At 43.4% G+C, this 137,765-nt stretch overlaps 7 protein-coding genes across 12 annotated transcripts in view; all 7 read left to right on the forward strand.

Moving 5' to 3' along the window:
* Positions 1-2,193: 2,193 nt before the first annotated feature.
* fam171a2b (family with sequence similarity 171 member A2b) lies at positions 2,194-14,871 on the forward strand. 2 transcript variants are annotated; one of them, XM_079493551.1, is made up of 8 exons: positions 2,194-2,520; positions 4,918-5,169; positions 5,706-5,798; positions 7,248-7,406; positions 7,765-7,938; positions 8,463-8,576; positions 9,653-9,773; positions 10,787-14,871. In XM_079493551.1, exons 1-8 carry the CDS (start codon positions 2,424-2,426, stop codon positions 12,273-12,275), a joined length of 2,499 nt encoding a protein of 832 aa, XP_079349677.1. In that variant the 5' UTR covers positions 2,194-2,423; the 3' UTR covers positions 12,276-14,871. The 2 variants fall into 2 exon arrangements, with proteins under 2 accessions (XP_079349677.1, XP_079349678.1); XM_079493552.1 differs by having other exon boundaries at positions 2,195-2,520; positions 4,942-5,169.
* Positions 14,872-15,811: 940 nt separating this feature from the next.
* grnb (granulin b) lies at positions 15,812-37,324 on the forward strand. The gene is made up of 17 exons (XM_079492927.1): positions 15,812-15,991; positions 16,263-16,352; positions 17,089-17,229; positions 18,852-18,992; positions 19,808-19,915; positions 20,238-20,379; positions 20,644-20,738; positions 24,238-24,367; positions 24,676-24,767; positions 26,542-26,740; positions 27,049-27,146; positions 28,995-29,228; positions 30,241-30,477; positions 30,799-31,056; positions 31,306-31,548; positions 32,561-32,821; positions 34,575-37,324. Exons 2-17 carry the CDS (start codon positions 16,350-16,352, stop codon positions 34,719-34,721), a joined length of 2,529 nt encoding a protein of 842 aa, XP_079349053.1. The 5' UTR covers positions 15,812-15,991; positions 16,263-16,349; the 3' UTR covers positions 34,722-37,324.
* Positions 37,325-39,524: 2,200 nt separating this feature from the next.
* On the forward strand, positions 39,525-51,042 carry map3k14b (mitogen-activated protein kinase kinase kinase 14b). Its single transcript, XM_079492160.1, has 15 exons — positions 39,525-39,654; positions 41,136-41,425; positions 42,185-42,260; positions 42,954-43,938; positions 44,118-44,252; positions 44,860-44,989; positions 45,123-45,251; positions 45,483-45,587; positions 46,108-46,271; positions 46,508-46,658; positions 47,308-47,886; positions 48,039-48,145; positions 48,971-49,094; positions 49,191-49,291; positions 50,485-51,042. Exons 2-15 carry the CDS (start codon positions 41,182-41,184, stop codon positions 50,647-50,649), a joined length of 3,195 nt encoding a protein of 1,064 aa, XP_079348286.1. The 5' UTR covers positions 39,525-39,654; positions 41,136-41,181; the 3' UTR covers positions 50,650-51,042.
* Positions 51,043-53,360: 2,318 nt separating this feature from the next.
* LOC306915619 (ADP-ribosylation factor 1) lies at positions 53,361-57,990 on the forward strand. 2 transcript variants are annotated; one of them, XM_079493066.1, is made up of 5 exons: positions 53,361-53,520; positions 54,502-54,659; positions 55,035-55,145; positions 56,243-56,367; positions 56,799-57,990. In XM_079493066.1, exons 1-5 carry the CDS (start codon positions 53,444-53,446, stop codon positions 56,958-56,960), a joined length of 633 nt encoding a protein of 210 aa, XP_079349192.1. In that variant the 5' UTR covers positions 53,361-53,443; the 3' UTR covers positions 56,961-57,990. The 2 variants fall into 2 exon arrangements, with proteins under 2 accessions (XP_079349192.1, XP_079349193.1); XM_079493067.1 differs by having other exon boundaries at positions 53,509-53,610.
* A 1,375-nt stretch (positions 57,991-59,365) lies between these two features.
* On the forward strand, positions 59,366-79,447 carry grb7 (growth factor receptor bound protein 7). 2 transcript variants are annotated; one of them, XM_079492585.1, is made up of 15 exons: positions 59,366-59,533; positions 62,528-62,699; positions 63,409-63,535; positions 67,690-67,846; positions 68,304-68,425; positions 69,767-69,841; positions 70,667-70,804; positions 71,637-71,744; positions 72,096-72,194; positions 72,557-72,640; positions 72,774-72,890; positions 73,101-73,158; positions 73,807-73,894; positions 74,825-74,918; positions 76,551-79,447. In XM_079492585.1, the coding sequence occupies exons 2-15, from the start codon at positions 62,536-62,538 to the stop codon at positions 76,695-76,697; spliced, it is 1,578 nt and encodes a 525-aa protein (XP_079348711.1). In that variant the 5' UTR covers positions 59,366-59,533; positions 62,528-62,535; the 3' UTR covers positions 76,698-79,447. The 2 variants fall into 2 exon arrangements, with proteins under 2 accessions (XP_079348711.1, XP_079348712.1); XM_079492586.1 differs by lacking the exon at positions 59,366-59,533 and adding an exon at positions 61,881-62,026.
* Positions 79,448-128,395: 48,948 nt separating this feature from the next.
* Positions 128,396-131,636, forward strand: LOC306915423 (uncharacterized protein). Of its 3 annotated transcripts, none has more exons than XR_013788816.1 (3): positions 128,396-128,601; positions 129,148-130,980; positions 131,527-131,636. XR_013788816.1 is itself a non-coding variant. In XM_079492750.1 (3 exons), exons 2-3 carry the CDS (start codon positions 129,374-129,376, stop codon positions 130,772-130,774), a joined length of 1,350 nt encoding a protein of 449 aa, XP_079348876.1. In that variant the 5' UTR covers positions 128,396-128,601; positions 129,148-129,373; the 3' UTR covers positions 130,775-131,497. The 3 variants fall into 3 exon arrangements, 2 of the variants coding, with proteins under 2 accessions (XP_079348876.1, XP_079348875.1); XM_079492750.1 differs by lacking the exon at positions 131,527-131,636 and having other exon boundaries at positions 129,148-130,584; positions 130,636-131,497; XM_079492749.1 differs by lacking the exon at positions 131,527-131,636 and having other exon boundaries at positions 129,148-131,497.
* Positions 131,637-135,307: 3,671 nt separating this feature from the next.
* Positions 135,308-137,765, forward strand: part of LOC306914941 (SRC kinase signaling inhibitor 1-like) — a gene marked incomplete at its 3' end in the record, with an annotated part of 65,864 nt that continues 63,406 nt past the window's right edge. Inside the window, exon 1 of the mRNA XM_079492179.1 lies at positions 135,308-135,628. Coding sequence (XP_079348305.1) covers positions 135,326-135,628 — 303 coding nt within the window. The 5' untranslated portion in view covers positions 135,308-135,325. The remainder of the gene's footprint in view (positions 135,629-137,765) is intronic.

Here is a 137,765-nt window from a genome sequence, read left to right on the forward strand (position 1 = left end):
ATAAAAAAAACGTACAATGAAGACGGAAGGCAGTTCTCACACTGGTCTGTATAGCTCCCCGAAGCAATTTATTTAGAGGTACAACATTTTGACCCGTGTGGGTCTTTGTCAGGTATCATACCTTAACCTGACTTTTTTCTGGAAGATACGGACCAATGTGTGAACTGCCTTCCATCTTCAGGGACAGGCAGAAACCACAGGTCCTGGTGCCCCATGCATGGCCTCTGTATCATAGTGCTCCAGCCGGGTGGGCCTCTTTGGAGCCCTCAAATGTCTGCGACGACTTTGCCAATACTGGACAAACAAGGTATAGTTGTGCCTCGACCAGTGCTACCTGTGTGGACTGCCCACAAATGCCTTGTGTACTGTTGCAACAGTACCAGGTGGGGCCTCCTGTGGAACACCTGGGGATCTATATTGTAGGCCCCTTCCTCGCCACAAAGTCATAGTGGTGGTGATCACTACAGTCGCCTCTGGACATACGACTAGCATGAGACTAAATTACCACGGCAGAGAAGCTGGTAATCTAATCAGTGCCGCAACTTTAAGGAGGTCTGTCTGTGGCTCAGAGTGAAAAAGACAAGGCCTCTATTTATTTAGGGCACAAAGGCCAAATGCCAGGGCAGGAAGACAATCAACTAAAACAAGATTTTAGTCCATTGACATAATTAATAGAATGTAAGGATGATTTTAAATTTAATATGTAGACTATTTGCAGTGAAATAAACGAATAATGGTATTTACAAACTGATCCATTCTTAGCCCTGCACCAATCAAAGTCACTGGATTGGTTAAAGATGGGGACTCAGGGAAGTTAAGAATTCAGAATCTCAACAAATGACACTGGACTACATACTCTTTCTTGTCACTACATGACAAGAAAGAGACACTGGTGTCTACATATTGACAAGAAAACACTGAACCTGGCTGTATCTGGCAATGAGTTATTATTATATTCAGTTGATAACAAGAATGTCCAACTTTTGTTCCCCAGATTTCCAAAGACATTTCACAATGTTCTACATTTTTCGATACATTGTGAGCTTGTAAATGTTTTGTTAGTTTTGTATTCTCCAACTCTCTAGTATCGTCACTTATTAAAACAGTTTAAAAGCAGGTGCATATACTGTAGGCAAATAGCAGTTTGCAACTTTGCATGGTAAAGTCAAGATGTATAGGAAGGTCCACACGACCGAAACTTTTATTTCTTGTACAGTGCAAAAGCGGCAGTTTGCGAGTGTTCTTTATTGTTAAGCTTGTAGATCTGCCTTTCTTCCTATTTTTTTGAGTGGTGCTAGCCACTCCTATACGCAGCTATGTGTGTCCCTATGTATACGTGTCCCTGTGTCTGTCCGAGCACGATACCTCGCTAATAACACTGGATGGCACTGTTGAGCAGCGGCACACACACACACACGCACGCACGCACGCACGCGCACGCACACACACACACACACACACACACACACACACACACACACACACACACACACACACACACACACACGCACACACACACACACACACACTCACACACACACACACACACACACACACACACAGGCCAGGGAGGAGGGCCATACAGTACAGTACAGTACAGTACAGTACAGTACAGTACAGTACAGTACAGTACAGTACAGTACAGTACAGTACAGTACAGTACTACAGCACGAGTAGCCTACAGTACAGCACCACTCACTTCAGACTGGTCTGATTTTGTTATACAAAGTATAAAAAGGATTTGACTGTGTGCATTGGTGCATGGAGACATAAAATGTCTTATTGTAACATGATGCACTTTACATCATTATCATAGGCCTACTTAATTTTAATTTCCTTCAACTATGCCCCAAAATAACAGTTTATTTTATTTATTTATTTATTTTTGCAATTTGTAGCAATAATGTAGAAACATGTAGAATGTTTAAGCATTAATCCTTTTTGAATATATACAGTGTGTGTGTGTGTGTGTGTGTGTGTGTGTGTGTGTGTGTGTGTGTGTGTGTGTGTGTGTGTGTGTGTGTGTGTGTGTGTGTGTGTGTGCCAGCCAGGGACCCAGGGACACACATAGCTGTCTATAGGAGTGGTTGCACGGTTGCACCACTCAAAAAAAAAAATCTTCAATGGTGCCCACAGCCCACCTATCCAGTTACCGTTGAGCGTTGATTCAGTCGGCATTAGTCGCTGTTCCATTTGAGATCAGTAGAGGGTAATGTAGGACAAAAATTTCCACCCCCAGCCCAGACAATAAAAACAAGGCAGAGCAGAGCTTCAACACGACAGCATCTCAGCAGCATTCTGATGTCAGCGAGTAGGCATCCGAGAAATGTGTGAATAGTCAATAGCTATAAGCGAACCGGGGAGGAATATGAATAAGGATACATGGCCGCCGAACTGGGACTAGAGATGTAGTCGCAACAAGGATGCTACCCAACTACATCTCTCGTTTGCTCCTCTTAGTTTTCATCTCCACGGCTTGGGAGGCGCTCGGCCAGTCTCTCCAAGATCAAGGAGCATTTGGTAAGCTCGCCATATGGGGATGCAGTAGCACAATGACAAGATGGGAGTGGTTGGCCTTTATAATGGCTTTTGTTGACTAGTCGTCGATTCTCGCGTGGATAATAACAAACGCATGTGGGCGCAACGAAAATACATATTTGAGGATGCTTTTCAACAAAAGAGCATTAATACTAAATACTAATCCACTGATAGTTTTGGTATATAAACCACTCCCTTAACCCATAGTCTATGAATTGAATAATATTGACGATATGCACTAGTGTTCGAAATATTTGATTTGTAAAGTCCATAGGGAATTGGGGTTAGAAATACTGTATTTTTGACATGACTATGAGTCGTTTGAGAATCTTTATGCTTTATGTAGGCTTTATTGGATCTGCCTGTTATTCACCACCATCTTTCATGTATAGCAAGCAATAATAATGGCAGGCCCCACTGTAACGCCTAACGGGGCCTTCGTGTAAAATTATGCTTGCGCATTAATGACAATATGGTGGGGTGAGTACCGTGAGTATAGCCTACTGTCAGTGGGGAAAAAAACTAAACAAAACAACAGCATAAAATAACAGTAGTAGCCTACATAACGGTCCATGCTGGAGAAGGCAATGGCTTGATGAAAAATGCTGCACCTACTGCTTATCACTATTCCAGTAGGCCTACAGTCTCCACTGTCAATGGATGCATACATTTTCAATTATGAAATGGTTTGAAACCATAATCTACCTCTGGTCCATAGCCCTAATGCTTAATTCTGCAGAATTAAGCATTAGGGCTATGGACCAGAGATTCAGAGCTAATACACATGCAATTGTACACAGGAGCCTGAACAACAGGAAGACAAATCTGATTGTGTAAATGCAGTCTTGTGGAATTTGTAGGTCAGCATGGGGTTCAGGAGGTGGGGATTTTAATAGACATGGTCAACCTACATTAGTAACATTACCAATGATACTTCACGTTGCCTAAGAAAGCAGAGATTGATAAGGGTATCTGTTCCTCAGAAACAATAGTCTGTATATTAAGTGATAGAGATTTATAATGCTAAAAGAAAATGTTTAGTGTGGGTGACGACCAGGGTTTGAATCTTGAATCTAATCTGTTTCCACTCACACTATTACGTGATACACATACTGTAGATGCAGCCAAACAATTCAAGCCCATTAAGGTTTGATATGATCATTTGTCAGGCTTTCTCTCCCCGCCTCTTCAAGCAACAATGTTTTGAGTGTGCAGTCCATATTGAGGAAATCCTCTCAAGGTTTTACACAAGGGAGCTTTCATCGCCCCAATTATTGTAATGGAAGGGAGCGCACACACACACACACACACACACACACACACACACACACACACACACAACCTACGTGTATACTAGTATCTGAATGCCTCTATTATCGAGGCGACTGTCACTGAAACTTTCTGCATCAGCGAGTTTGAACTGGGGGACGATGTCATATAGTGCTACAGGGTATCTAGGTCCTAGGAAGCACAACAAGCGACGTTAACCCATTAAGACCTAAGGCCGATTTTACACATGCCTTCTAAATCAGTAGTTCTCACACTTTCAAGATTTTTCAAAAATAGCAGATGCACAAGCTCGCAGCGCAGCACAAAGTGATGCACTGTGAACTTGTATATCTGCTATTTTTGAATAGCCAACGCAACAATCTAAATTCTAAACCGACACTTTAGATTTCCCTGTTTTAACAGGTTAAAGCTTTTGCTGGGTCACTCGCTATGTATCCATGGAAACGTCCCCCACGACCCATATCTGTGTTGTCCAAGACAAGGGGGCAACACAAAAAGCCTGAAAAGATAATGATGTGCAAGGGGACATACAGTATGATGACAAGGTGTATTTATTTGATGGGTGTTCTGCAAAGTGCAGACATCGCTCTCGCCTGGAGCGAGTCTGGCAATGCCAGAGGTATATTATGCTAATGCTACTATTATTTATTTACCCATCCCCTTGTAGATCATTTGGCTTAGTTTCAAAGGCGGCTATACGACTCACAACTCACAAGTGACTTGGTAAATTAATTTGGGCCATACTCAAGTGTGATTATTACTGATCTAATTCTGTAGTCGGTAGTCACAGATTTACGTGAGCCTAGTAAACTGTAAATCCACAGATCTTTACCATTATATGTCATAGAGGTCAAGAAATGTTTCTGAATGTGGTTAATACAGAACTTGATGTCTACTCTGTTTCTGCTAGTCTGTACTACCAGTTAATATATGCAAATCAATGAGCAGAATGTGCTGACAAATGATTTTGTGTCTGGTTGGTTGGTCAACCTGTTCACATTCCTGGAAGCTGGAATGGGTAACATTAACAAGCAAAGTAAAGGTGTGTAGAGACAGACCATGAGATAACAAACACGTGAAACTGCATAGAGCGCTCTCTCCACAATCTTACAGACGTCCAAGTAAGAGTCCAGGTGTTTGACAACAGTGCCCTTTCACCTTTGGCGGATGCTCTGGTGGAAATTCATGGGAACCAGACTGTCCTGGCGTCCAGCACGGCAGACAGCAATGGCGTGTTGAGAGTCAACTTCCTGTACCGTCCAGGGACATGGGTCATCATCACAGCGTCCAAGCAGGACTATGTCACCAACTCAGTTCCATGGCACTCCAGCCGCATCCCCTGTAAGTCACACGTGGTGGCCCTCCAAAGAGAGCAGATGATTTAGGACACGGTTCTCCCAAACCTTTGAGCCCGTGAACCAAAAGAGAAATTTCATGTGGCCAAAACTAGTGAAAATAGCCGATATACAAGCTCCTATAACGCATCGCAATGCGACGCGTTAGGAGCTTGTATATCGGCTATTTTCACTACTTATTTGTTTTCTAATTTATGGACTTTCTTTTATTTTTTATTAACAATATATACTGTGTATTTATGAAATTATTTTGAAAAACATTGAATTTGTTTCTAATTCACGAAAATAATAATAATAATAATACAAATAAAATAAAATAGACATAGACATTTATTTACTCGCGAGTCGTGACCCATAAAAATGTGTCTGCGACCCACAAATGGGTCCGGACCAAGTGTTTGGGAAACAGTGATTTATGATGAACAGGCCATGCCTAGGTGTTTGTGTATGCAGCACTTGTGTCCTCATCACGCATCAGCCCTTAAGTGTGTTAGGATGACTCTGGCATCTCTCTGCTTCCAGTGTATGCCTCTGTAAGCCTGTACCTCCTGGTCCAGAGGCCAGGCACGCTTATCCTGTACGATGATGTCGTACAACTGCTGTCCGGCTCTCCAGGTAAGAAACAAAACGAGTTTTGAGAACAGAATGCTGTTGATTTTTCTCTTTAAGTTGGGTCATTAGGTCTGTGTGGTCTGGTTCAAACCCATTTCCATGTGCATTGCGCCATTTCATCTGTTAGGTCGGTCAGTGACTGGACATTGTAGCTGCAACAAAAGTGATATTTTTAGACGTGCAGCTGCCAACAATGTTAAGTAGGTATAATGCAGTATAGTTATTTCTCTACGGTACAGGTGCGGTCTTGCATGGGTTTCCCTGTTCTCCTGGAGATTTCACAGCTCAAAATTTAGGTGACCTTGTATTATTCACTGCCTCTGTCGCCATAGCAACAACTGCAGCACAGTTGTAATCTTCTACAAGTTTTATAATGCACCTCACCTGTATCCTTCATATACTGTACTAGTTGACCGATATCAACTAGTCCCTACCCGTTCAAAGATAGATCATAGTCTATTTTTGATACATTTTGAGGCAGGTTTGATTGATTGATTGAAGAATTTATTAACAGTTTGCAGAATTACAGTACATTTCAAGCACAAACTCAATACAAAGGCTGTTAACTGTGAGTGGACGACCCAATTAAGCATTACACTTGTTTCCAATAGGGTCCACCATGTTCAAATCATCAAAACATTTAGAGACGTACAAATAGACAAGGTGGTCCACGAAGCAAGCAAAGCACTGTCTCTGCCTCTCTGTCAACATCAGATCGTTGAGAGAGAGAGAGAGGCAGAGGCTCCCCTCGTTCTGAAGAGATTGTGTATTAGTAAGCATAATGCGATTAGCATTAATAGCTAACATGTGTCCCGTCGGCGCGACACGCATGCACGTTCGCACGACAAGTCGCTGCTTGTAGAGCTGCTAATACTTTTGTGGGGCGCAGTATACGTGTATGTGTGTAGTCAACGCCACAGCGGAATTCTATAGGTTAGTAAGTGTGGTGTATCAGAATTAGCTGTTGATAACATGATGGCAATGTTGCACAGAAAACTGTGCAATTAAATTAGTTACTTGCTTCCCGTCATCTGCATCTGTATCCCAACATGCATTTCACTGTGTGACACATGTGTCACGTGATCTGCGGTAGCCAATCGGAGGAAGGAAATGTGGCGCGATGCTAGAAGGTGATTCAGGTGAAAATTTGAAAATGAATTCAATTTGCAAGCACATGTTTGGTGCTTGTAAGCAGCGTACATTGAGGCCAGAGCACAGGGCAATGTTGCGCGAGGGGCGTGGAGATGCGCCGAGCGCCGTGTTGTTTGGAGATGGATCCATAAGCGAGCAACAGTCTTGCGCAGTGCTACGGAAGAGGTATGACAGACAGAATGCACACAGACATCTGTAGAATTAAGTTAGATAATTAAAAATAAAGACATAATTATATATATATATATATATCAAAATGTCAGCATTCACAACATAGGGAGTGTGGTTGTATCTCCACAGGTGCAAGGAACCAGCCGTTGGTGCAACTCCAGCGGAAGTCTCTTCAGCTGCCAGCCAGCTCCAACTACACAGCCCTGACTGCGGTATTGACCACAGCCAGGAGCCAGTATGAAATAGGAGGTTTCCCCTACCTGCTTGGACTAGAGACCAAGAGCTCAGGTGGGGCATCCGTTTGAGAAAGCAAGTGTGGATTTATGTGAGACTGACGTATGGTGAAAGATTGATTGTATTCTGAAGAGCTTTAAAGTCACAATGGGTCATTATGTGGTCAATGGTACATTATTATTATCCATGGCAATTTGGACACACACGGTGCAACCCTTGATCTACATAGGTAACATTAGAGACTTTCCTTGTCTCTGTAGCTGGAAATATTCAGTAGAACATGGTGATGTAACAAATAACAGGGACACACAATTTCAACTATTGGTTATATAAGGAACACACTATTGGTTATATAAGGAACACAGGCGAAGAAGAAATGAAAGACTCTTTTATGTTTTATGTTCTGGGGCAGGAACTGGATGGACAGATCTGACAGCATTGGCAGTGGTCAGCATTCAGCTCTTTGACAAAGATGGCAATGCTATTGAGGTCTCAGATCCCATCAATGTCTCTGTGCCACTGCCCTCTGATACCCGCAACAGGGTCGCTACGAGTGTACCGGCTTGGGTGTACCAGCCTAAGACGGGTAAGTGAAATAAATAAACATTTTTGTTCTACGTATATCATTCACTGAATTAGCTAAAGCTGGCAGCTAAGTTGGAGAAATGATACAGAGGTTTAAATTATTTCCATTGATTACTTAAACCCTATACTTAAGGTGGCCTTACACTAGCCGATAATCGGGCATTTTTTGACGCTCGGGGGGTGCCCGACTCAATCGATCTGCTCGGGGCGCGATCGGGATCGACCCGATCAACATCAAGCATGTTTGATATTTGCTCTGCCCCGCTCCGATTATCCTGTAGTGTGTGGTGCTATCAGATTTCAGATTGAAAAGAATCGGCTAGTGTAAGGCCACCTTTAGTTAACCGAATCCCAAGGCGTCATTCACAGGACACGACACGTGAGCTTGTAGATCTATTTGCATAATGTTCACCCCAGAATACCCCAGGTTTCTAGGGTTCAATGATTAAAAACCGTAAGTATTAACTAACTACGTGTTCTGTGCTTTTGGTTTAAATGTCTATGTTTTTCGTATATGATTTCCAGGGCTGTGGGTAAGGAATGGCACTGGGTACATCAAAAAGGAAGGCTCACAATTCATCTGGAATGTTGTGGTTCCTCAGATGGGGTATTGGTTGGCTGCCTTTCCGACATCTTCAGGTACTGACTCACAACTCATTAGCTTCTTTAGTGCTATAGTCTAGAGATCCCTTTATGTGTCATTGTTGAAAATGGAATTACTGTATAAAAAACCCTGAATATCCTCCTTAATAATGCATCTGCAATGCATTCATAACTTTTTGCAAAAAGTGTGCCTTTTTAACAAATGTTTTATTTTCATGGTAGATTTTCATGTCAGCTGTGATGCCACTGTCTTAGGCTCTCATTTTTCAGAAGGCAAATAGGCATAGTGCTAAGATGTTCAAACATATCAACATTCATTATAATTGACCACTCATACTGCTGTGTATGGGGACATTCTCATCCAGGAAGATTCCGCTCTCATCAGCATCAGAATATTCCACAGTGAATATCATCCACCATACTCAAGTATCCTCTTCTTTTTGGCAATTAGCTCTGTACATTATTTACACAAGCACTTTTACATGTAATGTCTGCTGGCTCCTCAAGCCACTCTGCTATGGTGCATTGTGATTCTGAATGAGGATGTTGTCATTTCATCAATTCAATCAATGGCATGTTTCCTTAGAGTATATATGAATAGAGACAGAATAGAGGAGGAAACCCTGAGGCGCAATGGACAAACACATGAACGCGCTGGTCCGTTGACTATCATTGCGCACGTTCATGATGACACGTGAACGCGGTTTCAGTGCAATGGCAGCGCGTTCATGAGTTTGGCCCAATCAATCCCAGAATGCACTCTGTTCCTACAAGGAAGGAGGAATGAAATCGCCTCATGCGCTTTTGAGCAACTTAATGCAAGTGGATGGGAGGAGAACTCGGGTGACGTCTCTATTCATATATACTCTAAGCATGTTTCACACTATGCCTTTGCAGAAGATTCCTTCCCCAACTGAGCTCTTTGGTTCACCCCCCTTCACAGATCTGACAGGACTAGATGCTGTTGATGATGGAAATTCACTCCCTAAATCTTTCACCCCATCTGGTCTGCTCAGCTCATACTGAACTGTGTGAACCAAAGCACTTGTGATGTGAAGTGAACTTTGAGAAATGGCAGTGTTCTGAGTGGGATGTGTCACGGTTTCTTCCAGGCATGGGTCACCCGGGCCTGAGGGACATCACTACCTACCACACCCTCTTCCTGCTTTCCATCCTGGCCTCGCTGGCCCTGCTGGTGCTCATTCTGCTTTGTGTGCTGCTCTACTACTGCAGGTGTGGAGAGCGTAGGCGCAGGTCTCACTTTAAGGCTTCTATCAAAGTGTTATTGAGATCACTAAAGCCCCCCTCCATTTCTTTTGCATTTGTCATGCTGTTTAAAGTTGAAATGGCTTTTCGCTACCGTAACCGTATCTTAATGTATTTAGTGGTGAAAGTCATTCAAAGCGATGGGGGTGGCCCGGGCGGGTCATTCACAGACTGAATCAGTCAGCAGTGGCACCATACGTTTAGTCAACTGTCCCGTCCCCTCGAGCTATATGGGATTTATTTAAACTCTGCAACTTTCGTTGTGCACTGCAGCAAAGCAGTGCTGATTAAAGGTTATGTTACTGCAACTCCAAGTTGGGTTGCAGTAACAAAGGTTTGTTTATGTTTGTAAACAAAATGTTACCTGCGACTGCTCGTAAACATGCATCCGACATCTTTGATATCATTCAAAGGAGTAATACTTCCCTGTTGTGGTGCTTGTCATCATATTGGTCTGCCCCTGTGAAGTAATCACGCATTACATTTTTGTTTGGCCCGGAAGTAATGATGTAAATCTATTGCTATCTATGTCCCAATTATGACCACCGCTTTGAAAGTGTGAAAAACATTTTTCATTTAATCTGCTCTTTAATGTCTTCAAATTACTGTAGTCCTATTATACAGTATGTTGATTACAGATTCACCAAGGAGTTTCTCTGGAAATGGCATTTGGCTAAAAGTGACTTACCATTATTCCTGGTTTGACCAGGCAAATCAAACCTGCTAGTCTGCCTGGTTGACACAGCAAGAGTTGTGATGTAGGATTTTAAACCACAACCATGTATGTGGTTTGGTGAGACAATACAATGAGCTAGAGGTGGGCTTTAATGGTATGATTTAGTGATGATCACAAAGTAAATATTCACAGTTGTTTCTTTTTATACTTTTAACTATTAAGAATAATTATGTAGTGCTTTTGTGGGGATTCTAGGAATATTTTGTATTCGTTTCTGACATTTGGTGTCTACTTTTCATTTTAGGCGCAAGTGTCTGAAACCACGCCGACAGCAAGGCAAACCCCACTCTTCCAATCTCAATGGGGCTAAGAGAGATCAGGGCACTTCAACTTCACGGCTAAATCTCATCTGCGGAGGCCATGTTGAATCTGGCCCTTCCAATGATTCCGGAAAATCGGACTTGTCCCCATCGCGAGACTATCAAAGCTCGAGGGAAGACTTCACTAAGAACGTGCCTGCTCACAAGCTGCGGCACGCGAAGGGAAAGAACGCCTCTGGTCCCCAAAGGGGCGAAAGCTTCCCCATGAAAGTTACTCGGGCCACGGAAACGGCCAACAACCTGGACAACCCTTTACTACACGAAGACTATGCCAGAAGCTACAGCCCCATGGAAGACAAGGAATCCGATTATCACAGACACCACAATGCCAATGACAATCGGGGCTACTCGTCTGATCCTCCGTCCCCGCCAAGGCTAACCTTCCAAGGCTACATGCCAAGCCAGTCTGACAAACCCCCAGAGTATTCAGCAGCGGCAGCAGACAATCTGACCAGACCCACCTCCCTCAACACCCAACCAGGACAGATCATCTTCTGCCACTCCCTCGAACAGATGAAGGAGAACATGTACCGTAGCATGGTCCCGACTCTGGTCATTCCCGCCCACTACATGCGCTTCTCCTCTGACTTCTCTGGAAAAGATGACAAGGACCAGAAAGATCAAGACAAAGATGGTTCTCAAATGGGAGGTGGCCAGCAACATCACCACCACCACCTACAGAAGCAGCAGCAGCCACAGCAGCAGGGTGGATCCCATGGTGACGACTCTGAGGAACCAAGCTGGGCCTCTGACCCATCCGCCGGTGCCATGACTTTCCCGGTGCTCTTTAACGATTCCACCATGGCCCAGATGAACGGAGAACTACAGGCTATGGCTGAGAAGAAGCTTATGGAGCTAGGTGTGAAGCAGCACCCGCGGGCGTGGTTTATCTCCCTGGATGGACGCAATAATGCTCACGTGCGTCACTCCTACATAGAAGGAAATGATCTCAGCGGGGGTGGTGGCGGTGGCGGCGGGACACTCCGAGATAGCAACCTTGAGCCATCCATGGGGGCTCAGGAGCGCAAGGCAGCAGCCCACCGGAAGGGGAAAGATGAGCACTGGGGCACAGGGGGGAGGAAAGGACACAGTGTAGCCAGCAGCGGTGGGAAGACCTATTCTAAGCTTGCCTACCCAGACCACAGCGAGCCCAGCAGCAGTGAAGGACGCCCAGTGTCCCCCGAAGAAAACTCCCTCACCCCGCTTCTCGATGAAGGTCCTTCTTCCCGAGGATCCACCATCCCCAGGAGGGGGCGGAGCCGTGTGAACAGCAGCCGCAGCAGCAATAGTGAGAACCGCCGTGACTCCATGACCAGTCCTGAAGACGACCCTGATGACAAAGACGAGAATAAGAAAAGCCCGTGGCAGAAGATCGAAGACAGGCCTCTCATGGTCTTCCACCCCAAGAAGTAAGCTTCTTTTTGGGTAGAACAATGGAGCTCTTACCCCTGATTTATACTTCTACAAGCTCACAACGCGTTGTGCTGTGCTGTAATGTGAACTTGTAGATCCGATATTTTTGGTGTATTAATCTCGCTTTACAATCTTTTAAATAGGAAATCCTAATCTCATCAAAAATGGATGATGAGGAAGAAGAACAAAAGAGATCACAATAAGCACAACCATGCTCCACTGGCCAATGGTCGGGTCTCTCTCAGTCTCAGTCATTGAATTGGTTTTCATTGGTTTTCAGTCATAGACTGAAACCTATCCAGTTTATTGTTAATCTTATCATTTATATACCACTCAACCAATGTCTGAGCCATGGCATAAACTGACTTTGGAAATAGCCATTTTAAAGAGCAAAACATGAGTTAGGAGAATAAAGCACTTACGCACTGATCATGCGATGATTCATCCAGTATTTGGAATTGAATTAAGATTTTATATGAGAATAATTGAAACGTAGAGAATTGAAAGTAGATGTGCACATGTGTTTCCATGGCTACTCTGCTGCCATGTATTTGTAACTTCTCACAAGACATGCACAGAGGCTCCAAATATCTCAAGATATTGTGTCAGTAGATTACTTTTGCCTTTAATATTTTATGTGTAACCCCCGCAAACACACACCCCACCTTATATACACACACACACACACACACACCACCGTCAACATTTCATGGAGACTTCAAAGTTCATTGTGCATTTTGCTCCTTCAGGGATGTAATTGGTTTCCTCTTTTCTTCTTTACTGTGTTTTTGTAGCGTAATTAATTATTCAGATAGTAATGATTTGAAATGTCGGTCCTCATGTTCAACTCTACCTGTCCTCCCGTGTAATTCATTGACTTAAGAGTACTGACCTACAGTTCTGCCAAATTACTGCATTTCTGCCTTTCTCCTGTTGTTGAGACTTTTAGCTGACAGAGGATTCGTTGTGATTTCTGTGTGTGTAAATAGACTCCCAGGCATCTGAAAGGCTACTTGGTATAGGAAGCTTGCATGTATTTGAATGTACGAAATAAGCGGAAAGGCACCGAAAGCTCCCACTATTCTCTGGGCCCCTGAACAGGTGACACCCTAATCCCCCAATAAGTGTGTAGGTCAGCTTGTAGGCACTTAGCCAAAATACCACCTTAATGTTACTCACAGTGCTGCCTATTATCCAACGATCTACTAGGGGATATTTCGAGACGGCGCCTACTGTATAACACTTCTCTCCTGTAAGTGCCTTCTTTCACATAGGGTTCAGTGATAGGCATGCAGGTCCTTTTTTTTAAATGCAGTTAGTGATCATGTCAACAAAACTAACCTGTCAGATGGACACTATTAAGCACACTGCATTTCGGGAATAATACATGTCACTCTGGGGAGCATGCCTGCCAAAATTGTTGACAAATTAACTTGTTTTTGCACCTAATATGTCTTGGTATTCCTAATTTCTTGTATCTTTCCCCCACGAAACTTGTAAATGGTATGAATTTGAACTATATGAGATTTTATGTGTATATGCATGTAATATGTAGAATAGGGTGTTTTTAAATGAAACTTTTGAAACAGTCCAGGACCTTTGGCACAGAATATGATGTATCAAGAGCATTGAATTATGTTGCCAAATTAACTTGCTAAGTTTCCCTTGATTCACTCCTAACAAAATTCACTTCCGGTCGTGAATGTTTACAACAATAACATACTGACCAACATGCTCCCATTGTAGCTGTAGCTTCATCACTGCCTATGACGCATAAACAACAACTGTGAACTGTTCATGCATATGAATTCATTATTAATAGCTTTGCTATGCTAAAACTAAAGAGAACAACAGTTGTTTTTTCATTCATATAATATGAAAATGTTGGAAATGCTTAACCACTTTCAACCTTGCATCCCTATTTATATAGGTGACAAAAAATCCAATCATAAAAAACGAAATAGGCAATCTACGAGTTCACAATGCGTCGCCATACATTTTTGCTATTCATCATATGACAAAGTGTATAGGGCTTAAGTGGTTAAAGACTGTGTAGAAGTCCTTTTCACCATTTGCTTGCTGTTCATAAGCCTGTGTCAGTAGCCTCCGGTACAAAGCTGAAGGTGTGTTGTAGTTCCAAGTGTCAACACAGTTATGAGTGAATTCCTACTGAGTCGTTCTGTCCTCTGCTGTAAATGTACCTTTTGGAACAGGTACAACGTTAGCTACTATAAGTTGTGCAATTGTGGCTTCCCCTGCTGGTTTTTTGTTTTCGAGAAATGTTTTCTCAGATTACATTTTCTTGAATGATGTTTATGAACTTGTGATTGGACAGTTTTACAATGCAACAACTCGGCAACGGATTTACACTAAATGTTGAGTGCTGGGGATATGAAAGTCCTGATAGAACTCATGAAAAATGATGATTTCTGCTTTGTTCCTGATGTATGGCCTATGAATACAACACCTACTTTATATGCCTACATTGTGTGTAGAAAATAATTTGCTTCATAAATCCTGGTCAGTTCTTTGTAAACTGTAAATTTAATCTTTCTGTACTTGAAATAAGATAGAAATAAACTGTTTTCCACAGTCATTTCAGGACTTTTGACTTTATTTAATAAGCACCTTAACAAACCATTTTTTTTAGACTGCAACTATGACCTTTGTGTATTTATTTGCATTCTTTGAACGAACCTGACAGGCCCAGGGGCCCAAACATCAGGGACAGGCCCTCTGAAGAATTAGGCCAACTGAGACCCACTGTTCCAGAGCCTAACCCTTGAATTTCAGAAGCTGAACTAAAAAGACCTGACATACAGAGGTATTTTATGAACAGGCAAAGTAGGTAAATCGTGGCCCAAACCAATAAGGGACCCCAAATGCTAATTCAAGATGGTCAGAAAGGGCCCCGCCCCCACCACATTATATGTTCAGAGTTTCAACAGTTTGAAGAATCGCCACTGCTCATGAGAGCTTAAATATTTACTTTTGTTGTACTATTGCCCACAACCTTTCTAGAACAGTGTTGGGCAAAGGTTTTGGGCATATCATTTTTCAAGAAAGTTGGTGCATGGGTCTATTTGCCAGATCAGAAAATCACCACTGCTTTTAGCCTACTAATTCAAATAAAATAATGCAAATAGGCCTACATACAAGTTAATAATAATAATAATAAATAAAATAAATAAATTAAAAAAAAAAGTAAATACGGTAGTTTTAGAGGAAATATAAATGAAAAAGGTGTTATAATTGTACAAGGTGTATAATTATGTAATATCACAGCACAGCCATTCTAGGGCTAACACTGTACATGTGCTGTTTAGATTTCAGTTGATTTTTCTCATCTGAATGTGGTCTGTGTAGGTCTCCCGCTCTGTGATTGGCTAGCGGGTTGTCACGGGAACCACACTAGAGACCAGAGACCATAGAGACGACATTGTCCAACCAACTAGCCAATCACAGTGCTGGCGTCCTTTCAGGCTATGAGAACCATAGGTAGTACGCTAGCATCCCATCCACAGAGTCACATGATGATGAAGCATGTCATGTGATTACTCAATTGTGTTGTGTGGAGAAAACTGCCAGTCAGTGTGCTGATGTAGGTTAAGCATATTGCTTTTACTGCTGGATATATTCTATAGGTTATATATTTAAAGCAAGGAAACAGCTGACACAACATATATGTGCCATTTCGAGCTGATGTACTGAACGAGGTAAGGGTGGTCCATGGTCGTGTTTTTTTAGACCATGTTTTGACGCTATTTGTCACTTAAGCCCCGGTTAGTTAGCATTATTATTAGCCGCCTAGCCCTAGCCTATGCATTTTGTTTGCCTTTACAGGGTAGGCTATATGAATGAATGTCTAAAAGTATAGTATATAAAAATACCTCCAGTTAGAGTGTCTTGTGATCACTTCTAATTTGATTACAGTAGAGATACTGTACTCAAAGTTCATTGTAAGTTGTTTTCCTGTACCCTGTTCAGGCTTCACAGGGGGCATGCATTGCAGCTGTGTCTGTTGGTGAATAACAGTTGAATTCCATTTCCCCGTCTCCACCTGCACATCTCACAATGGTAAGAAAAACTGTTCTGCTGTATGTGGGTCACAGCCTTAAACAGGTCCTATACACACTTAAACAGGTCCTATTCACCTCGCAGAATAGGAATGATGGTGCCTCAATTTTGTGCACTTATAGATTTCCTTACAGCATGTAATATGGGGAAAACTATAACTGCAATTGGTCAGAGGGCTCTGAAAAAAAATATTCCCCAACTGTGGTGTGTGTGTGTGTGTGTGTGTGTGTGTGTGTGTGTGTGTGTGTACAGATTGCCATTTATGTTCATTCATTTTATTTTGTGTGTACAGATTGCCTTTTATGTTCATTCATTTTATTTTGTTTTTATTTTATTAGGATATTTTTTAACTGCTAGATACACTACATAGGAACTAAAGGCTTGATAGAACATAACAGCTGACTCAGTTTGACACGTAAATATCATGCATTGTTAGGCACAGTATGTATGTATTTGACACATTGATATAAAAATATCCAAGGCTGGAGTGCTATGCATAGTTTAAAGAGGGCATGAACCTTAAAAGCATGGATTTCTTTATTGTGGCTAACAGTGTGTCGGCTGGAATGCTAGGGGACCTGCAGGTAAACCCCTCCAACAATGGGAGGGGTTTACACTCACAATCCAGTTAGATAAGATATGATACATTTTATTTTCCATACATCACATAGTCTCCTCTTACCACAAAACCACAGTTATGGCGGCTACTGGCTAGTGATGTTTCTTGCCTCATCAGACCCTTCAGGTCGGGCTCCTGTGTCTGGCTGTAGTAGGCCTGAGCACAGCTCTGATCTGTCCTGATGGTGGCATGTGTGAGGACGGGAACACCTGCTGCAACTCCCCCGATGGAGGATATGGATGCTGTCCCCTACCAAATGTGAGTCTTTCTTTCCCAGAATATCCAATGATGCAAAAAAAAGTACAGTATTCATTTCGCCTGGAATGTGCAACTCAGGATACAGTATAGAATTTGCATTGTTGTTAATGTCAAATATTGTGCGAGTCTGTAATAACCAAAATGTTTAATTGGTATTTGGCTCTAGAGATGCAATTGATACCTGTTAAAGGGACACTTCACCCCTTTTGGCAACCAGATCTTATTTTAATGATGTGTGGAAGACAACAAACACTTTCCTGGGTTATTTGTGTGGGTAATATGCGTTTTTAAATATTTTAGTGTCCATGATGTCATGGTTCCCGCATATCATCAATAAAGGTCTATCGAAGAAAAGAGAAACTGCAAAAGAAAGGAATAGAATCATGAATCCCAACATACAAATTTCAGTTTAGACATTTAGCAGATGCTTTTATCCAGAGTGACTTACAATGTTCAAGATCGGAGTAAGTGCATGAACCTTAGGTGGTCTTTACATGAGAACGGTGTTCATAGAAAACGGCAAAATAAAGTATCGTTTGCTGGGGTCCCTTTAGACGAGAACAGCGTTTTCAGGAGGTGAAAACACCTCCCAGAGTGGAGCTCTTTGATAACGCCGTTTCCTCCCTTCTCCATGTAAACAGGCAAAACGGTAAATCCACAAAACTTATGACATCATGGCTCATGTTGGCTGTTGATGCAGAGCCATATATGATATAATGGAGTTCTTACAATGAACAAGCTTCCCTCATCGCCATTCACCATCGCTCATCAGCGATGGTGAATGTAAAACCATGATGTAAATAAAATGCCTTGTGATAGGCGGCAGCAGCGTTTATGTAGCCTAATGTATTATAAAATATATAACCATCCCGCGGCGTGCTCTGCCTGCATGCTCTGGGGCTGCTTGTCAGCCTGTGTGTCCCTCGATGCGTTAGTAGAAAGCAGGCAGCGAGCGACGGCCACAACCCCGTTGTGGTCTGGAAGCGTCATTCAAAACCCTGATAGGGTTGCGTGAAGGGGGAGCTACCTGGTTCTTCTTCTTGTACGTGGGTGACTGGTCTATTTGGCAGCCCGTTACCGCCACATATCGACATTATAGCTTTTTCATAAAGTGTGCGTTATCGTGTAAAGGGTCAATAAAAAATGAGAACGCAACGGGACTTTGCTGTTTTATCTGGAAACCGTCACCATCTAAAAGAGGCCTTAATAAACAACAGGGCACAAACAAAGAAAACACTTAGCTAAGCTAAACATCAATCCTAGCATCTGTCCAGAGTAGACCATACTGTAGTGTATGCTATCTAAATAACACACACGCACAGACAGACAGTATCTGGATAACTGTGGTGAAACTCAGTAGGTTATCTCTAGTGTGTGTCAAACACAAAACGGTCTGTTTGAAATACAAGCGAAGCCACTCACTGAGTCAGCCAGGCTGTTTCCTGTTTTGTAACATTCTCTTGCAATGTTGTCATGTTGTTCTTGTTGTAGTAGAATGGTTTATTCATTCTTTTGTTGGTATGCCATCTGTCATGTTGCAGCCAAATTGTGGACTGTAATATCAATATTGCATGATATTTGAACGTGTAATATTTTAATATCCTGTCCAATGCCCTATGTAGGCTGAGTGTTGCTCAGACCACCTCCACTGTTGCTATGAGGGGACGGAGTGTGATTTGGTCCACTCGAAGTGTGTCAACAAGACAGTCTCCCTGCCCTGGCTGAGGAGACTTCCTGCCCAGCAGGCTATACTACCACTGCAGGTACAGTAATTCAAGCTGCACTTTGTAGAGACCAGTTCACCTACAGAACTTGTTGTACTTCAGACGGATACATATACATATTCCATTTTACTTCACTTTGTCTAGGGATTTGACAAGCTGTTGGTTCTCACATCAACCTTTACGTTAATAGCATTATGTAGAGTTAATACGCCTCAATGCTTTCATCACCTGCAGTGCCTGTAAAATAATCAAGGGATTTGTTACGTTTGGCTGGCATTACCTGCTTATGTGCCTTTTTCCTCGGAGCATGGCAATCTTTGGAAATTCGATCAGGCTTCAGGCCCTCCACTAATGCTGACTACTTTAAAAAAAATCGGATTGAAACCAAGATCTCATTTTACAGGTGCAGTTGCACTCAGCTAGATGAAAAGATAACCCAAAATGCAATGAATAAGCACATGCCTGACACAGTCTTACAGGAAATGACAGCACAAGATTAGATTCGATGAGAATTAGAACCTGTTGCTGTTGTCGAGGGGCAAACAACGCACGCCTTCAGTATGTTATTCTTCCCACTTAAATTGAAAGTTTACATTAATCATGAATGCTCTTGGTCTGTTTGGACATTTCAGAAATTGATTACAAGCTTGCAAATACTTGCATCATGAGCTATAGAAGAAAAAAACAACGGCATGGTATAATTGAGAGTTTATTCTCCCATTTACATCCTAATAGAAGAGGTTTTTCAGCACTAAATACTGCTGTTATTCGGTAATTTTCAAGTCTAACTGCTAGTCCATTGCACGTGTGTTCCTGTCATTGGTATGCATGGGTTATGGTGGCTTGTCCTCCAGGAGGGAGTGAAGGCAGTCATTTGTCCGGACGAATCGTCGGAATGTCCGGATGACACCACCTGCTGCCAGCTTCCTGATGGATCCTGGGGCTGCTGTCCGCTGGCCAAGGTTGTATCCATGATTGCAACTCTCACACACCTACCGTACAATACACTTTGCATTCAGATATGGTGTTTATCTTGGCAGGTACTAGTACATGTAAGTAGGGGTGCAACTGTGAATTGAACTAAAATAGTGAAAATAGCTCTACAACCTCAAAATGTACCATGTTGTGAGCTTGTACTGAACTCAATTTTGATTCATTGATGTATGTAAAAGAAAAGATCTCTCCCCCCACATCTCCAAGTCTACCATTATCTGGTGTAAAAAGCAGCTACTATTTAAGGGAATCCTAAGTGACCAAGAACTGTTCCTCTCCTCCCCTCCATAGGCGGTGTGCTGTGAGGATAAGCAACACTGCTGCCCAGAGGGAACAAAGTGTGACCTGATCCACTCAAAGTGTGTGTCCACGCTGGAGTCCTTCCCCATGTTGGAGAAATTGCCTGCTAGAAAGCGGGAGAATAAGTCCCCAGGTGTGTGTGTGTGTGTGTGTGTGTGTGAGACGTTCGTGTGTGTGACGTTCGTGTGTGTGACATGCGTGCGCACGCATATAGGCTGAGGATTATTTAGCTTAAGTTAATATTGTTCTTACTAGAGAGTCAAACCATGGTATTATGTCTCAAGCCATAGAACCTCTTGAAAAAGCAAAGTGAGAAAGACGAAAGGTGCCACTGAAGTCTGTTGTTCTACTATTTTGTGATATCACCTTAATAACTTTGTGTTCTTTCTTATGGCAGCTGTGACTTGTCCTGGTGGTAAGAGCAGTTGTCCTGGTGGTACAACCTGCTGCCTACTGACCAGTGGTGACTATGGCTGCTGCCCCTATCCAGAGGTATGCATGGCTCCCTTCATTTCTGTAATAAAAAATACAATGTATCCCACGTACACATACAGTACCTGTCCTCAGTTCATCTAGAGCAGGGTTTTTTAACTGGTGATCTGTGGAGCATTGGTGGTCCGTGAAGGTATTGCATGTGGTCCCTGGCCAAGCATTCATTGTCTCCACCAGGCCGAAGGCATGGGGAGAGAGTATGTTTTGCACTCCGTCCGTGTGTGTGTGTGTCCGTCCGTCCTTCCGTCCGTCCGTCCTTCCTTCCGTCCGTCTGTGTACAGCTAATCTCCGGCACCGTTAACCCGGCCGATGCCAAACTTTGCACACACACTCCCTGGATGCCAACGATGAACCTCTGCCCCACATTTTCCAGAACGGCCTGTTATAGCGCCACCATGAGGCAGCTTTTCACATTTTTTACCTAAATCTGCACCGATCTGCGTGAAACGTTGCATGCACACTCCCTAGAGGCCAAGGACAAACCTTTGACCTGCATTTTCAGCATCTGCCTTTTATAGCGCCACCAGGAGGCCGACTTTTGTAAAACACATTTTCTGATATTACTCCTCCAGATTCTGTCCAAAAATCTCACAAATCGTTACACAGTATCTCTATGGTCATGTGCTCAAGTCGGATCTGTCTGATATTTCATATTCTATCCTAATTGGCTATAATTGGCTTTCACAGTTTGCAAGATTGCCCCGTTTTGAACAATAGCCTCAAATCATGAACGCAGCATGCAATTTACGTGAAATCTTTCACACATTTTCTTACTAGGCTGAGGAATATATCCCACCCTTTTCACATTGGCCTGTTATAGCACCACCAACAGGTTGATTTTTGCAAAACTCATTTTTGGAACAAAATGCCTCAAATCATCCAATTGCCATCAAAGGCGTATGAAGAAATGCCATCGGTACACATGATCTCTGTAGTCATGTGATCAAGACGAGTCTGTTGGATTTCTCAGATTGTACACTGATTGGCTAAGATTGCCTTCCAAAGTTTTCAGGAGTGGCCCGTTTTGTACAAAATGCTGCACATGTCCTGCTCATCCAGAATTCTATCCTCAGAGATGCTATGAGTGATCTGGCTCTGCATTTCCTCAACAAAATGAAGAAAATTGTTGCAAAAACAAACATCCTCCTAAACATTTTGCCAAACATCACACACACTCCTATCCTCCTGGTGGAGACCTGTGCCCGGAAGGGCACTTTTTCTAGTTTTCTTTCTTTTGGAGAAATTTTGTTTTGATTGATTGATTGAAAAATGTATTAACAGTTTGCAGAATTACAGTACATTTCAAGCACAAACTCATTACAAAGGCTGTTAACTGTGAGTGGACGACCCAATTAAGCATTACACTTGTTTCCAATAGGGTCCACCATGTTCAAATCATCAAAAACATTTAGAGACGTACAAATAGACACTTCTATATAGACAAAGGACAGAACAGGAATTCATCATAAAGGAGGTAAAAAGGGAAAAGAAACATATACAGTGAGGGAAAAAAGGGGTGGGCGGTGGGGGGGATTCACGTTCAGCTCCGTTAATTTGTTTGTTCTCCTTGTAACTTGGCATTTGTGCAATATTAAGGCGGTGGCATTTAAGACTTAAGACTTACGTATTATTATCATTACCAATGGCCATTGGAGGAGGCTTGTGTTTCAATTCCAAAAGTACTTCAAGCTTAATCTGATAACTTGAACATTGACACACTGGCCTAGTTTTGTCACACTTGTTAGAGAAGTAATGCATTGCAAAACAAGATAAAAAGAAAGGTGGGATTAGTTTCTGATAAACATTTTAATTGTATTTAAGGGTGTTAAATAAGGTAATAAAAAGGCAACTGTCTTCACATTACACTAATAATTGTAAAGCATTGAAGTGGGATAAACTATGCTTTATAGTGCTATTGCTAACTTAATCAGGAACTAGATGCTAAGTTACACCCTATGACTGCTGTTCAGTCTTGTGATACACTCCTCTAGTACATAGGCACTAGTGCAGTACATGATTACCATGGAATATGCTTTGCTGTTCATGCTCCCCAGATGACCCCCCTCCTTATTGTGTTGACCCCCTGACCTTTCATCTTACACCACCATTGAATTTCCAATTGCACACAAGATACAGTATATAACAATCTAATGGCTAGATTCATTGCATGAAAGATACTGAGCACATTCATGCTCTCATTTCAGTGACCCCACAGTCCTTCTTATAGCATCACTCTCAGCCCAAAATGTTAGCTTTGCACACAAGATATATCATAGTCTAATGCAGGGGTTCTCAAAGTTTTTGGCTGGGGACCACCGGAAATGCTTTGACCATGTCTCACCATTTGCCCATTTTCCAGCCATTCAGTGTCAAAAAAATAAATCTTTTTGTTTTTGAGGGGGGCGCTAGCCCCTCCTATATACAGGTTTAATGTTTGTTTTTTGTTCAATGTGTGTTTTAAAAACGCCATTGACAATGAAGGGAAAATGTTAGGGATGCACCGAAAGAAAAATTCTTGGCCGCAACCGAATACCGAATATAGGAAACCGTTGGCCGAAAACCGAATACCGAATATCCGGATCTTTTTTCCTACCATTGCTGTCATGGCCGTACCTTAAAGCTACCTGATTTATGGCAAAATAAATGGTTATGGCAAAACCTAACTTAAATAATAATCACTTATGGGTCCATAAAACATTTATTCAGCTCTTTTGAATGCATTAATTGCATACACTATTCGGTGATCTATTTTCTGCCTATTCGGGCCGAAATATTGTCTGCAGCCGAATATTCGGTGCGAATATTCGGTGCATACATCATCTTGTCCCTAACACAAACATTAAATGCCATTAACAATAAAGAGAATTTAATGTTTGTGTTAGCACCGTTTGTTTTACATCACTATTACATCACCTAATCAACATGAGTTAGACTTTAATATATTAGCGGCCCTCACTTCACACGGGCGTGATTTTTGTTTTATAAAGGGGAGGCGTCCAAAGGCGTCACGTGGCATGGAATGAGTTAATCTGGGGACCCCCCAAAATTATTTGGCGACCCCCAGTTTGAGAACCCTTGCTCTCTAATGGGTAGCTTGCAGGATGAACCGGTTGAGGAGCAGGGGTAACTGTATGCCCCACACCTCTCCTCGGGGCGAAGACCCCTTATTTTCGTACAGATTCCACCAATTTCACAGTTTTGGCAGTTCTGTGCTGTCGTTTTCCACAGAATTTGGCAATATGGTAGAGGGTTGTGGGAATCTCACAGTCATTTGTCAAAGGACCTCCGACATTTAGATCTCCCTGTGAATAAATTATATGATCTGCTCTATCAGTATACTTTACCTCTGTGCCACCCCGGTTTATACATCTTCTTCTACTTAAGTTTCTGAATTGTATGTAAACATTCTGAGCTGTGTAAAACACACACTAAACCCACACATTTATTTTGTGTGTGCGTGTGTGTGTGGGTGTGCGTGCATTCTCTCAAATCCAAACAGGCTGTGTGTTGTAGCGACCATCTGCACTGTTGCCCTGGTAACACAACATGTGACCTGGAGCATGAGATGTGCAAATCTGGTGACACTCGGGTCCCTCTGACCAAGAAGTTCCCTGCTCTGCCAAATGACGGTGAGATCATTAGCGCTTTTAGCAGTAGACATGGGTGCAATGTCACCATATTAAGACCAATGTCGATATTCTATGTCTCCATCTTATCACATTTCCTCTCCTCAACTACTGAGTTATTTTTGGAATTGGAATTTCAGTGTTTTCTGGAGCTCAATACTGAATGTAGCCTTGTTCATTCGTTACGCCGCCCAGCCCTGTAGCAGCAAGTTAATTTATCATCTATTTATGAGATTGCGTGCCACTGTTCTCTCCTTGTCTAAAGTAATAATACTTGAACTCTTGTCCTGCTGGTTTCTCGTCACTGTCAGTGGTCTGTGCAGACAAGCTGTCGACGTGCCCCGATGAAACCACATGCTGTCTGACGGCCAATGGCACCTACGGCTGCTGCCCCATGCCCAACGTGAGTACCTGTAGCTGAGTGGTCCCCTGCTCAAGGACCACCAAATTATGTATCTGGCCACGGACCCCCATCTGTTTGTTTTTTTGTCAAATCAAGCTTTATTTATAGTCGTCGTTTTTTTGTGTGTCAGGGACCCCCACACACAAACACACACACACACACACCTAGCCTAGTCTGCATTTGAAAAATCACACCCGGCGGGCGGGTGGGACGGACAGACGGACAGTTATCAGAGCGGTGTGCACCACTCAAAAATGTTTCAAACACATTCCAAAATCTACAAGCTGTAGATCTCGCAGGTAAATAGCAGATCTACAAGGGTAGATTTAACAAGTAAATGGCATCTGCAAGGTCTGGTTAAATAGCAGATCTACGAGGTGAGCTTGTAGATCGGCTCTTTTCAAATAGCCCATCTATATAGAGTAAAGTGGTTAAAAAGCTTTAGCTGAGGACCCCCTGGAACCCCCTCAGGGTCAGGGACCCCACTTTGTGAACAAGAGCACTGCAGATTTAGATTTGTATACCAAACATGGTTTAATCACTAATTCATATTTACAACCCAAAGATTATTTTTAAATTGCATTCTGAGCTTGTAGATCTGAAATTTAACAAGGATATTATCGCAATACAACATCTTCAAAATATATCGATGCAGAGTTAATTTGGTCAAAAGTCCTTGAGCAAGACACTGAATCCTCGACTTACTGTCAGTCACTCTAGATGAGAATGTCAGCTCAACGACTGAAGCATATGAGTCATTGTTCAGCCATAGTAGATGTCACATCAGTGAAATTGATTTTCCTTTCCCACTCAGACACAAAAGCCATGTGCACCTGTCTTCAGATCGATCTATTCTTTTTTCATGTTGGGCTGTATGGATTGGAACAGTGCCATGGGGCAGCTATTCCAAAAACTCAACAATACTACTTCCATTTTTAACCCATTCAGGCCTGACGTCGAAATTAAAAAGAAAAAAAAGTTTTCTAAATCATGACAATTTTCGGAAAGATTTGAGGCACAAGATTTGAGGCACATTTTTACATTTTAGGCACAGTTCATAGCGCGCCACTCGGTGGCGCGCTATGAGCTTGTAGATCTGCTATTTTTCAATAGCTAAATTATAACAATGTTTAAAACACCAAAACGGGTTCTCGCCCCAAAATGGGTTAATGGTTAATGTGGTTAAACGCTAACGTGACATGGATGCGTTCCAGGTCTCAATGGATTAATCACTGCCTTCCATTGCACTATTTATTTTGTTCCAACTAGAGCTGGGATGATTTCAAGGTGGCATCGCAATATTTATGGACCACACGTCAATATTTCCATTGTCATATTGAAAGGGGAAGCAACAGATACAGTAAATAGATAGGAGATAACTGAATTGAATTGTTCTCTATTATACCGTTGAATTATAACAATGGAAATCATGTTAACTCATTCACGGCCAGCCCTTCCCCGCCTCCCGTTCCCCCCGCCAGCCTTTTTTCGTTATATCTTACCTTTTCAAGAAATGTTGCGCTTCATGCAATATCTTTTGTCAAACAGTAGTAGCCCTACCTGGCCTCAGTATCTGCATTTCTCAATAGAAGAGCAGGGAAACTACCTCCAACCACTGTTGTGTTAGTTTTGTTGTATTAACATACTCCGATTGGTTCAAATAACATTCACAAAACGTTTTGGATCGTGGTTTTAAATGAACAAACTGTTATATAATGTATCATATTGCAGAAGTGGTTATATTGGTTTTTCGTCCCATTTTCATTTTGTACAGGCGGTGTGCTGTTCGGACCTCCAACACTGCTGTCCAGCTGACACCCAGTGTGACCTGGCCCACAGTACCTGTGTTTCGGTCCTGTTAAAGACCATCACAGCCACTAAGATCATCACCGGCCCGGTGACGGCACCCACTGAGACAGCACCCACTGAGACAGCACCCATTGAGACAGCACCCACTGCTATACAGAGCACAGGTAGGCCTGTCACAATTATTACATAAGTGCCTGATCGTAATTATTTGAGATAATCGCAATTCTTTTTTGCATAATTTTCAGAATCGTTTCCATTCATTTGCATGAATGTACGAATTTTTTGAAAGATCTTCATACACTTTTCAAACATTTTCAACAACAGCGGAAATAGCAGATCTATAAGATCACGACGCGCCACGGTCGAATGCTGTGTTCAATAATATTGATTTGGACTGTCCTACGCAGATTATACATTGTCAAATCGATCGGAATTTACCTTGAGCTCACGATTTACTGTTTTCATCTCTCAGTCCGTGAAGTGCCCTGTAATGCTTCAGTAGCCTGCGCTGCCGGGAGTACATGCTGTAAATCAGCCGAGGGAACATGGGTGTGTTGTCCTCTGCCTGAGGTAGGTGTGTGCGCGTGTGTGTGTGTGTGATCATAGAATCTAATGTTTAGCCTTTTCTGACTGCTTCCTAATTCAATCCACTTGGCCATAAATCAAATCCAAAGTCAGGTTTTGAAGAATAAATCATATAGCAAGTGAATTGTGTAGCATTTAGCTTTCTTTGCTTTGAAAGGTATATTGTCACATGGCATTAAAATGCATCCCTATGGCCTGGACCGCTGGCCTGGCAGTTCAGGCACCTAGGCTCAGTGTAGTTCGAGTCCCGATCCCAACAGCTCTCTCTCCCCATTTCCTGTCAACCTTCTGTTCTATCAATAACATCTTAAAAAAAATGCATCCCCATGTACACTTTGGAAACAGATTATACTCTTACAACATGCAGATTGTTGCACATATTAGTTTCTTGTAATATAAGGCCACCTTTACACAGCAACAGTCTGTAGATAAAACGGCAAAGTCCCGTTGCGTTCTCACGTTTTATTCTGCATTTACACGGAGACGCAATGGTGATTTAACATGTTGTAGTGTGCATGCCATGCTAGGTGGCGGTGACACACTGCCAGATAGACCATTCACGCATGCGTTTACATTCACCAATGCAGTGGCTCGCTAAATTTGTATTCCTAGGATGTGTGGGGCGAGGGAGCACTTGGAACTCAAATATGGCCTAGGGCTCTGCACCAATGTAATAAACATAAGCGATATGAGCCGAGTCATGGTGTCACACGTTTTGCTGATTCATCGTTTTGCTCGTTTACATGGAGACGCCAGGCAGAGCGTTTTCAAAGATTTCCACTCTATTATCCCCGATAACGACCAGCTCAGTGGCCTGAGTGTCTGCCCTGAGACTGGGAGGTTGGGCTTCGATCATCGGCCGGGTCATATCAAAGACTTGACCCACAAAAAACAAGGCTGTATTTTTCATATTACAAGATACATTCATTGAAATCCTCATGCATTATCGCTAGGCTGAGAGAAGAGATCCCACTTTTCCCACTTTTTATAGAACTTATCCTCTTGTAGTCTAAGTATGAATGTTAGTTTTTCCATAACATACAGTTCCTCAGTAATGTCCATCCAATGTTCTTTCATTGGTGGGTCCTGTTGGTACCAGCGTCGTGTGATCGCTTTCTTACTTGTTGCTAAGAGGATCTTGAGTAAATATTTATCATGTATTAAAAACTCTTCAGGGATATTTCCCAGCAATAAAAAGGAACAAGTCTGAGGTATCTTAAACACAGAATGGTCTCCAAGGTCCAGAATATATGAGCGTGGCCCGCCTCCTTGTGGCCACACTGTCTCCAGCATGGCTGTTCTGTTTTCAATTGTCTTGACTTAATTGTAGGTGTTATAAAAAATCTCATTAGGTTCTTCCAACAGAATTCTCTCCACATTCTTGAGTTGGTAGACGTAATTTGTGTTTTGCACATATTTACCCATTATATGAGTAAAATATTTAAAGTGGATGTGGAGCCTCCTTCCCACTTCTGTTTCGTCTTTACAGACGCGCACATTTATCCTAATATAAATAGAAATCATTTAAGCATAGTAGCATACTGTATATAGCTTGCTGCTTAGCAGAAATGGAAATACAAATATTTATTCCAAAGACATTGATATGTGAATAGAAATGACAAACAGATTATTTGGATTTGGAAAGGTGTATTTCCAGACTCTATATAGCATTCAGAGATTGTGGAATAGTTGTCTGGCTACCCGAAACTACCGTCTAAACAGAAGGCACATCTGATATTTACAAGTTTGTTGTATATGAACCATTGGCTACATTTGTCTGGATGGTCCACCATTATGAAAGGCCCCCTGAAATGTCCTATCTCCTTCCTATAGGCAGTGTGTTGTGAAGATCACCTACACTGCTGTCCCCACGGTACCGTCTGCAACCTGCCAGCCTCCACGTGTGACTCTGGCAACGGCGTGGTGCCCTGGCACAGCAAGGTCCCCACCTTCCCCACAGCAACAGAACCAGACAAAAACAAGTGTGACAAAACCACCTACTGCCCGGGAAAAACCACCTGCTGCCAGACCCCCGCTGGAGACTGGGCCTGTTGTCCTTTGCACCAGGTCAGTAGGACATCCAGTACTGCTTCAGACCACACAGGTAATCGCTTTGTGGTCTTTCAAAGGTAATAGGTAATAGTCTTACAATATATTTATAGTCTTATAACAACTATTAGAATGTAGATCCTGAAGATGAAATTCCGTTGCTGTTTGTGCTATTCTATATGTTTTTAAGAGAGCTTATGACTTCTGTGTGTCTACAAAATAGAAATACATTTTGTTCATGCAAGTCAAACAAACTTGCAATTAGAGAGAAGCTATGATGTCACATGCAACACGGGTCTTAATAACCCAGATTTGCCAGGAGTTCAGTGACTTGGTCAAGGACACCTCTGATGCCAGGAGGGGGTGGGATCAAACGGAAACAGTCAAATTCCCAGCCAACCACTCAGACTGTGGGGAAAATAAGGCTGCTTTTTCAGATGTCATTTTTGCCAGGTGAAGCCTGGCCTATTTTCTCTCGGGTTGGCTTTGAGGACCTAGTCATGATTGGCTGCCCCGAGTCTGAACCCATACTCTGAAATGCCAACCTAAGCCAATGGGAGTGCCTCCTAAGCCCTGAAAGGCCGCAACGTGTAAGTGTTAACCCAGACTTTGCAACGGCCTGTGGCAGCAACGCCACAGTATAACTCAACAGCGGCTAACGTTATGAGCTAACTGGAGCTACAGAACAAAACACAGTGATTGAACAAACAAGCACATCGGAAACGAAATGCTAGGCTGTGACATGTACGTCTTTATTCCCAGGGCCGTTTGCACTCTGGGCTGTGACGTCATGTGAGTCAACCAATAGGTAGACAGAGGGAGGGGGGCTTTGACGCCATGAAGGTTAATACATCATCATCATCATCGAGAAGAGAGCTACTTGAGCCCACACTGTTTCTTCAGGAACAGTATTTTCTAGTTATTCTTCTTCTACGGGCTTCAGTCCACTCCCAATAACTGATTAAGAAAATAATCAATAGTTGCAGCCCACTGATCCAAGTCAAATGTCTTGCCACCCCACAACCAATAGGCCGTATGCTGCGATGATCACATCCACTGCTGCCCCCACGGCTCTGTTTGTAACCTGGAAGCCCAGACCTGTGACGACCCCTTAGACCTGCCGTCCTCCCTGCCCTGGGTTGTGAAGGTGTCTGCCATGACCATACAGCAACACGCCGAGAACTGTGACCAGCAGACCATGTGTCCGGGCGGTACCACCTGCTGCAAGCAGAACTCTGGCCAGTGGGCGTGCTGTCCCCTACTTCAAGTCAGTATCTCCCTGTGTGTGTGTGTGCGCGTGAGTGTGAGAGAGAGAGAGAGCACACATTTATTTGGATGAAAAAACATTTTCGGAATTTGATTTAAGTGAATGAAATTTGATTGCACGTTGTGTCACGATAACAGAGGTATTATCTTATCCATCTGACATACTGTAACACGGCAAGCATTAGGTTTTTAGATCAGAGAAACTGAAGGAACAGTCTTGCACGTAACTGAACCACCCAGAGTCATGAAGTCACTGGCTACCACAATCTATGCTCTGGCCAGCTTCAGGCTGATCAGACTATAATCCCCTTCGCCCTCACAGGCTGTCTGCTGTGAAGACCACCAGCACTGCTGCCCCGAAGGCTACAAGTGCAACGTGGCCGAGCAGACTTGCGACAAGCCCAGTGGGCTCAGCCTCCCCTGGTTCCAAAAGAGGCCTGCCATGCAGAGGACGCCCGCCCAGTCCATCGGCAGGAGATCCCACTCCAACATGTGTGATCCCCACGTCAGCTGCCCCAGGGACACCACATGCTGCTTCATGCACAAAGCCTCCAAGTGGGGCTGTTGTCCTCTGAGGAAGGTGAGGGCACAGAGGTCTCATCTTGGTGTACACTGACAGCCTTGTGCACAAGGCATCCCTACAAGACCTACACGATCTACAATGAGCCTGTAGTTCTGCTATTTAAAAAGAAAACATTTGCAACATTTTAACAACACAAATGTTTTATGGGGGTCTGCGGCCAAATACAATACAATTTGGGGGTCCTTGACATGAATAGGTTTGAGGACCGCTGCACTAAAACACTACTTTCCCCTTGCTCCCACCCAGGCGGTCTGCTGTACTGATGGAGATCACTGCTGTCCCAGTGGTTATACCTGCAACACCAAACACTCTTCTTGCTCAAGGGATCATCGTGTCATCCCCTGGTTTACCAAGCAGGCTGCCCTGACCAAGCAGGCCGCCAGTGCCACGCTGGGAGACATCAAATGTGATGACGAGACCAGCTGTGCCTCAGGGACAACCTGCTGTAAGCTGCCCACAGGAGACTGGGGCTGCTGTCCTCTAGTCAAGGTGGGTGTTTTGGTAGACTTATATTATTATTATATATTAGGTCATGGGCCATTGTGTTTACTGACGCTGTGCTATTGATTTTCTGTTGACCTCCCAATTTGCACACTTGCCATGTTGCTCTTCTCATGCACTGTGTATCTATCAGAAATAAAATAAAAATACAGCAATTGGAAGTTTTTCAAATATGTTTTAGCCAATTGAACAAATTGATATGTTGTTTGAGATGTTCCCATGAGATGTTGCTAGAAATAAAAACGGCACCGGTGCTTTGGACAAATAAGATGATGAACAAAACTAGGTTCCTTAACACAAATATCCTCATCATAACAGACAGGAATTGCACATGGTCTGACTGTCTTTGTTCATGCGCAAGTGCACATTTGCCATTTTTTGTGAATAAATACAGTAGCTCTTAACATTCTGTTTGTGTGTGTGCAAATTACATTCAGCAATCACATTTTCCTGATGCTTTTCTGCAGCAAGGGTTGACACAGACACACACACACCCACACAGCCTGTTTTGCTGTTAAGTGATAAATCTCTACCATAAAACCGTTCTCCATCATAATGTAGCTGTGGATGTGTTCTTTTCATAAGGCAACATCATTTGGAACTGTATTACAGACACAACATGCCCCTCAGAATCTCTAGATGCCTCTGAAATCAGAGCGAAGGAAATATATTCTCTAAATCAGTGGTCCTCAAAGTGGGGTCCCTGCTGTCCTTGAGCGGATTCCAGGGGGTCCCCAGCGAAATGTGTGAAACTAATTCAGTTTAACCACTTAAAGCCTATGTACATCGGCTATAACCGCTCTACAGGCTCACACGACAGCTTGTAGATCAGCTATTTAAAAAAAACTTGAAAACATTCTGAAACCTTTTTACCACATAATGGGGGGCCGCAGTAAAATGCATTTACCCATAATTTGGGGCTCCCGAGCATGAAAAGGTTTCTAAAATTCCATACTGAGCATACTGTAGTAACACTCTTTGGCTCTCCTCCCTGCCGCAGGCTGTGTGCTGTACCGACCACGAACACTGCTGCCCTCAGAGCTACGCGTGCAACATGCAGACGGGAACCTGTGAAAAGAAGGCCAACGGCCTGGTCATCCACGCAGCCCCCCTGACCAGAGTGGACGATCCCGAACAGAGAGACACTGCTACAGACAAACAGGACGTACCATGTGATGACACGGGGAGCTTCCGCTGCTCTCTGCAAGAGACATGCTGCAGGACCTCAGCCGCACAGTGGGCATGCTGCCCCTCCCCCAAGGTATAGCTTGTGAATTTCTTTCCTATTGGGCAGAAACCTTGTATCTCCACATTTCAACTTTATACGTTTTTTTCATGATCACCTGAAATAATGTGCTTGTGTTCTACTGTTCTTGTGAAAAATAGATGAGATGATATTCAATGGCTTGTTTATTTAATCCTCAATAGTCTCTGTCCCTGTAAAAGGAATGCAGCTAATGTTCCTAATATAGAACATTGTGTGACATGCTTTGAGACAGCGCTCTATGCTGCTACAGCCAGTACTGTAGCCATCTCTGCATTTCTGCCACTGCTATTCAGTGCTTTATGTTGTGTCGTCTCTTGTCATTCATAACGTGTGGTGGGGGTAAGGTGTGTTTGAGCATGTGCTGCCTGCCTGGCATGATATTTGCATGTATTTAAAATGTTTCAGTATGGATATTTGAACAGTGGCTTGAATGTTTGGATGTCCAAGGCACTCAAAAACACATTATTTCATTCAAATCTCTTTACTTACACACAGGACTATTCAAAAACATGTTCTGGACACAATTTAGAGTACAATTTCTACCCCTTTTACTTTGCATTTTTTAACAGGGACAAATGTTTCGGCTATCCAGCCTTCGACACTGATGAAGGCTGGATAGCCGAAACGTTCAAAAATACAGTAAATATTTTGAACTGAAGTCTTGGTGTGTGCGACCCACTACCGTTATTTTTTACATGTTTTGAACAGGTAGCACAGCTACAGTCAGCGTGGTGGTCACATGAAGAGTATCCCTTTGCTTTGACATATTAATATTAGTATCTGTATTCATAAGTGATGGTTCAGGCTGCTGTTGCATACGTGTGGCTTTGCTACATTACCTGCCATAGCCTGCTACTTAGAGGACGTTGACCTTTTTACTTTTAATTAGACAAAGATGACTCAACATAAAACCAATACCAAGAATAACGTTTTTTTTAACAGGCTTATTAAGAGCAACACTACGACGCTAATGTGGTACATAACTTCCAGTTTCTCAAGCGGAACTAACTGCTAAATGGCCAGCGGCAGTCACTGTGAAACCCTACTGTTTGGGGAGGGTGTAGAGTAGACCGTAGACAACCACATCTCCCCTCTAATAAACACACTGAGTAAGTTGACATGCTATCCCTCCCAAATGTGTTCCCAAAGGTGCCCCAACCAACCTGTACGGTTTTGTTTAATTATCTTAGTTTCATAGACTTCATCTGACTTTATTGATAGTACAGTATAGAGAGACAGAAAACATGGAGAGCAGCTAATGGTCTGGCCAGCCCGGGAATCGAACCGGGGACTCACTGACAGGCATCAGAGCCTATGTGTTATGTGCCCTAACCACTGGCCTTTAATCATTTTTGAGTGGAGCAACCACTTCCTTGGGCATCCGTCACATGCCCAAGGAATCGTCAGTGATGTCACATCACTGCCGATTCCTTCATAATGGCGTTCTGTTTCTGCTGCTGTGCTTCCCAATCCCTGTGCTACTTCCTTGTTGCATAGCAGTGACATCACGGCCAAATCCTTGCTTCCAATTTTTGACGGGTGGGGCGGATCTGGTTTTGAGTTTTATATAAATCGCGGGTAACGGGCGGGTTGCGGAACTGATGATTGACGGGCCGGGCGGGTGCGGGTTATGAGAATTGGACCCGTGCAGGACTCTGGCCTAGCCTGGGTTCCAGCCTAATTCAGAATCGTGGAACGCACTGGCTACTGTTAGCCAGCTCTATTCTAACTGCATTTCCTCCGACAGGCCACATGCTGTGCGGATCTAAAGCACTGCTGTCCCGCGGGTTACTCCTGTAATCTGAAGACTGGAGGGTGCACCCAACGTTCCCCACTGGCCTGGGACATTTCCTTCTCGGACAGAGACAGAGACTTTGTCCTCTTCGGGGGCTAATCATCATGAGATGCACTGATCTTTTCAACACCACACTTACCTGCAGCACATACAGTATCATCTACATTGGGTGAGATGTTTCCCCCCCCCCCCTTTTTGCCTGTGATTTAGACCATCGTTTATTTTCCAGGCCTCTATTTTTCTGGGGTTCTCTGGGAGAAGCTTGGGCTTTATGCTACATGTGAAAAAGACTGCTACACGTTGGTCCCCCCCCCCCCACACAAATTTCCAACATATTGACATTGAGTTCCAAAGAGTTCAGCCAAGTAAATCCTTGAGATTTTCAGTATATTGCGATTTCCCTAATGAAGGATTTTCAACTGAAACTTAATTTTATTAATGTTTTAATTTATAGCAAAAGACAAGTGTGCACTTGTCTCTTTGTTTTCTGTAACAGGCTGATAAATGAACCATCCCCTCTTGAGATCTCTTTGCCTTCATAAAAGTCAGTTGTTTTTTTTACTGTGCCATTTGAGACAAATTACATACCGATAGTAAGACATTTTTGGAATCTTTTTGAACAGCAGTCAGGTTACAGCCCTATTATTGACCATTATCGTATGGTGGCCATTTTGCTCTTATATCATTCTATGTGGGGGTAGGCCAGTAGCATATATCTAAATGACGGAGCGGTTGCGCAAAGACCCGCCCGGCAGTACTCAGGGTTTAAAGTTCTCAGTCCTGAGGATCTCATAGGGGTCATTTAATGAGATCGGTGCAGATTTGCAAAAAAAACATTTTCAGTCTTGGGATTTTTTTTGGCCTTCAGCCCTGAGCACTGTTTAATGCAATTTATTTGTGCGAGTTATAAGTCTTTTTTTGTTGAATTATTCATGACAAAGTTGTACAGTATGTATATCCAGACCATAACATAAACAAGCAGCACGCTAGCAAACAATTCACTAGTTCCTTGTTTCAATAATTTTGTTATTATTTTTCAATATTATATTACCTGATCATCTTCTTAAATACACTAGTTTGAAACTCTATACCGTCGTATGCATACATCTGTTGCACGAATTATCAAAACGTTAGAAAGTCGGCTAGCCGGCGTTAGATCAGATTGTTAAAATATAATAATAATAATAAAATGATTGAAAGAAAGAACTAGAGTATATATTTTATGGACATACATACTGTTGACTTTTACAACTTTGTCATGAGTAAAGAAAATACTTAACTCGCACAAATAAATTGCATTAAACAGTGCTGCCGGGCAGGTCTTTGTGCAACCGCTCCGTCATTTAGATATCTGCAGGCCAGTATGATGTTCAAGATAATGGCCACTGTGTGGTATGTCCAATGCCGTTCCACTTCTTTATGCAAGTGAGAATTACTGAATGTATGCGTTCCCTTGTAACAGGTGAAATGTTATCAAATCACCTGAACAAGCACTAAACCTCATTTCAAATTGCATTTCAGTTTTTTGTTCCCCTTTTGATTCATGTGAGCAGATAGCTGACCGCCAGAGTACTGGTGTTGCTCAAAACATTATCAGGTCTGTGGGGTTGGTTGTATTATTGAGCAGTATAACTGTGATTTTGATATAGTATAGGTTGGGGTTCATTTAATTTTAACTTCTCAGTGTTTGCAGTCATAGAATGGAAGAGTGCATTGAGAAGCCTGGATATACAGTTATAGTTAAATGGAAAAAGGTGGGTCTCATTACTCTCATACAATCTTATTACCTTTTATAATACTTGTGACCAACACACATTCAATATATATGTTTCATATACTTTCAATGCAACAAATTAGTTATTTGTCTGTAATAGTTTGAAACAAGTTGTACAAAATGTAGGCGTTCACGTTCAGTATAATGGATGAATGCAGCTTACTTTTGGTGTGGGGAAATCAATCAATGACCATTAACAACAACAAAAAGTTTGTGCCTTTACCCCATACGGTGTGTTGGTCAAAAAACATTTCTCCTGTATTGTAATGTCTCTAAACTATTCAAAATGCACTTCAATTTGGAAATCTACTTGTACCCACTCAAGCTCAAAATAACCAGTCTATAATGCCGGGGCTCCACTGAGTGCGTCTTGTTGCGTTTGGACGGCGTAAAAAAAAGAACCAGGGCGAATTGGTGACGCCGTCGAAACGCAACCGTCTGCAGTGGAGCACCCTTCATTGATTAAAAAGGTAACATTCCCTGCGTTGACGATGGCGCGACGCTGGCGGACGCCCGATGGCTGCAGTAGAGCCCCGGTGTTGTGATCTTGTGTAAAGTGGTTCAACAAGTGCAAAGGAGATGTTATAAATATAGACTGAGTTCAGTCCAGATTTGTGAATACACATTACCAAATGGGAAATACAATGGTTTTAATGTGCTTTTTTTGTTTTAGATTACAAGAATATCAAATCTATTCTCTCCTTTTTGGGGATTTTGCACAGAAAACCTTTTGAATCAATAATGGGCTGTAAAAAGTTAATACTTTTTTCCATTTTGATACATTCAGTTGTTAGACTTTTATCTCCATCTATGACAGATTTTATGTTGATGGTCGGCATTCATTCCAAACACTCCACAAATGTATACCTGTATGAACTTGATGGCTCGTCAACAAGTTATGCATATATTTGGATTTGATGAATATCACTACAAATGAAGGACTTCTCTATTGATTTTGATGTCTAATTTTAGCTGCATTTCTAAAGAATTTCCAGCATTGAAAAAAGGAGAGGAGAATGGTGACAAAATGAGTGAAATAAAGTTGTACAAAACAGATTGGTTTGACATGCTGTATGTGATAATTTCACTCTCTGATGTCATGCAGATGAGAAATTCAACCTCCCAGCCACTAGAGAGACGCCCCCTGACTTCCTTTAGCCTTTTCTGTTGACATCCCTTTAGCCCCCCCTTAGCCCCCTTTTTGTGTCATCAAAAAAGTTGTTGTGACAACCCAAGTAAATACATGTTGATATGCAAGCAGAGAGCAGTAAAAGAGGGGCCCCTTAACCCCTCACAGCCACAGCTGCGGGGGACTTGGTTGTGTCCACATCCACGCTTGTGTGTCCTACTTAGTTTGTATTGCTGTCTGCTTGGCAGCCCAACAATTCCACTATATCCTCACAGTAGCATAGCTTTATCTCCTGGGCCCCCTGGTGGCCAAAAATCAACACTGGCAGTTCTGCTTGACTGGAAGACAATAGGAGCACGATTAGGCCTTGGCACTAAATGAGGCCAGCACAGTGTACATTATCCTCTCCTGTGTGGCTCCATTGTTAGGCTTGAAGTTGTTTTTGTGAAAGTCCACTTAGAGACACTACTGTCTCTTTGGCTGAGATGCACAGAACTCATGGTTGAGTGGGAGGTGTCGCATCATTTTGTTCAATTCAATAATTGGGTTTTGTTTCATTAAATTCCATACACTGATAAACCTGGGAGACGAGTACGTTTTCACATCAATAAGAGTGATTGCTCAATGAATTAGCAATTATTTACATCATCTTGCCCTGAGCAGGCTGTCTACCATGTTTGATTTAAAGCTTAGAAAGACCCTGTTCAGCAGAATTGTATTAATTCCATCAATGCCAGTGGCATGAATGGGTGTGGATGGATGTGACCTTAAGGAGTGCTAATGACACTGGCCATCCAAATCTATGTATAGACACTTAGACCTAACAACAGTAGAGAAAACTGAACTGACAAAACCCATTGACGTGTTGGCACCCTCGTTCCACAGCCCCTCTATTGGCCGGCCACTGATCCATTCACATGTTGCCAGGGAAAGAGAACCCTGCACATACACATACACGCACACCAACCTTACACACTCCCTCCTCTGGCATGTTGCTAATTCCCATGGGAATGTGCAGATTCCAGTCATCTGAATTTGGGACAACAAGTTGCGTGTGTTGGTTGCGTAGGAACTAGGTAGTGACATTGTTGACCTGCTGCCAGTGGCCACACATGCACAGCATGAATGAACAGACAAAAAAAATAAAACATCCATCTTCACAAACTCAGGACAGTTGCACGTTTTAATAGAGAGATTGATCATGTAGTACTAGAAATATACATGTTTTGAATTCAAGGCCAGAGGAAGGGGCCGCTATTTAAAATATTCAGCCTTTTGTCCTTTTATGATTTAAATGTTTTGGCAGAGTTGGTTACAAGTTACAACTTAAACTAAGTAAAATGAATCCAGTCTCCTGATGATTTATGTCTCAGTTGGGCCCTTGAACGTTGTGACCTAACATTCCTTTGCTTTGACACTATACTTTTACTACTTTGTTTTTTTACAAGGTTTTGGTAAATATTGTTTGGAAAGAATCACTGAAACTGAAAATTACAGCTCTTCAATATTGGATCTTGGATCTGGACCCTGACTGTACTGTCAAGGTCCTTGAAATGTGCTTGAATTTAACACTTGAACCCTAAGCGTCCCTATTCTGGACATTGTGACTGAGCGTGTAAATCGGCCATTTTTGGTGACGAGATTTAGGGAAAAAGGAGTGGGCCAAGGATAGACCCTTGGGTGACTGGTCAATGACGTATACAGGGTTTAAGTGTTTAATTTATACAAACCAAATACTGTACAAACCCTGGGAAGAGCCACAGCATGAATTGTGTGCGTGACTTAAGCTGTCTACCTTGTCTGTGGCCAAGTGTCACTTGGCGCATGTAGTGTACAGTCAGTAATCCCTGCTTTTGGATGTTGGACAGGGTAGTGGGTGGTGAATGTGCGTGGGTGGGCTCTGAAGGGAGGGGACGGGGTATCATAACTCACACGCATTATAGTCCTCCAATCAGAAGGGACTGGTGGGAAGAAAGCCGGTAGGTTAAACTTGGAGTACCAAAGTGCACGCATGCTAATACACAGGACGGACAAGAGGAACAGGCAGCAGCTCTCAACCTCTTTAACAGACCTGAGGTGATTTCAGCAGGACTTGAAGTCAGTAAAGGAGAAGCAGATTCTATTCTTAGGTACGTTTTTGGCTTTGTTACAATACTTCTAACCACACTACGACTCTCTCAATGGTGATGTTCTCGATTTCAACTCATACATACAGTATAAGGGGGATGTGGCTTGGGACGAGTCCCACAGCTGAGACGACAGGAAGTAAACGTTGAAACTTGTGGCACACAAGATCAGTGCTGTAGCTCAGACTGCTCAGTTGTGGAGATATTGTAAAGGGCCAAGGTTTTCAACAGGTAACTGTTATGTCATGGAATGGTTAAACTAGGGTCCTACTTAAAACGTCAAGGAGCAGGAATGTGTTTGTGTGTTTTTTTGTTCATTGGTTATTTTTATGATGTGTACACGTTGTTTTAACCTTTTTTTTGGCACTTGATTTCAAGAATGTTTCTGTGACAGTCAATGAGAATGCAGCACAGTTACAGAATCATGATAAACCTACATAAGGTCAGTGTTAGCAACAATATACAATATACATTCTCAATGCTGAGTTTAACACTGGAAGTGTTTATATCATCAAACACTGACATACAGTAAGTGGCCCTCTATAGACTGTATAAACCTGTACCTGGGTATTCCATCTGTTCCTTTCTTATCAGAAGAACTTGTTTGGATTGCTCTTTGTGGTGTCCAGTGTGCTCCAATAGAATTGTTTTGATCTCCTCCCCTTCACTGTCAATATGGCGGGCGCTGAGCAAGAGAGACTTGGACAGCTGGCCGGCCGGCCCAGGGGGAAGGCATGTGGGCTAGTTCTGTGCATGTCAAATCTTCCCATGCTATTTATACCCACCTTGCCAGGATCGCTGGTCGTGTCCGTTCATTCACACCCAACCACGGCAAATGCCAACACATTAGAATTCCTGCCAAATACATAACTATTTCTGCTGTTTACCCAACAGTGAAAAATACACGCCAAGCTGTGTCCCCTTGTGGTAGGTAGGTCACTGAATCTTTAATGTGAACTGTGAAGTGACACCAAATGGAATTCTTTTGGGAGGTTGTCAGGTTACTGATGGGACAAATTAGTGTCCAGTGATGTCCTTTTGTTGACATAGCAACTGGTCACGCCCAGTTGTCATCGCTCAGACCAGACCAAAGAGAACCTCTCTGAGATTGAGTCAAGGATATGTGCCCACATATTATTGGCCTTCATAGACCAAATAGCGAAAATAGATGATCTACAAGCTCACAAGTCGTCACAGGCTTGTCAAGTAATAGTTACAAATTGGGTAATAGGATCATATAACTATGTCAGAAACTAAGCTTCTACCAAATTCTAATTCACTTCCTTCAAGGGTGTTTTAAAGTAATGTGAAAATTATATAACGCATTACTTACTGAAAGTAATGTTACTTATTAAAATGTACTGTAATATGTCATATTTTGAGTAACTTCTTCTAATGCATCACAAATTATTTTTCATTCTTCTGCATTCTGTCCAGCACCAGTCGTTGAGCGTTACAGTTTGTTTGCCCTTATGTGCTCCTAGGTCCAACAGTATAAAGCAGAAGTAGCACACCTGTACATGAAAAGAAATGGCCATTCCCAGGATGTTCGACTCCAACACACCATTCGTTGTGGTAACGGGAGGTTCGGAGTTATCGTTTGTGGCCAAGGAGAAGGGCCAAGGCTGTGATGAAGAGAAAGATTCACTGGCTCAAGCCATTGCACCTCATCTGAGTCGGTTAATGGAGCATGGCACTGCCAAGCAGCTCAGTGCAGAAGGGCAGAATGTGCCTGAAGAGAGCCCATACGTCTCCATTATTGCACAGGCTGAGGGTAAGACTGATGCAGAGCTTAAATGTAATTGGTAAATTGCGCGTTTACTGTATATAGCGCCTTTATCCAAAGTACCTTACACTGCATTACATTCAATCATTCACACACCGATGGTGGAGGAATCCATGCGACACAAACCTGCTCATCGGGAGCAGTTAGGGGTTCACTGTCTCAAAGACACTCTGACAGTAACACAGTGGGAGTCGGGGATTGAACCTTTCTATTCCCAATCAGCCACTCTACCTCCTGAGCTGCTACCGCCCCTTGTGTCATGTGTCATGTATCAACTCAGGAGGAGCAGTTCATGGTTATAAACTGAAACTTGAAGTAAGCTATATGAGCGAGAGTAACGGCGAGTACTGTTGTACTTTAGTGTTCTAAGTATACATACAATACACATGCATTACAATTACCTTGTGTTTCAGTCTGGGAGGAATTTGTATATTAAAATGATTATATACGTGTTCAAATCCAAATTGAGAAAGTATCATTCCTATGTAGGCTGAACATGTTGTCTGCCGTGCTAAGCAGTTAACTTAAATACTGGAGTAAAGTAAGTAATAAGTACAGGGACTAAGTACAAATATGTACAGGTTACTTAATGTGGCGTAAGAGACATTTCACATGATTTTCTTTTGCTCTGACCATGACGTTAGGACCTACTAGCAGCATAACATTAAAGTTGTTCTTTGAGAGATCATCTGTCTCATGTCATGTTGGATCCTACCCTCTAATTTAGAGTGTGACTCTGTGCTTCAGGAGAAGAAGCCCAGGAGTTCAGCCCCACCAGGACACAATGCCAGCATTCAAGATCTCAACAACTCCAAAAGCACAGGTACCTCTAAGTACACAACCCCATGCTTCATTTCTCAGCATCCAATTCAACTAATTATATCTGCTGTAAAGCAGCAGTGTTTGTGATCTATCCCACTATCAGTATAACAGCATCCTGTCCGTGAGGAATTCAGAGCCGTTTTAGCTACTTGAAAAGTGGCATCTTGGTCAGGTTTCTAATATGGCTAATCTATATTGCATGTGCTTTAATTCATTAAAGGGGACGGAGTAGTTTACCCAAAATATGAAATAAACTTTTCCCACTTTCCCTGAGTGCTACACATCCAGGTAGATTACGTGTGATTTGGTGAATTCTGCCATAGAGATGCCGTCAGCCAATACAATGGAGATCAATGGCATTTGGTTTATCCTGCTCAGAGCATCAAACATTATAAACTCAAGCAGCAATGTATTTCTCTAGAAAGTATGAGATGGTTACTCACAGTAATCAGACCTTTGTGGTAAACAGTTTTCACAGTGTCTACATTTTCAAGGGGGCGTGCGTGCATTTGTGGGCAGGGCCCATTTCATTTATTCACTTCAAATTCCACTTGTTTAGCCTGTATCCTCTCCTAATTGGATCAAATTGTTATCCCAACCAAGAACATTAATTGTATACAAATATTCTGAGACCCTTGTTACTGAGCAAACACTATATCAATGACACTAAAACAATATATCCTCCAATATGCAGGTTCCATGCCAAGAAAACGGCAGTTCTAACTAACACAGAAGACAAGGAGATTGAGGATGGTAACCCCACACTACCACACCACCGGCTTCGTAGGAAACATCGGAGGAAATCGCACACAATGAGACAGAAGCACCAACATGAAGGGGAGGAACGTCCGATCATCCAGGGCCTGTGGGTGCAGGAGATTGACTGGTTGAGCTCGGTGCAAGACAACACAACATCACCTGTTGACATGATCATACCTCCTCCTCCCCAGTTCACTGACTGGATTACGGACCACAGCAATCACCAGGACAATTCAGGGGTGGTTCAAACACACATACCTGATGAGGAGCTTGCATCCTGCTATAGCAGTGCAGATTTGTATGATGACAGACTAGAGGGCGTGCCTTTGTCTGATGACCTGTACTGTACAAACACGGCAGACTCTTCTAGTGTTGACACTGGGAGAATGTCAGACTCTGCCAACCAGCTGGGGAAAGAGGGAGGCTGGGAGTGTGTTTGCACTCAAGAGAGTGGATCGGAGAGTGGATCTTCCCATGGGGGCAGCTCCGACTCTGTGTGCAGCTTGAGGGACGTGTCAGATTCCTTCTTAGGCATGTGCGTTTTGGACAGTTTCCAAGTCGGAAGGGGCACGTCAGAAGTGACCTTTGACCTGATGGGTGTGTCTGACTTTACCCCCTCCACCTGCTTGGCAGAGTGCGATTTTGAGACCTCCACCTTGGAGGGCATGTGTTCTGACTCGGTGCCCAGCCTACAGGGAATTTCTGACTCTACCTTTAGCCCCAGTGTTGTGTCTACATCTCTGTGTATGGAAAGTTTTGCCGAACTGCCTCATACTGACACAGTGCTAGGTGGACTAAGGGGACGGGTGACCAAAATGCCAAGGCAGTTTGTTTCACCTTTCTTCAAAGACTTGGTGAAGCACACCTCGACTCAAAGAAACATCAACGTACCTACCAATGAAGGCATTGTATTTCACAATGTAAGACATGGTTCTTTCAAGTTCACTGATTTCGATGTATGACAAAAATGTGACATATGATGATCCACCCAACCATCCATATATCCATATATGCTGGCTTAATGTTAATGCTTTTTAGGCATACTGTCTGACAATCATTTTCTAATCTGCTTTGAATATACACAATTGTGACCATTCAGCAGCTCCAGCCAAACAAGCATAAGTACAGGGAAGGAGAAGAGTACTGTGTTCTGCACCACATCCAGAACGGCTCATACGGGGATGTCTACTGTGTACGAGACAACATGACAGGATTCCTGTGTGCAGCCAAGAGGGTGAGACAAGACAAACGGTCACTAATTCACTCCTCCAACATACTGTATATTCTTTTAGCAGCTAGAGGCCTATTGAAATGACACGTTTATCTCTGTTAGAACTAAAAAGATCATTCAACTCAGTTTCACGTACGTTTCTTGTCAGATCTCCTATTTGGACATTATTTTTTCTGTTACATCATGCTATATGTCCATGCCAAACTTTTCAGTATTACCTGTATTGCTTCTAAGATCATCAGACTTCCTACACCCACACTTTCTGAAATGAACAATAAGGCCATCACACGGATAGCACTTTCAATATCAAATGACACTGATCATCCCCTGTATCGCTGCTTTAACCTCATGCCATCTGGACAAAGATACAGAACCTTGCCATGGAAAAAGGTCTGTTTTAGTCTGAGTTTTGTTCCCTCAGCCATCGCGGCATTAAACAAACTGCCCCGCCGATAGGATGGTTCTGTATACTGTGGGGACCTCATGTTTTTGTATTGTCTTGGTGTTATGTGCTCTGTGTTGTTTTTGATGTGGGTGTTTGAATGAACAGACTGTGAAGACGAATACGGCACAATAAAGATTATTATTATCATTATGTCATGAACTCCAGATCCCTTTGAGTCACTTCAGCAGTGAGGAGGTGAGCACGTGGAGCGCTCTAAACTCTCCTCGTGTTGTTGAGCTTTTCGGAGCTGTGAGAGAGGACCTGAACATCATTCTGTTCATGGACTTGAAGCCAGGTAAACATTCTCCAGTCCAAAATATAAGCTCGAGTCTACTGTAGTCGGTGTGGCCTACATTGGAAATAAATGCTAAAATGTAAGGTGAGAAAAAAAGAAAGAAAGAAAAACAACTAAATGTGAATGTCCTTAGGTTGCTTGGCCCAGCTAGTGAGAGACAGAAGCAGCCTTCCTGAGGACCTGGCCCTGCATTACCTCTGTCAGCTGCTAGGCGCACTGGAACACCTCCACCTCAGACATGTCCTCCACCTGGATATCAAAGGTATCTTTAAATATTTGCACAGGATTTTTAGTTGCCATAATGGTGACCTCATAGACTGGATGACCTTCATGAAACTCAAAACAAATATAAGATGTAGCCTAGCACGCCCTCTGGTGGAATGAACTGAGAACAATCATTTCAGTCTGACAAGTGTGGGCCTCCTTGTCATTGCTGATTAAAATCCTGCCTTCTGTTTTTTTTCTGAGGCTTGTGTATATTTCTTCATTCCAGTTGACAATGTGCTGCTGTCTGCCAACAGCAGGGACACGTTCCTCTGTGACTTTGGTCTCTCTGAGACGTTAGACCACGATGGACAGAGAACCAATGCATCCGGGGGTAAGTAGAGGAACACAGAATACATATAACGTGTGTGTGTGAGTGCACACACACACACACACACACACACACGCACGTGCGTGAGTGCGCGCGCGCACACACACACACACACACACACACCACATGCCCTCATGTCGTAAATGAGTTTTGATGGCCTGTGTGACCGAAATGTCAATTTGACTACAATCAACGCAAAGGTCATCCGTTGCGTGCAGCAGGAAGGAATTATTTTTCTGTTTGGATGTACTTCTGGGGCCCTGGATTCCCTTAGTCATTTGGTGGGAGTCTTCTCAACTTATCCACTCGTGTTTTATCCAGAGTGACTTACACTGAGAGTTAACTGTGCTTTAATATCTTCATTGACAACCTCTTTCACTGCACAGAACACATTATAGGCAGAGATACGAGAAAGGGGGTTAAAGTTTTAATCAAAGTTGGATATGGATACCGTGTAAGGCAGTGGTTCTAAGGTATACGGTATAGTGTCCCTATAGTGTTTTCCTGTTTGTTTATGGCGCAGGGTCTGGCTTCCCTGGCACAGAGACCCACATGGCCCCCGAGGTGGCGCGTGGAGACAAGCACTGTGGCAAGGCGGACGTATGGAGCAGCTGTTGCATGCTACTGCACATGCTTAATGGATGCCACCCCTGGATACGTTATTACGCACATCCGCTGTTTCTCACGGTCAGTTTACCTTTAACCACTTTAATCTACCATACATTATACATGACTGTGTTTTTAACTTAATGAGTTGTGTGACCCTCAGCAATGACTTAAGAAAGTAATACTGCATGTAGACAAACAGGTATTGTCTTGTCATGTGTACAATTGCAAATCAATTCTAGCAATATGTACAACATGCACTTCATTCAAAATAGCAGATTCTGACATTCAGCAATTTGTTGCCATTTGTTGGTCAGATTGCTAATGAGCCTCCACCTCTATGGGAAGTGCCGTCCAACTGTAACCACTTCACTGCGAAGGTCCTCAGAGCTGGTCTCAGGAAGGACCCAGAGAGACGAGCGTCCGCCAGGGAGCTTCAGAAGAAAACAACCAAGGCTCTCAGAGCAGGTCAGTGCATCCAATACATCCATTACTGACTGACACAACTTTCAAATTCAATTGGGATTAGATTTAAACTCCACCTTTGTGTAATCCTCATTGTTAAAGGCTATGAAAATCAGGGCCCACAGACTGGCTGTATACATATTAGTAACGTTCACTCTCAATGGATTTCTTATTTGTTATTTTTATTTATATGATCGTGACCTCTATACACGGAGAGCAACCTGCTCTCCGAAAGTAAACTGTCTTTGTATTAGGTGCTAGTATAGAAAACGACTAACGTTTCGACCTATGCGGTCTTCATCAGAGTCAATGTTTCGACCTATGCGGTCTTCATCAGAGTCAATGTTTCGACCTATGCGGTCTTCATCAGAGTCTGACCGGATAGGTCGAAACGTTAAAATGTCCGTGCTGCTCCAGTGTCCTCTCCTCCTTCTGAAACATGTGTCTTTGTTCCTGTGATGCACCAAACGACGTTGGTAGACTCCCTTTGTTCTAAACTTTCTTTGTATGTGTGAAGATACAAATACAGATACAATCTGAACATGATAGAAGGTATTTGCATCCCTATTATTCTGAACAAAGAGACTCCTGCCTGCTGACACTGCTGATTTTAAGTTTTTACAAGCACTGACAGTATAATTTCATCCCACAGTCGGCGGCCTCAGTCGCAGCTCTCTCAAATGGGCCTGTGAGAAACTGGATCACGGAAAGAGCCATCATGGCGACATACCCTGCACTCTGTCCCCCCATGGGATCCCAGCGATCTCTGTGAAATTGGGAGCTGGTAACTCGGTACCTGCAATGAACTGGGTGAGCCCCTGGAGAACAAGGGCGGCTGATGAAGACAGCTGTGATGGGGAGGAGAGAGTCTCCGAACTGGACCAAGATTCTGAAGCGGAGAGCGCTTCTTCGGCTAAGGAGTGGAATGCTGAACCAAAATCATTACAGGATGATTACGTGGCAGAGGACAGAGACTGGGAAACGGGTTCGGATTCTGAAGTGGACATTTACATGGGAGAGGAGGAATGCTCTCAGGAAAGGGGAGCATGTCCAAATAATGACTGGGATTATGAGGGAGACTGGGAGGAAGAGGAAGAAGAGGATTGCGACTCTTCCTCATCCACCGGGTATTTCAACACTCTCCAAGCCCACTTCCCTGTACTGCGTCAAGGCCTGCAGTCGGAAGCGCATTCATGGGGTTCGGAACCAGAGCTGGAATACCTTCGAGAAGGCAAGTCTGAAAAGTCACCAAAAGTAGAATTGTGGATACATATATGTTTATGAGTGACAAATGCAGTTGTACAATCTGGGAGAACTTGACCATGTTAGTTCAACCAAGAGTCTACATCTGAGAGAACCTTCCAATGTTTTCTCTCGCTGTAGGTGTAACTATAGGTACCACACTCCAGAGTCCCTCTCCGGAGCCCAGAGATCACCCTCCATCTTGTTTCAGCTGCTCAGACACATCCCAGATCGATGTTTCGGACAAGGTGTGTATGGATGTACAGACACATGTATGCACAGGTGAACACAAAACAATGTTTTGTCAAAAGATAAATTGAGGGATGGAATACCCACACTCAAGTCCTAGTCTAGATGCTAACTTTATAGTTTAACAGACTGATGTTTTATAAGCCTTTTATAAGAGCCATCTTAATCTTTTGGAGACCCAAATTAAGGCATTGCCCAAAATCTTGGTCTCTTAAGCTGATTGATTGATTGTATGATTTCTATTTTGATTAATATTATTTATCCAGAATTCGTCATCTCATTTGACATGTATAGAGTGTGTTTACCCTCTGTTAAACAATGTTTTATCATAACTTTGGTATCAGAAGTCTCTCTCCTAAGATAAAGCCCAAAACATAATTGAAAATGTACTCTAAAAAGAACGTGGGGGGGGGGGGGGGGTTTGGCGAAAGGGCCTTTCTGTGTGGAGTTTGCATGTTCTCCCCATGTCCCCTAGGGTAGGTACCCTCACAAAAACATGCCGTAATCCTGGTCTCTAAACTACCTTCCCCTGGCTAGCCAGGGCGCCTGATGGAGGGGAAAGGAACTGGTCGGAATAACGTGTTCCTTCCACGCGCTACGTCCGGCCGGGGAAACTCTCCCCTGTCAGGTGAAAAGAAGCAGCTTGGCCTCCTCATGCATAGAAGGAAGCATGAGGTCAGTCCGCTGCCCCCCCAGGTTGGCAGAGGGAGTGTAGCGCCCAGGATTACATTAGATAATTGACACTGGGTGTAAAATGGGTTACAAAATTGTGGGATAAAACATTTAAAAAAATAATAAAAATAACGTTTCGCTCCATTTCCAAGGACTCAGATGGAGGGTCTGATGACCTCAGCTCTGGAGTCTTCTCCTCCTACAACAGCCAGACGGAGGGCCATCTGGAATGGCTCGTCATCTCAGCAAATCAGCCATCTTTGAACTGTTTAGAAGGTAAAAACACAGACCTATAATATATTCCTGTATGTTCCTAACCACAAATTAGTTGGCTACTGGTTTACATCACTCTGTGGTACTCTGTTGCTCCAGGTGTGGACATCTGGATTGAGAACATCCATGGAGAGTGCCTGAGGATCCGTGAACGTCGACAAGTCAAAGTGGGCCATGTTGCCATTGGGATTAGTGATCAAGTAAGAAAAACTATTTACAGAAGTGCTAGTTTACGCCTTTCATATTTTACGCCTATTTATTTTGTCATTGCGTATTAATGGACATTACATATGAATGCAACGTAAATACACCGGATTGGGAAACCACTAGGAAACAAAGCATTAAAAACATACATAAAAGAACAATGTGTATATGGTTTAGCAGCGTTTTTACAGGGTGCTACTCTCCCTCTTCCAACCTGGGGAGAGCCCCAAACTGAGCTCATGCTTCCATCAATGCATGAGGAGTGAGCAGGCTGCTTCTTTTTTTTTTTTTTAAGATATTTTTTTGCGGCTTACGCCTTTTATTGGTTTTTGAAGGGACAGACAGTAGGCTGACAGGAAACGGGAGAGAGATGGGGGAAGACATGCAGTAAAGGCCGTGTCGGGCTCGGGAGTCGAACCCGCGGCACACTGCGACTGGATTACCAGTCGGGTGCCCAGACGGTTACGCCACCGCCTGGGCCAGCAGGCTGCTTCTTATCACCTGACAGGGGGGGGTGCTAGTTTACGTGCTTAAAAATGTTTATTCCACAACCACATACATGAACCAGTTTTGCTTCTGACTAATAATACTCAAGTATTCAGGTAAATTATTGTATAGTGTTTTAATAACTTTAAAACATAAATAAACACATCTAAAAATACTGCCATTCAAGAGAAAAGATGTAGTTTATGTATAATAAATGGCCAAAGCTGTGAATAGACAATGACATGAACTGACAGGTTATGGTCCTTGACTTCTTTAAATATTGTATGTGGTCGTCTGGTGTGCTGTAGGACAGTTGGGTCAACATTTGCGAGTTGTGACCTGGGATTTCCCAAGATGTCACATAAATGATCGATCTCATAAAGTTTTAATTGTTATACCCAAGAGTAAGATATTTATTCTTAGTCATACAGTAGGAGTAGGTTGTTTAGTTTCCATCTTTTTGCTGTCACCTCTGTCACCCATTGCAGGTAAAGTTTGGTGCCGTTCTCTTACTCAGCAATAAAGAAAGAACAGAATTCTCCTAAAAACAACCAAAGGACCTTATGAGTGTTGTTCTAATCTAGATGACACTGTTCCCCTCCTGCCACAATTTACTTATGAGCTGCATTGTGGAACCACACAGTGTACAGGTATTGTACGATTTCAACTCAAAGACTGACAAATCACTATTGTCCCATGATAGATCTCTGCCAAGACCTTTAGTATGGAGACCCTGGACAGAAAGATGGTGTCTTTCCAGCAAGAGATCAAAGAATCAGGCCTTTGGCTTCGCTGTGTCCCTGCCCCCGATGGATGTCAGCGCTGGAGCTGGAGGATCAACGATGGCAGGCTTGAGCTTCGGGAATGATACAAAAAAACAGAGACGTTTTTGTTGTTTCTACTATGGCTTTGGGTTTGTCTCAGATGCGTTGTCAGTTAATTTTCATCTCTGTCACCCATTCAGAGCCTGAACGGTCGTAACAGTTAAACCACCTGCATGTGTCTATGTTCAGATGCTGTATCTTTTAAATTAATAAATGTCATGACTAAATGTGGAGTTAATAGTGATTGTATTTTCTATGCATGTTTGTCAGAAATATCAGTATTTTATGTTAAAATGGATTTTGAAGTTTGATCTTACTTTTTTTCCCAATGCACCGCTGATTCCGAAAAGCCTTAAATTACATCCATGCTACGCCATGACATGAAAACCCTTTTTCATACTATCATGTTACCTGTCCCTAAATTGTGACTGAGACAACAGAAAGCTAGATGACGTGAAATTATATAACACACCAATAATTTATTAAAAAAACAAAACTTGGCCTAATTACATTTTCTACCTTCACTTCAATTGAAGAGCTTCTTTGGGTTTTTGGCACAATGTCATCAAAAGTGCAGAAACAGCATTTATCTTTCTTACCTAGTTTTTTCTCTTTCATTAATTTACTTAGGGCTACCTACGTACCTGTCTCCTGCATAGTTATAAACATAAAGGATAGAGAGCGGACTGCCCCGCCCCCTGCTATTCATTTCGATGGAAGTTGCTCAGTGGCGTTTTAAAGCAGCCAGAAGAACGGTCTACTTCTGCCTTTTTCCGATTTGGACACCAAATTTTGGTGTTCAAATCGAAAGAAAGTGCTCAATGTTAATCGCCAGCTGCACAGGGTTTCCTCGTCCTAAATGCACGGTCTGACCAGTAGGGCCGAGTGCTTCAGCGTTGACCAGCCCTGCAGGCTTGAGGTCTCCTGCATGAGGATACTCATGCAGGAAATGTTCGTCGGACACCTTGGATGGTTTGCGTTTCAGATGCGTTGGCTGAAGCGCACACCCATCCTGACAGCCCTGGTTAGGCAACCAGGCCTGCCAGAGTTTCCATTTAGTGTTTGATTGATTGAAATATTTATTAACAGTTTGCAGAATTACAGTACATTTCAAGCACAACTCAATACAAAGACTGTTAACTGTGAGTGGACGACCCAATAAAGCATTACACTTGTTTACAAGAGGGTCCACCTTGTTCAATTCATCAAAACATTTAGAGACGTACAAATAGACACTTCTATATAGCCAAAGAACAGAACAGGAATTCATCATAAAGGAGGTGCAAACTATACGAAAAAGTCCTTTTGCACACCTACAAAGGACAGGTGCGTCGGATAACAGGAAACTGATAGGTAGAAAAACGAGAATCCCGCACACTGTCTTCACTTAGGTTGGTTTTTATTGCAACGTTTCGGTCGTCAGACCTTCATCAGGCATAAAGCAGTACTGACAAACAGTCAGCATAAATATTTATGCTGATTCTCTTTTTTCTACCTATCATAAAGGAGGTAAAATGGAAAAAGAAACATATACAGTGAAGGGAAAAAGGGGTGGGGGGGGATTCCGATTTTACGGGGGCCAGTTTCGAATTGCAGCCGTTCGTAGGTGCCTTTTGAGAGCGGTTTTGAAGGAGTCAAGGGATTTGCATGTCTTAATGACTGTTGGTAGGGCGTTCCACATTTTGGTGGCATAGGAGCGAAAATAATTTAGTCCCTTGTTTGTGCCGAATCTGGGCTGTACATGGTTTGTTGCACTCCCTCTGGTGTTGTGGGTGTGGACTTCGTTAACATTAAGGAAGTGTTTAGACAGGTACAATACATGGGTATCTTGGTGGTGTATCGAATCGTGTGGACCAGACCCATTGCAAGATGCTGTACTCTGTCGTCGACCCTAAGCCATTCCAGCCTGTCAAAGTGGGCAGGGGTGAGGTGGGTCTGGGGGGTGAGGCCAAGTAGGAGCCTGACCAGTTTGTTTTGGGAGGTCTGTCATGTTGGAAACCTGTCACAGACATGCTAAATAGGCCAACATCTCCAGCAATCCACATCGCCAGCAAAATATGGCTCCACTGAGATCCAATCTAGACTATAACTGATATTTGCATCATGTATCATTCTTGAGTCTTGACACTATAATGATAATAGGCCACCCTATACCATCAATCAAAAGCTTCTGACCCTCCTTCCTGGCATGAAACTACTAAACTAGCCATTCATCTCAGTCACGTCGGTCTTGTCCTCAGCTCACACTCACACACTCTCAAACTGACTGTAAACCAGTAGAATCCTGACTGTCTGCACTCTGCAGCCTCCTTTACTCTCCCGAGCAACACAATGTATCAGAAAAAAGCGGCCAGGTAGTGCAGGTACTCTACAATCCTTGCTATTCCCCAATGTAAACATTTTTGGTACAGTCCAGTCACGGCCATCTTGACAAGCAGTCGCAACAAAAAAATATAAAACATACAAATGAATAGATACTTCAACGACAGTCACTGCTTAGCCTTCATGCCAATACACGCCCAAAGGGCTTGCGTACGACCGTACGTTATACACGTATAAACACATATATAATGCACATATGTCACTGTTGTGTTTTGGCCGTTATTTAATGGCTCTCCAGCAGCCCTGTGTGTGTGTGCGTGACTGTGTGTGGATTCTGCCTCTGGAGGTGGATGAAACTTGAATAAACTTGTGTGCGGTTCACTTCCTCGACATTGTCCTTAGTATTACACTGCACGCCCGATTGGGCAATAATACCAAAGGGGCGGGATCTCAGCGTACAACGGTGTGACGCGATTGGATTAGAGCTGATAATGGTCCGTGTCACTACGCCGGTGTATGCCCCGGTTGCGCAAAACGCCATTTTGGAGTGACGGTGGAAGAGAAGCGAAAGATCGAGAAGCTGTCTTTCTAAGGTACCAATCCGCACGTAAATGCCACATTTTGTCAACCGAGAAAGCCCCGCGTCGTCGGATTAGGATAACCAACGGATAACTCGTGTAAAGGTCTCGTTTCTGCCGTTATATGTTATTGAAATGACGTCACCGTTTCCTCTTTACACTGACGCGGCATTTAGCTAACGTTACATTAGCACGTTAGCACGGCGGATAACGCAGCAGTGGTCGACTAAAATGAGAATTCCCTGCCGCCTTTAACGCTGTGTTTAATAATATTATGTCACGTAATGTGTATCGTGTCACATTATGTACCGCGGTGGCCTCAAAACTGCCGTCCCACTCAGTAGTGGTCACGTCTGTTCGTAGCATTGCCATCGGCAAGGCTACAGTTACTGTAAGCTAACAGTGATGAGGTGGAGGCTGGCTGCTAAGCATCCGCCCTAACCAACGCTAAGCTGATTTCAGTTGGAATGTAGCCAGTCTGATCAGCGTCAAATACACGGATGATTTCATATATTATGCTTATTGTGTTTTGTTTGACGTACAACTTGGGTGAATTGCTAGTCCGTCAACCGTTCATCAAGGACAGGCCGGGGTAGTGATGTGTGACAGGTCTCCCACACACACGGGCTACTAGAGACGTGCCATTCTTCCGTTGTTATGGTAGAGCCAATCAGCCAGAACAGGCCTTCCTTATCCGGGACATGACATTATTCATTTGTTAGTGTAGTCAGCTGGCCCACAATGCAGGTTACCGCAATGAGATCGCCACTAATAAAACGAAATGTCCGTGTTTGATGTATCTAGTTTTAACTACTAATTCACGAAATGGTTACCGCCATTACTCGGGTCGCAACTTGGAATGTGGTGACGACAATTTGTTTAACGAGATGTTGCGTTGTACTCTACAGATTTCCTTTGGTCATTATGAAAATATTGTCGTGTCAATTATATATATATTGTCTTATAACCTTTCTTCTCTCTCACATCTCTTAACAGAATCGTCACCATGGGGAATATATTTACAAACTTGTTCAAAGGCCTGTTTGGTAAGAAAGAGATGAGGATTCTCATGGTAGGGCTTGATGCGGCCGGCAAAACAACCATCCTGTACAAACTCAAACTAGGAGAGATAGTCACCACCATTCCCACCATTGGTAAGTTTCGAGAATTTATTTTACCCTGCTCATTGACAACTCGACAAGTTGTAATTATTTGGTTATCTTATAGTTGTTAATCACTTAACTTTAGTATAGCATATTTGACACTACTAAAACTGAGCTTTAAATGTAGATTGAATGGGCCAGAGGTTTTGGCTCATCCTTGTTTTTAATATTAGCTATTTGATAATGGAATGTTCATCGGGCTGTGCTAGTTCCTGCCAGTTGAGTTGCTGCCAAGATTGAGTCCCTAGAAATTTTAAATTCACAGACTTGGGTGGGGGATTTTGGCAACTTGAATTTAACTCTCCAACTTGAATTTCTTTAAGTCAGTTGTCATTCATTATTCACGCATTCTTTCCATTTGCCCAGGTTTTAACGTTGAAACAGTAGAATACAAGAACATCAGTTTCACAGTGTGGGACGTGGGTGGGCAGGACAAAATCAGACCACTGTGGCGCCACTACTTCCAGAACACTCAAGGTGAGTGTGTACTTGTCATCTTTACTGATGGAGGTGTCGGCTGGTATCATTGCTCATAGGTCTAAGGTTCCCAGTGACTCATTTGCCATTGAATGCTATTTAGTTTTCTTGTATTAACAATTTAGCTGCTATTGTAATGATTTAACAATTACTGCATAGACAAATTGTTTTACATTTCAGCATCAACACATACTAACTCTGCTTTATCTCATTGCAAAAGCTTAATTCCACTTGTTTAAAACACTTAACTGTCCTCTGCGATTGCACAGACAATTCTAATTAAGCTAAGCATCCCTGTCATGCAACACAACCGTGTACATGGCAACACTAACCCCCCTGTCTGACCACAGAGCACAATGAGCATGCATGCAAATGTGAAATTAAGTTTCATAGCCCTGGGGTGCCTTGTGGCTCAGCCAGTTAGTGCACAGACCATATGCTCCCTGTGAGCACAAGGACCCCAGTTTAAATAGGACACCATCAATCTTTTTTTGCATGTATGCTGTCTGTACACTTTAACATGTGAATTATTATTGAATACAAATACCAAGACTAAATCTTAACCAAAATAACGTTTATAGCCCATTTGCTAGCAGAAGTTAGTTTTGCTTTTGTAAAAAAATAATATTAACGTAACGCATCTTGCTGCAAAATGCATTGCAATCTTCTCATATTTTTCTTGGTGTGACCTTTTCTTTTACAAACCAATTTTTGTAGTATCACTTGACTATTTTTAAGAAAATAAATTTGAAAGAGGAACTGATGATAAATGTTATGCTGGTGTACAAACTGTACTGCCCCTCATCATATGCTCAGAAAATAGTTGATCTGAATTTTTCCTTGTCTTTGATTAGACAGTTGGCACATGACCATAAAGGTCATCGACTTTGTACTGCAAGCTAAAACAGGGCTCTAGTAGTCCTTATACCAAACTCCTTCTTTTTTTTGTCCATACCAAAAAGGAGTACGTTTAACATGTTTCCCCAATTGGCCAAATTTGGCCCTACAAGTGAATGGGATACCTGTGGAGAGGGTCTTTTCTTGTGTATACATCAACATGACTTCATCTGGATAACCGTTCATCTCTGTGTGAACAGGGCTTATCTTTGTGGTGGACAGCAATGACAGGGAGAGGGTGAACGAGGCCAGGGAGGAGCTGTCAAGAATGCTTGCCGAGGATGAGCTCAGAGACGCTGTGTTGCTTGTGTTTGCAAACAAACAGGTGAGCTCACCTTTTCTGTGTCGGAGAACATGTGCTTATTGGTACTGTAGCATGTGGCCTATTTGAATTGGAAAATCTGTACTCATTTAAATGGCATTCTAGAAAATGGGGGCTTATAAGTAAAGCCAATAGTGTTTTACAACATTCCAATTATTGGTCCTGGCAGTTTAGTTTGACCTATAAAACGATCTCAGCAGAAAAGGTCAGACTGTTCTTCACACCTCCATTTTGATGTTTCATCAAAGCATGTTTCATATGTGCCAAGTTTGAAGAACACTGAAGGATGTTAGCTGAAATGTTTTTCCTGATGTAGAGAAATAAACCTGTTGAAATTGGATTCTTGGTGTGTGCGACCTCTCTACCTATTCTATGTGCCAAGTTTGTAAATTTGTATTTCTGTTACTGACTGTGCCACGTGACTCTCTCCTCAGGACCTGCCCAATGCTATGAATGCCGCAGAGATCACAGACAAGCTTGGCCTGCACGCCCTCCGCCAGCGCAACTGGTATATCCAGGCCACCTGCGCCACCAGCGGTGATGGCTTGTACGAAGGGCTGGACTGGCTCTCCAACCAGCTCAAGAATCAGAAATGATCCATTCCAACAGTTTTTGATTTTTTTTGTTTGTTGTTTTCTCTCTCTCGTTTCAACACGATGGCAGCACTGGATCCAGGCCCTTCTGTTCCCATCAGACCTCATTTCCAACTCCTCCACCTAAGAAAATCCTCCATTCCCTGATCTTTTGGTTTCTTCCCTGTTCTTTTTACCTCATTCTTTTGTCCGTACTCATGGGGGCTCAAGCCTGTGCTGCTTGTGTGTGAGTGTGCGTGTGTGTGTGTACTGTGTGTGCGTGTTCCGGCGAGTGGGTGTGAAGGCGTCTCTGTGTCTGTTAGCTGGGATTGGGAGTAACCCTGGCGTGCCTTTTACACACCTCCTGTGGAAAACAGTGGTCTGGCTCTTGCAGCCCCATCCTCCATCCACCAAAACTCGGCTCCCGCCCCGTTCAGCCTCCCTATACCCCACTCTCAGTCTTGCACGGCTCCCTTCTCCCCCATCGCTACTCTTCTAACAGCAAGCATGATTTTCACAAGGCATAGAAAGAGCAAGGATGCAAGTTCTCCTTCCCCCGCTCTGTAGTATATATCTATATATCTGTTCACCCAGCGTAGAAACTGAATGCTAGCTGTTCATTTTAACCTGTTAAACCTCGACCACATACACCCCCCACTCCCGACCTGTTAAAGATTGAATAAGTTGCATCGTAACCTGTATCAGGTTGAAGCAAATCAAACAATAAACACCCATCATCCTTGATCGTTCTTGTGTCATTTGAAAATTATGCTGTTTCTTTTATTATATTACATATGACAGGTTCTTAGCAATGGCTCTCTTTAACGAACACTACCTTCCCCTCCCCATTTAAGAGACCATGAAGCACAAGGCAAGCAAACAATCCTGAGTCATAATTCTCCTTCCAATGTTATCGATAAATTCACTTTGAAATTAAATATTGAAAATTATGCAATATTTCTGCCATTTTCCAATTTGTAGTAGCTGATGTATTTAACTGGATGAAATTGGATTTTGTGTGGCCTTCAATTGAAATTAAAGGTTTGGCCGTTGACATTCTCTCCCGTACTTTAAGATTTGGTCACCAATACTTACTTTTTTTTACGTTTCACCTTGTGGACTAGTGCGGTGACCTGACTACATGCATTCTAAAAGCTTCAAGAGTTATTCCTTAATGTTTCATGTATTCTTTATCTTTAGTTTTAGCATTTCTATTTGTACTACGACTGCTGAACCAAATGCAACTGAGCAGTTTGACAAATCTTGTATATGAAAGTAGTACTACTACTCTAGTACTATGTGAGGGTCTAAATTGAAAACTATTAAAGAGATTTCTTTTTATCACAAGATTGGCGGTAGTACATTGGCAACATTAAAAGCTGTAAGCATCCTGCTTGCTGGTTGGGGCAAATTTATACTTGGTCGTACTGTACGGCCGTGTTGCAAGGCATTTTTTCTTCTTTCAGTGAAACAGTTACATGTATGTTCGTCGTGCAATGAAGTATAAATTAGGCTTTAGTTGGGATGAAGGAAAAGGCATCACATATGAAGGCTCTTAACTGTAAACAGCCCAGGCATATGAAGGAAGGACGCCCAGCTCAAATGTCGGGATGCACACGGCTTGCTTTGACATTTTAGCACCGTTTGCTTCATGACTGAATGACTAAAGAATAACCAAACCGGTATTGGGTAGCAGCACCTCATTCTCGACTCAAAAGGAGTGGTGGTAGGTAGGCTGCGCAGGGGCATCAGGTGGGTGACAAACTGGTCATGACTGAGTTTCAGCAAATGCGCTCTTGAGAGTGGACAACGTAGAGGGCATGCTGGCACTTCTGTCAAGAATGATTGTAAATCTGTAAATTTCCCCGCAATCCTGTTCCATGCGGGGGTCTCCTGAACATATGAATAAACATGATTCGATCCTAAAAGTTGGTGTGGAGAGTTAACTGACTTGGCAAATGTAAGAAGCGTTCAAAGGCAGGTATTTAAAATGTTTAAAAAAATCGCAAACTAATGCCTGTCACAGGCAATCTACAGTTCCGCACCACACTGCAGTAATACTGGTGGTGACCAACCTAATAACACGTCTGTCATTTAATGTGTGCACTGTTTAGTCAGTATAACTTATGGTACTTGAGCAGCTAGAGGTCAGACAAGCTGGGTGGTACTGCAAGTGTTCATTATTGTATCTAAAGACCATTTGATTTAGTATTATTTATAGGCTACACGTTTTTACCCCCAAATACGCTGGTGTATTCTCTTCAATCCGTACTTTATAACCAAAATGTAAAAAAAATAATCTCCCCAATGGCCCAATGGTATGTAATCATGTTTAAAATCGAAATCGAATCTAGGCTATGGGGGGGATAGAAATCCATGCAGTGAGTTACCTAGAGTCCTAGACAGAGGTACGCAATGTCTGACACGCCTCTCTACCCACTAGCTGAGAGCAGTTTGTAAAAGACTCGGACAACTCAAACATGTCGTTATTAGCGTCTAGACATAAAGAAAATATATAAAGAAGATTCACAACTTGCTGGGATTTAATTCGAAACGATGACAAACGACGGATACTCAACCACAGACCACTTCTACCAGTAAGTTTATCAGAATATGTTTTATACGTTTTCGCGAGAAGATCGAAGATGCCAACTCAAATGCAAACTATCATAATTCAACAGGTGCTCTGCTCACGTTACACCGAAAATGGTGACTTATCGAATTTGTTTACGCCAGGGGTCGCTGTGTAAGGTTTTGGTTTATATTGAGATACTGGTACCTGTCCTGTGAACTGGTGATATGTTTTAAATCAGTTTTCTAAGGCTGAAAGGCTTAGTAAAAAAAGTAATTTGCCATGCCGTGGAAACGTTCTAACAGTAGTCTAAAATCGTTATTTGTTATTCGAAAGCATTTAGCAAAATGAAACGAGCCACAGCGACCAATGCAGTCACAGAATTCGATTGGTTACTATTTTAGTCTTAGCACCTGTCGATTTTTTGCACAGAATAAAATGTGATTCTAATCTGTTAAAAGTAGCCTAGGTATTGTGTGTAAACAATTGCTAGTTCAAGCAAATATAAAATTTGAATGCCCTTCTTACAAGTTACAAGTTCCTACAAGTTAATTTACGTACGTAGATCTTGTTTTTAAATATTGTCAACATGCACCCAGCAGGTGTAGCCTAGTGGTCACACCACACAGTAGTCAGACAGTTACCTCGAGTTTCAGCCTGAGGTCAGGTGTTCTTCTGGCATAATGTCAAGAACCATTGTTGAACCGTGACTTGTCTGCTACGCAGACCTATTGTCTGTCTTCAGATGGGTATTTTATTTTTAAGGTGTGTGTGTGAGCCAAGAAAGACATGTATTGCGTTTGAACAGTCAGTGAAATAGACTTTAGCTAACTTTGTTTCAAACCATTGAAGGTTTGGCCATAAGCAGGTCATACTAAACTGCAATTCCTTTGCACTGGCTCTCCCAATTAATAACAATAATTTAGAAGAAGTTATTTTTATATTAATTCGACTTAATTAATAGCGCATAGCGGCATATGCCTACTGTATGTCTGTATTATGTGTCTTCATTTTCTGTTAGGCAAAGTGATTGTACTCAAATTACATCCACGCAACAACTAGTGTCACTGGCCAATACAGCACAGAAATGCTTTCAAAAGGCTTGGTGAATTCTGAATAAACTAGTATAGTGCATCTGGCACACGTGCATCACCTTTCATTGTTGTTGACTGTCTACTCGGGTAAACAGATATTTGATTGTCTATAAGCGTACAAGTAGGCCTATATGCTTCCACTGCTGCTATGATAACCCCACCAGAAGTCAATAACATGCACATGTCATGTACACACACACACACACACACACACACACACACACACACACACACACACACACACGCACATACACACCTCTAATGGCAGCCTCACCTGAATCTTGGGGGCACGTTTAAACCACTCTTTCTCAAAGAGTCTTTGTGTTCATTGTTCTCTTTGAAAGCTCCTGATATCCTGCACTGTTTGCCATGGAGGGGGGAGAAAGCAATTACTGAACCTCACCCTGTCGGCCAAGCAGTCCATTCTATTGAACCAATTTGTCCCTCTCCAAAACTACAGGCTGGCACAATTCTCCAAACACAGGCCAAAAATAAAATACAGAGCAGAATTCGAGGACAATACATTGTACAGTTAACCTAGCTCTGGTCCAGAGCGTTAGCGAGTTCTCTACAGTCTACAGTTACCTAACCATAAACAGATAAGACTACCATGCTTCTAACTCATATCTGTCCTGTTGTGTACGTTTAGGCAACATTTATTTAATCATTAGTTTGCTATTCAGGGGAATTCTTGTTTACTGACAGTGAAACCACTATAATCAACATCTCACACTCACACAGTTGATAGTAGGAAGACAGAAAATCTGAATTGCTTGTCACATTGGATACAATAAACAGTATAATACACATCAACATAGCAGAATATGCTGTGCACAATGGTATGTTTTGGTCTGGGAATTCCAGACAAATATGTTGTTACATGAACTGGGGGAAAATATGCTTTATTTCCAACAGGTGTTGGGACACCACTATTGAATGTTGAGAAATTGTCATGATGATTTGGTGTGTGGAAAGTCTGGTTCACAAGTTGTATTTGGCACTGATCCATATTATGCTATTTTCATACACACTGTTATACGTCACTAAATTGTGACTCAATCAGCTTAGATGTGTGTGCGCACGTGCGCGCATGTTATAACAGCATTTTAAACATGAATGTAACTGTTAAAGAAGGATGCTTATAATGTTGGGGTGACCCAATAGCTGAGTGGTTATAGGCTAGACAAGTGATTAGGACATGTACCACATAGGCTTTAATGACTCACGGTGAGTCCCCAGTTTGATACTCGCCTGGCAGGGCCATTTTCTGAATGTCACTCCCCATGTGTGCGACATACCCTGTCGCTCTCTTCACTCTAACTGTCTGAATAAAGCATGAAAATGGCAAAACAAGAGCAGGGAAAAGGATCTGGCGTTCTTTGCTTTACATGTGGGTACAGTGCTACTAATATGAGAGATACAAGGTATTTCATTTGTTTGTTTGTGTTCAAATCCGATGCCAACAGCTATGTTGTGTAAGAGTTCAGGGCAAAGTGACCTGTTTTTAACCATCTAATGGTGCAATGTATAGTGGAACAAGTAATTACAGTAGGCTTTATCGCAATCCATGATGACACATTTATGACTTGAATGTTCTTCAAGGAGGTTTAAACCTGCTATGGGACATAGCATGGGCGATATGTTGATTCTTTTTTGTCAATGTTGGCATCTATTCTGTTTCTATTTTGTAATTTCGAAACATCCGTATTTGCACAATCCTACAACATACCTTTGTGATTTATATCTCTAAAGCTCAAGCTCACAGCGTGGCACAAGCAGATATAGCAGAAAATAATTTTAAGTACAATTTTGAGGTACTTTACTAGAATATTTATTCCTTGGGAAATTTGACATTATGCGGAATGAGTACTTTTACTTAAGTAAAACAATGTGAGTACTTCCACCATTGTCCCCCCCTTCCTCAGGTGAGGTGATGGAGGTGCAGGGTTCTTGGATGGAGGTGTTTGAGGGCTCAGAGAGCCAAGAGGAGGTTGGTGGAGAGGATGCACTACTGGGGAGCTCGACCCTCACCCTAACTCCTCTGGTACCCCACTCTCCTTTACGTCGATCACAGCCCGTCTCCATCAACACAAACAGGTACCACGCACTCGCACACACACACACACACACACACACACACACACACACACACACACACACACACACACACACACACACACACTAAACGTGACTCAAGTAGGCGTTGGATATTGACTCACGTCATCAAGTGACTTTCAGGCCATGAGTCATAACATCTGGTATTTTAAACAAATTGCTAGTTTCCTAGAGACAAAGAGGTTCTTTCCGAAACACAGACCAAGCCTTGAACACACAATGAATCCAGTAGTAATAAACTTAGGCATTTGTATAGTGCTGAGTCACTTAGAATACCCAAAAAACAGAAGTTGTTTTTCTTTCACTTCCTTGATTTATTGGCTTAGCCAATAAACATCTCTGCTCTAAAAGGACTTACATTTTAATGATGACGTGGACATATTGTCCAGAAATAATGGTAATTAAAGGAGAATGTGCACTGATTGTCTCCTACACAGGCCATGGATCAACAACTTTTCAACCATTTCAGGGGAACCACAAGCAGAGTTTCTTAACTAGATTCCCACCAAAGTTAGCACCAATCTGGATCAAATGTCTTTGTCCACAAGCCTGTTAAAAGATGTCACGTCTTTCAAGTTTAGTGTCATGCACATTTATTTGTGAAAAGATAAAGTTATAGCAAATTAGGCCTGGATGCACAGATTGTCTTGACTTTGTTGAAACGATTGATCCATCTTATTAACCTTTCTAGGACAAAAGGAATGGAGTCTCTGTCTTCCTCTGTTCCCTCCATCCCCAACCCTTTTCCAGAGCTATGCAGTCCTCCTCAGTCACCAGTTGTCATTGGGTCATTCCCACCTCCATCAAGTGACAAACATGTAAGTTCAAAGCTTACTCTAGCACCAACTCCTATCCCCAATCCCCACCACATGTAGAAAGGAGTAAGATGGATAACAAGATTATTTTTATCTGTGTTATCAGGTGTATTGTATTTCTTACAGTTATCATGTAACTTCCTCTTCTGATTTTGTTCTTCCATTTGACACTGTCCCATTTCACCAGCCCAGTTTCCGTAGTTCCTAAATCTAGGTCAGTCGGTTAGTAGCTAACCGACTGACTTAAAGTGTAATATTTAGGAAATGTTGAAATGTCAGTCGGTAGAGCACTTGCCTTTCGACTGCAAGGTCAAACCAGAAAAAACACTAAGGCCTCACTCACACCTTTCGATCTAGCATACAAGACTCACGTGTGAGTCAGGCCTAAGGCCTGACTCACACCTTCACAACAAATTGATGTATAGCTGATGCATGAGACTTGTTTACTGATGCAAGCTCGCAATTCATTTCCAATGGGAGTCACATGGTTTGACACAACATTTTTGTTGTATGAAGGGGAGGGCAGTGGGGCAGTCGAAACACAGCCGAAAGCCGTACAACAAAAATGTTGTGTCAAACCATGTGACTTCCATTGGAAATGCATCGGGGCAAGATGTAAACAAACCCTTTGTTTACATCTAGCATCCAACAATGTTGTATGCTAGATGTGAAGGTGTGAGTGAGGCCTAAGGCTTCGCATCTAGATGCATGAGACTTGTTTACTGATGCAAGCTTGCAATGCATTTCCAATGGAAGTCACATGGTTTGACACAACATTTGTGTTGTACGGCTTTCGGCTGTGTTTCGACTGCCCCCCTCCCCCTCATACAACAGAAATGTTGTGTCAAACCATGTGACTCCCATTGGAAATGCATTGCGAGCTTGCATCAGTACATAAGTCTCATGCTTCAGCTATACATCAATCTGTTGCGAAGGTGTGAGTCAGGCCTAAGACTTGTTTACATCAGGGTCCTCCATTTTCAATTCATCAGAACATTTAAAGACGTACAAATATACAAACTATGAAAAAGTAAATAATCATACAGTTAAAGAATGTAAAAAAAAAAAAAAAAAAAGGGGGGAAACGTGTACAGCGTTACAGTTGGTCACAGAACATTTTTAAATGTGGCCATGAATAATCATTCAGAGAGATGTTTCCACATTCAAGATTTATTAATCTACTAGGATAAATCCCAGCATGCATATTGATTGATCATCCCAAGACAGTAGTTCATTAATGTTTGTCAAACCACTAAAGAACACAAGCAAATTGCCCATGTTAAATCTGTCGAATCTGTTTGTTTACTGGGTGTGAACTGTGTTGCGTCTCTGAGAGAGTTAGGTTGTGGTTCGTCGTGTGACAGGCAGAGGCCCGGGAGGTTATTATACTGTGTAGGTTAATGTTAATGTCAGTCGTGTCACCATGCCTGTTCTTGTTTATTTTGTTTGGCAGATGCTGTCAAGGCAAGGTTGTCTGTAATTAACGTTGAGCAACAGTCTTTCGCCATGCCACGCTTGCCCTGCAGCATCTCAAAGTACTGAAGCTGAACTTGACACTGAATCACAAGTCTAACTCTAGAGCTAAACTACAGCATTGAAATAGTCCACTGAATGTCCCCACTTTCTATCCTTGAGTGAACTTTGTCCTCAGCAAGGACACACACGCACGCACACACGCATGAATGCTGAATAACAAACATGACATAATGGTGTAAGCCAGACACGGAACCGGGATAAATAACAAATGAAGATTATTCTAGCCTTTATGATTAATATTTTGACCACTTTTTCTGGGAACAGGAAATGGTGACATAGGAAATCCATTTTAAAGCCACCCAAAATGATGTGTAAATATTGTCATAGGGACCGCCTGATGACCTCTCTTCCAGGCCAAGGCTTTATCCATTAGAAATGGATTATTATCGCATCTTTGATGTTTTTACAAACATTTATATCCCATTATCCCTCCTGACAACACCCAATTAATGCCATTGGATGAAACTATCATTTCTGTATTACCTTTCTGATTTGTTCAGCTTGCTGTCCAATTCCAGCATTGCCAGCAGTTGATGTTTGATTTCTTGATACATTTGCGTTGAAAAGCACCACAGACAGATTTTAATTGCTGTGTTTTTCTGAAAGGTTTGCATTTCTAGGTTAACCGTTGCCTTAGGCAACCTGAACCATGAAATCAGCTTGTGACGGTTGATCGGATTATGTCAACACCTTTGCATTTCTTGTAGGATAGCAGAGCTGAATGGGTTAAAAGACAGAATAATAAGCTACTTGATGCCATAAAGTTTTTAGAATGTTTCATTTTGATTCCCAGTCTTTGTCACGCATCTTTTAGCTCATCCCGCCCGCCCCCTGTTTGATAAGAACCACAATGCAAATAAAAGTGCACTGAGCGGATATTGAGCTGAGTGGCTTCTCCCGAAAGAATGTTCCTGCGATGCAATCCCCCCCCCCCCCCCCCCCCCCCCACGATGCGCTCTTGTCGGTACATAGCTATTATCTGTCCCAGATGCCGTCGGCTCTCACCCAACCAGTCTGGAACAGTTGTCAGGCGGCTCCTGTTTTCAGGTAGGGCAGGTTCGTCCTCCAGCGGTTGCTCACAGAAACCAGACGGTGCTGAATGCTCACTGACCGCTGGATAACCTTAACCTGTCTCACTTCACTGACCTTGGGAACCTGTGCCACACCGCCTTGTTTGGCTGCCTTTCCCATCAGACCTGTTTCAGAACAGAAAGAGGATGTGAAAGCAGGAGACAATTGAGAAGAGAATTATAATGCTGTATATTCTTATGACTTCATGCTTAACTTCAGAGCCCACAGGGAGGGCTGTGAAGACAATATAGAGAGTGGCCATGTTCTGGTGTCTGGTCACTGTCTCCACAGCTGGTGTCAAATCCTATTAGATAAACTCTGATGTCCGTCAGTGTAGCTCTGATGAAAGATGCTTGGCTTCACATCTCATCATCCCATCTTGAGAGGAACTGTATTGGCACAGAGCCAGCACAAGCTGTGCAATGTTCTCCTCTGCAGTCTATCATGCTACCACCAAAGTCCACGGCTCATCATTTATTATTTTGGCATAATGTCTTAAAATACATTTTGTCTTTATTAGATTGTATTTTAGAGAGATGGGAAAGACGGTGGGTAGGACGCTGACGGGGAGACACAGGACATATAGGCCAAGTTCATAATCCTGGGTATGACACTAGTTGAGCCAACGGAGTGCCTTGCCATTTAAATGTCGTTGCTCTCGCATCAGAATGGGTTAAGTGTTTCTGTTGTCATTTTGTATGCAACTGTTTACTGCCATTAGATGAATGATACCACGTTCATATTGGTACACTCACCTGTATTTGACATGCAGTCTGGTGTTTAGCACCAGTGTACAGTACTTGACACATTCTCCATTTAACCACACAATTATCAGTTAACTGAAGTAGAATTGGACTGACCACAAGACATGTTACAACAGTCCAATCCTGGATGCACAGTAGAGATTGCAGACCAGGCATGTAAAATCGGTGTTGGGATAGATTTGCGAGCATGACTCTTTGCACGCTTTGCATTTTTCTTTTTTTTTACAAGGTGTTGTTTTGTGCTGATTTTTCATGCTTCCCTCCCTGTGAGAAGTAAGATAACCAGATGGTGTGGCAGGCAACAAGATCCTCCAATAAATAGGTGGCATCTCTTTGGTGTGATCTTCATTTGGCCTTTGAACCACTTCTTCTGCCCACCAGCAGTGCATTGGTCAAGGTGTTCTGCTGAATTTATTCAAAATACAGGCGAGCTACAGGAAGCTCCCCAGAAAGTCTAATTTAAGAAATGTAGGGGAGCTCTAAATATAATATTATTTGGTGCTACTATGTTGTTTCTGGCTCCAGAAATATATATTTTTCTATCATGTATATTCAGGTTCCTGACAATTAATGACTGATAATAAAGCACAATAAGCGTGTTTATTTGCACATAGCAGTTTTCGATAGTTTATGTCTACTAACACAATGTTGTCTACTGTTGTTGTGGCCATCCATGCATATTGCATATTGTCTTCCGAGTAAATACCCGCAGCACATCCCATGCAAGTTTATTATTTGGTTTCTCTCTCTCTCTCTCGCTCTCTCTCTCTCTCTCTATCTCTCTAGCTAATAAAGGTGTATGGGGAGGACAATCATAGCAGGTCGGTGTGGGTGTCTCCTGGGACCACTGCCAGGGAGGTTTGCCACCTGTTGGTACAGACGGCGCACTGTAGTGACCAGGAAAACTGGGCACTCATTGAACTCCACCCTACTCTGGGTCTGGGTAGGATTCTGTATTCAGGGGGGGGGTCCCAGTGGCGTAGTGAAGGGCCAGTGCAAAAATAGCCAATGCAAAAATCTAAAATGACACGGACGCTTTCCCAGTGTTAATGGTTAAATTCATTATAAACCACCAGAAATTAAGTGAAAATAATACTGTATATACATTTGTCATATTAATTAATTTATTTAGTTTTTACTTCAAGGGACACATCATTTTGTATTCTTCCTCCATAAATAGTTCAGCGATTCTCAGCCATGTCGATACTCTGCCATTGGAGCCATCAATTCTTTATATTATGTAGTATAGGCAGGTTAAAATAAAAGTATGACAGCTATCAGACATAAGGTAGGAGTAAATATACTGTATCTGTATCTGGCTAACTTTTCTCTCCACACACTCACACACACACACACACACACACACACACACACACACACACAATGTTCTGTTTCCTCAGAGAGGTGTCTTGAGGACCACGAGGTTGTGCTGGAGATTCGGGCCACCTGGCCTCTCAAAGGAGAAACAAAGCTACTATTCCGCAAGAATTATGCAAAATATGAGTTCTTTAGAAAACCCATGGTACGCGGAACCACACACACACACACACACACACACACACACACACACACACACACACACACACACACACACACACACACACACACACACACACACACACACACTCCAGTTGGCCAAATAACTTACAGTATATACTTACAGCATTTAAAGTTGGTGACAGGGTTCTAATAACCTCACTTTACTGTACATTCTACTACCTATTCACATGTTTGCGCACGGGTGTCGCACACTGAAAGTAGCTGATTTACATGCTCACACACAAAATTGCTGCGACATTTGAGCTTGTAGATTGGCTATTTTTGCTGCACGACACCCCCGTGTATAACTCGGGTTTAACCCCACAACTTCCTAACTTCAAGGGCGTCAACAATTGAGACAGCTGGCCTGGCAGAAAGCTCCTTATGCTGCCAGTCATGTTAATGGGCACTACCCTCTGCACCAACAGGAACATACATGCATATGCACAGACTGTATTTGCATTGTAGGGTAAATTGTGCATTTATGTAGCGCCTTTATCCAAGGCGCTTTACAATGATTGTGCATTACATTCACCCATTCTCACACATTCATACACCGATGGCGGAGGAAACCATGCAAGGCACCAACCTGCTCATCGGGAGTAATTAGAGGTTCAGGGTGCCATTTAGAACCTTTTCCACCATGTAATATGACAGATTGAACTAGCAACCTTCCACTTCCCAAGCGGCTGATCTACCTCCTGAGCCAGTGCTGTTAACAGCCGATGTAGTTACATTCCTTTAAAATCTTCAATCTTGTACTTCATATGAATCCACATAACATGTTCTTTGGTGTGTGTGTGTGTGTGTGTGTGTGTGTGTGTGTGTGTGTGTGTGTGTGTGTGTGTGTGTGTGTGTGTGTGTGTGTGTGTGTGTGTGTGTGTGTGTGTGTGTGTGTGTGTGTGTGTGTGTGTGTGTGTGTGTGTGTGTGTGTGTGTGTGTGTGTGTGTGTGTGTGTGTGTTGTTGTGAGGGGTAAGATTTTGTGTGTCTTGTGCACTGTAGATGGATATTAATATTTATTAAGAGTGTGTTTTTCTATACTGTACTGATATATACTTGCATCATTTTTGTGCTTCCATATAAACAGTCAAACCTTAGGAACACATGGCAGCCTTGGCCTTATTTTTTTATTTAAATGTGTCTGCTACTAGACTGTAGCAATTATGATGCAATATATGAACATGTTCACGTTCTTAAGCAGAATCCCAGATTGTGTGTGTATAGGTTGAGCAGATACAGCCAGACGGCAGTCCTTTGTGTTGTAAATGAGCCTTTGTTCCCCTCGAGGCATCAGTTGACAGCCGTGTCCTCTCCTCCTCTCAGCTCTTCTTCCCAGAGAACATGATCTCCGACAGTGCTGACGTCACCAAGGGCATGACGCCATCGGAGCTCATTCAGGTGAGCAAACAGAAACTAGACTGGGATTACAACAACTTGAAAAAACATAATGGACGTCACCGGTAGATTAAACTCTCAATAGTTGCCATACTGTGCATACTAGTAGCATACACGCGCACGCACGCACACACACACACACACACACACACACACACACACACACACACACACACACACACAGTATTGTAAATATATGACATTCTATTTGGTATAATATCATATTAATACAATTATTCATTTTGCTTGTCTTAAAGTTATACAGGTCAGAGTCAACGGTTTATAAGTGTCACATTCCCATTGCAAGAGCATCGATTAACAATTTACAATTCAGGCATTTGGCAGATGCTCCTATCCAGAACGGCTAAAGCCGGTAATCAGATGCATAGAATGCAAAGATACAGTGTAGTCTGTAGTGCGTCAGGTAACTGTCTAGGATCTCACGTACACCTTGTAGGCCAACATACGGAGAATGTGGCCTTGCAATGGAGAACGTGGCCTTTAAACGTATCAATTACCTTACAGGTGTCGGCAAAGACATCATGAGTCATGACCATGCTTGGTTACAGGCTTAAAATAATAATTTATATAAATAGTTTTGGTAATCAAAGATGAATGGGTCTACTATCTATGGCACCACAAAATGGCCAACACTGCTATGCCCTATTGGGACAGATTAGTAAGCGGGGGGGGGGGGGAAACACAGGAGAGAAGACTCTGGTAGTGACTGATAATCACAACCACAACATGGTCTCTTCTTGGCATGCCGACCAGGTTGTTTCAGCTGACATCAGTGCCATGTAACCGATCTGTCTCGGCCTCTTCCAGAGCCTGCTGCGGTCGGGGAACTGTCCAGAGATCCAGGGCTTCCTGCACGTGAGGGAGCCCAGCCGCAAGGCCTGGAAGCGGGTTTACTTCTTCCTCAGGCGGTCGGGACTCTACTCCTCCACCAAGGGTTCCTCCAAGGTCAGCGAGAAATATAACACTACTGTTACAGTTGGGTGCCACCGATATTGTCCCTTATCATTTGACCCATTTAGGCCTGACCTCAAAATTTTAAAAAATCCTTCTAAATCCTCCAGTTTTCTGAAATAAATATTTTCACGATTTTTCAAAAATAGCAGACCTACAAGCTCGTAGCGCGCCACTCGGTGGCGCGCTATGAGCTTGTAGATCTGCTATTTTTCAATAGCTAAATTATAACATAATGTTTAAAACACCAAAAGGGGTTCCCGCCCAAAATGGGTTAACTGTCCTTTTGCGCAGATCACGCAAACCTCAGCAAAAAGAAAAGGACAATATCGATGGCCTCCAACTGTAAGCTCACAACATGTTGTGATGGGACATGTTGTGAGCTTGTAGTGTAGATCAGCTATTTTCACTATTTTGGAATAGGGCTGAAGTGGTTAATTCAGTGGGTAAATTAAAATGTATTTTTGTAAGTTTAGGTCCGGAGGAGACACCAAATTTCTCTTTTGCGCTGAAAAGGTTCAGGAACCACTGGTGCAGATCACTGACCTTATGAATGAACATATAGTATGTCATTTAACTTATTTATGACCATATATAATTGTGAGAGACACATGATGATGGTACACACACACACACACACACACACACACACACACAGTAGTATATGTTATGCACAGCACAGTAATGTATCTCTTTACACGCATTTGTGTGTCTGTGTGTTAGCATGCACATATTCAGACAGATTGTGTGTGTGTGTGTGTGTGTGTGTGTGTGTGTGTGTGTGTGTGTGTGTGTGTGTGTGTGTGCGCGTGTGCGTGTGCGTCAGGAACCTCGCCACCTGCAATACGTGGCTGACTTGGAAGACCTGAATGTGTACACGGCGAACAGCCCAAAGCTCCAGGGCGCTCCCACTGAGTTCACCTTCTGTGTCAAGGTAACCGATTCCCCTCGGGTGTCAGCTCCACGCGGACAGTGATACGCGCACACAAATTCCCCCTACCTGAATGGAACAACGTGGCAGGAACGTGTTTGCCCTGGGGATGTCATAATCGTGTTTTGTTCTCGAGTGATTGTTGTGCATGTGTGTGCGTCTGTGTGATTGAGTGAAAAATAAATGCTTGTAGATAGATATTCCTATGATGCTGGTTACTGTATATTATGATGCTGGATCAATCACGTTACAAGCTAAGTTACAGTTACAGTATACCTTGTTTTGTATTTCCCTGGTGTTCACTGAAGCTGTGTGTGTGTGTGTGCGTGTGCGTGTGCGTGTGCGTGTGCACAGCCTTCCAGAGACCCTGCCCGTGCTCAGGCCCTAAAGCTCCTGTGTGCTGAGAATGAACAGACACGTACCTGCTGGACATCAGCATTCAGACTCTTCAAGGTGAGAAGAACCAGAAACCTCTCACCCAATCAATGGCAAAACAATTTGAAGGCTGTTACTCCAAACTGCTGTGGATAAAAACGCAAATTATAAATATACCAGACATTTTAATTCAAGGGAGGAATTGGATGAGTCAATTGAATGGTATTCAATCCTCCAGCAAAGTATTGTCTGATTTATACTTTGCAATGTGTGTATGTGTGTGTGTGTGTGTGTGTGTGTGTGTGTGTGTGTGTGTGTGTGTGTGTGTGTGTGTGTGTGTGTGTGTGTGTGTGTGTGTGTGTGTGTGTGTGTGTGTGTGTGTGTGTGTGTGTGTGTGTGTGTGTGTGTGTGTGTGTGTGTGTGTGTGTGCGTGCGGTCAGTATGGGAAGAAGCTCCACTGTAACTACCAGCTTTCCACGTCGGCCCCCCAGCGCCTGGAGGGAACCCAGCACTCTGCTGCGAAAGTGAGCTCACTAAACACAGCGTGACGAGGGAAGAATCTGAGTAATAATTATAATTAATTAGTTATGCACTCTAATTTCATCTGTTGGTGCGTGTGTGTGCGTGTGCGTGTGCGTGTGCGCGTGCATGTTCTAGTCACGGTCGTCAGCCAATCTGGTGGCTATGGATTTCTCAGGGAAGGCTGGAGGTCGGGTCATCCTGAATGCCAGTGAGGCTCAGAACGCTGAGCGAGAAGAGGGACAAGCCTGGAGGGTACGGAGGGGAAGAAGGAAAGGAGGAGGGACAGAATGGTCAGAATTAGCCATAAGGGAGGCGTAGGTCGAGGTGGGGAAGGAAAGAGAGGAGGACAGAAAGGATTTGACTGATGAGAAGGAGAAGGGCACAGGATGAAAAGAGGAATATACAGTAGATATGTTGTAACTTGCTTTAATGAGTAAATTGTGTCAACCTTTGCTCTCACAGAGGAGAGAGGCATTGAGATGCAGTTTGCCCAACCTGAACTCGGCAGCACGGCCTAGCTGTAAGTCCACTCTACAGACACACGCTGGTACTTCAGGGAGAAATTAAACAAATACAAATTGTACATGATGAGATGCAATAATAGGGTGCGTGTGTGTGTGTGTGTGACTGCATAGCATTAGTAAAACCAACACGTATTTCCAAGGATGTAGCAGCGTTGGCATAATCCATATAAGTAATTTTTATAATCCATGCTAATCAGCATTTAGTGCCGACTGGCATTCAGATGCTTCTTAACTCTGCATGCTCGCTCCCTATATAAAATGGCTAATCATTGTCAAAACATAATTGCCCGATGTAGATCTGAGTGCCTAAACAATTTTGTTGTTGTGTTCGGATGTTAGTTGTTGCAATTGCAGTATGCTATGCGAAAGTCTCTAGTTTATTTTCAGCATAATTGTACGCTATAGCGTTTCCTGAAGTGTGTGTGTGTGTGTGTGTGTGTGTGTGTGTGTGTGTGTGTGTGTGTGTGTGTGTGTGTGTGTGTGTGTGTGTGTGTGTGTGTGTGTGTGTGTGTGTGTGTGTGTGTGTGTGTGTGTGTGTGTGTGTGTGTGTGTGTGTGTGTGTGTGTGTGTGTGTGTGTGTGCACACGCGTACGTGTGTGTGCACGCGTACGTGTGTGCGTGTGCTTGTGCTTGTGCATTTGCAGCCATCCACAGAAGCCAGCCATGGTTTCACGGCGGTGTGTCCAGGAAGGAGGCCCAGAAGCTGATAGTGGAACAGGGTCTGGTGGACGGGTGAGTGGAGAAACAATAATGAATGAATGACCAGTCAGAACCCTTAACCCACTTAGACCTGAGTCCGATTGGCCGATCCTAAAAACACCTTCTAAATCCTAACCTCCTGTAAGTTTTCTGAAAAACTGTTGTTGATTGAAATATAAAATAATAATTAATCATGTTGCTATGTATCGTTGTTGCCGGGTGGAAATGTACGTCCAAAACCAATCCTTTTTTATTATTATTTTAAAAACGATTTAAAATAGTGAAAATAGACACTATTTCCTCTACTTTTGTGCGACACTCTTGTATGATGATGTAGGGCTTTCATTTACAAAAAAAGAAAAAACATACACATTTTAAACTTACATGGTTTCTGCCCAACAGTGATAAAGTATGAACTAAAATGACACGGATGCTTTCCCGGATTGAAAGGTATAACAAGGTATTAGGCTTCCCAGGTCTAAATAGGCTTAAAGGACTACTTCACCCATTTTCATCATATAATTGATTTATAATTATTGGTACTATTATAATTGGTACTCGCTGATGCACATTATAAGCCAGCATTAAGGGCCTTTCAAACGTGAAGCGATATAACGCACCTATAGTTCATTTTCAATGAGACCTGCGTTTTTGTGCGGAGCACTGGGGAGCAGTCGCGGTGCGACAACGCAAGCGTATTTACGTGAGCGCGGCCCCGTGAAATTTGTTGCGCGCGTGCTCGTTTCGTGCACACGCCCGCGAGTGCCGCGACTCACCAAACCTGGATACGGTTTAGCTTTTATTTTACGCTTGCGTTGTTGCGCCCCTCTTGAGCAGACCTGGAGGAGACCTGTCGTTGATCCAGGCAACAACACCTGCGTTCCTCGCATCCCGTTTGAAAGGCCCTTTATTCATAGGTTGATGACATGTAGTCTCTCTCTCTATACATCTCTCTGCATTTAGGATGTTCCTCATCCGTGAGAGCCAGCAGCATTCCCAGTGCTTTGTACTCTCATTGTGCTACAAGCTGAAGACCAAACACTACCTGGTGATCCCTGTGAGTTCCCACTATATATATATATCACATATCAGTAGTTACAATATGTGTGAAAAGTAGAGATATATTTTTTATTTTTTTAATATTACCCATATTATTCTCTGGTATCGGTATTCGGTATCGGCTAATACAGAAATTGTGGTATCGGGATCGGATCGAAAACGAACAAAATCGGGACATCCCTAGTGAAAAGTTATTTAATTTAATGTGAAGTTAAGTCTACTCTCTGAATGTGAGAGCAACTCTCCCTCTCTCTTAAAACCACTTTAACCCTAGTGTCCCTATTTCTGGGCATGCCAAAGTAGTTGAACAATCTGAAAAAAGGCTATTTTCCTGGTCAATGAGGTATATACGGTAGGGTAGAGTTTAGGTGGTTAATCACGTTTGAAAGTGAGAGAGAGCGTCTTCTCTCCCTCTCTCTTAAAGCTTTGGGGGAGAATAGTCCCCAAATGTTGACTGAACCAGCAGAGATCATAATGATCTAATGTGTATTCTGTTTTGCAGGGTTTTTTCTTTCTTTTTATTTTTTTAATGGACCTTGCATACTTTGCAGTGCTGCATGACGCATGACCAGTCTTTAGATGGCATTTTGATGGCGTTAACCTTGCCTGCAAATTGCTTATACTGTAGGCTTTACATTTCAAACATACTGTATGTGTTGCGGCGGTTTAAAGGCCGCCGAGAGGAGCTAAACATGAGAGTAAAGAGACGCTTTGTATGACGCGCACGCAATGATCAGGTCCACTCCAGCTGTAAGGTTGACATTTATTACATCACCACACGTAAGATCCAAACTGTTCCCAGGGTTTTAGCTATGTATACACGTGGATGTTAAAGGTGGTAAAGTGCATCTGATACAGTCAACAGAAAATGTCTTCTTCCACGCTCACCTCCTCTCTCTGTCCAACTTCCCTCACCCAAGTGACAGGTAAACGCCATGAATAGGTAGAGTGGCAGCGCCCCAGCCCCGGTGACACGCCCACTACCTGTGCAGTGCCCATTAAAGTGACATACCATACGTCCATCATAAAGGCACATTAGAATGCAAACACATTACGGCTCCTACAATATGTTTTCGTACTACAGTGGTGTAATATATAAATATCAACACATTTTTTAATACAGATAATTGTATCATAATTCTCTCACCATTAATATCACTAGTGAATCAGACGCTCTTAATTGCAGTGTTTCAGATCAAAGCATTCTAGCGATCTGGGAACTCATCTGCAACACCTCCCTCTGCTGTTTGTTTTCCTTAGAATTTGCCTCTTTTTGCTTTTGAAATACTGAAAAAGAAATGGTGCAATCGTCTTCATTATGATCCAATGATTTGGATTCAAATTATGGACTCGGTCTTAACTCAGTCTCTCCCCGCACTCTGTTTTGTGTTCTCTGCCCCAGGGTTGAGATCCACTACTAATTCAGTACATCTGACAATAAAAATCACACCCAGTGTGAGTAAGTGGTGCCTATTCTGTTTGATGAGTGTGTGCTGGTTTTCAGGAAGCACAACTCTATTTGATGTTTGGATGCTGGTATTCAGACGGTACTCTTTTTGATGTAAAACGGCTGGCACCTCTAAAAATGTCAGATCCCAGGTTGGTTTTGACCCTTGTCTGTCCTTGTCAGTGTGAAGAGGGCGGTAGAAAGTACTACACCATGGATGACGGTTTGACTCTCTTCATCGATCTACTGCAGCTGGTGGAGTTCCACCAGATCAACAAGGGCATCCTACCCGTCTGCCTCAAACACCCCTGTATCTGTGTAGCACTCTGACCATCATCCTGTGTAGGCCCAAGGTCACTCCATTTGACCCTTTGATTTGAACCCTGCTGTTGCTCCACATGACCTCAGCCCAGGGCAGTTTGCCATGAACTTGCTCTCTTGCTGAGGAAATACCTCTGACTCTGCTTTGTTGTTCACATCATGGGCATACTGGTGCCACACTCCAGGCCTAATCAGTTTGTATGACCCTGGCTTAGTGGCTTCGATCAAAGGTAACACCCATATGAACGCCACTGTTGAGGAGTTAGTTCAGTCAGATATACTCTAGGACTTATTCAGTGTTATGCAAGACCCATATGTCATACGCTGACGTGGCAATCAGCTGACCAATTGGGCGGGGTGTTTAAGCTCACTTACGACTGCATTCTTCCTGCATTCCTTCTGGTATGCGTACCTGGTTGTTGCTTTTTGCTGTTTGCTCCCACCGCCACCCCAGCACCATCGGTGGGCTTGTTATTGTATATCTACCTCCCCGTTTCTTAATGGTTAATGATGGTTGTATAATTGTGCCGAGCAAGGGAAACAATTTAGCAGAGCCGTACACGGAAATAAAGATTATATGCAAACCTATACCCTCATTCTATAATAATGTTCAATCTATTCGTGAGTTATCTGACTGAACTACTGACTGAACTTAAGGGGAACTAAACCCTAGGTACAATTTTGTCTGCTGCCGTTGGTACACTGGTGTTAGGAACAATGCTGTATTTAATACAAATAATAATCGGTGTGTTAGAATTAGGTGTATAAAAAGTAGCCCTGAGATGGACTCCGCCTGGAAAGAGGAAACAAGAGAGGCCAAAAACGACTTGGTGGAAGCCGATAGTCACTGCCTTGTGTTTCACCTGGAACAAAGAGGGTTGCACACATAAAACTAACACACCAATTGTTCATTGTATTACTGACAACAGTGTCAACACTAGATTGCAGCAAAAACAAAAAGAGGCCTAGGGTTTAGTTCCCCTTTCAAGGTCTTTTAAGGTCTGATGGGTGAGGTCAGATAGGCGGGCTTAAGCCTAGTCATAAAGGTAGATGTCTTCTTTGATGAAATCTTCACTGGACGAAAGGTTTATATACTGGATGTCTGTGGCTAGTCTTAAAACATGTTTTGCCCATGTCCACTATGTCTTCCCTGATCTAATTCGACATGCATCACAAGAGAGCGTCACATCAAATCACGCAACTGGATACTTCCATCCACCACCTAAATGCAAACTCAGTTCAAAAGGTAGAAGTCGTGTGATGACTGTGGATTGAAAACTTCCAAACTAACATGTGGTTCTGTCATATTGCCAAGCCCTGCGTTCTAGTTTCAGGAACCCCCTACATGGTTGACAGACCAGACATAATGACATGGACACGTTGTCTGAATCCTGAAGTCCCTCCTGGCAGTAGCATGCTTTTAATTAGATTGAACTTGAATGTTCAATTTTAGACACGGTCTCGTTTTCTTTGTTTTAATTAACTAGTACCATTCCCCACAGGGACAACTTAATTGGCCATTTTGCACTCTTCTTTTAGCCGCTATGTTGGGGGAAGTTACACCGTTAACATGGCAAGTTGATTCTGTGCCATGGATCCATGAGAGCTTCAGGATTTGCCAACACACTGTGCCAAGTTTTGAACACATAATAGCATCCCTGTTATTTCAATGAGGAAGCTGTGACCAGCAGAGAGCGCTCTTTACTCAGCCAACTAACTCTGGGAGGATGTCTTCAAGAGTTGGCTTTTTCAGCAGGGTAAAATGTTAAATGACAGAGGAATATGTGTGTTTAATGGTGGTGGACAAAGTACTGAACCGTAGGTCGTACAATAAATATATTTTATTCCACTGGATTCGTTAGATCATAACGGCTTAGATCATAACACAACTCCATAGGCCCTGGCCTTAAGTCAACTATATACTCCCTAACTTTTAAAATATATTTAAGTTTTCAAAAGATTTTCCAGAATTGTTCAATATATCAATAGTGAAAATATCAGATCTACAAGCTCACACACACAGGTGCGTCACATACATCGTGATGCACTGTGAACTTATAGATCTGTTGTTTTCACTATACTATTGAACTGGGGCTTGTTAATAAGTTGTTAATTCATATATGTACTTTTTCCATTCCTAGAAATGTAGTGTGGAGTCAAAAGTACAATATTTGTCTTTGAAATAGTGGAGTGAAAGTAATGCAAGTACAGATACTCAAAGAATGTAGTACTGTACTAAAGTAAATTTACTTCATTACTGTCCACCACTGGTATTTAATATTGGGGTTTTTAATTTTTATATAACACTACACTATATTGTACACTATATGTAATCATGCCTGAACTGCAGACGCACAATCATGGTGTAGCATATATGACACGTTTTGTTTTGTGTCATCAGTTTTATTTGTCACTTGTTTATGCTGATCATCTGCACAATGTTTAAAACAAATTCAATTGATATAACTAAGCATTCTGATATTGCTGCTGTTGCACAGCAAAGCTGAGGTGTTTTTGTGTTGGAAACAGTTTGAAACAGTGCAACCAACATACACTAACTATTCGTTGGTGTGTGAAGGTGTCAGTATGTTGTAGCTATAATTTAACCTTCAAAATGTTGCACTTGCTTTATAAATATACTGTGCTGAACTGTAACGACAAACAATCATTCATTCAATGCACATGGCCAGTTTACGTTTTTCATTTTTTTTTTTTACATTTATTTTATGAAATAAAGTGAAAATGTATGTTTTATTGAATTTATGACCTCTTCTGATCAATGTACTGTATGATGAGCAAATGCAAGCGTAACAGATTATCCAGAATCACGGTTTATAGTAATACCAGTAAAATAAGAGTAGGAGTAAAAACAAAGAAAAAATAAAGAAAAAAAGGATTTGGCATGATGCTGACATTTTCCAAAACACAACTGGAACATTTCTCAAAGAGAAAACCAGCACTCACGGAACTCTCGTTTTAAGGCACTTTTAATTTATTCTTTTATCAGTTGACATAGTATGCCGCAGAGCATCAGTACAACGAACGCGTTTCGGCGTTCAAGCCTTCATCAGCGTTGTCTATCTGCTGGAGACACCGGAAGTGCCACATTATATGGTCTCCCTAGGAGAGACAGTACCTCTGACCCATGCAGACAATGAGTTCTCAGCCAACTTATACCAAAAGTGCAAATCTAACAATTCAAACAACTTTATACATTATAATAGACATGAGTCCTTAAATACCTATATACACATCTAAATTATGTTGACATATCAGTCCTTTTATCCCATATTAAAGTACCAGAAATAAGGTTCACATATTGACACACATACAATTTGCACCAAGGCACATCTGACTGAGTCCTTAAAGAGAAGGATTATTTTTAGGGGACTCAGCTAGATAATAAGCACAATATGTTGAGTTGACTGCACAATATATGTCTCAAGATCTCTCTATCTTAATAGTCAGCCCCTCTCTTTGAAGGTTGTCATTTAATCTACATAAAGACACAGGGACACTCATAGCCTACCACATTGTTCATGAGGAGCCTCTAAACAATATACATGTTGAAAAAGCAACCCAATGTAGTTGCAAATAACATAATCAACTTTTTTAAAACATGTCACAACACTCAATTAGCTCAGAAAAATGAATTAAATAGTCTCTCAAAAACGGCTACTGTGTCGTTCAGTCCTAGGACAGCTTCACGAGTCTTTTCCTTTGAATTAATAATCCGAACAACAGCCTGGAAGTTCAGTTCATATATTTATGTTGGGTTTATTGACGTGTAATTTCATCACCAGACGGAACCCAGAGCGCTTTGTTGATGTCCAACCACTTCCTTAAAACAGTCACATAGGATTCAATGTAGGTTCTTCCCCTTCTCAGTCAAAACACAACTGGACACAACAGTGTGTACATAACACTACACAGAGTCTAGCCCAGAAAGGTACTGCAGAGAGCCGGCCAAAATGATAACGGAGCCCCCGTTAGTCCAGAATTAGAATAATGTGGGTCAGAAAATAACCCTCTAACTGAGCCCTACTGAATAAAGGAACGGAGAGGCTGCCTCAAGGTGATTGTGGGTTTCAGTGCAGCCCTCTGATGCAGCACAGACATTCTGGATGGCTCCAAGCATTGATCTGAGCTCTGAGAAGCTAAAGAGATGATTTCTCTTGTGGCCTACTATGTGCTTGTCTGTAAGTGTGTGTGCTGTGTGTGTGCATGGTTAAATACCAGTGTGCTCTGCTAACCCATTGCTTCCACTCCAGCCCTTCACTGAAGGGTTGCCATAGCAACCCCCCCACCCCCACCCCCCTCTCCCGGTCTGCTAAGATGGGTATTGGGCAGGCATATGAAGGAATAAGAAAAGGAGAGGAAAAATTAAAGGATGAGTCATACGGATATCAAAGAGCAGGATTTAGAAATGTGCTGTCCAATTAGAAGTTATATGCCCTGATTTAATTTCTCAGGGTACTGGTGCGTGAAGTGTGAGCCGTTTGAATTTGACCTTCTCCTGCTCAAATTGATGTGAATTCAGTATGGCAGTTATTTAAAGTTACAGATATTCCATAGGAGAAATAATTCATACAGACCTGTTTCATGAATGAATTTAACTTACTGCGAAAAGCACAGTTTCCACTCGATATGAATACATGTGAAAACCCCACCGTATCCCCCCCACACTGCTAAGACTCCTTCCAACTGTCTCCATCACCTTTGAGTGCAATTTATCTATTGATCATATTGTATGTAGCCACTAGCCAGCAAAGTCGTCAGACAATTTGTTATGTATGCATAATGGTAATGATTGTTGCTGTCCACCGTCAAACACAACCTCCCACTCTCTCCCCTTCCTCTTCTCTCTCCACTCTTGAATCAACTCATGGTCCTATCCTGTGCTTGGGATAAAAGTATGATGGCACCTGTAAGTCCACCAGCTAAATTTTACCTTTTCTGACCTACTCTTATTAACTGAAAAGAGATGGAAATTGTGGACATGAGTGGCTTTCCAATCCCCATTTTTTCATTTTATGTGCAAACGTATTACTCTAGTGCCAATTTTCCACTTTCAAATTGGTACACACCATGCAACATTTCTGATGCAGTTTTACTATCAAACTTCTAATGTGTGTTCATATTGTGTAGTGGCACCTAGCCGAGGAAGACCATACTCAACTTTGTCATTGTGTAGAACTGTACTTGTGTTAGCACTGGTCAGTTTACACTTACAGTAATGGTCTCATGATGTAAGGTAGGCGCAGTTGGGGCAGTTTTGTTGGTGCAACATTCTAACCAAATGTAATTTACTGAATAAATCTGTCATTTATGAGAGTGTGTCCCAATATGCCAAAATAGAACTCCTTTTACTACACTGATGCACAGAATTTCTGCAGACAAGACAATTCTAGCTGTCTGGTTATTGGCAGGAATCCAAGACTACTATCTGGGATCTATGGCCCAAGGGTATATGCGATATACTGTATATCGCAGCCAGCGATGAAACACAAATGAGACCCATACTGTCAAGTTGTGTGAATACGTACAGCAGATTCGGTTGAATGCAAGCAAACCTGCTGTGAGAAGAAAAGTTGTTCACCTGCAGGAAAGCAAGAGGGACACTAACACCACAGGGTTGCTATAATTTATAGTAGCAAAGTCAGGTTGTTAACAAGAGCGCTTCCCCCTAAAAATGCTGTGCTGTATACTTAAAACTATCATGCACAGGAAACAACTTAATTCAAAACTATATGAGCAAGAGAAATCAATCAAATGAGTTAGACCGATGGCGATGGCTCATCTGCAGTGGTACCAAGCTACTAATTACCAGTTAGAATGGAAGCTTCCTAATATAAGCAATATAGGAAAACTGAAATGAGACAGAGACCTGGACAATCACTCATATGTAGGACTAGCTCTGGTCCATAGCCCTAATGCCCTTTGCTGAAGGCATTAGAGCTATGGACCAGAGCTAATGTAGGACTACAACTTTTGTACATGAGGATCAAGTGAATATTTAAATGTAGTCTGTCAGAACAGTCTTTCTGACAGCTAGTGTACTGTAGATTACTGTTTGGAGGCGGTTCCTGCAAAAGGGCATTATAAATCAATAATAATGTTTTCTTTTCATGGAGAGGGAGGGAAGGAGTAGAGTTTCTTAAGGTGACTGTGTCTTGGATAAAAAACAACAAACATATATGACGATATGTTATCTTTGATGAAACTCCCGTCTTCCCAGTTCCCAAGAACCAGCAGCAGCAAGAGAGTACTGTGACTGTACAGCCCTCGTATTTATTTTTAAATCCTTTTATAGCTACAGCTACAGGGTGGCCTAACAGCAAAACAACAACAAAAAGAAACCAAAGATGAGCAACCTAAACATGCAGATAAGAGAAACAAAAATCACTAACCTAACTCACTCAGGAGAAAAACAGCTTAAACACCCACCTCTACCGAACCTTGGCTGTTGCATCAGTTATATCACATCTATGACAGTTGAGTTCACACAGAAATGTTTGGCTGGAAGTGCAAAGTTGGAGGTCTGCAGGAGCAGGAGATAGCAGTCTTTCAAACCACCTGTGAACAACACACAATCAATCGTCATCAGATAGACCCTTCACACACAGGCAGGCACTACAGTAGTGTAGGATAGATATTCACAACAGATGTAACAGGAGGATATTAAAGCAGATAGAGAACGTGTTTATCACACACACACACACCCAGGGCCCAGGTATTTTTCAGTTGCTGCTGATGCCATGCGTAGGCTGCTCATGTGTGTCAGTACTCGTCTCCAAACAAGTGATGTGAACAACACACATGAACACATTCACGGTCAACATAGGTCATACTACACTTCCATATGACATATTACCAACACCGGGAACGTTATATGGATACAGGGAGCACAGTCTCCTGCCTAGCTATAATGCAGGAGATTGAGCAGTATTTTGCAAGCTGTTTGCCCCATAATCCTCAAGCACACCATCACGCACGCACACACACACGCAAGCAGTCAAGCACACTGGTGTGTGTGTGCCCAGATCAACACAGAACACAGGTCCATCCAGTGGCACAAACAGGGAACTGGCTTGGTAGTGCTGTCGCCTCACAGCTAGAAGGTCCTGGGTTCGATTCCCGCTCGGGACGCTGTGGGTGCTGGCGGCGTGTTTCCTCCTCCGCGTCATCAGTGCCCATACCCGAGGCGGGGTTGGCGAAAGGGCCTTTCTGTGTGGAGTTTGCATGTTCTCCCCGTGTCCCCTAGGGTAGGTACCCTCACAAAAAACATGCAGTAATCCTGGTCTCTAAACTGCCTCCCCCTGGCCAGCCGGGGCGCCTGATGGAGGGGAAAGGAACTGGTTGGAATAACGTGCTCCTTCCACGCGCTACGTCCAACCAGGGAAACTCCCCCCTGTCAGGTGTAAAGGAGCAACTTGGACACTCAGGCATGAAGGAAGCACGAGTTCAAGTCCGTTGCTCTCCCCATGTCTCCCATATATGGGGACTAGGTTGGCGGAGGGTGTGTAGAGCCCAGGATCACATTAGATAATTGACACAGGGGTGAAAAAATGGGTTACAAAATCGTGGGATAAAAATTATTAAAAAAAAAAAAACAGGGAACTGGGTGATACAAGAAGACATCTACTGGACAGGTAGGGAAGTGCAAGAGGAGACAACGCAGACATCAGCACTGGCAGCTGGGAGCTCTGAATGCTCTGAACTACTTAGTACTTCATTGTACAAGAGTGTTGTATAAATGTAGCGAAAATAGGAAATCTACAAACTCACCACTTTGCATGTGAACATTGTTAAGTCTGTCTGTAGGTTTTATAAATATTGAACCAATGAAAACAAGTGTGTATACTTGTCTGCTATTAAACAAAATAGTGATTAAGTGGTTAACTTCCCTTTAAACGGTTCTCAAAGTGTGGCCCTGGGACCCCTAGGGGTCACAAATATTTTCAAATGGGGTCCAGGGTCAAATACATATCAATTTGGGGGTCCCTGACATGTCTGCACCTCAGCTCTTAAGTGCATTGCCTTTATGAGGCATTTACAAGGGGTTCTATAGGATGACCTTGGCTGTATGCCGACGGATAACGGCATTGATATTGGATGTGGATTTTTTTTATCAGTATCTGTGACAGGTTTATGAAGTGCATGTCATCTGACACTGCATGTGTCCTCAACTCAACCTGTCGACATAGTGATCTCAGCAGGTGATCACGGCTGAAAACTTAAGTAATGAAAAAGTGGGCAGACCACCCTGCCTCGCAATCCTTTTCCACTTTCTTAGGATAGTCACGTTAAAATCTTGTAACTGGATTGAAGGTCAGCTTGAGCTATTATGTCCAGGGGGTGAGTGTCTTAACCAATAAACCATCAATGAGCAGACTGCTGCTAACTTTGATGCAATTTAGCTCACCTGGAATTAGATTTATTGAGTGTTGAAGCCATAAAGAGAATTAATTATACATTCATGACATTCCCCTCACTCTTGCTTGCATTAGCAAGCACAAGAGTCTCTCTCTCTCTCCCTCTCTCTCTCTTCTCTCTCTCTGGTAATTGCTGCTGAGCTGTCTCTGGTGTGTGATGTATTCAGTGTTACTGTATCTCTCTGTAATATCCAGAGTCATTATTCAGCTCCCCTGGCCAGAGTCACCGCCCAGAGGAGCCAATCAAATCTATCATCACCCCCCCCCCCCCCCCTTGAAACACACACACACACACACACACACACACACACACACACACACACACACACAACACACACACACACACACACACACACACACACACACACACACACACACACACACACACACACACACCCCTAATACCTCCTCCCATCGGTTGGCCTGCTGTCCATGTTTATTTTATCTTCCTCTCTCTCCATCTTTTAGTCTGTTTCATGTCAATCACCTTCAGTAACCTCTGCCTCTCCCTTTCTATAAACGTTGTTTACTCCCATATCCATGATCCACGTCTGCTCCGACCGATGGTGTAATTGCCGATAATGCCCCAACACCGCAGGGTCCATTCACACCCTCTCAGATATTTGACAACATGCAATTCTTAGATGTAAAATAGATGTTCTGGACATGTTCTGGACATGTCCTGGAAATGTCCTTAGATCTGTTCTGCAAATAATACATTTCCTAAGCTGACGAGTCCTTTGATGTGTGGATCTACTATCTGCTGTTATCTCAGAACTTCAAATAGTGTCCCCTCAAAAAAGTGCAGGTTTTTCAGCAATCGGGTGGCGCAGTGGTGAAGTGCCTGCCCTCCACTGCGGTGGTTGTGGATTCGAGTCCACCATGGTGCATCCGGCTTTGTCGAGCGTCTATAAAACTAGTGTATAGACTATATACGCTTTGTTGAGCGTCTATACAACTAGTGTATAGACGCTTTGTCGAGCGTCTATATACACTAGTGGCACCAGCCCCATAGGGAGTGTTGGGCGGGAGGAGTAGGAAGAAGGCTCTACGAAGTCTACGTCCTCCCGTTGGCGGCTCCAAGTCCTCACTGGCAGGTGAAGTATCCAACATCTGCACAGGGCACAACCCACAAATGCGTGTGGGGAGGAATCAATCGGCATGCCCCAAAAAAAAATCCAATATGAATTTCTGAAATGTAGATTGACCTGAAAGGTTTAATCCAAGCCTGTTTCCCCTTGAGCAAGATAGGATGCTAGGATTAAGTTATATGGGATTAATATTACACACAACTTGACTCAAGCTCTATACCTACTCTGGATATGATGGTTGGATAAGTGCCTGAAATGCAGCTGTACTAAGTTACTAAGCCCTATACCCACCCCACCACTAGTTACTAAGCCCTATACCCACCCCACCACTATCTTCCAACCCACTTTGTCTCCATCACATTACCTTAACCTCTCTTCAACCCACTGCAACCAATTTCCTCCCCCCATTTCCTGACTGGTGCCATTTCTCCCTCGCAGGGCTGTGTTAATTACTCTACCTCCTACGGGAAAATGTGCATGTGCAGGACATTCCCATGTGAATGATTCACAGCATGATTCCTCATGAGGACTGAGAAGTGTCAAGGGTCAACACAAACTTACATCATGTTAATAACATTTTCTTCAATTATCAGATCTGTAGTATAGCCTACATAGAGAAGAAGTTAAGGGGCTTGGTCCACAGAAGGATATAAAGACATAAAGATAAAACACAAACATGCACGCACGCACACACGCACGCACAGGCACGAACAGACACACACAATTTACAATTACAATTTAGGCATTTAGCAGACGCTCTTAATCCAGAGTGACTTACATTAAGCAAGAACAAAAAGCATGGGAATACATCACATATATAAAAAGCATTTCTCAAGAAACATGCGTAAGCTAAGAACGTAGCTAGAACATATCTATATAATGACACTGTACATATAAACTACATATATACTATACTATGCTGTACATATATACTATGAAGTGCTATGACTACATACAATGTACACACACATACAAACACATGCGTGCGCGCAGGGCGTATTATGAGTAGCTTGGGAGCATCCCTGCACTGAAGGCCAAGCAAGCCCATGTTTAATTTACCACCATGTTTTATTTAAAATGACCAGCCAGTCATCTACGCATGTCTGCCAGACAACAAGATGTGTTCTGCATAGTAGTAGTCACCCAAGTTACACATGCATAAGACGCACACACGCAATGTGCACACACACACACACACACACACACACACACACACACACACACACACACACACACACACACACACACACACTGTCTGTCTGTCTGTCTGTCTGTCTGTCTGTCTGTCTGTCTGTCTGTCGCCTTACAGAGTTAAGTGACTTTCACAATGTCCACATGCACACAACCCTAACCTACTGTACAACCATAACCTGTACTGTGTGGTGGGAAGAACCCCCGCCCCCAATGTGCTTATTATCTGCTGTCATAGGAAGGATGATGTACTCGTCCACTGACCCTGAAGTGAACACACACACACACACACACACACACACACACACACACACACACACACACACACACACACACACACACACACACACACACACACACACACACACACACACACACAGCCCAACAACCACTTATTAATTCATGGCCTTCAAGACTAGCTTGAATTACAGCCAAGCATTACACTAGATTTTCTTTTCTGTGTCTGTGTTGTGTCTGTGTTGCGCACACACACACACACACACACACACACACACACACACACACACACACACACACACGTGCACACACGTGCACACACACACAGCAGCTGGCAGGCTGTTTGCTTTCCATAACAATACTGCATCATTCATTGGTGCTGTGCCATTAGTTTATCTGGTCAAAGTGTCAACAACATACAGTAATTCATTTTATCCATGCTCCATATTTCAAATGATGACATGTTATGTAGCCTATTGACAAATGTATGCAGAAAAAAATAATCTTTGTTTAAAATAAATTAAAAAACAACACATCAACACATAAACAACATTGGCAGCGGTGGCCGAACCGTTTGCGGAGCGGTCTTGATAGTTCGTATCCCCGGACCGGCACGTTAAAATTACCACTGCTGAAGTGCCCTTGAGCAAGGTATTGAACCCCTACCATGAAATGTTCTATGAGCAGGGCCTGGCTGTAAACAAGTATCTGATGCTTAGTCCAGTTACCCTGGGTAAATATAGTAACTTTGCCTTGGAACGCCTCAGGATCCCCCAGGAGGAAGTCACTAATGTTGCTTTGAAGAGTGAAGTCTGGAGCACAGCTGTTGCCTCTGCGACCTGACGACTACAGATAAGCGGTTGAAGATGGATGGATGGATGAACAGGAGTCCAGTGGTGGGCTTCAATTATCCCTGTGCATGTTTGCATTGCAACCAGCTGATTTCACTAATTACACCCTCCCCCATTTAAATGTGTATCAATTAGTGGAATCAGCAGGTGGGATGTTTGGTATAGCATCAAAAGTCAGACCTCCCTGCTGTCACTTGACCTGTGATTATTTGCCTTTTGCATTTATGCATTTGTGCTATTTTCTTGCTGCCAGACCTTCTGGGAATTCACGTTTCTTATCTCAAACGAAAATGACCCAGCTGATCTGTGATTGGAGAACAGTGTGACCACCATAGAGTATATGGTGACCACACGTCCAGACAGCACTGCACAGCCTCTCAGAAGGCAAAAGATCAGAGAGATAACAGCACGTCTGGTACAGGCGGCAGGCCCTTTAAAAAGGGGGTGGGACGGAGTGGGAGGTTCCCTGCATCTATAAAACATGAATTTATCCAGTGGCCATGCGAAGATAATGGCTGTACAGCAGCAGTCAGTGAGCTATGCCCCCTCCAACCCACCGCACATACGAGCATCCGTCCCAGCAGCATCCCCGGGCTCTCCGCTTGACGCGCACTGTCAGGCTGACACAGCTCTTTCTCAGAAACCTTGACTGAAAGTAGGCTAAAAAAAAGGGGGGACGCGACAGACGAAAACACTGCAAAGAAGAGAACAAGAAAGAATCAAGTCGAGCTGGGACAACAAGAGCATGAACGGAGAAGAAAGCGGTGGATAAAGGAAAGAGAGAAATAACAACAACTGAGGACAGTAAACAAGTGGACCGAGGCGGAGGAATGGGCAACTCTTCTTTCCCAGGCATGTCCCCCCCTCTATCTCCGTCCATTCTGTAGTTTTCAGGTATTTCTAACTGTCGCTGCAGCCGTTTTATCCTCTCGCATCCTCTGCCATTGATTGATGATTGATGTAAAAGTCATTTTTCTTTGGGCACGCTAAGATGCTTTGAAAAGCGCGGGACCTGTGTTTGGTAGCTATAGTAATCTTTAATCTAGAGATATAAAAAAGTAAATATGATCACCCACCTAATCAACACATGTTGTTTATAGGATATTTTATCATAGCCTCCTGCCCTATTTATTATCCTTTTCTAAATACATAATTGAATGCATTGCAAATATTATAAAATATTTGAAAACCTAATCCTTATAAAAGCTTAAATTATAAATAATATTATAAAATGTAGCCCTATTATTATTAAATTAATATAATCATAAATAATTTGTAATTCGACTAACATGTGTTTAGGCTACTGAAGAGTGCCCAGGAAAAGGTTGCTGTTGGCAGTGGTTGAGCTGAGGTGGGGTGTGTTGTGTGTGTGTGTGTGTGTGTGTGTGTCAGTGAGAGAGAGAGAGAGAGAGAGAGAGAGGAGGAGAGAGAGAGAGATGGTGGAGAGTCGGGACAGTAGGCCTACTTGTGCTACTGCCCCAGCCAGCAGCCTGAAAAAATGTTAATTTAGTTTTGTTTGTTTTGTGCAGCACATTCTATGAATTTGAGGCAGGGAAGGCTATTTTTTTGTTTTTTGCATACAGCCTTGCCTTGACCAGGTCCCACTATGGAGTCTGGTTGTGCAATGTGCACTAGTGCTCCCCTTTTGATATAAACAGAAGTAGAAGAAATACACACACACACACACACACACACACACACACACACACACACACACACACACACACACTACTGTATAAATGACTGCATACTGTAACTTAGAGGGAGATGCTGACTTCGCCATCACTGTTACCGTAACCGCACAGCCAGGAAGACTAAAGTGATGACTGGATGTCATCACTTTAGTCTCACTCAGTATTGATTTGTGTGATTTACGGAACCATTCACCCATGTTGTTTGCTGACTACTGTGACTAAGGTTCATGCCATTTACTCTGATCTTGCACTTGTAAGTTGCTCTGGATAAGAGACTGCTAAATGCCTAAATTGTAAATTGATGCTGGTATGCACTGTGCACGAATGCACGGAGACATGCACACTTGACTACTGCATCTGTGCAGATTTACTGCAAGAGGCTAAACGATTTGAGCTCAGGTGCGTTTTGACAGAATGAAACGCTACCTCATGCTGCCAGTGTCGCACCCCACACAGCACATGCCGGCATCACGTACAGCAACTTCCGTAAGGATTCAATCTTTTGAAATCACATCCGTGAAGTATCTCCAGTCCAAACTCGCCAAAATCTCCTGTTGCCGGATGCCTCTTGTGATTGAAGATTGATTGATTGTGATTGATTGTGTGTGCGTGTGTGTGTGCGTGTGTGTGTGCGTGTGCGCGTGTGCGGTTTGATGGAGATCAAGCATTTGGAAATCACAAGGCGTCTGTAGGGTGGAAGAGGGAATAAAAGAAGGATGGGTGATCTGTCACACATGCAGCCTCCACAGGGAGCCAGGAAACAGAAGCCTTGTGGTAGTTCTCCTACGTGGTTGAGATCAAACTTGTTGACAGATGGAAGGCTAGGAAACAGACTGGCAAGGGAGAGCGAGAGAGATGTTGAGGGGGTGTAAGCTGCAGGAAAGCGGTAGGGTGCTGCTGTATAAGAGCGGCTTGACTGATGACATTGCAGCAAAGACATTACTGTACTGTAGGTGAGTGTTTAGATGAACGTTCACATCGCTGTCAGTCACCTCGGTGAAGTGAAGTGAGCTTTAGTTTCCAAGGAGCTGCTGGGTTTATTGTCTACTCTGTGTGTTTGAGGGGAACAAGCACTTGAGACTTGTCGGCCTCTATATGGGAAAGTTGTTGCAGGAATTCTGATTTTTGTGAGCATTCCGACTCCATGGCAATGGAAACACCTCGGTCCTTAAAAATGTGGCAGATAGCTGAATGCAGCTTAACATTGTCAGGCATACTGTTTTGTAAGGAGCAGTTTTGATGGCATGCCTCAGAAATTAGCCAGAAAATTTGCATTTCTGCAAGAACCTGGTCTCTTATGTCATTAGAAGACTCATCACATATGATACACACTAAAATATTCAGTGTTCATTTACATTAACACGGATGGTCTTATAGTGCCTGTGGTGTAATCTCACTCCCTGGTTGAAATACCTCAACTAAACCTGCAGGGGTTTTGCTTTAATAACTGCTATGATGCGATGCGAGAGTGCAGACTCCTAACAGCTAAAAGGGACACATCATTAATTTAGTATTCACTATTGTTTAGACTAACTATTGTTGTATAATAGTAATATGGTAGATGCTATACCAAATATGTGAAAGTGCTACTAATATGTAAGAGTGATACTTGTCTAAGAACACAGAGTTATGTGTTCTTTTATGAAAATTAACTAAATGAAAATTAACACTTGTGGTATCTTTTAAATCAGACACTTTTAGGTTGGCATAAAAAGGTGCATATTCACCTCTTGTGTTCCCTTGGAGTTTGGTGACCCGAGGGTTCATGGTTTGAACCATAACAGCAGCAAACGCCAAATCAGGGGCGGGCAGTAAGTGGTGCCTGTTGACCCAAATAATTAGTTGAGCTGAGCACTCCAGGGTTCTCTGTAGAGTGAGTTGAGAGGGGCGGGCGTACAATATCATACAGTGTGTGGTTGATGTTGCATGGTAAGCCCTGTGGTGTTGTAGGCTAAATACTCGTCACAGTATTGGATCAGTTGCTCTCTATAAATATAAACAGTATTAGGGCCTGACTGAATTCAGTGGCGATACATGTGTGAAATGACTAGGCCTAGAAAAATGTGTGTGGGCCTGGGTTTTTTACGCTTGCATATTACTAGTCCATAACCGCCATTTCCACCCCCCCATCCATCTGGGCTATGGGACTGCGACCACGGCTACAGATTTCATATAGTCTGCGAAGAATGAATGCTAAGAAACAGCTTAAATTTAGGAAAAGTTAAAAATTGGCTTTGCAAATCTCTTTATATGCCAGGGGCGGTAGTGGCTCAGGAGGTAGAGCGGCCGCTTGGGAACCGGAAGGCTTCCATTACGATCCCAGGCTCCCCCAAAGTTGCCTTCGAAGTGTCAGCAAGACACTGAACCCCAATTGCTCCCGATGAGCAGTTTCGTGCCTTACATGGTTTCCTCCGCTGTGTGTGTGTGTGTGTGTGTGTGTGTGTGTGTGTGTGTGTGTGTGTGTGTGTGTGTGTGTGTGTGTGTGTGTGTGTGTGTGTGTGTGTGTGTGTGTGTGTGTGTGTGTGTGTGATGCACAATCATTGTAAAGCACCTTGCTATACAATTGCTATATAAATGCACCATTTACCAGTGGTCAATGCCTACCGTATGTGCAAGTTCAGATCAATAAGGTCATCTCACTGAGGAGAGAAATGGATGCAGGCAGAAGGACAGATGAGGTGTCATTTTGTAGCAGGATAGTAGGATACTACTATGATAGGATAATTTCCAGCCAATAGATGAGGTCAATATGGCAGCTATTTGGCTGCGTTCCACAAGTGGCACGGCGAACAAATAGACTAGACTAGATTGTGGAGCAAGCGCAAGCTTTTTTCTTCCCAGGGAGCCATACTGACTTCAATGAATTGAGTGAAGGGCCACACATTGGACTATTGAATTGAAACTTGAAAGACATGTTAAAACTACATGAGTTTGTTTGATAGACTACTTGTTGACTACTTTACAATAGGGTCAACTATTTTATTTCCATTTATTTATACAACTGTACTGTATCACTCACATTATCAAACATATTCCCTATACGGCGATTAATCTTATATGGCATTTTATTTTGAAAAACATTTTACAAGCTCACAACGCGCCACTGTAGATCGGTTATTTTCACTAATTTAAAATGTTTTTCAAAAATAATAAACACTGCGCAAAATGGAGCCCATTGCATTATGTTATAAATATAGATCCATGGCACAATTACATTATAAACATTTAACATTTGTGTACATACGTATGTAATGCAGGTATAGTATGTACTCAAATGGTACATACGTATGAATTACTAATAATTAATTTGAGTCGCATTCAATTAATTACCCTAAAAACCATCAACATAATGGCAGCATTATGAGTTTGTTTGATAGACTACTTTTTGATGATCGATGATCTCATATGGTGCCTGATATTTGGGTCCGATCTTGGAGAGTCCTAGCCCACTGATTGCTGATGTTTTGACCAGTATACCGGTACACATAATCATGATCATCATTAACACTGACAAGAGGGGCATGACGCGTCGCAGAGTAGACAATAGTAGACTTATTGGACTTGACTGCCTGGAAATGAAATTATTCTCATTTGAGATCATGTGAGATACTCATCTCAGTGATCTCACATCTAATTTTCCAGTTAGTTTGTTTTTCTGATTGTTTGATATTGATTGTCCAACTTGTAGACACTTGCATGAGATAGGAGATTCAAGACACTTGTGTTTTGGTTGTGTTTTTTTTTTTTTTGTCAAAGTTATTGTTACATTTTAATCACGTTTAAAGGATTGATTTGAAAAGTCTATTAAATGATACGTAGCTTGCGGAGTTAGTCAGATATACTCGAGCGGCTTCATGCTGTGCTCAAGGGCGCATTCATATACTCGAGGGGTTAATACGCTGCATTACTATGTGGGTGTATTCAGTATTTGCAAGACCCACATGTCATTCGCTGATCAGTCAGCTGGCCAATTGGGCGGGTATTACGCTCACCTAGACTGCATGCTTCTTCCTGCCTTCCTTCTGCAAATGGTTCCTGGTTGTTGTTATGTGATGTTTGCTCCCACTGCCACCCCAGCACCACCCTTGGGCTCTGTTATTTCTGTTCCCCATGGGGTTTGTTATTACTTGTTACTTGCGCAAGCACAGTGTGCACGTACTGTGGTCGGCTGGACCAAAAGTGGTATGTATGGTATGGTATGCATGTCTCTAATTGGCTATTGATGGTGACGTAATTAAGATATGTTTCAAGATAAGTTTCAATGTTGGGTGGGTAAAAGGTAACTTATGTATGTATACATGTATGTATGTATGTATGTATGTATGTATGTATGTATGTATGTATGTATGTATGTATCTATGTTGGTAAGAATGGTGGTCCCTTATTGGCTGTTGATGGTGACGTAACTAAGGTACGCTTCAAGGTAGGTATAAGGTCAATAACGGGTCTAAAGGATATATGGAGATAATCTGTCAGACCATGTCCCTTTTATGCCCATATATGGAGATCCCTGATGTCATTAGTACATTCCCATATATATGATTATGATGCCCATATAAGGGCATATTGGTTCGGTTGGATCGGCAGTAATGGACAATTGGATATCCGAACTACTCGACGGTGGGGGGCACCGCACTGCCTCGAGTCCTTGCTGCTGCGCACGCCTATTGAAGATGGTCTGTCCCATATATGCACATGACCATCACCATATATGGACCTGGTGGTCTGTGGCTCTGGACTGCCTGTTTTATGAAGATGAATTAAGGCGATTAAGGATTGGGATTCTCATGTCTGTTTTGTTGTCTTCCTTTTAGTTTTTTTTCTTTTATCTTAAATTTTAGCCCACGATTTTGTAACCCATTTTTCACCCCTGTGTCAATTATCTAATGTGATCCTGGGCTCTACAAACCCTCCGCCAACCTGGGGAGGGCAGCAGACTTTAAATCATGCTTCCTTCATGCATAAATGTCCAAGTTGCTCCTTTACACCTGACAGGGGGGAGTTTCCCTGGTTGGAAGTAGCGAGTGTAAGGAACATGTTATTCCAACCAGTTCCTTTCCCCTCCATCAGGCGCCCCGGCTGGCCAGGGGGAGGCAGTTTAGAGGCGTATATCTATTCTACGTCCGAGCATAGACATGATAACGCCCCGCCTGCCTCTGATTGGCCTACCGACACTACAGAATACCGCTGGTCTCACCAGATTGTCCTCCGTCCGAGGTGGGAAGTACAAGAGAATGACAGCTTGGCTGCGCAACAGTAACTTATTTTTGTCGAAGAGGCAAATATTGTTTATGCCGTTTGCTTTGATTGAATGATTGATTGATTGAACACATATTTGTATGATTTAATTTGTGTGTGTTCTAAATTAAAGTGTTAGTGTTGATTATCGTGTATTAATCTAATTATAGTAAACTAATACTATTATACTAAAAAAGATCAAGGGAAAAGAGACCTTTGTACAGTACAATAATGTTTCAAGTTTACACTGTACACATGTAAAATAAACGGCATAAACATTAAACAATATATTAGTTTGCCTTCTACAAAACATAAAAGTTACTGTCGTGCGTGCCAAGCTGTCATTCTCTTGTATTATTTATTTATTTCCCACCACGGAGTAACCTCTTGGCAGACTATCCTCAGGGGCGGAGGCCGGCAGTGTCGGTAGGCGGGGCGTTACCATGTCTATGCTCGGACGTAGAATAAATATACGCAGTTTAGAGACCAGGATTACTGCATGTTTTTTGTGAGGGTACCTACCCTAGGGAACACGGGGAGAACATGCAAACTCCACACAGAAGGGCCCTTTCGCCAACCCCGCCTCGGGTATGGGCACTGATGACGCGGAGGAGAGAGCACCCACAGCGTCCCCAGCGGGAATCGAACCCAGGACCTTCTAGCTGTGAGGCGACAGCACTACCGACTGTGCCACCGTGCCCCCTTCATTTTCGTTTTTGAGCCTTCTTGCAAATGACTACCTGCACATTCCACTCCACATTCCATTTCCAGAGTTTAGTGACTTGGAGCTGGTTGTGCCCCCGGGCACATCTCTTTAAAAAAAATAAAGCGCAGTATGAGATATGCATACAGGCAGCACAGCGTGCCGTGCACAGCGTACAAATACTTGGTTTGTGACAGGCCTGCTGCTATTTGGCTGTTCCAGTGCCACAGACCTTTCATATTGAATTCTTGCCCACATCTGTAAAAGACAAACGTCATCATGGTAAAGAGAGACGGTTATATAGGTAGGGCAATGGAAGAGAGGACAGTCTGGAATGATTCTCAAACGATGTGATTGGTTAGCCGATTTGCTCGTCTACATATGATATATATCCTTTCATTGTCAAGTGCATTTAATTTTGCATTCAAATTTACGTCATATTTGGCGGACATTTGACCTATTTCTCCTTTCATTGTCAATGGCAAATATTGAGACGTGTGGGGACAACTGTATATAGGAGGGGCTCGCCCCTCAAAAATCACACTTGTGTGAAGTGAGGGGCGCTCTTATAATCATACATCACATTCCGTGCTCAGCCAATCAAATCATCACATTCCGTGCTACAAACACACCTACACTCAAAGCTGTGCATAGGAGGGGCACTAGGTGCTTGTAGCATGCACGGAATGTTTGTAGCACAGAATGTGATGATTTGACTGGATAATGTATACATGACGTTGTCATAATATCATCATCATGATAAAAGGCACCGCTCATTTCACACAGGTGTGATTTTTGAGGGTCGCTAGCCTCTCCTAGATGAAAATCTAGGAGAGGCTAGCGACCCTCAAAAATCACAAATCTTACACAAACATTAAATTCCCATTGACAATGAAAGGAGAATTTACATCATTTGTGGAAATTGTGGACGAGCAAATCGGTATTTTTGTCCTACACAAACATTACATTCCCATTGACAATGAATGGAGAATTTACGTCATATGTAGACGAGTAAATCTGTATTTTTGAGGGGCGCTAGCCCCTCCTATAGACAGGTTTAATGTTTGACTTTAGTTCAATGTTTGTTTTGTAAAAGAAATGTATTCCCATTGACAATGAATGGAGAATTTACGTCATATGTGTCTTAGCAAATAGACAGACATGTTACGTCATGATGATGTACACTGATAAGAGTGCCCTCACTTAGAAAAAGTGGCCCTCGGGGCACAGGTCTCCACCAGGGCAGGTCAGGTTGTGGCCTCCTGGTGGCGCTATAATAGGCCATATAATAGGCCAATGTGAAAAGGGTGACATTTATTCTTACGCCTTGGATGGCAATTGGATGATTTGAAAAATGTGTTTTGCAAAAATCCACTTGTTGGTGACGCTATAACAGGCCAATGTGAAAAGGGTGGGATATATTCCTCAGCCTAGTAGGAAAGTCTGTGAAAGATTTCACGTAAATTGCACGCTCCGTTCATGATTTGAGGCTTTTTGTTCAAAACGGGCCAATCCTGCAAACTTTGAAAGCCAATGTTAGCCAATTAGGATGGAATCTGAAATATCGGACAGATCCGTCTTGAACACATGACTATAGAGATAGTGTGTAACGATTTGCGGAATTTTTGGACAGAATCTGGAGGAGTAATATAAAAAAAAATAGTTTTTAAAAAGTCGGCCTCCTGGTGGCGCTACAGGCCGTTCTGTGAAATTTGGGGCAGAGGTTCATTGTTGGCATCCAGGGAGTGTGTGTGTGCAAAATTTGGCATCGACCGGGTTAACGGTGCCGGAGATTAGCTGTACACCGACGGACGGACGGACGGACGGACGGACGGACGGACGGACGGACGGACGGACGGACGGACGGACGGACACAAGCACACACACACACACGGACGGAGTGCAAAACATACTCTCTCCCCATGCCTTCGGCCTGGTGGAGACAATATATGTTAGTCGATAGAAAAATAGATATTTGCAGCCCTACATTAGAATAACACTTCTGATTTAGAAGGCAGATGAGAGAGTTGTATATATGATTGCTTGAAAATCCTCCACAGTGAGGGAAAGGACTTTAAACTAGTAGCTAGATATCAATCCTAAACAGAACCCACTGCATGTGGACAAATTGAAGAGATAAACGGCGGATAAAGTTGAAGGGAAATTTCCATTAAAACGAATGGAGATTACAAATGCACACGGAAGCACGGCTATGCAGTGGAAACTAGCGGCATCTATCCAAAGATCCCAGATAAGATGCATACAAAATTAGATTTTCAAAAAAGGAAACGGAAGGAAACTAGAAAAGTGCGCTACTCTGAGCGCAGTTCTCCACCAGGCCTGCGCGCCTACTCAAGGGCTTTGTCAGGGTTGTACAACAGACGCCGCAACTGTTCATGTTTGTCATGTGGGCAGAGGCAAAAGCGGTTTTGGAGGTGCATCCGTTTTCCGTCGTGTGTAGAGTAGACTGTAGAGGCCCCTCAACATGCAATTTCAATTTGTGTATGATTTGATGTTGCGTTCATATATGCCGTTTTTGGTAGGCTGTGCCCATACCGTTTTGAAGGCTGACCTTCTGCAAACGTGATGCATAGCCAGATACCAACTTCTGGCAGTGTTCCTGGGGAGCCTTACGCCGGGGCTCCACTGGACACATCAGCGTTGCGTCTCCGTCACCGCCAGGGAATGTTCCCTTTTTAATCAATGAAGGGTGGCTCCACTGCCTACGATGCGTTGCGCTGCGTTCGGTGACTGCGTTCGGTAAAATTGCCCCGGTTCGTTTTTTGACCCGCGTCACACACGTCCAGTGGAGCCCCACCGTTAGCACATTCCTTGTGCGTAATACTCCAGTACACTAATATTCTTGGATTTGCATTTGCCACTGCCTTCAGCTTCTTCATATCCACCAGATGACATTTTCTATGGGGTTCAAGTCAGGAGACAGGAGCCCCTCTAGAATCTTCCAGGACTTCCTCTGGACTGCTTTATTACAGTATAGGGTAGCCTCTTCACTGAAAATAACCGATACAAGGTCAATTTACTATTCTCTGCTATTTTTGCTGAATGTTCACCCCAGAATAGGTTAATGTAGTGTAGGTGTATTTTCATTCCCCGAAAAAGGAAACGACAATGACAAAGCTAAGGCGTTTCACACCCCATGGGCAATGGCATTTACAGTAGCAGTGTTTAGCAATTTAGCAGTTGTAAAAGTTGCAAGGTGATTTGGGGAGAGGTATGGCTTTAGATACCGGTATCTCCTGTTCGCTTTGTGGCACAGCATAAAGTCAATCCACCGTCAATATTCCACAGCCTGTCTAAAAAGATAGTATCACAAATGTATTTTGTTCTTCTTAACCAGCTGTATGGTTTGATGCATGAAAAAGGCGACTGCGTTTTTCCATTGACATCCCAACTATCGAGCAGTCAGATAGTATTGCTCTCCCTGTCACACACCAAAGCACAAGAATCATAGAGGAATCTTAAGTCTGCGGTGTGAACAATGACATGGGTGGGACACGGTCTCAATAGTCTGTTCAGCTGAGTGAAGATGAAAGGGAGCGAGAGCCACTGTGTGCGTGCGTGCGTGCGTGCGTGCATGCGTGTGTGCGTGTGTGTGTGTGCACGGCTGCACGCGCGTGTATGTACCCTTGTCAAGTGAAAACCCATAAGTGCTTTTGATGAAGGATGACACCGTGCTTTATGAGTTTAGCAAAGTTGGACTTGTGGGCTTTATTGAAGCACGCTCGCAGCTCCACCAGTAAGCGCCACATAAAAGTAATGTCCTGGAATAGAATTCCATTGGGGGACTTGTTTTTCGCAAGTCATCCATCCGTCCTTATTCTCTCTGTACTGTCAAATAAAACAGAAATGCCTTAAAATATGAGATGGGTAGGGGGGGGGCGGGGGTGATGGCCCCCGATAAGTAAAGAGAGTGGGAGTTGTTCTCCTGGCAAACTGCTAAATTGCACCGTGCAATGTTTAACAAGCTGCTCATTGTCGGTTGTATATACCACACAGTCTCTGCTGAAATCCCTGGAATGATTTCATCCACAGACGGACAGAATAAATGGACAGATGGACAGAATAAAAAAGGACAGAATGGAAAAACAAAATAAGACATGTAGAAACTGAGTGTGAACGAGAGACAGATGCCGTATCTTGTCCATGGTGAAAAGAGGAGACTAGCAGGTGTGTGGGTCAGAGATAGAGGGGGAGAGGGAGAGACTTTCTTCCTCTTAATTCTCTTTCTCTCATCTTGCACAGAACCAGAACTAGATACATACCACACAATGCAGGCATAAATAATAAATATAGACACACATACTGCCGTAGAGACACACACACTAGGGGTGTGCCAATATATAAATATCGCAATACTTCCTCTCGTGATATATATATATTATATCGTCCTCCCAATATCGTGATATTGATTAGTTAGTAGTACTAGTAGTAGTAGGTTACCCATTGTTGTGGACAGACAAGTTGTGGACAAAGTTGCAGTCAGTGTTTTACTGACTGGGAATTTTGACTATTATGACGATTTTTGACTATTATGGTTATTTCTTTCATTTTCAGTTACAGATATCCTGATATACCTGTATCATTGATGAAATCTCTTGTAATATATTGAATATTGCAATGTAGCAATATATCACACACACACACACACACACACACACACACACACACACACACACACACTGCAGAGTCTCAGCTCTCCTGGTTGCCCTCTCCCGCCTCACCGGCCAGAGGATGATTTGTTTGACAAGTTTGCTTCTCCTTCCATATTTCTGCCACCCGGGTGCCTAGCCTGGCACTCTGCGCCCATAAAGTCCCCTTTGTCTCTCCCTCAATTTATTTTTAAACCACTTTTTAGCTGTGCTGAAAGTAGCATTTTCTCCAACGAAACACCATTATGCGTACTTTCTTTCCCCTCTTTATCTCTCAATCATTTTCTCTTCACACGCCCCCCCCCCCCCCCTCCCTCCCTCCACGTTTACTGAGCAGAAAATGGGGCCAGAGTGCTGTGAAGACTGTTATCTATTTGAGCTATCTATCTTTATAATTGACTCACGTGTTGGTGATTGATGTGATGCTAATACATTCTGCCACTTTGCAGTGCTCACTCACAACTCGCTGGGCTTTTGAAAAACCCCTTCGCCCAACGCAACGAAGCACGATATTCGGACATGGATTGCACACGTGTGGGTGGGGGAGAAACACTTAAACTAAATAAGGAAGCGGTTCATTTGAGTGGGCACAGAGAAAGAGGAAATTGTTGTCAACAGGCAAAGATTATGCATGACAGACATACCAAGTGCATTGATGCAATTGGACGTTGCTGGGACAATCTAAGTACATAAATTGACTTTGCTGCAAAATGACAGGCTAACTGCATCCATCTGAAAGCTCCTCTCAGCATAGCATCGCTGTCAGGCGGAGACCAAACCATACGTTTTCAGGAAATGGGAAAAAAGAACAAGTAACAAAGATCTGGTTACTACAGTACTTTTCCCACAGACAGACATTTTTAGGCATGTCAGAGAAAGGATGAGCATTAAAAAAAAAGGATGAACATAAAAAAGAAAAAACAGAAGAAGATTATGACTATATTAACACTCCCAGTGAGTGTCATATACAAATTTATTTTCTTTCTTGCTGGGGAACAGTAGTAGTAGTATACTGTACCTATGCTATTACACATTTACATATTATATACAAAAACCTTTACTTTATAAACGTATAAGAACACAAAACTGAATTATATTAATGTGAAATGTTTTTACAATATATTGCATAATAATACATTATACACTTCAATAACTACAATGTATTTTGTGAGGCCATGGGGTAAACACAATGGTACAAATGGACAAAAAGTCACACATTAAAAACTGTGAACACTGATGTAGCAATAATGTAAACAACCCAGACGCAGCTACATAGTGTACATAGGATATGCTAATGAGACAGAGCCGCTAACTGACTCCCCAGTACGTACAGACCGTTTTTAAATAAAACGCACAAAAGCTGGGCCAGGAGAGTCACTGCGGCCCACGCGCCAGCGCGGGCACTATGACGTTGGAAACCCCTCGCCTCCACTCCAGCCGACCCTACCAAATCGACAAATGGAACGAAAATGAAAAGAGGGGAAACATGATGGAGCTGCAGCAGGAGGCTAGAGACAACCTTGTCCGGTGCGAGGTGGAAGCCAGGGGCATGCTGGTTCCCCTCAGGGCTCATGTCTAAAACAGAGATTCAGAACGAGACGGAAATAGAGAGAGAGAGAGATGGTTAATTTGCAGCATGTCTCTGTAGACTAGAAAGGATTATTGTGTGTGTGTGTGTGTGTGTGTGTGTGTGTGTGTGTGTGTGTGTGTGTGTGTGTGTGTGTGTGTGTGTGTGTGTGTGTGTGTGTGTGTGTGTGTGTGTGTGTGTGTGTGTGTGTGTGTGTGTGTGTGTGTGTGTGTGTGTGTGTGTGTGTGTGTGTGTGTGTCACAGACAGACAATCACATCTTAGCACACTCTGTGGGTACCCTGCCTCCAATCTCCAGCACTGCACAGTGCACTGTTCTTGTCCCCGGAATAGCGCTCAAATACACATGCTCTCTCTCTCTCCCTCAGAGATGCACACATAGGCACAGAAGCTGACACACACACCCGTCACCCGTCCAACACACACACACTTGCGCACATACCAGTGCCATGTGCATACACTCAGCAAAAGGGGATGGAACCAGTGCAGGACCATAGCCAGGTACGCGCTTGTTCCTTTTCTGCTCAACTAAAACTGCGATGAACGAGTGGGGGTGTGTGTGTGGGGTTGCAGGGTTTTGTCGCCGTAGTCATCTGGGAACCGAATGTCATTCTCCACAAAACGCTTCCCTCTTTGCAAGCTGCATGCACCAAGATTATCCAGCTTTCTTTCTTTTTCGCGTAGCTCCATCATGAGAGGCAATAATAACAAAGAGAGTGCAGGGGAAATGAAAACGAGAGTAGAAGGCATGGAGAAAGAGCAGAAGAACGGATAAAACAGGAGTAGAGGAGAGAAGTCTCTTAGGGAAAGACAGGTATGCGGCAGGCTGCCAGCTAACCTGGATTGACCTTCATGTGGAGTCTTGTGGACCTTTCAGATGAGCTACAGTGTGTGGGGCACTGGCTGCTAACGCTTGCATTCTCACCCAACACCTTTCCTTAACAGGCACTTTAACCTTTGCCTCTCTCTCTCTCTCTCTCTCTCTCTCTCTCTCTCTCTCTCTCTCTCTCTCTCTCTCTCTCTCTCTCTCTCTCTCTCTCTCTCTCTCTCTCTTTCTCTATCCCTCTCTCTATCCAGCTCTAAGCTTTCGGAATAGGACAGGTGTTGGGACAGGGACACATTAATATTCTTAACGTGACAGACATACTGAAATGACATGAGGCGCTGAGATCGTTTGAGATGCAAATTAGAGGAAGGAGGACACATACTGTACAGTGTACTGTATGCTGTGATGTGTTTTGTTCTGATGCAGTTTTATTGGTGTTTGTTGTCACACAGAGCCGAGTGCATGGGTTACTGATCTTTATTTTAGCGCTTATTTGTTGAGTGCATAGTTCTGTGCCGCTATTTCCGGTGCACAACACCATCGTACGACGGAGCTTAATTAATTTGGCATGAGAGAAAGTAGTTGTATTGTGTGTGTGTGTGTGTGTGTGTGTGTGTGTGTGTGTGTGTGTGTGTGTGTGTGTGTGTGTGTGTGTGTGTGTGTGTGTGTGTGTGTGTGTGTGTGTGTGTGTGTGTGTGTGCGTGCGTGCGTGCGTGCGTGCGTGCGTGCGTGCGTGCGTGCGTGCGTGCGTGCGTGCGTGCGTGCGTGCGTGCGTGCGTGCGTGCGTGCGTGCGTGCGTGCGTGCGTGCGTGCGTGCGTGCGTGCGTGCGTGCGTGCGTGCGTGCGTGCGTGCGTGCGTGCGTGCGTGCGTGCGTGCGTGCGTGCAGGGGCAACGGGTATGGGTTGTAAAGTTTACGTACTATTAATCCCATATGGGAATACCCCCTGCCCCTGCTACAGATCAATACCAGCCTCTTGAAGATGTGGTATCCACCCCCCCCCCCCCCCCCCCCCCCCCCCCCAACACCGACTCGAATTCACTTTGATGTGAGTTTGTAAATCCCTGGACAGGCCGGACTTTTATTCCTTTTATTCTTCCTTTGGGGAAATGATTGAAATCGAAGTTGTGCTCAGTGTTCCCATAGTAGAAGAGAAATAAGCAACCAAGTCGATGAAAACAAGCCCAAAAGAAGTGACTAGCCGATCTATAAGCTCACAATGTGTCGCATCGCTAAAAGAAAGAAAATACAATATTGGAAAAAAAGAAAATGTTCAAACAACAGTAGGAAACAAGCCCAAATACTGTATATAAGCAATTACAACCGCAACCCACAAACTACCAATATTTACAAGCAACTTTACAAAAGAACAAGCCCAAAGTGGCAGAGGTTTTCTTTGAACTCGCTCTCCTGACAAATTGCATTTTGTGTTGGGTACTCGCAGTATTTAAAAACGGCAAATAATATATAATCTCTACACATGTATAGTATAATATCAGACAGGTAGTGATGAAATTGAGGGCTATCGTGAGTCTGTGATTTTAGCTTAATGGGATTTCATATAATAATAATAATATTTCATGGTAACTCTCATCTGTGGAGGGTATTGCTGTAGTGTTCAGTTTGCCACTAACGCTTGCACTAACTAACCTGTAATGCTATATTTATTGTGATATTTTCGTGACAGACTTTCATCTAGCATCAGGCAAGAGTTTTTGTTTGCAACTTTTGATCCATTTGCCCTATGCGCCTGTCTGATGAAATGGATATGCAAAGTGTTCTTCTGCTAAGTAATGTTTTGAAATTGAGAATCTCTTTGTCTGGGTGCTGTTGGTGCCTAATGCCTATTGACAATTACATTGACATCAGACCTACACTTCAAAGAGAACAGTATATGAGGTAATACCATATATACTGTACCCAAGGAGGACGTTTAAGTCATACAAGTCTGGTTATTCAACCAGACAAGTGTTATAGCTATGCAACTAACGTGTTTCATCATTTTGTTGCCCAAATAAGGAATTGTGAATCGTGTTAATTGCCTTCATCCAAAGCGCTTTACAAGCAATACATCTATCCATTCACACACCGACGTTGGAGGCAACCAAGCAAGGTACCAGCCTCATCAGGAGCAGTTATGGGTTGAGTGTCTTGCTCAAGGACACTTTTGACACGAATCCAGGAAGAGCCAGCGATTGAACCGGTTAGGGTTCTCAAAGGCCACTGATACCCCTATTAAACAGGAAAGGGTTGTGAATGTGTCTTTGACCCCCGTTGGCGGGAACGACCTACAGCAGACAGTAGTATCAGTTCTGGCTCCTGGCCCACAGAGCTGTCTGCCCCACGAGCCAAGCTCTAAGGGTCCCTGGGGGATGTCAACTGTGTGGGATGTATCAGGGATAGTCAAAACACAGCTAGAGGGAGACTGGGGACAGTATGTCTACAAATAGCATTGGGTTGGACCAAAAATAGAAGTGATAGAAGTAGTGAAGGGATAGAGGATTAACCATTCACACTTTTATATTTGATGTATTCCACATCCTAAGCAGTGCCTTGTGCCTCCGGTTCAAACGAAAGGCTATGGCACAAGTGGATTTAAGGAAATAGTGCTGTGTCATTTCCTCTAGAGGTCCATTACAATTTGGGTTGTGTGTGTGTCTGCACTTATCTCACTCTTTCCGTGATTAGAAAGTTTAAAAATACTTAAAACCAAATCCCCCATGTAACAGTAAATCTCGAAATGAGTTTTTGGACGTGAGCTCACAGGTGCGGTTTATATTTTTTGATGTGTGTGTTGAAGGCACTTGGCGCAGTGGGCCCATATGGTGGAACGATTTCTTTATCAGCAAGCTGAGCTGAGTTTACTGGGGATGTTTCAACATGCATACACAGGCACAGAAACCAGACACATTTACACATTTAGACACACACACACACACACACACACACACACACACACACACACACACACACACACACACACACACACACACACACACACACACACACACACACACATTCATTTTTCCACCATTAACTGCCTTCTCAGCTGAGAGGGTTTCCCACTCGCTTTCCTCAGAGCACTCATTCCTTATTAATTGCCTTGCGCACTGCATTTGTCCCCGTAACCAGTTGACTTATGACTACAGTACTGCTGAATATTTATGTAACATGATGCCAGTCATGAATAGGCTGGTGTGCCTAAATCGTGCCCCGGACATCATTTGCAGGCAATGCACTTTTGAAATTATCCATGAGTAAATTAACCAGTTTCAGTAAATTAATATTTACACCCATTGAGCACCCGGGCATTTATACCCCAGATGTCTGCTAATTGCTACAGTTTCTGCCATGGTCCATCTTGTGTACAGTTCTGCTTTGAATTTAAATTCAAAGGAGCATGCTCCCTAGCAACCTTTGCACTCAAAAGATACATTTTTTGAATATATTAAGTGGTTCTCACTTCTCAACAGTTTCTCAACCGCATGCATTTTTTAAGCATGTTTATTTTAATGATCATTCAATCGACTGTGTTCCATCTTGCATAAATGAAACTAACGTAGTGTAATTTAAGTTCTTATTTATTAGTATCACTTTTTGAGGGGCGCTACCCCCTCCTATGCCCAGCGTTGTGTGTCTGTATGTACCCCATAGCGATGATTCTATTGGCTGAGGGCTTAAAAAGTGAGGATAAAAAGTGAGGACAGAAAACTGAGGACGCCAATATTGATTGGCCGGAATGTGATGATGTATGATGATGTATGATGATAATAGCGCACCTCACTTAACACGAGTGTGATTTTTAATATATATATATAAAAAAAAAAGTTATGTGGCTAATACTGTACATAGCAACAAGAACCCCAAAGGGGGTTTCATGTCCTGAAGGGTAAAAACACCAAAAGGGGTTCCCGTCCTAAATGACCTCATGCTGTCTTCCTTACAGATCAGATCACAGCAATACTAAACACTTCAACATAAATCTGACCCTGACGTTGTCAGCACACAATCAAGGATTTCTCAAGGACACTGCCTCCCCCTTACTTTGATGCCCTTTTTATCTTTTATTAAAAAAAAGGAGGGGGGACCGTGAATAGACCCCTGGGGGACATCAGTTAATGAAGTACAGTACTGTAGGTTTTAAGTGGTTAAAGCAAAATACATTTCCATTATATTGTATTGTTTGTAACCTCATGGAGTGGTTGTGGGCATGAAATTAGATGTCATAGACATACTGTACAATAAGTAATTGGCTATTTCTTTCTTTTCAAAATCTTTTTATTCAGGTTTTTCGACAGTAGCCCAGGGGCAAGTATTAGACAGACATGTAAAATATAAAAATAAAACTCAATCCCCTATCCCACCCTCCCCCACCCACAATCCCAAGGATAGTCGGAACAGTCTGGAGGAAATAAAATAAATATATATATACACACACATACACAAAATACATGCATACATAATTACAAAAAATAAAAATATAATAAAATAAAAAAGCAGATTTTTCATAGAGCAGATTTTGTTTCTGTTGTGGTTTGGCGTTGGCCGAGGCATAGGCACGGCACACTATGCAGTTTGTGTGTTGTGGTAGATGGCTATTTCAAACCAATCTCTTGCAAAGAAGTAGCAATTCTCAACATAGCATAATCATATACATCATTTTTAAGTTGATGTAACACTTAGATAATATTCTTTCAGTGGATACAATGGACAACATTAGACTGAAGATAGAATCAGCATGGCTGCCCATAGGGATGATGCAGCAGAAAGCAGGGCTAGCTGTGGTCCAGTGAACTGGCTAGCTCCCATGTCCCAGTCTGTGACACTGATTAGTGGCCCCTAATAGATCTTGTTCCCGAGTCATCCGGTCCCACTGTTCAATCAGTCACACCAATTACTCACCATCAAGACTTGGTGGAGGCTAAGGTGAGCCCAAAATATCACCCGTTTCAGTCAAGACACTCATCAAGAATGAAAACCATTTACAGTCGTTCAATGATATTGCACTGTATTTGGTGGAATATAGTTCTGCTCCCACGATGCTCCAGAACAATGACACTGAGCTCACAAACCCTCCGGAAACAGAGCCTAAAGATGAGTGCATTCAGTTCCAGTCAGACTAATGTTTTGCCATAAAAAAATAACAGTAACAACAAACAATTAATTCCCATCTTCAGGCTGAAGGTCGGTCCGGAGTCTGTTACTCCGGACCTCATGTCCCAAACCACTGGACCGATCAGTGACTATAGAGAGTATGCGCATGCTTAAAGTGAATGGCACATCGAGTGGCAAAGCAACAGGCAAAGTGAGTTTAACATTGTTTAATGTCGTTTAATGCAATCAGATATGACTTTTCTGTGTGGATGTATGGGCTGTGAAGGCCAGAAAGTAGTTTTTTGCCACTCAGTAGGCGTTCCTACATAACTTCCTGGTTTGATGATGATGTCACGCGCATACCCTCTATAGGACGTCTGATGGTCCTCTGACCTCTGGGCCATCACCCTACACCTCTGGGTGTAGGGTGCTGCATGGCTCGCACTGAGCTCAGTCCTGGTGATGTGCTGCCCTGTTTTAACAACTCTAGTCTATACAGTAGAGCCTTGTGGTCATGTTTTGAGCAACCAGGCACTGGCAGGCAGTGATGCAGCCTGTCAGACTACTGCATGAATAGTTTATTTCGATCTTTTCCTTTTTCAGAGAGTCATTACAAATTAAACAGTTCTTTTAAGGTGATCTAAAAGGCATAGGCGGAAGCTTATAGCTTATTAGTGGCTAAATCCATATCACAATATATTCCAAAATACATTACTAATGTGAATATACATAACAAACAACAGAACAAAACGAACAAAAATGTACTACTTCAATCCAACATTACATAGCATAACAGATAACTCAACCCCCCCACTCATTCCAGGTTATATTTGTCCAATAATTCCTGTTTGAGCCTCTTTTTAAATTGCTTTAGGTTAATGCTTTGCTTTATAGGCTCGGGCAAGCTGTTCCACAGCTTAACTCCATGAACAGAAACACACATGCTCTTCACGGTAGTTCCAACACCTATTTGTTTAAAGTTTAATTGCCCTCTCAACTCATACCTACCATCCCTATCCCTAAACCTTTTTTGAATATTGCCAGGAAGCAGTTTATGTCTTGCTTTATATAATATTTGTGATGTTTTAAAATCAACTAAATCAAAGAAAAATTATTTATGCGAAATTTAGAAACAGTGAATTTGTGTGTTCATAATATCCTACCTTACTGACTATTCTTATTGCTTTTTTCTGCAGTACGTTTATTGGCTGAAGGTTGCTTTTGTAGGTGTTACCCCACACTTCCACACAGTAGGTGAGATATGGTGTTATAAGGGTGCAATACAGAGTGTACAGTGAGTTAGGACTGTAGGACATGTCATGTTTTGCCCATGACACCAATATTTATCGCTAATTTAGACCGGATATAATTAATGTGGGGTTTACACGAGAACGTATGATCTATAATTACTCCTTTTTTATGTTCTGTTTATTCATTTTAAATTGAGAAATACAAACAGAGTAACAAATACAAAAAACGTAAACACACACAACAACAACACACAAATTCCAAATCAAGACAACCAAAGAAGTATGATATTATATGATATATGATATTATCAATCTTTATCTCAATATTTGGGTTCATCAATGTTTTCTGTTTGCCAAATACCATATATTTAGTTTTTTAGATGAAGTGATAATTTATTTAGATCAAACCATATCTTTAATTTATCCAATTCAATTTTGACCACCTCCCACAGCTGCTGTATATTCTTTCCAGAGCAAAATATATTGGTGTCATCGGCAAAGATAACAAATGTCATGATACTGGATGTCTTACATATATCATTAATATATAACATGAATAATTACGGTCCTAGTATTGAGCCCTGCGGCACCCCACACGTGATATGTGAACATTTTGATTTATATTCACCCATCTGTACATATTGTTGTCTATTTGTAATGTAACTTTTTAACCAGTTTAAACCTACCCCTCTAACACCATATCAAATCAATCCATCTTTTTTAACAGTATATCATGATCTATAGTGTCAAAAGCTTTCTTTAAGTCAATGAACACCCCTCTTGCATAATTATTATTTGTTAAATCAATCAATTAGTGCCGTCGATGTAGATCGATGTAGATTTGCTCGAAAACTTATTTATTGACTGTCAGTCAGTAACTAGTGTTTTTCTAAGAAGCAACCTAGCCGTGCATCAAATCTTTTTTCAAGGATTTTTGAAAATTGAGACAACAAGGACACTGGCCTGTAATTAGTGTATAGATGTTTGTCTCCTGCTTTGTAAATGGGAATGACCTTTGCTATTTTCATATGATTAGATAAAGAACCAGTTATAAATGATAGATTACAATACATATGTTAAAGGGTCTGCAATAGCATTTTTTTATTTTTTTTACTCTAGTCTGACTATATAATCTGAGTTCCCAGAAGTTTTATTTTTCGCCACTAGGGGGGCGAGAAAGACTCTATGGCTATGGCAGTGGTGCTCAAAGCTGGGTCGGGGGACCCCAGAAGTCCCAGGGGGTCACCAGCACAGTTAAGCATCAAAGTACATCAAAAAACCACTTCAGTCCTATTTTGTACTTTGGATAATTGAAAATAGGCGATCTACAGTAGAAGGCTCACAACACAGACAAGTTGTCTGCCTTTTTCAAAAATCTTGGAAAATTGTGAAAGATCCTCTCCTGTGGGGATCTTTTTGAATGGGGTCGGTGGTCACATATCAATTTGGGGGTCCATGACATGAAAAGGTTTGAGAACCACTGCTCTATGCTGCACCTGTATTATGTCCTGATCTGGAGCTGATCCTGTTCAGTCTGCGGAGGAGAAAAAGGCATTGTCTCACTGCCTTAATTCCTGTTCCCTCGAGTCATGACTTGACCAGAGAGACCACCTCAGGTCCTTGCTCGGGGAGTACAGGGGGGCCTGGGGGGGATCCAGTGCTACGAGTCAGTGTGGTGGAGGTGCTCGTGTCAATCTGCACCTCTCTTCCAGGAAATCCAGGATCCGGTTGCGCAGGGCAGAGTTTAGGTGTCTAAGCTCGGTGATGAGCTTGGAGGACATGGTAAGCTAATGTGAGGTTCGAGGGAGAGATGGCATCGTCCGTTGGCCTGTTTTGCTGTGAGCTTGTAGATCTGCTATTTTTAATACTTAAACATTTATTTATTAACTACTTTTGAAAAATGATAGTATATGTAGTTTGTTTTTTATATAGGACCCATACAAATTGGTCTGTGACCCAAACATTGGTCCCGACCCTGGGAAACAGTGCTCTAGTTGAGTCTAGGTTAGGTGGTAGTCATTCAGGCAGATATTTTTTGTTTTTAGTGTAATGCGCTGTATCAGTGTAGTATAGGGGAAATTACAGCACTGCTAGTCAATGCTTGGATTAGAATTCTGCACTGCCTGCATTTCGTGTTGAGGTACAGTAACGTTAAAGGTTACTTTAGTAACCACGGTTGTATATATAAATTGAACGAAATACCTTTCGTTTATGGGTAGGTTTCCTTCAAAACCTAGCTGCAGAACATTATTTTATGTACTCCCAGGACAGAAAATTCTAGAATTTTCGCTGTCCTGGGCTCTAAGGGTGACGTAGGAAGCCACGCCTATCCCGTATAGATACCTGCGTGGCTACGTCAGCCCTCATTCGGAACTTTTCTTCTGCTTTAGAGAACAGAAGGGCGTTCCACGAAAGGTATTTCGTTCAATTTATATATACAACCGTGGTTACTAAAGTAACCTTTAACGTTGTATTATATAGAAATTTCACGAAATACCTTTCGTTTATGGGACTTTATGAACTCCCGTGACCTGAACTTCCAGTGGGTCCCAGGTAAACCTTTTGGGAGGGGCTCGGACCCTTTTGGGTCCAGAACCTAGTCCTTGTGGAGAGCAGGAGGCAGCGCTATGCTGCCCTGATGCCTTACTGAGCAGCGGCCCCCAAGACCGCGTGCGCTAGCGAAGGCGCTGCCACATCTAGGTTATAGTATGTGGCGAAAGTCGAGGGTGTAGACCAGCTTGCTGCTGTGCAGACTTCCTGAATGGAGACACCCTTGTAGAGTGCCCAGGAAGCTGCCACACCTCTTGTGGAGTGGGCCCTCAGGGCTTGAGGGGAATCCACGCCTTGGCTAGTGTAGGCCAGACGGATGGCTTCCACTATCCAGTTAGAGATAGTGACCTTCGTGACGGGCTTTCCTTTGGTCCTGGCACCCCAGGACACAAAGAGTTGGCTTCCTTGTCTGAAGGGAGCCAGTCTATCCGCGTATATGCGTAAAGCTCTGACTGGGCAGAGGCAATTAAGCCTGCTGTCTTCGTCAGAGGAGAACGGCGGGGGATGGAAAGCCTGTAGGTTCACTGGCACACACACTGAGAGAGCATTTTTGGGAATGAAGGCGGGGTTTGCCTTTAGGGTGACCTTGGTCGACCCCTCATCGAACCTCATGCAGTCTGGAGAGATCGAGAGCGCATGTAGGTCGCTGACCCTTTTTGCTGTCGTGAGTGCGATCAGGAGAGCCACCTTCAGGGTTAGGAGCTTGAGGCTCACGGTTTGTAGTGGTTCAAAGGGTGCTGTAGCCAGCGCCTTTAGAACCAGGGACAAATCCCACGAGGGAACGAGGGATCTGCATGTCCTATGTTCCCTGCGTACACCCTTCATGAATTGTTTTACCAGCGGGTGCTTCCACACCGTCTGGTTATCAAAGCCTGGGTGGCAGGCAGAGATTGCCGCCAAATGGACCTTGACTGAGGAGAGGCCTAGACCGTTGTCTAGGAGCTCCTGCAGGAATGACAGGACGTCGATCACTGAGGCCTGGTAGGGGACTGTTTGGTCTGGTCTTCGTGAGCACCAATGCTCGAAGACGCGCCAGGCTGTGTCGTAACGGTCCCTTGTTGACTGGGCTCTGCCTTTCTGAATCGTTTCGATTACGTTCGGAGGTAGACCCACGGCAGTCAACATCACCCTTTGACGGGCCAGACCCATAGGTCTAGGTCCTGGGGGTGAGGGTGGAAGATCTCCCCCCTCGCTTGAGAGAGGAGATCCGCTCGAAGGGGAATTCTCCACGGCTGGTCGTAGAGGAGAGGGGTTATTTCCGACCTCCAGACCCCCCACGACGGGGCTATTAGGAGCACCTTCAGACCCTGAGTCCTCACTCTGTCCAGAGTGGGGCTGATGAGGGATAGCGGGGGAAAGGCGTAGAGAAGGGTTTTGGGCCATTGGTGTGACAGAGCGTCTAGCCCCAACGTTGATGGTCCCCTGATTGCGAAGAAGAGGGGACACTTCGTGTTCTCCTCTGTGGCAAAGAGATCCACCTTGGATTTCCCAAACCTGCTCCAGACCTGGGCCACTGCATGAGGGTGTAGTGACCAGTCTGAGTAGCGGAGAGGTCCTCTGGACAGCAGGTCTGCCCCTGTGTTCAGAAGACCTGGGACGTGACACGCTACTATTGAGAGGACGCGTGTGTTGCACCACAGGATCAGTTTCTGAGCCAGTTGATGAAGACGAGGGGACCTGAGTCCACCTTGTCTGTTGATGTAGCACATGGCCGTGGTGTTGTCTGTCCTGACTAGGACATGGCAACCCAGGATGCGCTGCTCGAAGTGTTTCAGGGCGAGGAAGACTGCCATGAGCTCTAAGTAATTTATGTGAAGGGCACGTAGTGGCCCCAACCATAAACCTCTGGCTGTGAGTCCTTCCATCGTGGCTCCCCAGCCTGTCATGCTGGCGTCTGTAGTGATGACTTTCCTGATCAGAGGCTTTCCCATGGGGACGCCCTCTGAGAGGGTTTTCCTGTCTGACCACCATTGAAGGGCTAGTATGCATTGTGATGTTACTGTTACCTTCTGGTGCCGACGGTGCATTGGTACATGTAGAGAGCCTATCCATCGTTGGAAAGGTCTCATATGTAGCCTTGCTAGGCGGATTAAATAGACCGCAGAGGCCATTAACCCCGCCATCCGGAGGCATGCATGAAAAGGAATCGAGCGTCCCCTTTTGAATGACGCCACGCACTGCAGTGTTGCGTCTATTCTCTCTTGGCTCAGGCGGGCCGTGTAAGAGATTGAGTTCAGTGTTATGCCTATAAAGTCTATTGACTGTGTTGGCATAAGCATGCTCTTCTCGTGGTTTATTATAAACCCAAGCGAGTCGAGGTGGCTGAGCACACGATGTGTGTGCGACAGTGCTTCTCGTGGAGAGTCTGCAAGTAGGATCCAGTCGTCTACGTATGTAGCGAGACGGATCCCTTGCTGTCGGAGCGGAGCGATAGCTGCCGCGGTGCACTTTATGAAGACTCTGGGACTCAGTGACATTCCGAAGGGAAGGACTGTGTACTCGTACACTTTTCCTCTGAACCCGAAGCGCAGAAATTTTCTGTGCGGCGGGTAAATCGGAATGTGGAAATATGCGTCTTGCAGGTCTATTGACGTAAACCAGTCCCCTTCGCGAATTAGGCGTAGGAGGACTGGTGGAGTAAGCATTTTGAATCGCAGCTTTTTTAAGTGACGATTCAATGCCCTCAGGTCTAGAATGGGACGGAGTCCGCCCCCCTTTTTCTTTACCAAGAAATAGTGGGAGTAAAAACCGTTCATTGATTGGTCGAGGGCCACCTCTGTGATGGCGCCTTTCTGCATTAATGAATTGATTTCCTCTTGCAGAATGGCGGCCTTTTGCCCGCTCGCTTCTGAGAAAATAATTTTCCTGGAAGTGGGCGGTTTCGAGGCGAACTGTAGCCTGTATCCTGTCTGAATTGTACGGATTATCCACGGGGAAGCCCCGGATATCCGCCATTGTGACAGATGACGTGACAAAGGGTTCCCTGTGCTTGTCAGCGTGGTGCATGGCCTGCCTAGGGGAAGACTTACTTTGTGTGAAATGTCTCCCTCTAGTGAATTTTTTCGGTATTGAGTTTGGAAAAAATTGGCGTGGAGTTTTTGGCCTGTGACAGCTAAAGCTGTCACAGTGTGGGTTATCTTTCCCACTGGGCCTATGCCCTTCAGAGTTGGTTTTATTGTTTTTTGTGTTTTTTGTTTTTTTGTTTTCTTTATTGAACAACGTGGAAAAACATACACATGTGAATTGCACATAACAATTTTCGGGGTCTGTACAACGGTGCTCACAGCACTGTGTACAGGCCCCCTTAAGCGCTTCAGCGCAGGCTCTGAGGTGAGATCTGTGATCCCCACCTCTGGCCTTGAACTCTGAGTGTGGTGGGGAAGATGACCCGGCCCGGGCAGGTCATTTGCGCTTCCCCTGGCCTCGGCCTCTGGGAGCGCTCCTGGCCTTGTAGGGCGGCGGAGAGGTGCGGCGGTCTGCTCTGCCTCGGCCTGCAGGCTGTCGCTGTCTATCTCCGCTCCGGTCCTGGGACCTGGGTTTGTCATCGGTCTTGGCCTTCCAGGGTGCCTTCTTAGCCTTGGGGCGGCCTACCGGGGCGGCCTGGTTGGCCAGCGGTTCGAGTGCCTTCATCGTCTTGGTGGAGGACTCGAGCTGTTGGATGGTCTCTGACATCTTGGCCAGAGCGTCCTTAAACATACTGTCTGGGTGGATATTTCCAGCCACAAACTCTTTCTTTGTCTCCAGGGAGATGGCGCTGGTCTGATCGACCCAACGCCATCTCTCCTGGAGGATGGAACATGCCATTGCCTTGGCGTTGTGGAGAGTGGAGTCCCTCTGGAGGGTGGCCATCTCGTGATTCAGGCGGCGTAACTCGGCCAGGTCTTCTGGCAGTTCCGCTAGCTGGACTTTAATGGACTTCTGTCCCATCTCAATGAGGAGGCTCTTCATGGAACCCTGGAGAAGTGCTCCTGCATTGAGGGCCTTCGCCACGAATGACATGTGTGCATACTGCCACTTGTTCAGTTTTGAGGCTTCCCTCACGCTGCTGGACAGGAGCTGCGGTTCCTTTACGTGGTGATCCACTCTAGGAGCTGCAGGGTTGGCCAGGTAGGCCGCTATAGCCTTGTCCATAGCTGGCATGAAGTCTATGGCGAGGGTTTGTTTATCTGGTATGTCGTTGGGCCCCTTGGCGCTGGCCTTGGGAAAATCCACCTTCAGGAGGGGTTCGTCCCAGGCGTGCATCATGGCCTCCTCGAAGCCCTGTGCCATAGGGAGCTTCTGTCTTCTAGGTGCAGGGGGGGGGGCGGACTCATCAGTCCTGCCTTCCCATGGTAGTACCTTGACAGTTGACTTAGGCCATGTGTGGTTACAACGTGCACTAGCCTTCCTGTATATCTCGTAAATATTGGAGTCATCCATGGGGGGTACAGGAGGCGGGGGGACAGGAGCCCTGGCTTGCTGGTGCTCCTGTATGTCCATGGCATCCAGGTCGTCGAAGGGGCGACGAGTGGTGCTGACGTAGTCCCCGGGGGAGAGGTCATCATGGCCATCTCGCTCGTCCGCGTAGGCCTCGTCCAGGACGTGGTAGTCCTGGAGTTGCTCCTGGAAGGAAGGGAGCTCGTCATCACGAAGCTCCCCTTCCTCCCTGGTAGTCCAATGCTCCCCACCGGGAGACATTGCGCGGTCTGGGGAAGGGTCCAGGCGGTCCACCATATAGCTGGGTGCAACGGCAGGCTGTCTGCGTCTAGCTGTATGTCTGGGCGGGCACTCAATGGTGGCCTGCACGACGTGTTGTCGAGCACGTGGAGCTGGGGAAGAGCGGCGCGGTGCGAAGGTATCCCTTGGCCTCGCGCCATGAGCCTCGTAATCAGTGGCCTCGTGAGCCCTGGTTGCAGAGGCTGAAGTAGCGTACCTGTCTCGGCTAGCGCCGGCAGGTGCTGCTCTTGAAGAAGAGGCTCCGGTTGGGGCTCTGTTGCCCGAGTAGTCGAGCCTCTGTCTCGGGGTAGCTCGTTGTCCCTCTCCGGTGACGCGGGGCCAAAGCCCCTTTGGCGGGACTTGTATGCGAGCTCGTCGCGGGGGAGGAGTGGGGCTCCTCTCTCGGAGTCCGTGGGCGGCAAAGTTGTCATAATACCTTTGGACACGTCCGAGCCTGTTGTTTAGGACGTCGTCGTCCATTTTCTCACAATGGAGGCAAACGGGACCGATTTCCTCCATGGACTCACGGGTGTGGGTGAGGCCGAGACAATACATGCACTCGTCATGCCCGTCTTTGCCCGACATCGTGTTCCCGCATCCCCAGGTGGAGCACGTCTTTTGTTTGGGGCCTTCTTGACAGTCGGCGGGCACCGGCTGTCCTCGATGGCGTCTTTCCCCGGGCTGGGTCTCCCTCGTCAGCGACATGGTTGCTTGTAGAGAGAGGAGTCCGAGTGCTTAACAGCCACAGGTTTATCTTCCTCGTGGCGTGTAATAGTAGACCACAGGCGTATCTGCCTAGTAGCGCTAAGCTAACTATGGATAGCTTTAAGCTAACAAACGCTAGCTTTAGCGAGAGAGAAAAAGAGGCGCGAGCTGTTTTTTCGACAAGCTAGCGTAGCAACAAGTTGCCTAGAACTCACTTGTGTCGAAGTTCGGCTTTTTTTCTCGAGAAGTATCCTTCTGTTTGCTTCGAGAGTGTGCCAGAGATCTCACGGTCCTAAGGAATTAATCTCTCGGCCGAGTTTGCGAGATATATTACCCTGCACACACTGGAATGTTAAAGTTCGTTCTCGCAGCTTAGCAGAAGAAAAGTTGAATGAGGGCTGACGTAGCCACGCAGGTATCTATACGGGATAGGCGTGGCTTCCTACGTCACCCTTAGAGCCCAGGACAGCGAAAATTCTAGAATTTTCTGTCCTGGGAGTACATAAAATAATGTTCTGCAGCTAGGTTTTGAAGGAAACCTACCCATAAACGAAAGGTATTTCGTGAAATTTCTATATAATACAACATGGATCTAATTCAATGTGGCACACAGACTGCGATGTGAGGGGCCCACTGGATAAACCAAATGACAAACCCACTTTCACCAGCCATTTCTTTCTCTACAAGTACATCAATGAATAGTTATCCTGCCAAATTGATTCTCTATCTATGTCATCCAATTGTGACAGTTTGAGCAATTATACATTATTATTTTGGACTGCAAAACCGTGCGTACCTGCCATCACTACATGCATCCAAGTCATTGATTGCTTTTGGTCCCATTCCGATTGAAATTGAAAGACTCAAGATATCTTGGTGTGTGAATGAAAAAAAAACACAATACATCACAGCACATCCAGTATGTAACAAGATTCATTCCACCTTGTTGACACTTATTCCAAGAGATCCGAGTTCAGAGTGGATGTTAACCCTATACTTACAGTAGTCCCCCAGGGGTCTATACTAGGCTCCCTCCTTTTTTCTCTCCACACTAAATATATTCGACAAAAATAGCCAAACTACAAGCTCAAAATGCATTGCAGAAGCTCAAAACGTGATGAGTTGCAATGCGCTTTGAGCTTGTAGATCTGCTATTTTCGCTGAATGTTTGAGCCCCGTAATAATGACACCGGGGTTCATGCGGTTAAACAAAGAATGAACAAGATGTACCAGGCCTCCTCCTATCTTTGTCAGCATATAATCCTGTTTTATTAAATTGTTTTGGTTCACCATCCTAAAGTCATTGTAATCTCTTTGAAGCCATATCTTCAAAGTCAAGATATTTGCTGAGTGCTTTTTTTTTCTCTGTCATGATTTTGTCTCTGGAGTCTTAACAAGGTGACACGCCCCCTGAAAGATTACACCCGCAAGGAAGCGCTAGCTGACAGACTGCGCCAATGTTGCTATAGCGATAAATATCAGCGTTTAGTGGCCGTGTAAGAGCATCGCCGGTGGATAAATGTCACATTGGCTGACTCACGTGCGTCGGTGCTATGAAGGCATCCAGTTTCATGAACTGTCTCTTGCTGAACTGCAGGACTTATACGGTCAAAACCCACATAAGCATGTATATATTTGCATATTAACATTCGTCCGCTTTAGCTCCAATGACACACCAGCCTGACTATTGATTACTTTTTCGATTAACCCATTTTGATCTGAGATCAGATTCTAAAAATGTCTTCTACATCCTGACAGTTTTCTGAAAAAGCTATGTTTCTATGTCAGTCGTTTGATTTTTCAAAAATAGCAGACCTACAAGCTCGTAGCGCGCCACTCGGTGGCGCGCTATGAGCTTGTAGATCTGCTATTTTTCAATAGCTAAAGCATAACATAATGCTAACACCAAAAGGGGTTCCCGCCCAAAATGGGTTAATTGAATAAACGAGAAGCACTGCTTATTAGAGTAACTGTTGTATACGGGGTGCAACAGTTAAAATAACCATAGCAAATAACCAAAGAGGGCATGCTATTAGGGGTGACTCCTAATTTCAATGTCCTCTCTGGTTGTTTCATTCCGTTTTTTTGTTGTTCCCAAATGGGTGCTGTACATTCTGTATCTTGTGGAGCAGAGAAAAAGCCCTTTCAGCAGATGAACCATGTCCCTGATTGTAATTATGTGGTGTCTGTGCTCTGTGCAGCCTTGTGAACCATTTTATGAGGTATAGTGGATGTGAGAGAGGAGATGCAGGTTATTTATACAGCAGTGTTCTGCTCCTTTTGAAGCCATGCTGTGTAGCCAAAGATAAGTAGTGGAGGCTGGAGTTAAGGTAAAAATATCTGGCGAATAAAAAACTAAATAAAACGTCCAAACGTCACGTAAATCGGTACACATTATCTCTATCGTCAAGTGATCAAGACGGATCTGTCCAATTTTTCATATTTCATCCTGATTGGCGAATTCCGAACATTGCTGGCCCATAATAAACTACCTGATCTGTCAGAGTGCTCCATGGGGGACTTTTTCTAACTTATTTTAACATCGGTTTGTTGTCATTAAAGCTGCAATCCGTAAGATTTATGTTTGACCTTTCGTTTTTACCCACTGCTGGGTGCCGGAACCTGAACTAAGCAACTCTTCGCTTCAGGTTGTCGGTGCAATTCAACACCATGCAAGCTGATAATTGCCTCAATTAAAGCAGCAGTTGGGAGGTTCAAGCCAACATGGGCTGCCTGTTAGAAGTTGGGAGCTGTGTGGTGTCTTGACCTTTTGACAGTTTCTGACACCTGTAAGATTCATCTTAATTGGACAGACAGACACTCATTCATATTCTAAGACCTAATTTGTTATATTTCCTTTTTGAGCAACATTGACACCGCATTTTGGTCATTTTCAAAAACATTTTGGTGACCTATTTCAACAGCTTAATTAAAAAATATCCAGCAAGTTTGGTGATGTTTGGAGAGACTGACATTGATTTGAAGCCAAAATTGCGCCACGCAGGCCCATGCATGTGTGCTTACTTTGAATGAAACTCACTGAATAAGTGAATGTGTCAGTGCTTATGTACTGTAGACATATTCTGCACATTTTGTGATGGGAGTGGCTTCTGGCTTATATTCAGTTGGACAAATATAAATCGCTATGGCAGTGGTGCTCAAAGCTGGGTTGGGGGACCCCAGAAGTCCTTGATGGGGTTCCAGGGGGTCACCAGCACAGTTAAGCATCAAAATCCATCAAAAAACCACAGTCCTATTTTGTACTTTGGATAATTGAAAATAGGCGATCTACAGTACAAGGCTCACAACACGGACAAGTTGTCTGCCTTTTTCTGTCTGCCTTTTTCAAAAATCTTGGAAAATTGTGAAAGATCCTCTCCTGTGGGGATCTTTTTGAATGGGGTCGGTGGTCACATATGTTGGGGGTCCATGACATGAAAAGCTTTGAGAACCACTGCTCTATGCTGCACCTGTATAGGTCCTGATCTGGAGCTGAACCTGTTCAGTCTGCGGAGGAGAAAACGGCATTGTCTCACTGCCTTGATTCCTGTTCCCTCAAGTCATGACTTGACCAGAGAGACCACCCCAGGTCCTTGCTCGGAGAGTACAGGGGGGCCTGGGGGGATCCAGTGCTACGAGTCATGGTGGACAAATATAAATCCAGGAAAAGAAGAATTATATTGCCTAACAGTTATAATAGGGTTCCAGTCCTAAAAATGTGACTTGTTCGATGTGACAAACGACAAGATCATCAAGGACATTATCTCCAAGCACACCATTATGCTGGTCATTTCCCTAATTTCTCATTTGTATGAAAGATAAAAAACAAACGACCAAAAACAAACAAACAACAACAACAATGTGCTCATGCTTCCACACCATTTGTGGTAATCTTTTTATATCCCTTGTGACGGAAGGCAGCTGTCACTGACTGTATGCCTGTTGACTTCGGATTATGACCGCGGATAATTAGAATATTCATACAATAATGTGGGCTCAATTGAAATTCATATGGTAGGCTGGAGTCAAGATGCAGGGTTGTCACGGTGTAGCAGGAGGATGGTAGATCTATGGCAAAACAAAATATGTATCAAGTATCATTCTCCAGCTGAAGACAAAGTCTGATGTTTATCCTGAGGGCAGCCAAATTATATGCCTGTAACTGCACGCACGCACGCACGCACGCACGCACGCACGCACGCACGCACGCACGCACGCACGCACAATCAGTTTTTCCATCCTCCTGTGTTAATTTTTGGTTGATAATTTTATTAGACAATAAGATGCAACACAGTACAGGGTACAGTAACGCACATTTGACCAAAAGGACATCACCGAAGAAAGACCTTGCGGTCTTGTTTCCATCCGGGTCCCATGCATGCATTCACAACAACATTAACAACAACAACAATTTAAATATCTCAACAAGACATTAAATCTATGTACGGGTTGGAATAGAAATTAATTGGAGAGGGGGGGAATAGAGTTATGGCTTCTGTTGGTCGGATGACAGTGACAGGTGCATTTTCAGTCCTTTCTTAAAGGAAACTAGTGATTTGTTAGTTTTAAGGGAAGGGGGCAAGGCATTCCACACCTTGCCCCCTTCCCTTAAAACTAACAAATCACCAGGAGCATTTGGACTCAGTCTTGTATACATATGGACACAAGTTTTCTGTCCGTCTGTCTCTCCCTCCCTCTGTGCTTATCACACAGACTTTCAAAAGACAAGATATGGAAGGTTACCCTTACCCATCCTTCGGTTTTGTTAATAGAAAACACAACATCTTAGTAAAACGGAGCAAAGCCATGTAGTGCTGGTTCCTTGCTGGTGGTGTTAGTGAAGGTTGCTTCACGTCGTCTCTTCCCAGAGGAGACACTTTGATGCAAAGTGTCACTCTGGTCTTTCGAGACATACTGTGATATTTTTATGGTGTAGCTCTGTAGGAGGCAAGCCATCAAAGGTCAGATTTTTTGTCTGTGTGTCCGGAGCAAAAATTGCAAATAAGCACCAAATGTCAGTATGAAGCAATTAATAGAAGATTACTACCACTATTATTAGTTGTGTGTGAACAGTTATACTGAGGCATTTGAATGTGACCTCAAGGCTGTGCAGCCTCCTCTGTACTGAATATGCATGAGGACAGTTTCTAATAGGTGTGGTACGAAATCATTCCATAATGGGTGTAATAACGGTTGGTTGGATCCCTGCCTATGATACACCATCCAGCACCTCACTCCCCAAAAAGACGATTTTTGCATTCGGAAGAGGCAGACGATGCGGAGAGTGTCTCTGTGTATACGCTCTGATGTTTTGGGTTACTCTTTTGAAATTTAGAATTTTTAAATTCTCAAGCGCCCCCACCTCCCCAATGTGGAAGATATTATACCCGGTGGATGGTGCAGCGCTTATTCTTCCTCTTTCATTGAACTCTTCCTACAGTAGGCTACTCTTTATCAAAGAAGAGAAACATATAGAACTTGGGAAAGAAGAGACTGATCCTGTCGGGGGCCAGTGGCACTGTGCCACCAGCTAGAATATGATTGAGACTATGGAGAGAGGAATATATGAATACATGAATTAATCAACAGAAACGGAACATAGGAAGACGTGAGACGATAAAGAGAAGCACGGACATGAAAGAGAGAGAGAATGAAGCGAATCACAAATACAGGTTACCAAAAAGTCGGAAATATATAAATGTAATAATTCCAGTCCCAGCACTGAGCGGGTTTCAATTATAATTCTTAATTCTATGCACCTGTCACACTGCTCCCTGGATGAGGCAATATGTTTTTTACTTTTGCATGTAGTCATGACGTGCTGGAGCCTGGAGAGTGGCGAGAAGGGGTCACTCAGAAAACTCTTTTATTTTTTCAGTTTTTGGGGCTTTTTATGCCTTTATTGATAGGGAACAGTAAACAGACAGGAAAGGGGGGGAGAGAGATGGGGAGTGACACGTGGCAACGGCTGTCGGGCTCGGGAGTCGAACCTGCGACACGCCGTCTGGCTGGTTTGGCAGCCTAGGTGCCCGGACGGTTGAGCTAACCGTCCGGGGCACTCAGTAGTATACTCTTAACCAAGGCAGGTGCACAGCCAGTGGTTAATTGCCCATAAGTTAGTTACACTGAGTTATTGATCTACAGAGAAAAAGCATTGTACAAGGAAACAGGACAGTGAACAATAGACATACTGTCCATATGGACATTGGACAGATCTACTGTCCCCATGGTAGTCAGGACTGCAGACTCACTCCCCATCTTCTGCCACAGTCTGAAAACTCACCTCTGCAGACTTCACCCCATCACCTTATTTCGTCTGTTGACTATAAGTGTAAATAAACGCTAGCTATTTAAAGGGATGCTAGGTTCCATGTCTGCCTGCTTTCCTACAGTAGTTACTTTGTTTTCTTAGTATGCATTTCCTCAACCACTTCACCTGTTGACTAACGTTCATAGAACTTGCTCGGAACTTGCACCTTGTAAGTCGCTCTGGATAATAGTATCAGCTAAATCTATAAATTGTACAACTGCATCTCTCTTTACACATTCAGTATTTTAATACCATCAGCATTCAACATGTCAGCCACACTCCCACCCTGTCTATAAAAAGCGGGCTGTTTACTGTGCTACAGTACTACCTGCCAATACTGAGTCAAATACACAGGGAAGGGAATTATCTGAAGTAAATTTGGGCAAGGTGCAGCCTCCCGCCTACACAAATGATTAGACCACAGTGCGATGAAATCGTAAAGCTAACAAATGGCCTCTGTCAATGCCAGGCCACCGGTGACCAAGGTTGTGGTGGACCAGTGTAATGAGAAATGTTTGGATGTGGCCTTGAGCACAATGGTTTGGAAGGGGTCCAGCGTGGCTGAAATATGACACCGGTGGCACTGTGACGACCAGTCACTTTTTTTCTTTTTTGCCTGCCTTCAACTATAATGAACACATGGTGATGAATCTTCTGTATGCTGGGGCTGTAATGAGAACATTTTTCTACATGTACTGTGCGAGTGAGATTCAGTTTGAGTTTTTGCCAAAAACGCAGAGGACAGGTATTTGTAGGTGTTAAAGTGATGTTAAACCCTTCAAAGTGCTTTGCAGTGTATTTCACATTCACCGATTTGCACACACCACATTCACATGAACCACGCAAGGCATCACCTGCTCATAAGGAGCAGTTAGGGGTTCAGGGTCCTGGTCAAGAACACTTCAACACGCAGCCAAGAGGAGCCAGGGATCTAACCAATATGGAGGGATTAAACACTTCTATGGCTCAAAATCCCACTTTTAGCACACCCTTATGATTGAAAATATTTTGACTTGCAGTAATTGCCCAGGTAGCTATTACAACCCAACAACCTACCAAATGTCAACATCATTAGCATTCGATTTGGTTTAAGCTGAGGGTAAGGGCTAAGGTAGCATGTTTTTGTGACATTTAGTATAGAGTCGGGTGTAGTAATTACCCATTGAATGAATGAATGAATGTTACCATTGGAAGGCTGAAATACAACTATGTGTGTAGTGTGTACATGCACTGTACAATTACATTAGAGGACCACAGTGTAATTTAGAGGACCACATCAGAAAGAAGAATAGAGTCTCTGAAGTTGTATTGCTCGTCAATGTTTCGATCTTCATCAGGAGGAAGATCGAATAAGATCGATACATGTATACGAATCCATTCATTCATTCATTCATTCATTCATTCATTCATTCATTCGTACACCTACTACATGTTTGTGTCAGCGAACGGCAGCTTTCTCCCCACGGTGCCACTAATGATATAACAGACTCAACGGCAGAGAAAATACAGTGTGGAAACGAACACGGATCACCAATGTTTGCAGCAGTGCAATTAACATTAGCGTTGCCTTAATAACAGAGGTGTTACTAGTAACTCACAGAGGGGAGCAGCCCATTAACCAGCACTGGGGGAGCAATGATGACATGTCAGTGTTCCAAAAAAAGCACAGTGAGCTTGTAGGCAGCAGCTAGAAGGCTTCACATGGATGAGCAAATTGAACATAGATCCTCAGAGATTGGTGTGGTTCTTATCTGGTTGACTTGAGTACACTAGAATTCAACCTTAGGCACCTCACAGATGCCAACATTGGCACAGGGGAGGGGGATCATTGCCACACTGTCATATACACACACACACACACACACACACACACACACACACACACACACACACACACACACACACACACACACACACACACACAATGGAGGACCAATTACTGTACAATATCTTTTTGCATGTGGACCGGGTAATGATGATTATGCTCAAGATCAAGCTTCAGAAAACTAGAGACTCAGTCATTGTTTAACCAACACTAACCTCCAGCAGTTGTCCAGATAAAAAATCACCATTCAAACCCAAAGAATACATTTAATTATGTTCTTTGACATCATAATTAAACTTTTCAACCTGCACTCGGCTCTCTACACTGTAGTGTAGGCCCGGCCCAGTGTAGTCATTAATTCTATTTGAGTGGCTTGGCCTTGCTGAAGAGCGCCTTCCTTCCCCTTTAACCGTGACATGAACCCTATCATCCCTATTCTGGGCATGTCATGTCATAGGCCAAGCATTTTAACTAGCATTTTACGCTATGAGCAAGCATAATAAAGTATTAAAAATAACCTAACTAGAACCGTAAGTTCTATTCACTGGGGAGAGACTGACTGCATGACAGTGTTGTGAATATGAAACATCATATACTGTAGTTACCGTCAGGCAGAAACCATCTCCATATTTTGTCTTTTTCTTGTCTTCTTTGTCTTCCTTCATAAATCAATGCCCTATTTTATACTTCATCATGTGGCAGTAACGTGCAAAAACATCAGATGCATCTACAAGCTCAGAATGCATCGCGATGTGATTCATTGATATATGCCAAGCGAAAATGCTTAGGAATCCAGCACCTTGCATTAATAGATTAAAGGACAATTGATGACATACTCTGCAGCAGCCACCAGCACTTGTTACTGCATAGTACTGTACACTACATGACCACAAAGCTCAGCTCCATGGCAAAGTCTACACTACAGTAGTGTTATTGTCCTACATACATCTTCCACACAATGTAGGGGTTTGCTCAAGGCTTCACATAAATTACAATGACAGAGCCACATCGCGGTGCTCCCGGTTTCTCTCTGTCTTTTCATTGCTACCATGGCTACCCACCGGAATTGCTGGCTTCTCTTTGAAGATTTATGTCTTTGACCATTTTCAAACACCCAGTACCTCGCCTCCCCGGCTTGCTCAAACTGGACTCGGGCAGAGATTCTCAGGAGCTAACAATAGACACTTTACAGGTGCAAATATTGCTGTTGGATACAGCACACTAATACTCGGTTTAACCACTTGAAAATAGCCGATCTACAAGCTCACAATGCACCGCCGTGTGTTGCGTTGTGAGCCTCTAGATCGGCAATTGTTTGGCAAATATATTTAGTGTCGAGCAAAAACAGGAGGCAGCCTATAGCTGGGGGGACTCTTGTCAACAGCATATAAATGGTCAAAAGCATATAAGTGGTAAACTGTGTACATTACATTACATTTTCTTTCAGATCTATCTGATAATATAAGAGCAGGCCAACAATTGCAATGCTTTGTGATATATTCTGTTTTACAACAGATTTCATATTACTCAATGTGCCATCTTGAAACGATGACACAAAATAATTCTGTTGAATTCACTACCAAAAGGTGGAGATCGAGTGCCTCGATAAAGGGCCAGTGTGCCTACATGCAACACAACATCCACCGCACTTGGTCATAAAGGAACTGCCGTTGTGTTGCTGAGCTTGCAGCCTGGTCAGTCAGTCCACACAAACTGTATTACACTTTCTTAACTGTGAGCTAATGACTCAAATGCCCTGGTTTGATGCACGTAAGCAACCGTATACTGGCTGGGCTGAACCACATGGATCGATATAGGATAGATCCCTCTGTCAGGCAGCCCGGACCATAAGCCGTATGAATTACTGTATGGTTCCCCAACTAGACTTACAAAAACGAAAGGAATCCTAACGGTGTTAAATATGAGCAATGGGCCACATTCTTGTTTAAGTTCTCGTTTTCAGGAATTCACGTGTGACATCCAGGTTTAAACCCTGAATACTGTAAGTATGTAGTCTGTATGGCCCAGATAGATCGTTTGTAATCTACCTGGTTAATGACTAGGTAGATTACAAACGATCTATCAGAGTCAAAGTCAAGCCAGATACTTGCCAGTATACAGATACTTATACTTAGATGTAGCAGAGGAGAGACGGTGCTAAAGAGATTGGCTACCCTGTATCTCATGGCTCAGATTTCTCTGTTTGTTTTACAAATTGGCCCAAGGGGACTGACGAACTAATAGCATTTGATATTGATCAAAACACCTTTAACACCTTTCAGCCTGGCATCTTATTATAGGCATATCATTATAGCCAAAAATATCAAAGATTTTCAGAACGGTTTCGAAAATCATAAAATAGCACATGTAATTTTGCCATGTGAGACCAGACCATCCTGCAAAATAGGGCTTAAGTGGTGACTGCTGTCATGCAGGGTGTGTCCACAGTCACCAGGGGGCACTGTGCCATTAACTGCATGTGAGGACATCATGTTCTGTTGTGTCAGTCTCTACACTGAGTAATCCTGACACACATGGGTGACAGTTTTCCTGTCATCTCTTGGGTGCGGGAGGCTGTGCTCTGTGATGGCAGCTCTGCCCCGGGGTTCCCATGGCTGTTTCCCCTTGTCACGATTGACAGATGCTGCTTGGCTAGGTGTGTGTGTGTGTGTGTGTGTGTGTGTGTGTGTGTGTGTGTGTGTGTGTGTGTGTGTGTGTGTGTGTGTGTGTGTGTGTGTGTGTGTGTGTGTGTGTTGAGTCAAAACTCAGAAATGGACCACAAATATGGTCAACATGACATCCCAGACCTCAAAAAACTGCATCTCCCAGAATGCAGCAGCAAGATGGCTGCTCGTTACTTGATTAGGAGCACCTTAAAAGGAATGGAGGTTCTCATTCTCAGAAAACAAACAGATGCAAACAGCAAAGACTACTCTTGGGTTCTACCTCCAAAGACGCCAATGGTCGGTGATGTTGTATTGTTTTTACACTTATGTATGCACTGCAGTACTGTTAGTTGTGGTTAAAATCAGGCTAATTGTGAATAGTAGGTTAAACTGTTTCCGTTTGAAGTGGGGAAGGAACACATTAACATTGCAGTATTGCCTTCATTTCTGTTTGACATGTTTAAAAGTATCTTTACAAAAGAATAAATGTTAAAGGTTTAAAAATGCCTTGTTCAATTAGAGCTGATCTACAAGCTTAAAGTTCAACTATTTTCTTTAACTACTTATTCAATTTAAAATGCTAGATGCTTACTTAACTTGAATCCTTATTCCTTTATCCAAGCTTAAAGGGTAAAGTAATTTGAAATGTTTAAAATGTTGACTAAGTTAATTTAAGACATTTAATTTGGGCGTTCATTCTTTAAACACTTCTTAAAACACTGTTTACAAGACTTAATTATTTGAAAATGCATGTAAAATCAAGTGGTTAAAAAGAGAACCTGGTTTGAAAGGATTATCTGTTGTTTGGCAATGTTGTTAATCTTTGTTTCCTTGTGTTCGAAGGTTTTCAACCTAACTGAAATGACCAGCCAATCACCAATGAAGCCAACACTGAGTGTAAAAGTTGGAAAATAAAAAACCATTGGATTGAGTTGGAAATTGGAGTTGCGTCCTTGTATGTCCTTTGGAGTGGAACAGAGTTGAACTTTACAGTTGAAAACCACAGCTAGCAGCTGGAGGGAGATGAACGGCTTCCGACCAGATACTGTTGACGTGGAAGGAAATCAAGATGGCTGAAGAGACGGTCAAGGATCTCAAGAAGGAGAGGACCACGGCGAAGAGCCGCTTCACCAAACAAGCATATTATATTTCAAGGGTAGCAGATGGCATGCTTCAGTTGGAGTTAAGAGAGGAGTTTATTAAACTTTCAGACTGTTTCAGTGCAGTGCTTCATGCCAATGATTACTACAGAATTGGACTGGAGGCTGATGGAGAAACAGTTCTTAATGAAAAGCAAGAGGCTGACATCAAAGGCACTGCAAAAGAAGCTGAAACAAAGCTGGCAGAAATTATAGACATTGTTCAGCCAATCCTATGGTCGAAGTATGGCAAGACGGAACTTGGAAGGGCAATCCTTAGAGCCGAAGAGGCAGATGAGGCAGCGAAGAATGTACCGGTTGAAGGTGTCTATTTAGATGGCTATGAAGTGCACCTCAATATTTTGGACAAGTGGATAGAAGAGGCCATCTCAACCATGTCCATATGGGAGACTTGGATCCCTGTGGAATCCAAGGATGAATTGGACAGAAGAGTCGAGGGCCTAACCTCATCCTACAACATGCTTCAATTGAGAAAATCTGAAATTGCCACTCCACAGAGGATGGAAATCGCAAACGCCAGTCCAACAACCGAGGCAGCCTGGGTTCAGGAGGAGACGGAGACTCAGACCGATGACAGAACCGTCATCATAAGAAGAGTGGGCACTCCTGAAGATATGGAGGAGAATTCTACACTGCTCCAGAGGTCGCCAGTGGAGGAGTGGCCTATGGATTCGGCTGGAGAGGATGCTGCCCATGCCGGAGAGAGTGTGGACAAGCCCCAGGGGGAGGCATTCTCAGCTACATTGAAAAGAGCTCAAGAAGGGGTGAGTCAGCAGACAGAAGACCTACTGGCCACTCAGGAAACTCAAAAGAGTGAAGTTAAAGAGGTAAGGCCTCCAAGAAGGAAACACACTGGCCGGGTCGTGGAGCTGGTGGAGGTGAGAGCATTCATCGGCCTGTCCAGGCTGGTGAGGGTCACTGCCTGGGATCGAGCTGCCAAGCAGAGGCTGAAGAGGAAGTGCCAGGCCCCAGAACAGTCAAAGTGGGAGGCCCCAGAACAGTCGAAGTGGGAGGCCCCAAAGAAGCGGGAGGCCCCAAACCAGTCGAAGTGGGAGGCCCCATTACCCAAGCGACCTGGGTTGACTGGTGAAAAACATGACTGTGCACCTCTTCCTCACAGGCTCAAAAGGGGCAGGCTGAAGAGAAGGATCAGGCTGAAGAAAAGGGCGAGGCTCAAGAAAAGGACCAGGCTCAAAAGGTTCAGACTCAAGAGAACCAGACTCAAGAAAATGGACCAAACCGGAGCCAAAGGTGTGAAGGCTTGTGATCTCTGTGTTTGGAAACCCAGGAGCTCAAGTGGGAGGTGTTGAGTCAAAACTCAGAAATGGACCACAAATATGGTCAACATGACATCCCAGACCTCAAAAAACTGCATCTCCCAGAATGCAGCAGCAAGATGGCTGCTCGTTACTTGATTAGGAGCACCTTAAAAGGAATGGAGGTTCTCATTCTCAGAAAACAAACAGATGCAAACAGCAAAGACTACTCTTGGGTTCTACCTCCAAAGACGCCAATGGTCGGTGATGTTGTATTGTTTTTACACTTATGTATGCACTGCAGTACTGTTAGTTGTGGTTAAAATCAGGCTAATTGTGAATAGTAGGTTAAACTGTTTCCGTTTGAAGTGGGGAAGGAACACATTAACATTGCAGTATTGCCTTCATTTCTGTTTGACATGTTTAAAAGTATCTTTACAAAAGAATAAATGTTAAAGGTTTAAAAATGCCTTGTTCAATTAGAGCTGATCTACAAGCTTAAAGTTCAACTATTTTCTTTAACTACTTATTCAATTTAAAATGCTAGATGCTTACTTAACTTGAATCCTTATTCCTTTATCCAAGCTTAAAGGGTAAAGTAATTTGAAATGTTTAAAATGTTGACTAAGTTAATTTAAGACATTTAATTTGGGCGTTCATTCTTTAAACACTTCTTAAAACACTGTTTACAAGACTTAATTATTTGAAAATGCATGTAAAATCAAGTGGTTAAAAAGAGAACCTGGTTTGAAAGGATTATCTGTTGTTTGGCAATGTTGTTAATCTTTGTTTCCTTGTGTTCGAAGGTTTTCAACCTAACTGAAATGACCAGCCAATCACCAATGAAGCCAACACTGAGTGTAAAAGTTGGAAAATAAAAAACCATTGGATTGAGTTGGAAATTGGAGTTGCGTCCTTGTATGTCCTTTGGAGTGGAACAGAGTTGAACTTTACAGTGTGTGTGTGTGTGTGTGTGTGTGTGTGTGTGTGTGTACACGCTTGTGGTCCTATGCTTGTACTTGTGGTCATGTGTGAGTATATGCTTATTAATGTATGCATGTCTATATGGTCATGTGTGAGTAATGCATATTAGTTTATGTATGTGTGCACTGTTGCGTGGGCATTTCAAACCATATTCTGTACGCAGAGCGAGGCCAGTGTTTCTTGTGGATGTGAATTTACTGTACATTACTGTGCAGAGTTGCTCAAGGATGAATCAATACCTGGGTGGGAGAAACCCATGAATGATTCAGGTGTCCCAGAGCTGGACAGGGGCTCTGGAAACGGGCAGAGATACCAGGCTACGGAATTAGAAACTCACATCTGTCATTGTCCAGGGATATCAAGAATCCCTGCTCATTTCCCTACTTTTTGTTTCATGAATGCATTCATTGTCCAAATTGTCAGCAATTATTTTGGGGGGGGGGGTACTACCTGTCAGTGGGGAGTGTTGGCTGATGAATGAATATCAACATCCTAATACATCCTAATACTGGGGGGTCAAATTGTGACAGGCAATTCCTGCTGTCAAAATATGACAAAAAACACTTTGTTTGAAATAGACACTCATGCTTTCCAAGGTGTGATTTGGGGTCCTAAGGATGAATACAAAATGAATATCAACATCTTAAAACCAAAATGTTGAATTGTGGGTTTGAGCTCACATGCCCACATACCTGTCAGTGGGGAGTGTTGGCTGGGAGGAGGAGTAGGACTAAGGCCCTGTACGTCCTCTCTGGGGGGGGAACTAGTAACTAATATTATTAGTGTCCAGGGGGCTTAGTATTTGTATTTCTATTCACACCCCTGAATCAATGTACAATGTGCCAGTCCTGTGACATTCTCACACCTCAGATAATCACTTCCTCAGACTTGACATAATGACAGTGAGTTATATGACTAATATTATGGAAATCTCTTTTGTGTGGTCCACAGCATAATCTAGCTGGATTTGAAGGCAACCGCATATATCACTTATGATATATGATGTGTAAATTCTTCTGTAAGGGGGAGGCCATCTCAATACTTCCTATGATATACCAGCTGATATACCAGCTGTGTTGGTTTTGAAAATGTGGAGAAAAAATATATCCATATGCTTATTTTTTTCAAAAGATTGTTCCATTTGCAAGTCATGGCAGCAATGTATTTGAGTTGAATTGATTATATCTGGTGCGCAACACCAGCGCAACTGTGCTGTCACCTTCCCTGTTCATCCTCTACACCTCAAACTTCTGCACTATACGACGTGCCACGGCACATAAAGTACTCCTCCATCGTCAGCTGTATCATGGGTGACAACAAGGAGCATTATTTACAAAGCCCTGGCGGACAGCTTCGTAGGCAATCTCCCCCAGCTCAACACTGGAGGAGCCCATGCATCTCCCATCTCCATCTGAGTACTGTAGGTGGAAATGGTGGACTCTTAATTCGACTGGATCGACAAATCTCATTTTCTTTTGCTGTCATCCGTTGAGGGAAGGGGGTGATCATATATTTGTCTAAAGACAGAACAGCTCACACTGCGATAGTGGACGTTGGCATAACACAGTTTTGTGCATGTGTGCTCACAGACATTGAGCTTCTGGCATACATTCATGTGCTGAGATCTGCTATTTCATCATTTCACTCCTTTCCGTGTATGTGTGTCTGGACTATGAAGTATGAATTGACCTTTATGCTGGACAATCTGGAGTTGGTTGTGGCAGGCCGGTTGAGGAGGAAGCTGGATGAACTCTTCAATGTGCTAGTAGGGATGGGGAGCACATTCAGTGATTCAGCGCAAACTCATCTTCAATCCACAGCACACACCCCTCAAAGCGACTTGAACAGTCCTTTGTGCAAATAACCATAACCCCATAATATGTTCTGTTCCCTTCCTTGGGATTATGGACTCCTGCTTGACTCTTGACAGTTGGGATGTATTGTACACTACAGAGCCATAACCGATGCCTGTTAAGGATAACTATTATGCTGCGCTCACACGGGCAGATGCAAAGATAGAGTCTACCATTCATTTTCAATGGAAGCCAGCGACATTAACCCATTTAGGCCTGACCTCGAAATTTAAAAAAAAATCTTCGAAATCCTCCAGTTTTCTGAAATAAATATTTTCACGATTTTTCAAAAATAGCAGACCTACAAGATCTGCTATTTTTCAATAGCTAAATTATAACATAATGTTTAAAACACCAAAAGGGGTTCCCGGCCAAAATGGGTTAAGACGCCTGAGGGTGAGAGGCGAGGTCGCGTGCACGCATCCGCCTGGGTCACAGCAGACTGCTGGGTGAGCACTGGTGCTTTGGAATGGGGGGTCAGATCAACATATCCGCCTGGGTGACAGCAGACTGCTGGGTGAGCGCTGGTGCTTTGGAATGGGGGTCAGATCAACATATGCGCCTGGGTGACAGCAGACTGCTGGGCGAGCGCTGGTGCTTTGGAATGGGGGTCAGATCAACATATCCGCCTGGGTGACAGCAGACTGCTGGGCGAGCGCTGGTGCTTTGGAATGGGGGTCAGATCAACATATCCGCCTGGGTGACAGCAGACTGCTGGGCGAGCGCTGGTGCTTTGGAAAGGGGGGTCAGATCAACATATCCGCCTGGGTGACAGCAGACTGCTGGGCGAGCGCTGGTGCTTTGGAAAGGGGGGTCAGATCAACATATCCGCCTGGGTGACAGCAGTCTGCTGGGCGAGCGCTGGTGCTTTGGAATGGGGGTCAGATCAACATATCCGCCTGGGTGACAGCAGACTGCTGGGCGAGCGCTGGTGCTTTGGAAAGGGGGGTCAGATCAACATATCCGCCTGGGTGACAGCAGACTGCTGGGCGAGCGCTGGTGCTTTGGAAAGGGGGGTCAGATCAACATATCCGCCTGGGTGACAGCAGTCTGCTGGGCGAGCACTGATGCTTTGGCATGGGGGGTAAGATCTTAATTTTCGGGCCTGTTGCTTTTTTTTTTTTGCCGGCTGCCAGGCGCAGCTGCATTAATAACTTTGGGGCAGGCCCGTCTGGAGTTTAAATGGACAGGATCTGTCTTTTCATCTGCCCATGTGAATGCAGGATCAGAACTGTTTCCTTGGTGATATTGGCTGTAGTGTATAGTTACTCAACATATTCACTGCTGATGGATTGACTGTACATATTATCCAGACACATCATGAGTCAGACACCCTCCCCAAATCCTAAACTAACACTAACCTCACAGGAACGCATGTTGGGAGCCATGGGTGATTTTTAACCCGCAGCACAGGTGATTTTTAACCCGCAGCACAGGTGATTTTTAAACCACAGCACGGGTTTGTCTGACTAATAACTGTAGGACTGTTGGTATGTCTAACCAACGTATGCACCCCCTGTCGATACGTATCAATCATAGACAAACAATACAGATGTAATATATTCATGGATATATTCATTAATCACTGGTAATAGATTGTACGCTATACTTATATTTAGACATGTTAACTCAGTCAGACCAAGTGACTCCTAACTCATTAAAACTGGGTCTGTGTCAAAATGTGTTAGTTTTCAATTTTCTCTGACTCTCTGTGTCCATTTTGTTGTGCCACTGCCTCGGTACAGGTCGGGAGAAGAGAAAGGGTCCCATGATCTCTGCTGCTGATGCCGAGTTCCCGCGGGATTACCACACGCTGGCCGCTGCCGGCGGGCGCGGGGCCCGGCGCTTCGCGGAGAACAACAGCAACGGGGGGTTCCTGTCGTCCTCCCTGGACCGCCGGCAGAACGCCGTGGCCGCCAAGAGCCTGGAGGCCCTCAACAACATCCACAAAGCTGACATAGAGCGGCAGCGGAATGCCTTCATGGACCTGCAGAAGACCCAACAGAAGTATCCCAACAACAGTCCCTGTAGCGTGTCAGTGTCCCAGGGCATGGGCACTGTTGGGCGGCAGGTAATTATATTGGCATTAGTAATTACCTGTGCTGTACATGCATGGTGTCACAGTATACTTGGGAGGCCAGTCTGTGATGTCAGTTGGGGCCGGGCAATTATAACAGAACATATATCGAAAATGCTATTTAGAACCAATAGAGGGTATGCGCATGCTTAAAGTGAATGGCACATCGAGTGGCAAATCGAGTGGCAAAGCAACAGGCAAAGTGAATTTAACATTGTTTAATGTTGTTTAATGCAATCAGATAGGACTTTTCTGTTTGGATGCATGGGCTGTCAAGGCCAGAAAGTAGTTTTTTGCCACTTCGTATGCATTCCTGCATAACTTCCGGGTTTGAGGATGATGTCACGTACATACTCTCTATAACCAACTTATAGCCCATTTGCTACAGGACAGTGCTAAATGCATTTCCGTCTCACTAAATAGACTAGGCAAGGCAAGGCCAGGCAAGTTTATTTGCATTGCACATTTTCATCAACAACAATGCAATTCAATGTGCTTTACATACAGTAAGTAAAGGAAACACATTATAACAGGACAAGAATACAACAACAAAAAAACTCAATGAAAGGCAGCGGCAAACAGAAAGGTTTTAGCTGTGATTTAAAAGAAGAGTGGCACCTGCAGTTTTCTGGGAGCTAACCCGGACAGTTAGCTCAACCGTCTGGCCACCTATGCTGCCAAGCCAGCCAGATGGTGTGTCGCGGGTTCGATTCCCGATCCGGACGGCCTTTGCCGCGTGTCACTCCCCATCTCTCTCCCCCTTTCCTGTCTGTATACTGTTCCCTATCAATAAAGGCATAAAAAGCCCCACAACAAATCTTTGAAAAAAAGAAAGCAGACCATTCCCATGTATTTTGGCCCAAACTATTCAAAGCTTTATATTATAGACCAACAGTAGCATTTTTAAATAGAATTTTTGACATACAGGAAGCCAGTGTAAGGATTTAAAGGTATATTCAGTGATTTCACTTCATTCAAATACGATTTTTTGGGATAATCCTCCCTACTATAGAGTGTGCTGACCATATAAGGAGTTCCTCCCTGTCCCCAGTGAGCCCCTGGGGTAAAAAAAACCCTAGTTTCAGTTTTGGTGGCGGGTGGCAAAGCCTTCATCCAATCAGGATGAGAGGGGCCTTCCTCCAATCATGATCGAGCCTTGGTGCACATGCTGTTGGCCTGTTGCACTTCCCCCCACTGTAGAGCGTGCATGTGCACATTTTGTTACCGGGGCGGACTGGGTGGTTTTCCAAATCACCCAAATCACTGAATGTGCCTTTAAGAACTGGAGTTTTAGGTAGACCTGTAAAGACACTGTTAGAGTAGTCAAGTCTACTGAAGATTAATGCATGGACAGGTTTTTCTAAATCCCGTTGAGTCCTTCAATACGTGATATATTTTTTAGGTGATGGTAGGCTGGCTTTGTGATTCTGTTAATGTGGCTGTTTAAAGTCCATGACTACACCGCAATTTTTAACTTTTGACCAAAGGAACAAATATATTGGCTTTCTCTGGAACGTTTCGAAGAGCCAAAAGAAAATCGCAGTTTCCAATTTCGATTCCATGTGTCATTCTATTTAAGAAATGTGTCACTTCACTGTACCGTGAAATACAGTGGAGATTTAAAAAATAATCTAAAAAAAAAAAGAAATGAGAAGAGTGATCGAGTTATCGGAGTGAGTCGTCGGAGGATTGAGATGAAGATGGGGATGTGCTTTCATTGGAGGGTTAAAGAGCGATGCATTGATTGTTCCAAGCGTGAAACACTGAACTCTTTGCCCTTTCAAATCTCTCTCCTCTCTCTGCGGCTGCTCTTCTCTTTTAGTCCTGCCCTGTTATTCTCTATCAATCAAGGACTGACCATGGCTGCATACCTGTCACAACTGGCCCGCTTGTCTGCTTTCTCTATCTCTCTCTCTCTCTCTCTCTCTCTCTCTCTCTCTAGCCCTTCCCTACCCTTCTACCCAATCACCTCCGTGGGAATACTGTACGAGTGTACGTCTATCATCACGTCTCTGTGCATGCTCTCTCTCTCCCTCTCCCTCTCCCTCTCTCTCTCCCTCTCCCTCTCTCTCTCCCCCCCCCCCCCCTCTCTCTCTCTCTCTCTCTCCCTCTCCCTCTCTCTCTCCCTCCC

This window comes from Electrona antarctica, assembly GCF_951216825.1.
Source record: "Electrona antarctica genome assembly, chromosome: 22".
Classification (NCBI taxonomy): domain Eukaryota; kingdom Metazoa; phylum Chordata; class Actinopteri; order Myctophiformes; family Myctophidae; genus Electrona; species Electrona antarctica.

Bases quoted from the DNA above. Each gene is read 5' to 3' on its own strand.
- fam171a2b (XM_079493551.1), top strand. From the start codon at position 2,424: ATGCTACCCAACTACATCTCTCGTTTGCTCCTCTTAGTTTTCATCTCC. The intron at 5,170-5,705 runs GTAAGTCACACG...CTCTGCTTCCAG, and splicing joins GCACTCCAGCCGCATCCCCT to TGTATGCCTCTGTAAGCCTG. The intron at 7,407-7,764 runs GTGGGGCATCCG...GTTCTGGGGCAG, and splicing joins ACTAGAGACCAAGAGCTCAG to GAACTGGATGGACAGATCTG.
- grnb (XM_079492927.1), top strand. The intron at 19,916-20,237 runs GTTGTATCCATG...TCCCCTCCATAG, and splicing joins GCTGCTGTCCGCTGGCCAAG to GCGGTGTGCTGTGAGGATAA. The intron at 30,478-30,798 runs GTCAGTATCTCC...TCGCCCTCACAG, and splicing joins CGTGCTGTCCCCTACTTCAA to GCTGTCTGCTGTGAAGACCA.
- map3k14b (XM_079492160.1), top strand. From the start codon at position 41,182: ATGGCCATTCCCAGGATGTTCGACTCCAACACACCATTCGTTGTGGTA. The intron at 44,990-45,122 runs GTAAACATTCTC...GAATGTCCTTAG, and splicing joins GTTCATGGACTTGAAGCCAG to GTTGCTTGGCCCAGCTAGTG. The intron at 49,292-50,484 runs GTAAGAAAAACT...GTCCCATGATAG, and splicing joins CCATTGGGATTAGTGATCAA to ATCTCTGCCAAGACCTTTAG.
- LOC306915619 (XM_079493066.1), top strand. From the start codon at position 53,444: ATGCCCCGGTTGCGCAAAACGCCATTTTGGAGTGACGGTGGAAGAGAA. The intron at 53,521-54,501 runs GTACCAATCCGC...ATCTCTTAACAG, and splicing joins CGAGAAGCTGTCTTTCTAAG to AATCGTCACCATGGGGAATA. The intron at 56,368-56,798 runs GTGAGCTCACCT...CTCTCTCCTCAG, and splicing joins TTGTGTTTGCAAACAAACAG to GACCTGCCCAATGCTATGAA.
- grb7 (XM_079492585.1), top strand. From the start codon at position 62,536: ATGGAGGTGCAGGGTTCTTGGATGGAGGTGTTTGAGGGCTCAGAGAGC. The intron at 72,641-72,773 runs GTGAGCTCACTA...TGCATGTTCTAG, and splicing joins CCCAGCACTCTGCTGCGAAA to TCACGGTCGTCAGCCAATCT. The intron at 73,159-73,806 runs GTAAGTCCACTC...GTGCATTTGCAG, and splicing joins CTCGGCAGCACGGCCTAGCT to CCATCCACAGAAGCCAGCCA.
- LOC306915423 (XM_079492749.1), top strand. From the start codon at position 129,374: ATGGCTGAAGAGACGGTCAAGGATCTCAAGAAGGAGAGGACCACGGCG.